This window comes from Oncorhynchus nerka, linkage group LG24 (genome assembly GCF_034236695.1).
Source record: "Oncorhynchus nerka isolate Pitt River linkage group LG24, Oner_Uvic_2.0, whole genome shotgun sequence".
Taxonomy (NCBI): domain Eukaryota; kingdom Metazoa; phylum Chordata; class Actinopteri; order Salmoniformes; family Salmonidae; genus Oncorhynchus; species Oncorhynchus nerka.
Window position 1 is genome coordinate 42,804,700 of NC_088419.1, and position 117,512 is coordinate 42,922,211.

The 117,512-nt window shown below is 42.9% G+C and overlaps 1 protein-coding gene and 1 pseudogene across 3 annotated transcripts; both read right to left on the minus strand.

The window, feature by feature from the left end:
• Positions 1-12,008: 12,008 nt before the first annotated feature.
• On the minus strand, positions 12,009-52,567 carry LOC115108022 (protein lin-9 homolog). 3 transcript variants are annotated; one of them, XM_029631889.2, is made up of 15 exons: positions 52,485-52,530; positions 33,228-33,260; positions 29,469-29,554; positions 25,982-26,086; positions 22,476-22,606; positions 22,268-22,393; positions 15,418-15,575; positions 15,076-15,209; positions 14,643-14,768; positions 14,369-14,470; positions 14,196-14,276; positions 13,931-14,056; positions 13,447-13,629; positions 13,266-13,363; positions 12,009-13,092 (listed from the first exon to the last, which is right to left on the minus strand). In XM_029631889.2, the coding sequence occupies exons 1-15, from the start codon at positions 52,513-52,515 to the stop codon at positions 12,987-12,989; spliced, it is 1,626 nt and encodes a 541-aa protein (XP_029487749.2). In that variant the 5' UTR covers positions 52,516-52,530; the 3' UTR covers positions 12,009-12,986. The 3 variants fall into 3 exon arrangements, with proteins under 3 accessions (XP_029487749.2, XP_064864988.1, XP_029487750.1); XM_065008916.1 differs by lacking the exons at positions 33,228-33,260; positions 52,485-52,530 and adding an exon at positions 32,924-33,195; XM_029631890.2 differs by lacking the exons at positions 29,469-29,554; positions 33,228-33,260 and having other exon boundaries at positions 52,485-52,567.
• Positions 52,568-52,988: 421 nt separating this feature from the next.
• On the minus strand, positions 52,989-64,345 carry LOC135564237 (poly [ADP-ribose] polymerase 1-like; annotated as a pseudogene).
• Positions 64,346-117,512: the final 53,167 nt, after the last annotated feature.

Consider the following 117,512-nt stretch of genomic DNA (forward strand, 5'->3'; position numbering starts at 1 on the left):
TTATTTTTACTATTTTCTACATTGTAGAATAATAGTGAAGACATCAAAACTATGCAATAACACATACGGAATTATCAATAACCAAAAAAGTGTTAAACAAATCCAAATAGATGTTTTACTATTATTTGAGATTCTTCAAAAAAGCCACCCTTTGCCTTGATGACAGCTTTGTACACTCTTTGTATTTTCTCAACCAGCTTTATGTCATAGTCACCTGGAATGCATTTCAATTAACAGGTGTACCTTGTTAAAAGTGAATTTGTGGAATTTCTTTCCTTCTTAATGCATTTGAACCATTCAGTTGTGTTATGACAAGGTAGGGTGGAATACAGAAGATAGCCCAATTTGGTAAAAGACCAAGTTCATTATTATGGCAAGAAAAGCTCAAATAAGCAAAGAGAAATGACAGTCCATCTTTACTTTAAGACATGAAGGTCAGTCAATCCGTAAAATGTCAAGAACTAAAAAAAAAAAAAAAAATCAAGTGCAGTCGCAAAAACCATCAAGCGCTATGATGAAACTGGCTCTCATGAGGACCACCACAGGCCTGGAAGACGCAGAGTTACCTCTGCTGCAGAGTTCATTAGAATTACCAGACTCAGATTGCACCTCACAGAGTTCAAGTAACATCACAACATCAACTGTCCAGAGGAGACCGGGAATCAGAACTTCATGGTCGAATTGCTGCAAAGAAACTACCACTAAAGGACACCAATAATAAGAGACTTGCTTTGGCCAAGAAACACGAGCAATGAACATTAGACCAGTGAAAATTTGTCCTTTGGTCTTATGAGTCTAACCACCGTGTTTTTGTGAGACTCAGAGTAGGTGAGCAAATTATCTCTGCATGTATAGTTCCCACTGTGAAGCATGGAGGAGGTGTGATGGTGTGGGGGTACTTTGCTGGTGATAATGTCTGATTTATTTAGAATTCAAGGCACACTTAACCAGCATGGCTACCACAGCATTCTGCAGCGATACACCATCCCATCTGGTTTGCACTTAGTGGGACTATCATTTGTTTTTCAACAGGACAATGACCCAAAACACACATCCAGGCTGTGTACGGGCTATTTGACCAAGAAGGAGCGCAATGGAGTGCTGTATCAGATGACCTGGCCTCCACAATCACCCGACCTCAACCCAAATTGAGATGGTTTGGGATGAGTTGGATCGCAGAGTGAAGGAAAAGCAGCCAACAAGTGCTCAGCATATGTGGGAACTCCTTCAAGACTGTTGGAAAATAATTCCAGGTGACTAACTCATGAAGCTGGTTGAGAGAATGCAAAGCTGTCATCAAGACAAAGGGTGGCTACTTATATATTTTGATTTGTTTAACACTTTTTGCTTACTACATGATTCCATATGTGTTATTTCATACTTGTGATGTCTTCACTATTATTCTACAATGTAGAAAAAAGTACAAATAAAGAAGAATCCTTGAATGAGTAGGTGTGTCTAAACTTTTGACTGAGGGCCCTGGTGGAGTGGTGCCAGGGAAAATCACATTTGAGGAAAATGCTACTGAAGTTCTATCAAAACATTGCCTGTAGTACTCATGCTACAAAAATGCCGGATTTTTCTGGAATATCTACATAGGCGTACAAAGGCCCAATATCAGCAGCCATTACTCATTGTTTTAGCTAATCCAAGTTAATCATTTGAAAAGGCTAATTGATCATTAGAAAACACTACTGCAATTATGTTAGCACAGCTGAAAACTGATGTCCTGATTAATGAAGCAATAAGATTGGCCTTCTTTAGACTATTTGGAGCATCAGCATTTGTGGGTTCGATTACAGGCTGAAAATGTCCAGAAAGGAATACCTTTCTTCTAAAACTCATCAGTCTATTCTTGTTCTGAGAAATGAAGGCTATTCCATGCAAGAAATTGCCAAGAAACTGAAGATCTGGTACAACGCTGTGTACATCTCCCTTCAAAGAAAAGCGCAAACTGGCTCTAACCAGAATAGAAAGAGGAGTGGGAGGCCCCAGTGCACAACTGAGAAAGAGGACAAGTACATGTCTAGTTTGAGAAACAGACGCCTCACAAGTCCTCAACTGGCAGCTTCATTAAATTGTACCCGCAAAACACCAGTCTCAACATCAACAGTGAAGAGGCGACTCCGGGATGCTGGCCTTCTAGGCAGAGAAATTACCAAGAAACATAAGTAGTTAATTATGAAATATACACCACAGCCTTTCTTCTGCCAGAAGAGTTCTTTATTGCTGTCTGTGCAATGTACTGAGAACCCAGCTGGCTGTATGGAGAAGGACAGTGTATCCGGGGAGAGCCATGGTTCCGTGAAACAGAGTATGTTACAGTCCCTAATGTCTCTCTGGAAGGAGATCCTCGCCCTGAGCTCGTCTACTTTTTTGTCTAAGGACTGAACATTTGCGAGTAAAATACTTAGAAGTGGTGGATGGTGTGCACGCCTCCTGAGTCAGACCAGAAGTCCACTCCAAATACCTCTTCTCCACCGGCTGCGTCTTGGTGTGCCCATGAAAACAGCTTTCCCCCGTAACATAAGGAGACACAAAATGTTACCTAGATACTCTGCATGTCTGAGATTTCTATACAAAGAACTGTCCGACAGTTAGATCCAGGATTCTTAAAGGGTTCAATGTCTAATTTAACTGAGGCCTATAATTTAATTGGCCTATATGATAACAACTTCACTGCCATAAATGCAAGGACAGAAAAGGACTTGTGAATTTGATTGAATAGAGCTATTTTCCCCCTTATAGCTTAATGTAATGACATTAAAGAAATTGGTAGATTATTGTCAAGTAAGAAGTTGTCCAGCGTAGGAAATCCTCACTGGTAGCCTAGTTTATAGAAAGATCTTCATGCATAATTTTTATGGGGCTATGAGTTCTATTTTCCCTCAACCATACCAATGAACCAGACCCTCCAATGCAATATGCATCAAATACGAACCCCGTTCAATTTTTATTTTATTCAATTACTTGGCTAATAGGGTTTTACAGTTTTAGATTATGTGGAAGGACCTCCAGAGGGCAGGCTGGGCTCACAGATAGTAGCCCAACAAGGCATGGGAGACAAGGTAACCAGAGGCAATTAAGCATAGCTGACGGTACTAATGACATACTCTCCTTCCCCTATAAGAGAGAGACTGGAACCAGCAGAGAGAGGGAGGGGAAAACTATCTCTGGAAGATGGCCACCGAGAGAGGAGCTATCCAGGAAGAACCACTAAGACGGTGACAATCCCGTGACTTTTGTTGTAGTTTAAAGATAATCCTATTGTGTTCCTGTTTCATCTGGAGAAGAAGATGTATGTTTTTCCTTGGAAGATTTTCATTGATTATGTTGGAGTGTTTGTGTTGACCAAATGCCCTCAATAGAGAACTGTGTTCAATCAAGAAAACCTACTCCTGACTCGTTTATTCCACCTTCCCGCTTTAGAGTGACTCCCAATTACTTGGTCCGCTCACAATTAATAACAAAAAGAAAAGATGGTGCTGCAGTGGATATATATATTTTTTTACGCTGATAACTTTTTTGTACATACTGTCTCCGCCATCATTTCCTAAAATGGAAAACAGCTTCTGGACATCAGAACAGCAATCACTAACCTCGATTTGGACAAAATGCTCTGGATGTTCTGCTTACTCCAACCAGGCCTTAATCCCCAGGACTCGAAAGAGGAAGCGGCAGCTAAAGAGAGGCAGGCGAGCAGGTAGCCTGACAAAACTATGTTGGCGAGCAAATAGGCCGTCATTCTATTGGCGAACGTGCAATCACTGCAGAACAAACTGGATGAGCTCCATTCGAGACTATCCTATCAATGGGACCTGAAAACTGTAATATCCTATGTTTCTCAGAGTCGTGGCTGAACGATGATATGGATATATATCTTGCTGTTTGTCTATGCATTGCCAAGACCGGACTGCAGACTTGGGTAAGATGGAAGGAGGAAGGGTGTGTCTCTTTCGCTCCAACACTTCCGGGTTGGAGCGAGCGGTCGCATCCGAGCGCTTCGGTCTGCAGGTAGTATAACTTTTCATTACATTTCATTTCATTATAGTACAACGGTTTGATTTGTCTAATCTTAGCAATTTCTTCTTAGCTAGCTACATAGCTGTCTTTGTATCAAAGATAATTGCGTAATTATCGTATTTCGTCGTCCTAACGTAGTCTACACTGCTATCTGCCCAGCAGCTAGCCAGCTAGCCAGCTAGCAAACGTCCACCGTCTTCCGAATAGCAGCACTGTAAAAACTATTACACTCAACTGAACGACTTGATTAGTGTAGTGTTAGCTAGCTACATAGTTGTCTTTGCTGTCTTCGTATCCAAGATAATTGTGTAGTTTAGAGTGTGTAGTCTTAGAGTGATTATCTTAATTTACCGAGGTTAGCTAGCCAGCTATTTGTCGTCCTTAACGTAGGAGACACTGCTAGCTAGCCAACAGCTAGCCAACGTCTACCGAATAGAACTTCCTCACTCAACAACCCGGTCGCATTCGCTCCACAGGTAGTATCACATTTTCATTTCATTTCATTACAGTACAACGGTTTGATTTGTTTGATCGTAGCTAGCTACATAGCTAGCTACATAGCCGTCTTTGTATCAAAGATAATTGTGTAGTCTAGAGCGATTTTCTAGGTTAGCTAGCCAGCTATTGTCGTTCTTTTAACGCAACGTAACGTAATCAACACTGCTAGCTAGCCCCCGAATAGCAGCACTGTAGAAACTATCACACTCAACGGAACGACTTGATTAGTGTAGTGCCAACAACGCAGCCACCGCCAGCTAGCCTACTTCAGCAGTACTGTATCATTTTAATAAACTGCCGATCTGCGGCCAACAAGGCAGAGTTCATCTCAGCCTATGCCTCCCTCCAGTCCCTCGACTTCTTGGCACTGACGGAAACATGGATCACCACAGATAACACTGCTACTCCTACTGCTCTCTCTTCGTCCGCCCACGTGTTCTCGCACACCCCGAGAGCTTCTGGTCAGCGGGGTGGTGGCACCGGGATCCTCATCTCTCCCAAGTGGTCATTCTCTCTTTCTCTCCTTACCCATCTGTCTATCGCCTCCTTTGAATTCCATGCTGTCACAGTTACCAGCCCTTTCAAGCTTAACATCCTTATCATTTATCGCCCTCCAGGTTCCCTCGGAGAGTTCATCAATGAGCTTGATGCCTTGATAAGCTCCTTTCCTGAGGACGGCTCACCTCTCACAGTTCTGGGCGACTTTAACCTCCCCACGTCTACCTTTGACTCATTCCTCTCTGCCTCCTTCTTTCCACTCCTCTCCTCTTTGACCTCACCCTCTCACCTTCCCCCCTACTCACAAGGCAGGCAATACGCTCGACCTCATCTTTACTAGATGCTGTTCTTCCACTAACCTCACTGCAACTCCCCTCCAAGTCTCCGACCACTACCTTGTATCCTTTTCCCTCTCGCTCTCATCCAACACTTCCCACACTGCCCCTACTCGGATGGTATCGCGCCGTCCCAACCTTCGCTCTCTCTCCCCGCTACTCTCTCCTCTTCCATCCTATCATCTCTTCCCTCTGCTCAAACCTTCTCCAACCTATCTCCTGATTCTGCCTCCTCAACCCTCCTCTCCTCCCTTTCTGCATCCTTTGACTCTCTATGTCCCCTATCCTCCAGGCCGGCTCGGTCCTCCCCTCCCGCTCCGTGGCTCGACGACTCATTGCGAGCTCACAGAACAGGGCTCCGGGCAGCCGAGCGGAAATGGAGGAAAACTCGCCTCCCTGCGGACCTGGCATCCTTTCACTCCCTCCTCTCTACATTTTCCTCTTCTGTCTCTGCTGCTAAAGCCACTTTCTACCACTCTAAATTCCAAGCATCTGCCTCTAACCCTAGGAAGCTCTTTGCCACCTTCTCCTCCCTCCTGAATCCTCCTCCCCCCTCCTCCCTCTCTGCAGATGACTTCGTCAACCATTTTGAAAAGAAGGTCGACGACATCCGATCCTCGTTTGCTAAGTCAAACGACACAGCTGGTTCTGCTCACACTGCCCTACCCTGTGCTCTGACCTCTTTCTCCCCTCTCTCTCCAGATGAAATCTCGCGTCTTGTGACGGCCGGCCGCCCAACAACCTGCCCGCTTGACCCTATCCCCTCTCTTCTCCAGACCATTTCCGGAGACCTTCTCCCTTACCTCACCTCGCTCATCAACTCATCCCTGACCGCTGGCTACGTCCCTTCCGTCTTCAAGAGAGCGAGAGTTGCACCCCTTCTGAAAAAACCTACACTCGATCCCTCCGATGTCAACAACTACAGACCAGTATCCCTTCTTTCTTTTCTCTCCAAAACTCTTGAACGTGCCGTCCTTGGCCAGCTCTCCCGCTATCTCTCTCAGAATGACCTTCTTGATCCAAATCAGTCAGGTTTCAAGACTAGTCATTCAACTGAGACTGCTCTTCTCTGTATCACGGAGGCGCTCCGCACTGCTAAAGCTAACTCTCTCTCCTCTGCTCTCATCCTTCTAGACCTATCGGCTGCCTTCGATACTGTGAACCATCAGATCCTCCTCTCCACCCTCTCCGAGTTGGGCATCTCCGGCGCGGCCCACGCTTGGATTGCGTCCTACCTGACAGGTCGCTCCTACCAGGTGGCGTGGCGAGAATCTGTCTCCTCACCACGTGCTCTCACCACTGGCGTCCCCCAGGGCTCTGTTCTAGGCCCTCTCCTATTCTCGCTATACACCAAGTCACTTGGCTCTGTCATAACCTCACATGGTCTCTCCTATCATTGCTATGCAGACGACACACAATTAATCTTCTCCTTTCCCCCTTCTGATGACCAGGTGGCGAATCGCATCTCTGCATGTCTGGCAGACATATCAGTGTGGATGACGGATCACCACCTCAAGCTGAACCTCGGCAAGACGGAGCTGCTCTTCCTCCCGGGGAAGGACTGCCCGTTCCATGATCTCGCCATCACGGTTTGGCGTGATCCTGGACAACACCCTGTCGTTCTCAACTAACATCAAGGCGGTGGCCCGTTCCTGTAGGTTCATGCTCTACAACATCCGCAGAGTACGACCCTGTCTCACACAGGAAGCGGCGCAGGTCCTAATCCAGGCACTTGTCATCTCCCGTCTGGATTACTGCAACTCGCTGTTGGCTGGGCTCCCTGCCTGTGCCATTAAACCCCTACAACTCATCCAGAACGCCGCAGCCCGTCTGGTGTTCAACCTTCCCAAGTTCTCTCACGTCACCCCGCTCCTCCGCTCTCTCCACTGGCTTCCAGTTGAAGCTCGCATCCGCTACAAGACCATGGTGCTTGCCTACGGAGCTGTGAGGGGAACGGCACCTCAGTACCTCCAGGCTCTGATCAGGCCCTACACCCAAACAAGGGCACTGCGTTCATCCACCTCTGGCCTGCTCGCCTCCCTACCACTGAGGAAGTACAGTTCCCGCGCAGCCCAGTCAAAACTGTTCGCTGCTCTGGCCCCCAATGGTGGAACAAACTCCCTCACGACGCCAGGACAGCGGAGTCAATCACCACCTTCCGGAGACACCTGGAACCCCACCTCTTTCAGGAATACCTAGGATAGGATAAAGTAATCCTTCTCACCCCCCCCCCCCCTTAATAGATTTAGATGCACTATTGTAAAGTGGCTGTTCCACTGGATGTCTTAAGGTGAACGCACCAATTTGTAAGTCGCTCTGGATAAGAGCGTCTGCTAAATGACTTAAATGTAAATGTAACAAGTAACAACGGCTTGTACGCAATCTCTAATGTTAAGGAAGTCTTGGGTGCAGACCATACTATTTATCATTTATATTTTGTAGCTGTTTATTTACCACCACAAACCAATGCGGGCACTAAGATGGCCCTCAACAAGTTGTATAGGGCCATAAGAAAACAAGAAAATATACATTCAGAGGGTTCTCGTGGCCGATGATTTTAATGCAGGGAAACTGAAATCCATTATACCTAATTTTCATCAGCATGTCACCTGTGCAACTATTGATGACAAAACTCTAGATCACCTTTACTCCACACACAGAAACACATACAATGTCATTCCTCCCCCCCCCCCTTGGCAAGTCAGACCATAACTCTATCTTCCTGCTTACAAGCAAATACTCAAACAGGAAGTACCAGTGACGCACTCAATGCGGAAGTTGTCTGATGAAGCGGTTGCTAAACTACAGGACTATTTCGGTAGCACAGATTGGAATGTGTTAGGGGATTCATCCCATTACCATATCAGTCACCGGCTTCATTAATAAGTGCATCGACGACGTCGTCCCCACAGTGATTGTACGTACCAGTGGAGGCTGTTTAGGGGAGGACGGCTCATAATAATGGCTGGAATGGAGTCAATGGAATGGTATCAACTACATGGAAACCATGTGCTTGACACTCCATTCCAGGCATTATTATGAGCGTCCTCCCCTCAGCAGCCTCCACTGGTACGTACATACCCCAACCAGAAGCCATGGATTACAGTCGACATCCGCACAGAGCTAAAGCCCACTTTCAAGGAGCGTGACTAATTCGGACACCTATAAGAAATCACAATACGACCTCCGACAAGCCATCAAACAAGCAAAGCATCAATACAGGACTAAGATCGAATCCTCTTACACTGGCTCTGGCGCTCGTCAGATGTGGTATGGCTTACAAAAATCACGGATTACAAAGGGAAACCCAGCTGCGAGCTACCCAGCGTCACGAGCCAACCAGATGAGCTAAATGCCTTCTATGCTCGCATCGAGGCAAGCAACACTGAACCATGCTTGAGAGCATCAGCATTTCCCGACGACAGTGTGATCTCGCTCTCTGTAGCCGATGTGAGGAAGACCTTTAAACAGGTCACCATTCACAAGGCCAGACAGAATACCAGGATGCATACTTAGAGCATGCGCTGACATCTTCACTGACATTTTCAACCTATCCCTGATCCGGTCTGTAATACTAACTTGTTTCAAGCATACCACCATAGTACCTGTGCCCAAGAACACCAAGGTAACCTGCTTAAACGCCTATCGCCCCATAGTACTCACATCCATAGCCATGAAATGCTTTGAAAGGCTGGTCATTGTTGCGTTAAATGCTGAAGGCACATTTCAGTTCAATGCATTCACTTGTGCAACTGACTAGGTATCCCCTTGCCTGGACAAAATGAATACCTACGTAAGAATGCTGTTTATTGACTATGGCTCAGCATTCAACACCATAGTCCCCTCCATGCTCATCACCAAGTTCAGGACCCTGGGACTGAACACCTCCCTCTGCAACTGGACTTCCTGATGGGCTGCCCCCAGGTGGTGAAGGTAGGCAACAACACATCCGCCATGCTGACCATCAACATGGAGGCCCCTCAGGGTTGTGTGCTTAGTCCCCTTCTGTTCTCCCTGTACACCCACGACTGCATGGCCGTGCACGACTCCAACACCATCATCAAGTTGGCTGATGACACAACGGTGTTAGGACTGATCAACGAGGACGATGAGGCGGGTTGAGAGCTTCAAGTTCCTCGGTGTCCACATCACTAAGGAATTAACACGGTCCACACAGTTTTGAAGAGGGCACGACATCGTCTCTTTCCCTCAGGGAGGCTGAAAAAATAACTTATCTCTGCTAATGTATGGCAAGCAGTACCAGTGCACCAAGTTTGGAACCAGCAGGACCCTGAACAGCGTCTACCGCCAAACAATAAGACTGCTAAACAATGCTGCTAAATAGCTAATGAAATGGCACCCCGGACTTCCTGCATTGACCTTTTTTTTACTACATTTCTTGCACTGACCATGCACACACACACTGGACTCTAACCACACGCTCACACCCCTAAACCCAAACTGCATACACCCACACACACATAACATGTGCACACATACTTTCACACTCACCACATACGCTGCTGCTTACAGCTCAGTCTATTATCTATCCTGTTGCCTAGTCACTTTACCCCTACGTATATGTACATAGCTACCTCAATTACCTGGTACCCCTGCGCATCGACTTGGTATTGGTACTCCCTGTATATAGCCATGTTATTTTTTACTCGTTCTTATTCACGGTGTATTTATTCCTCGTGTCACTATTTCTATTTTAACTTTAACTCTGCATTGTTGGAAACGCACCTAAGGAAATATTTCAGTTAGCCTTCACCTGTTGATTACGAAGCATGTGACAAATAAAATTGTATTGTGATCCTTTGTATCATCACCCACAGGTTACAGGCCTAAATAGAATAGACAACAGAACATCATATGATGGTTGAAATGATTTGTCTCTCCAATAGCTGCCAGTGCCTGCTATAAACAGCTCAGCTGATCACTGGCGTGTGCATGATGCCCTGCCCAGCCAGCAGCTCACTGCTGTTTGATGTTTGAAAGTAAAAAGAACTAATCAACTTTCTCCAGCCTTTAATTAAAATACCAAACCAGATCTTATGAATAGTAGGGCTAGTGAGTCTTTGACAATGCCAAACATACAGTCAAAAAGAAGTAACATCATTCCCATGGTCATTTATTATGAAACACTTTCACAATGTAATAGATGTTTGGGTAGGCTAATTTATCAATGTAATCCGTTACTAGTCACCTTCGTTCAGTGAGTCTTTGACAATGCCAAACATACAGTCAAAAAGAAGTAATCATTCCCATGGTCATTTATTATGAAACACTTTCACAATGTAATAGATGTGTGAGTTTGGGTAGGCTAATTTATCAATGTAATCCGTTACTAGTCACCTTCGTTCACAAGGAGATGAGGGCGGATATAAGACCAGGGATCTGGCCATTGTGGTGTCACATTTTAGGAATAAAAGACGAGTAATATGTCTGCCGTCCACGGAAAACTGAGGGACCTAAATTAATTCCAGTTGTACCGAGGACACATGGAGGGGAATAGCATGCTGCATTCAGGTTGGTTACTGTGTAAGTTTTAACATGGTCTACATTGGTTACGTTGTTATGCCCATGCCATAATTCTTGGTTTGAACCATTTATGGTTCTGCCGATAGGATAAGCAATTTCAACTCTGCAAACCCCACGGGGCCAAGAGCGGATAGCATGGCTTTGCTGACCCATCAACCAGCAGTAAATAGGGGTGCCGGAGAAAGTGTACTCTGACACCAAATACCCTGACATCTACCGCCGCGAGAGACTTGAGGCTCTCACTGGCCTACCAGAACCCAGAATTCAGGGAAGGCAACACATTTCAAGTCGGTTAAGACACAAAACAGTTTCCATGACAACAAATTGGTATTGGACTACTAGCCACTAAACCACAACTTTAAAATGCAATAAGGTGTGGTTACAGAACCGATGAGCCAAATCCCATCACCAGGAAGGGTTGCCTTTGTCCATGAATCTCAACGGTGTTGCTGCCAACACCCCTGTGGCCCCGTTCACATAACCTAATGCCCCAAGAGATTCAGTCAGGAACTAATTCAGACCACCACTTCACACCCGGGTGGAAGAAACGTGTGAAGGCAACACTACCCAGGAACACGGGCAACCACATACACTCGACTATCATTTGTGTTTATGATGGTAGGGAGGTGAATAGGAGCAAAGTTGAGCAAATGAGACTCGACGAGTTGAGCATTGCGGTTCCGTGCAACAACACTCATCTGTATCACAAAGAAAATGGACATTACATCAAGTCTTTAAACAACATAAGCATTAGCACAGGGCCAAAACATGTCCTGGTTGAATATGACAACTTTCCCTCAAATGAAACCATTGGTCCAGAGATGAGTGGTAATCCCTCCAATTCAATCACAGAACAACTTCGGCAGGTCCTCTCCAAAGCATGTTAAGTCCAGCATCCTCAAGTGAAGACCAGACACCTTTGGCCACTCCTTTCCTATTTGTGCCAGTGAGGAGCAAGAGTATTCTGATGAGATTCAGAGTGGGAAAATAGTGCCATGTCTGGCTTTTGAAATTTGATGTACATTTTCTGTCACAGCAACAACAAAAAGTGGTGGGTTCTTAATTAACTTCAAAATGAAATGATGTAAGTTTGTTATAAAGAAACACTAGTATATTTAAATAAATATTTTAATTATCTTCGTTTGCAAACATGCAAAATAAAATATATACAACATTTAATGTACCAGCACTGTGTACAAATGCATGTAATCAGTTTGCTTTGCAATATGTTTAATACAAAATAACAGCAAGGAATATTTACAATTGCCCTGGGGCATTTCCATATACAGATTTACAAAACCAATTATGAAATGGAGAAATTCTGGTAACAAACTTTACCAACTCAGTTTTGTGTTTGAAATTAGGTTACATCAGTGATGTAGGCCTGATGTGAGCTTTCAGCAACAGCTATGCCCTGTTCGAGACTGTCAAACCTCCTATTACAAAAATCTCTTCAGTGCACACAAAATTACAAAAGCCATCTTTGAGTATGTTACAGAAATGTTGATGATAAATCCTAGTAATCATAAAGGCATTCTATATATATCCACAATAAAGAAAATGTACAAAACATTCTTTAGCCTCCCCTGTGCTTACTACCAGTTGAGTAAAGGAACACAAAACATCGACTCAAAGGGAAGCTCCAAATGGTAAATTGTTATATCACTCAAAAATAAATAAATAAATGTGGATTATTATAGAAACTGTTTAACGTACTGTTTGGCCCATGAGACTATAGAATCATCTACAACAGGAAATGTACGTGAATTCCCGCAATGACCAAAATCTAGTTTAGAGACCAGGGCAATTTTTTGACATTAAAATGTCAGTTTTCATTATAGTAAACAAATCATTTTCAAAAGACATCCACAATAAAAGTGGACGACAGACTGATAAAAATCAGGATATTTCCCCACAACCTAAAAAATACATGTTGAACTAGATCATTTCAGTGGGGCCTTTCTTGGAGGGAGGGGATCCACAAAGGACATCTTTTCTTTCAGTCATTCGAGATGGTGTGTGTGTGTGTATGTTCCACTTAGTTGGTGCTGACCAGGCTGCTCTCTGTGTGTGGTAATGATGCCGGCTTCAGACCGTGTTGGTGTTGTTGGCTGCAAAGGCATGCAGGTTTCCCAGCTGACTCAGGCCACTCTGGATGTGTGCTACGTGGATCTCTACGTTGTTCTGGAAGCAACTGCACAGACAAGACACACACATTTTGACCATGTGAACATGCACCCGTCATCTTGGCCATATTTATAGACCTTTCTCTGAAGACTTCTATCACCGCCATCCATCTCCCTGCATAACTCTAAATAGGACAAAACATTGGGGCAGAGAATGAGTGTGATATGTAGAGGCACTCACCTGAGGTTGGAGGGGTCTATTGAGCTCTTTATGTCATTCAGAGAGTCCGTCAGTGATTTAAATTCAAAGGAGTTCAGGTCTCCTCCCTCAGCCAGACACTGGAGCACAAACAAATACATGATCAGGCAAACAAATAACTTGAGTAGGGTTGTGAGGCTCTGTGTGTGTACCTTACACTAACCTTGATCTGAAGCAACAAGGCGGTGAGGCCTGAGATGAGGTGTGTGAGGCTGGAGTTAGAAACACACTGCTGGTTGTCGCGGAGGGAGTTGGTCTGCTGCACTATCTCCTTGGCCTCTTCCTCACAGTGCTGACGCACCTCTGTGGGCCGGTCTGCAGGTGCCATGCCCTGATCTGGGGCCAGCTAGAGAGGGCGCAGGGACATAGATACTTAGATTCATGTTGTTGCAAAACTGTTCTGGGAGCAGCTGAAGAGAAAGAAGTTCATATAAGCTTTGGAAACAAAAACACATTTTATTTACATTATTATTAAGACGCCCTTTCGCTGATGACAATCTAAAACAACTATTGCTGATGTTTTGCTAGTCTTCGGTATGTCTTCTCACTAAGTACCCTCACAAGAGGCTTGGCTACATGCTACAAATTTTGCTGCAAAACTATCAAATATAGCCCATTTATTTGATGAGCCCGAAATAAGTCCTCACCTCGCAGCAGAACTGCTGGACCTCGTGCAGCACCTTGTTCAGGTCCTTATTGAGCTGCTCCAGTTCCAGGACTGTGGTGGCATAACGCTTCTGGAACTCCAGGCCTATAGGCATTGAGTATGACTTCTACAAAGACAAACACACATATCAATTTTAAGTGGTATACATTTACTCTTTGTCACGTATTTCCAAATTTCTTTGACTGAATATACTGTCTTGAAAATATTCTGTTATAATATTGTTATAGAACTATCTATGACCATACCAGTTTTTCAGCCTCTGAGTTCATATCTTTCAAGTGCTTGATGTGTTCCTTCTTGATCATAAGGATCTTGGAAAGCCTCGTCTAGGAGATAGAGGAGAGGGAGAGATTTTAGTGGGACATATTTACACTATGATATATGATCCTAGAGGCAAAGCCAAGACAGGAACACTCACCACTTGAACGAGGAACTTGACAGGGAATCCGCCGAGTGTATCCCCTTCAGCTCCGGAGAGTGTGTTTTTCCATGGAGACTGGCTGATGAGGGGGTCATTGTCCTGTCACAGAATTGACGTGTCAATTCCAAATAAACAAAACAATATTAAGGGTCCGTCATATTCATCTTATAGCAATAGAAATACATGAAGCATTCCCCGTAATCTCACATGATCACAAATAAAACTGGAAAGGCAACTATAATGTGCACTGAAGCCCTTGTTTCATGCTTACCATGAGGACGGGTGTGGTGGCAGAGGGGTAAGTTTCCCTAGGTGGGGTCATGAAGTTCTGGAAGCGGGAGGGTCTCTGTTTCTGGGCAAAGGCTGAGATGGGCATGGTCTCGTTAGGCTCGTTACTCTGGAGAGGGAAGAAACACAACAGATATTTTAAATCAACTCTAGCTGGTAATGCAATAAATCACCATGGTATTGGCAATATCTTGTACATGTTCCCTCCCTTGCTGCTGATTTTCCGAAAGCATATGAGTGTGATCGAGGAACAAAAATGTATCGTCTTCTAGGTTGGTAATGCTTTCTTGGGGCTTGGACAAAACTGCTAGTGATGGCCAAAGACTTATGTGTTTGTGTCTGTGATGTCTGATGAGATTAGAATCGCGGATCTAACATAATGCTGAATGAGTGTTATGAATGCTAGGCAGGCATACCAACACTTCGTAGTCAGGCACAGTGTGTGTGCCCAGCCCATTCCGGTCAAAGGTCACACGGTAAGTGGCAGCGCCTGTATCCACAGCATCAATCTGCCCAGTGAACAGGCCATCATGGACTCCCCTGAGACGAGCTGGAATACACACAGACATCATCAATACTCAAAGCTGGCGGCACATACAAAAACAAGGAAATCTAATCTGGAGATATTTGCAGGTGACTTTGGTTGCTATGGCTACAGGTTTGTGGATATTTTACAGGTGACTATGATAGCTACTTTTAGGGTAAGGGCTGCTGATATTTAACAAGTCACTTTGGTTGCCATGACAACAGTGTTGTACCAGTGACTTTGGTTCCTATGACAAGCGGCAGGGGAATCTCATCGGGGAGGTCTTTGCAGTGTGACACGTCGGCAAGCTTCCTCTGCTGCAGCAGACGCATCTTCTGCCTCTTCTGCCTCAGTGCAGTCCGCTCCTCCGAAAAGAATGCAGATGAACACCTAGAGGGGAACATTTAAGTTAATTACAGACACAAATAACTGGTACACTTGGTGTGCATGAAAAAGAAAACCCCCCAAAATGTTTCATTCGATTCCATTGCATTGATATTTCCCAGAGATTCCATGGTGTCCATAAAGAGAAGCCAGTTCAGAAATTGAACCGGAGTGCCCACCTCAACTGAGATTATTACTAATATCTAATTGGTGCAACCACGCCTACCTTACTTGGTGGCCCACTTAAACTGACCGGTTCTGCTCACACATCCTGCTGCCGCTTGCTGCTACTGCTTAGTATGCTGCAGCTAGCGGTTCATCGCCATGCTGCCGCTTTATGATACATTTTCTTAGTGAATGCTCGCTAGCTGTGTTTTAACCTCACACGCATGGTTCAATATGCTCATGATGAAATGTATGGCTGCTGCGGGGATGTCATTGATTGTGAGGATCAACTATGTTGCTGCATGAACGTTGTCCATCAATAGCCAGCTACAAACTAGCTAGCTTAGTATAATTAGTCGTCTCGGGAGTAGCCTATCGTATAGCCTACTTTGTTCCCAATGCCAGATTTCAGGAAGTCTGTGCGCTCGGTGAACTCACACCCCATCATGGAGAATCATCCCTCATCCATACAATTAGAAAGTAGCCAATGCTAGGATAGCTATAGAGGCCTAGGCGTTGATATTCCACGAGTGAGGAGCAATGCTTTCTGATCAGGAGCAGGTACTTATGGCGATTCGATAGTATTTCCGTCTCTATGCAGTCAGTAATTTGTTTAGTGTAGTATCAATATCGAAAGTAGCCTAACTATCACTGCATGTCGTGCACCTCACGAGACAGCTGATACGGTGCCTTCCAGCAATATTCTCCATTTTAGGGATCATCCCAATCACATTAGTTATTGTGACTTGCGCCGGCAGTCACATTGTAAATGTTGTACAAATGATTTCTAACTATGGTTATTATTCTTTGGAACCTTTTTCCCTGATACATTTTAAAGCTAGAAATGCATTCAAATGAACTTGCAGACTGGTCTGGATTAGTGTACTTGTATAGCTACACTTCTGCTGCTTTTCTGCTCTATGCATAGTCACTTCACCCCTACCTACATGGACACATTACCTTGACTAACCTGTACTCCCTGTGTATAGCCTCGTTATTATTTTATTGCGTTACTTTTAATTAGGTAAATCTTTTCTTAACTCTTTCTTGAACTGCACTGTTGGGCTTGTAAGTAAGCATTTCACAGTAAGGTCTACACTTGTTGTATTTGGAGCATGTGACAAAGTTTGATTTGATCAAATCAGGAGTGTCTGCTAGCACATTTGTGCATACTGTTTCACGAGTCACACTATTGGCATACATTTTACAGCATAGTTTCAGACAAAGTAGTTACATTTACTTCATCCTTATCTGCAGCAGTAGGTTTAGGCTGATTTATTAGCCAGGTTTAATCATGCATTTTACATATGTAGTCCTTCCTGTCGGTCCATCTTTGCATTCTATTAGTATTATTTGAGTGACAGTTTTGTGACTCTATTCTAATTCTATCATATGCTTTGTATGCTAATTTTAGTGATTGTTTCATTCTAGTAATCATGCATTAGCTACTGTTATTAATTCATTTAGTTCTATCAAGCGTTATAGGCTTCAACTCTTATGCTGTGGGAATGATAACACATTCAGGTTGTAGCTGATATTATTTGCTTCATTATCTACACACAGTACTGCATAAATGGAATGGCTACCGATATTGCATTCATGGGAGCATGTGCATGGTTTGGCTCCGCATCCATGAACTTGTACTAATTCATGCATTGCTTGTTACGTCTTGTATGATCTGCACATAGTCGTTATGGCATGGTTGCTATTATTGCTATTGCCAATAGCACACGATGTTGTGGTGACAGATGCCAACACTATCTACCCCTTCAATAGCATATGCTTGGAGCATCGCAGTACGATGGCACACATAATTTTAGGATAGTGGTAAACAAGTTTACGTGCATTATCATGCATGCTTGTACATGGTGCGTATGCAAGGCATCTAATACCCTGATGCCGCTCACACTGCTACAGTCATTGTAGTGGAGCATGACTCATATCTACCACCGTTGTGCTGGCCCAAATGCTGCGGGCCGCTACACACACTGTTCAGCAGTCGAGCAGCGTGATATCTTGTGCTACTCGGATGGAGTAAGGCTGTCGTCAGCTAAACTTTTCTGGGTCTTTCCATCATTAAGAATATTTTCAGAGGTAAAGCTTCATTTGAAATAGTTACTACTGCCTAACCCAAACCATAAGCTTTCTTCCTCAGATTTCAAGTTATCACCGTATACCTTAGTGGGGAAGCTGACGCTTTATAGCTTGTGAGATGACCAATTAAGGCTTGCTATAGTTTCAGCTGTGTTGGATGAGCAGTTGATACTAGCATTACCTAGCATGCGGTTGGCTTGCTAAACACCCATATGGCGATTAGCTGTTAGCAATCAAGCAATATGCTGTGACAGTATGGAATTTGAAATCATGGTAATTGGCCAGGCCAATGTACACAGTAACCGACATAACCGTTCAAAAGCAACACATGGCTTTTCATTGCAACTTCACTATAACCATGACACTTCGTTATTATCAGTAGCATTTTATTAATATTAAAGTTATAACCTCTAAATATTATTTTAATATACAAATTAATAAAATGTCAGATTGGAGAGGAATTCGAATTTTGACACACTAAACCATTCATACTAAGTCCGATGCGTTTTTCCCTCCGCTTTTCAGAGCATTTCGCATAACGTCACTAATGCTGCTGTGGTTATTCCATATGGCAATATGTTGTTAAAAGTGGTAAGAGGGGACACAGTAATGAGATCAAATTATATACTTCCGGAAAAATATGCTACTGAAAATATTAGGATATAGGCTAAGTATCCGATAGGATGAATCATGAATTTTATTGAAACGCAGCTTGGCTACGTTTCATTCAATTGCATCCCATTTAATAAGAGAGCCAATGCAAAACTGGCACCTGTCGTCATTCCTTGCATATATGCTGACCCTGCAAAAAGAGATGAAGTCCAGACAGTCTAAGCTATTTTAGAAAACTTTATGAATGGACATAGAGAATTAGTGAACTTATACATGCACACCGACCCACCTAAAAGGACTCATCATTCAAAGACACCTGCAGTGCATCACACTCAAGAACGGTGCCTTACCTTCAAATCCTTTCTGTAGGAGAATATTTTTTTGTCTACATTATAGGATAACGCTAAATCAATGTAGCCTATCATATAAATTGACAAGGAAATGTTAAGGGAGATATATAAACTCAGCAAAAAAAACATTCCCTTTTCAGGACCCTGTCTTTCAAAGATAATTCGCAAAAATCCAAATAACTTCACTGTAAAGGGTTCAAACACTGTTTCCCATGCTTGTTCAAGGAACCATAAACAATTAATAAACATGCACCTGTGGAACGGTCGTTAAGACACTAACAGCTTACAGACAGTAGGCAAGTAAGGTCACAGTTATGAAAACTTGGGACACTGAAGAGGCCTTTCTACTGACTCTGAAAAACACCAAAAGAAAGATGCCTAGTGTCCCTGCTCATCTGCTTGAACGTGCCTTAGGCATGCTGCAAGGAGGCATGAGAACTACTGATGTGGCCAGGGCAATACATTGTAATGTCCGTACTGTGAGACGCCTAAGACGGCGCTAAAGGGAGACAGGACGGACAGCTGATCGTCCTCGCAGTGGCAGACCACACGTAACACCCGCACAGGATCGGTACATCTGAACATCACAACTGCGGGACAGGTACAGGATGGCAACAACAACTGCCTGAGTTACACCAGGGATGCACAATCCCTCAATCATTGCTCAGACAGGCCTACAAGCCCTAATTGCGGACAGTTGTAAGGCAGGTCCTCACCAGACATCACCGGCAACAACGTCGCTCATGGGCACAAACCCACCGTCGCTGGACCAGACAGGACTGGCAAAAAGTGCTCTTCACTGACGAGTCACGGTTTTGTCTCATCAGGGGTGATGGTCGGATATGCATTTATCGTCAAAGGAATGAGCGTTACACCGAGGCCTGTACTCTGGATCAGGATCGATTTGGAGGTGGAGGGCCTGTCATGGTCTGGGGCGGTGTGTCACAGCATCATCAGACTGAGCTTCTTGTCATTGCAGGCAATCTCAACTCTGTGCGTTACAGGGAAGACATCCTCCCCCTTCATGTGGTACCCTTTCTGCAGGCTCATCCAGACATGACCCTCCAGCATGACAATGCCACCAGTCATACTGCTCGATCTGTGCATGATTTCCTGCAAGACAGGAATGTCAGTGATCTGCCATGGCCAGCGAAGAGCCCGGATCTCAATCCCATTGAGCACATCTGGGACCTGTTGGATCGGAGGGTGAGGGCTAGGGCCATTCCCCCAGGAAATGTCCAGGAACTTGCAGCTGCCTTGGTGGAAGAGGGGGTAACATCTCACAGAAATAATAGCGCAAATCTGGTGCAGTCCATGAGGAGGAGATGCACTGCAGTAATTAATGCAGCTGGTGGCTACACCAGATACTGACTTTTGATTTTGACCCTCCCTTTTGTTCAGGGACACATTATTCAATTTCTGTTATTCACATGTATATGGAACTTGTTCAGTGTATGTCTCAGTTGTTAAATCTTATGTTCATACAAATATTTACACATGTTAAGTTTGCTGAAAATAAACGCAGTTGACAGTGAGAAGACGTTTCTTTTTTTGCTGAGTTTTGAAACAGTTCTGATAGGCATGAAGATTTAATTGACAACTATTAGAAAATAGACAAATGCACACAACCTGTCCATAGTCTAATGTTCAATTTAGTGAAGCAGTGGGTGGCTATGATGACACTACATTTTAATTTAAGTGAGCACTTTATCTAAATCTGTGCAAACACTTACTGATATTTTTTGCATTAATATATTAACTTCTAATTTACACATCTTGGTTTTCTTCACTGTTCGCTTCATGCGCAATTCACGTACTGAATCTCCACCGGCCTCTCTCTAGCTTTTAAACAAGTAGTGTATATATAGACAATGAACAGCAATATAGTTTGAAACCTTTTCTAAAAACAAATAGGCCTAGTTGCACTTTTTCTAAAAACCCAGAATCTCTAGTTGCACAGCTAGCCTTAGACCACTGCGCCACTCGGGAGAGCCATGTCCTTTCTCTTAGTTGTCTGTTTCCTTGCACTCGTTCTGTGAGTGAGCTTCTGAGGAGGCGAGGCTAATCAGCCGTGTCCACGCTCCCAACGTGGGTAGGAGGGCCGTGTAGACAACCGGTGACTTGAAAAGAATAACTGGGTGGTCCTGCTTGAATTCACCTTCCTAGATACAGTAATCAACCATAGCATTGATTGTTAAAAGGTTCCTTTGTCTTCCTCAAACTCGTGTTGCGTTTCGCAGCTGCAGCGCATGGTCAACTTAGTCTGATATGTAAATTCTTAGCGCACATGTTTTATACCCTCGGGTCAAAAGGGCCGTTTCCGTCTTTATGTCATGCTCTCTGGGTTCCCTGGTTTGTAGCTAGTTACAAGGCAAGGTATTAGAACTTACTATGATCTCGTTTAGACAACTAAAATCACAGTTCTCTTTGATCTGGATATTTTCTACACAACAAAAAGGATGTAAACATCATATACAAATAATAACTCTTCAAGTAACGTTTTTGTTATAACGTCTTCATTTAAGTTTTAATGACAGCACAAAAATCGACATTCATTTTCATATTCCATCTATCATTGTTTTACCACCATTTTGGCTGAAATATAATGTCCAAAGGTCAATTTATTTGATGTTCTGGCATTTTGGACCGTAAACTCTTCCTAAGGCACACAGACATTCCAGCCTCTCACATTACAGACCAGAAGGGTTGGGCTGCTGTCTTACAATTTACGATGGGTGTGAGATCATAAACCCCTCAACCAATCCCTCTATACCTCTCCACCTGTGCGGGAGGAAGAGATCTCTCTGTAGAACCATGATCCACTGTAACAGGATCCTCATAGGCCAGTCAGGACACAACCTTGATATGGTAGAATGACTTAGCTGGATCATTTGATAATATCTAAATAGTGCTTTCTGCCATAGCTACACAGTATTCTGGCTCTGCTGTTTTGGGGGATTGGTATAGCTTACCACATTCATTGCTTGTAGTTAATTGTATATATTGATGCTGAAGGAGCAGAGCCTATATCGCCAAAACCTGCATTATTCAATAAATGGTTAAACATGTTTCTGCGTGGTGTATCATTGGTGGCTAGGGATCAGTGTTTTCCACAAGTACATAACCAGCCAGGCCACCCCCGGGTTAAACATTTTTAGCAGAAGGAGCTCTATTTTGGTGGCCTCTGGTACATTCTAATGCCTTGATTCCATCCGAAATACACAGCAAAATGATTGAATACTTTATCAAGTTTACCTCCCAGATTGGATATATTAGTAGTGGTATTGTGTAGAAAGACATGACTTCACAATTTAAATGACAGAAAATGTATGGACTTAGTGTATTTTTGTTGTTGTTTTGGACATGGGCTAGGCCTATATGATCAGGACAATGTTCTATGTAAGAGAGCTTTGAAATAAAAATCTGATTTGGAGGGCCACGTTTGAAAAGAGAATATGCTATAATAATGAACAATACCGTCTGGGTTTTCCCATCAGTCTCCTGATTGTCCCCCACTCCACACGGATCAACTTCCTGGTCTTCAGGTTAGGAAAGGACTCTTTCAAACACAGGCAGAAGTCATTGTCCCCTTCAAATAAAGGTCTGGAAGGAGAAAAAGTTGGCAGCGCTCAATGGAATAAAGAACTTATAATAACTCACTGTGAAAGTATGTAATACAGCTTACCTGTCTATGTTAGAATAAAACCACTCGTAGATGCACCATTTGTGTGCTTTTGGCAGTTTGAGGAGGTTTCTCAATCGCAGACCAATTCTCTGAGACACTTTCTTATCTGGGGCTGTCACATTAGTAAACTTCTACAGGAAAACATACCAAAACAAATGAACAAGAATTAAGTTAGTCCTTAAGCCATTTTGCCACAACTTTGGAAGTATGCTTGGGTTCATTGTCCATTTGGAAGACCCATTTGCGACCAAGCTTTAACTGATTACTTGAGATGTTGCTTCAATATATCCACATAATTGTCCTTCCTCATGAGCTATCTATTTTGTTTCATGCCTCATGATGCTGCCACCCCCGTGCTTCACGGTTGGGATGGTGTTCTTTGGTTTGCAAGCATCCCCCTTTTTCCTCCAAACATAACGATGGTCATTATGCCAAACAGTTCTATTTTTGTTTCATCAGACCAGAGAACATTTCTCCAAAAAGTACAATCTTTGTCCCCATGTGCAGTTGCAAATTGTAGTCTGGCTTTTTTTACGGCGGTTTTGGAGCAGTGGCTTCTTCCATGCTAAGCAGCTTTTCAGGTTATGTCCATATAGGACTCGTTTTACTGTGGATATAGATACTTCTGTACCCGTTTCCTCTAGCATCTTCACAAGGTCCTTTGCTGTTCTGGGATTGATTTGCACATTTCGCACCAAGGTATGTTCATCTCTAGGAGACCGAATGTGTCTCCTTCCTGAGCGGTATGACGGCTGCAAGGTCCCATGGTGTTTCTCATGACCGCGCGTCACGAGCCCGTGGGCTCTCTGCCAGACCTCTGAGTCATTCCCCTTTCATTCAGCCCCCTTCATAGTAGAAGCATCAAACAACATTCTGAAGACTGTTGACATCTAGTGGAATCCTTAGGAAGTGCAAGATGACCAATATCCCACTATACCTTCAATAGGGGATGAGTTGAAAAACTACAAACCTCAGATTTTTTCTCAGGTTTTTGCCTGCCATATGAGTTCTGTTATACTCACAGACATCATTCAAACAGTTTTAGAAACGTCAGAGTGTTTTCTATCCAAATATATAATATTACGCATATCTTAGCTTCTGGGCCTGAGTAGCAGGCAGTTAACTCTGGGCACCGTATTCATCCAAGCTACTCAATACTGCCCCCCAGCAATAAGAAGTTAAAGGCACAGTCAACTAAGTGTATGTAAACTTCTGACCCACTGGAATTGTGATACAGTGAATAAGTGAAATAATCTGTCTGGAAACAATTGTTGCAAAAATGTCTTGTGTCATAAACAAAGTAGATGTCCTAACCAGTGAAGCAGGTTGAGAGATTTAAGTTCCTTGGTGTCTACATCACCAACAAACTAACATGGTCCAAGCACACCAACAGTCGTGAAGAGGGCACGACAAAACCTATTCCACCTCAGGAAACTAAAAATATTTGGCATGAGTCCTGAGATCCTCAAAAGGTTCTACAGCTGCATCATCAAGAGTATGGCAATTGATCAGCCTCCGACTGCAAGGCACTACAGAGGGTAGTGCGTACGGCCCAGTACATCACTGGGGCTAAGCTGCCTGCCATCCAGGACCTCTATACCAGGCGGTGTCAGAGGAAGGCCCTAAAGATTGCCCAAGACTCCAGCCACTCTAGTCAGACTGTTATCTCTGCTACCACACGGCAAGCAGTACCGGAGTGCCAAGTTTAGGTCCAAGAGGCTTCTAAACAGCTTCTACCCCCAAGCCGTAGGACTCCTGAACACCTAATCAATTGGACACCCAGACTATTTGCATTGACCCCCCTACACCGCTGCTACTCTCTGTTGTTATAATCTATGCATAGTCACTAATAACTCTACCTACATGTACATATTACCTCAACTAACCGGTACCCCCTGTATATAGTCTTGCTATTGTTATTTTACTGTTACTTTAACCTCTTCAACCTATGGGGGCGCTATGTCATTATTGGATAAAAAAACGTGCCCGTTTTAAGCGCAATATTTTGTCACGAAAAGATGCTCGACTATGCATATAATTGGCAGCTTTGGAAAGAAAACACTGACGTTTCCAGAACTGCAAAGATAATATCTGTGAGTGCCACACAACTCATGCTACAGGCGAAACAAAGATGAAACCTCAAACAGGAAATTAGCAGAATTTTTGAGGCTCTGTTTTCCTTCGTCTCCTTATATGGCTGTGAATGTGCCATGAACGAGCATAAGCTCTCTGCCGTTCGTCCAAGGTGTCTGCAGCATTGTGACGTATTTGTAGGCATATCATTGGAAGATTGGCCATAAGAGACTACATTTGCCAGGGGTCCGCCCAGTTCCCTTTGTCTAAATTGGTGTGTAAACTTCAGCTGCAGGCATTTTGCCATGGGATTCAGAGGGGAAAGCACACTCCCACGAACGATATATCATCGAAGAGATATGTGAAAAACACGTTGAGGATTGATTCTAAACAACGTTTACCATGTTTCAGTCGATATTATGGAGTTAATTTGGAAAAAAGTTTGTCGTTTTGACGAATGAATTAGTTTTTTTTTGGTAGCCAAACATGACGCAGAAAACGGACCGATTTCTCCTGCACAAATACTCTTTCAGGAAAAACTGAACATTTGCTATCTAACTGAGAGTCTCCTCATTGAAAACATCCAAAGTTCTTCAAAGATAAATGATTTTATTTGAATGGTTTTCTGGTTTTTGTGAAAATGTTGCCTGCAGAATGCTAATGCTAAATGCTAATGCTAGCTATCAATACTGTTACACAAATGCTAGTTTTGCTATGGTTGAGAAGCATATTTTTGAAAATCTGAGATGACAGTGTTGTTAACAAAAGGCTAAGCTTGAGAGCTAGCATATTGATTTCATTTCATTTGCGATTTTCATGAATAGTTAATGTTGCGTTATGGTAATGAGCTTGAGGCTGTATTCATGATCCCGGATCCGGGATGGCTCACCGCAAGAAGTTAATTAATTGTTACTTATATTTCTTATTATTATCATCATCTTTTTTCTTCTTTAAAAAAATAAAACTGCATGGTTGATTAGGGGCTCGTAAGTAAGCCTGCATATTTAGTTAATATTGCCTGCTAACATGCATTTCTTAGAATTAGGGAAATTGTGTCACTACTCTTGCGTTCCGTGCAAGCAGTCAAGGTATATGGAGCAGTTTGGTCCGCCTGGCTCGTTGCGAACTGTGTGAAGTCTATTCATTCCTAACAAAGACTGTAATTAATTTGCCAGAATTGTACATAATTATGAAATAACATTGTCGGTTGTACAATGTAACAACAATATTTAAATAAAGGTGTAAAAAAAATATATTATATATATATTATATATATAATTTTTAATGAAATAAAAATCGGTGTCCAAAAATACCGATTTCCGATTGTTATGAAAACTTGAAATCGGCCATAATTAAAATCGGCCATTCCGATTAATCGGTCGACCTCAAAAAGAGAGACTGCATTGCCCATCTGTGTGAGCTGGAGCCCTTACCTGGGGCACAGAGGTGACCCTTTGGCTCCTTCTAGGGGATCTGGATGGGAGGCGCTGTTCCTCCTCTTCCCCGAACAGTCTGCTACTCTTGGAGCTCCGCGTCAGCTGGACACAGGGAGGGCAGGGTCAGCATATGGGTGATAATGTTAATGTTTTAACATGTTTTTAAAATGTGCAGATAGTTTTGCTTATTAAACATTCCTACTCCATCTAAGATGAAACTGGGGCACTGATTTGTTGATAATACAAATGAAGTGTCAACATGGTAGAATTGATTGTGCAAATCAGACCAATGATGGTTATTTGAACAGAAAGACAAACTGCTCATGGGTAGTAAAAAAACAAAAGTTAGTTACATAGTGATATTATTTGACGATTATATAGACAATATCACATTCATGCCCTTGTTGGCTATTTTTCCTTCATAGCTTGTTCCCCATCTAAAAAAAAAAAAAAGGTAGCCAATTTGTTTTCAGTACTTTTATTTCCATGACTGATAAAATTTTAAAAAAAGTGTTGTTTTCTCATGGCTATCTTGTCCCTCTGCAGCAGAGATATGGTGAGCAATATGTTTGGAACACTGAATCGCAATAAAATCACAGCATCAAATTGCAATACATACAATACCAGTCAAAAGTTCAGACACACCTACTCATTCAAGGGTTTACATTTTTATTTTTAAAAACTATTTCCTACATTGTAGAATAATAGTGAAGACATCAAAACTATGAAATAACATATGGAATCATCAGGTAACCAAAAAAAAATATCTGCGTTCCACACTTTTGGCATTCTCTCAACCAGCTTCACCTGGAATGCTTTTCCAACAGTCTTTGAAAGAAGTTCCCATATATGCTGGGCACTTGTTGGCTGCTTTTACTTCACTTTGCAGTCCAACTCATCCAAAACCATCTCAATTGGGTTGAGGTCGGGTGATTGGGGAGGCCAGCTCATCTGATACAGCACTCCATCGCTCTGCTTCTTGGTCAAATAGCCATTACACAGCCTAGATGTGTGTTGGGCCATTGTCCTGTTGAAAAACAAATGATAGTGGGACTAAGTGCAAAGCAGATGGGATGGCGTATCGTATCAGAAAAGTGTGGTTGCCATGCTGGTTAAGTGTGCTTTGAATTCTAAATAAAATCAGACAGTGTCACCAGCAAAGCACCCCCACACTATCATACTTCCTCCATGCTTCACGGTGGGAACTACGCATGCGGAGATCATCCGTTCACATACTCTGTGTCGCAATTTGTACTCAGACTAAAAGGACACATTTCCACTGGTCTAACGTCCATTGCAGGTAGCCTAGTGGTTAGAGCATTGGGCCAGTAATTGAAAGGTTGCTGGATAGAATCACTAAGCTGACAAGGTAAAAATCTGTCGTTCTGCCCCTGAACAAGGCAGTTAGCCCACTGTAAATAAGAATTTGTTCTTAACTGACATGCCTAGCTAAATGAAGGTTAAATGTAAAAAAAAAAATATATATATATATTTTTTAATTGCTTGTGTTTCTTGCCCCGAGCAAGTCTCTTTCTTATTGGTGTCTTTTAGTAGTGGTTTCTTTGCAGCAATTCAAACATGAAGGCCTGATTCACGCAGTCTCCTCTGGACAGTTGATGTTGAGATGCGTCTATACTTGAACTCTATAACTAATGGACTTATCCTGTGGAGGTTCTCATTAGAGCCCGTTTCATCATAGCGCTTGATGGTTTTTGCAACAGCACTTGAAACTTTCCAAGTTGTTGAAATTTTCCGCATTGACTGACCATGTCTTTAACTTCTTGGTGACAGGGGGCAGTATTTTCATGTCCGGATGAAATGCATGCCCAAATTCAACTGCCTGCTACTCATCCCCAGAAGATAAGATATGCATATTATTAGTAAATATGGATATAAAACACTCGGAAGTTTCTAAAACTGTTTGAATCATGTCTGAGTATAAACAGAACCTATTTAGCAGGCGAAACCCCGAGGACAAACCATTGAGATTTTTTTTTTAGGTCACTTTTCAATGTGTTTTCATTGGGAATCCAGATTTTTAAGGGACCTTCTTGCAGTTCCGATCGCTTCCACTGGATGTCAACAGTCTTTAGAAATTGTTTGAGGTTTTTCCTTTGTGTAATGAAGAAGTATGGCCATCTTGAACAAGGATAACTTGAAGTGTACTGTTAGATAGAGGCGAGACCAGAATGCTAGCTACAGTTTGTTTTCCTCTTGTATTGAACACAGAGCATCCAGTCTTAAATTTGATTGATTATTTACTTTTAAAAAAAAAACTAAAGTTGCATTACAAAAGTAGTTTGAAATGTTTTGGCAAAGTTTACACGTAACTTTTGAGATATTTTGTAGTCACTAGTCACGTTGCGCAAGTTGGAACCAGTGTTTTTCTGGATCAAACGCGCCAAATACATTTTGGATATATATCAATGGATTTAATCAAACAACGGACCATTTGTGGTGTTTATGGGAAATATTGGAGTGCCAACAAAAGACGCTCGTCAAAGATAAGGCATTAATTATATTTTTATATCAGAGTTGTGTCGCGCCTGCAGGGTTGAAATATGCTTTTCTCTCTTTGTTTACTATGGTGCTATCCTCAGATAATAGCATTGTTTGCTTTCGCCGAAAAGCCTTCTTGAAATCTGACATGTTGGCTGAATTCACAACAAGTGTAGCTTTAATTTGCGATCTTGCATGTGTAATTTCATGAAAGTTTGACTTTTATAGTAATTTATATGAATTTGGCGCTCTGCATTTTCTCTGGCTTTTGGCCAGGTGGGACGCTACCATCCCACATATCCCAGAGAGGTTAAGCAAAGAGAAACGACAGTCCAATACGTTTGAGATGTTCTTGCCATAATATGGATTTGGTCTTTTACCAAATAGGGCTATCTTCTGTAAACCACCCCTACCTTGTCACAACACAACTGATTGGCTCAAATGCATTGAGGAAATAAAATCTACAAATTAACAAGGCACACCTGTTCATTGAAATGCATTCCAGGTGCATACCTCATGAAATTGGTTGAGAGAATGCCAAAACTGTGCAAAGCTGTCATCAAGGCAAAGCGTGGCTATTTGAAGAAACTCAAATGTAAAATATATTTTGATTTGTTTAACACTTTTTTGGTTACTACATGATTCCATGTGTGTTATTTCAAAGTGTTGATGTCTTCACTATTATTCTACAATGTAGAAAATAGCACAAATAAAGAAAAACCCTTGAATGAACAGGTGTCCAAACATTTTACTAGAACTGTATATAAATCGTGAGAATCGCAATACATATCATACCAACAAAGTATTGTGATAATATCGCATCGTGAGGGCCGTGGCAATCCCCAGCTCAACTCATGGGAAGTGCTGATAAGAGTGTCAGTGCCGACTTAATCAATAATGGTTGAATTACCAGAGATAAAATCCATATGAGCCCTAAAGAGTTCCAAGGCATAGACGGGAGGAAGGGCTACATTGGTCATCTCACCGTTTCCATGGACACCAGGGTGTGTTGTCCTCTCGTGTTCTGAGCTTTTGTTTGCTTCTCATTCAAAGTATTTGACAGACTGCCCTCTGGAAATTTACAACATATGTATGGCATTATCAAAAATAGATTAAACTCACAATACCCTGACAAGTCACAACTGCTCCCTCATTGTTTAGACAGTCTATTTTCCCAAACATTGAAGTGTCCTCCTTTCCCAGTCTTCTTCCTTCATGACCATTGATACAGTGGCTTGCGAAAGTATTCACCCCCTTGGCATTTTAACTATTGTGTTGCCTTACAACCTGGAATTACAATATATATATTTTTTTTTTTTTGGGGGGGGGTTGTAAAATCACTTGATTTACATAACATGTCTAACACTTTGAAGATGCAAAATATTTTTGTGAAACAAACAAGAAATAAGACAAAAAATAAGAACTTGAGCGTGCATAACTATTCACCCACCAAAGTCAATACTTTGCAGAGCCACCTTTTGCACCAATTACAGCTGCAAGCCTCTTGGGGTATGACTCTATAAGCTTGACACATCAAGCCACTGGGATTTTTGACCATTCAAGGCAAAACTTCTCCAGCTTCTTCAAGTTGGATGGGTTCCGCTGGTGTACAGCAATCTTTAAGTCATATAACAGAATCTCAATTGGATTGAGGTCTGGGCTTTGACTAGGCCATTCAAATAGATTTAAATGTTTCCCCTTAAACCACTCAAGTGTTGCTTTAGCAGTATGCTTAGGGTCATTGTCCTGCTGAAAGGTGAACCTCGGTCCCCGTCTCAAATCTGGAAGACTAAAACAGGTTTCCCTCAAGAATTTCCCAGTCCCACCGATGAAAAACATCCCCACATCATGATGCTGCCACAACAATTCACTGTGGGGATCATGTTCTCGGGTGATGAGAGGTGTTGGGTTTGTGCCAGACAGCGTTTTCCTCGATGGCCAAAAAGCTCAATTTCAGTCTTATCTGACCGGAGTACCTTCTTCCATATGTTTGGGGAGTCTCCCAACTGCCCAACGCGTTTGCTTATTTTTTCTTTAACAATGGCTTTTTTTTCTGGCCACTCTTCCGTAAAGCCCAGCTCTGTGGAGTGTACGGCTTAAAGTGGTCCTATGGACAGATACTACAATCTCCACTGTGGAGCTTTGCAGCTCCTTCAGGGTCATCTTTGTTGCCCCTCGGATTAATCCCCCCCTTGCCTGGACTGTGAGTTTTGGTGGGCAGCCCTCTCTTGGCAGGTTTGTTGTGGTGCCATATTCTTTCCATTTTTTTTTAATAATGGATTTAAAATGGTGCTCCGTGGGATGTTCAAAGTTTCGGATACTTTTTTACAACTCAACCCTGATCTGTACTTCTACACAACTTTGGAGAGCTCCTTGTTTGGAGAGCTCCTTGGACTTCATGGTGCCGCTTGCTTGTTGGTGCCCCTTGCTTAGTGGTGTTGCAGACTCTGGGGCCTTTCAGAACAGGTGTATATATACACCGAGATCATGTGACACTTAAATAAAGTCCACCTGTGTGCAATCTAACTAATTATGTGACTTCTGGAGGTAATTGGTTGCACCAGATCTTATTTAGGGGCTTTGTTAAACAAAGTTCTTTTTTCCCCATTTCAATTTACCAATTTGGAATATTGTGTATGTCCATTACATGAAATCTAAATAAAAATCCATTTAAATTACAGGTTGTAATGCAACAGAATAGGAAAAACACCAAGGGGGATGAATACTTTTGCAAGGCACCGTCGGTGACAGGACTAGTTTCCACACTATTGCTTTATCAAGTCTCCTGCGATCATTGGTCATACAGGAAAGGAGACAATAAGAGTAAACTACTTAACAGATTTTTACCACATCATACATTGAGGATGACATGAGTTAATAAAGTCCATCGACTCAGACTATTTGATGACTACAGTATAACAATTGACAAGTTAAGACTTCAGATTGGCTTAGTTACGGGTCTACGACACATCCCTTGCGTGTTGCATTTTTAAGCCAGTCATTCGTGAATCTACTAAAGACGCCTAATCCAATGAGGTACTGACATCTCCAACCTCTCAATCTCCGCGGGGTCGCAGAAAGTGGATGTTTCCGGTTCTCAGGGATACAATATTTTCAACCTAACTTCCATTTCCCCTGAAAAACGGATGTGGGAACTCCACAACAAACGTAGCAGGTGTTTGTTTTTTTACACCTGCTACGTTTGTTTCCCTCTTGAAGAGGTTGGTAACCTCAGTTCAAACACATATGCAATACATACAGAGCTTTCAGAAAGTATTCACATCCCTTGACTTATTTCACATTTTGTTAAAGCCGAATTTAAAATGTATTAAATTTAAATTGTGTCTCACTGGTCAACACCAAATATCCCATAATGTCAAAGTGGAATTATGTTTAGAATATTTTTGCAATTAATGAGAAATGAAAAGCTTAAATGTCTTGAGTCAATAAGCATTCAACCCCTTTTATGGCAAAAAAGTTCCATAAGTTGCATGGACTCCCTCTTTGCAATAATAGAGTTTAACATGACTTTATGACTAACTCATCTCTGTACCGCACACATACAGATAATTGTAAGGTCCCTCAGTCGAGCAGAGAATTTCAAACACAGATACAACCACAAAGACCAGGGAGGTTATGCAATGCCTCTCAAAGGGTACCTATTGGTAGATGGGTAAAAAACAAAAAAAAAGCTGAAATGTTATATTCCTTTGAGCATGGTGAAGTTATTAATTACACTTTGGATGGTGCATTAATACACCCAGTCATTAAAAAGACAGGCGTCCTTCCTAACTCAGGAAGGAAACCGCTCATGGATTTCACTAGGTCAATCAATTGTGACTTTAAAAGCAGTTCTCCTGAGGATGGATCAACAACATTGTAGTTACTCCACAATACTAACCTAAAAGTGAGTTAAAAGAAGAAGCCTGAACAGAATAAAAATATTCAAAAAAATATTGCAATAGGCACTAAAGTAAAACGGACAAAAATGTGACAGAAAAATGTCTGGGGAAAATCCAACAACACATCACTAATTACCACATATTTTAAAGCATGGTAGTTTCTGCATCATGTTATGGGTATACTTGTCATCGGCAAGGACTAGGGAGTTATTTTAGGATAAAAAGAATAGAGCTAAGCACAGGTAAAATCCTTGAGGGAAACTAGTTCAGTCTGCTTTACAACAGCCACTGGGAGCCAAATTCACCTTTCAGCAAGAAACTAACCTAAAACACAAGGCCAAATCTACACCGGAGTTGGTTACCAAGAAGACACTTGCTGAATGAAAGAGTTACAGTTGACTTAAATGTGCTTGAAAATCAATAGCAAGCAAAATGTCTGTCTAGCAATGCTCAACAATGAACTTGACAGAGCTTGAAGAATTAAAAAAATAATGAGCAAATATTGTACAATCGAGGTAAGCAAAGATCTTAGACTTACCCAGAAAGACTCTCAGCTGTAATCACTGCCAAATGTGATTCTGTATTGACTTAGGGGTGTGAAAACATATGTAAATTAGATTTGTATTTAATCATCAATAAAATGGCACTTTTTAAAATAAAAGCATGTTTTCGCTTTGTCATTATGGGGCTTTACGTGTAGATAGGTGAGGATTTTTGTGTATCCATTTTGAATTCAGGCTGCAACAACAAAATGCGGAATAGTCAAGTGGTATGAATTCTTTCTGAATGCACTGTATACTTACACACAAGGATAATCAACGCAATGTGTTAAGATACAGTACCTTTCAGACTGACAAGTGCCTCGGCTGAAGAGCCTACAATCAAGAGAAGAGGGAATTAGGCTAGACTTTACCATGGAACTTTAAAAAATGTATTTTAAAAAATGCAGTAGGGATGTGTATCTTTCCCTTTCAAGACGATGCATTACGCATATGGGCTCCGATAAGCACAGGAAAAATCTATTTCAGTTTGAAACTATTCAATGCGATCAGAGAACGAGTCCTGCTTGGCTACGCAGTCATTGGTGAACAGAGTACAGAAGGGGACTAAGGATGCACCCCAGTGAGGCCCCATGTTGAGGATCAGCGTGACAGGTGTGCTGTTGCCTACCTTTACCAACTGGGGGTGGCCAGTCAGGAAGTCCAGGATCCAGTTGCAGAGGGAGGTGTTAAGTCCCAGGGTCCTAAGCTTAGTGATGAGCTTTACGGGCACTACGTTGTTGAATGCTGAGCTGTAGTTAATGAGCAGCATTCTTAACCTCTCTGGGATATGTGGGATGCTATAGCGTCCCACCTGGCCAAAAGCCAGGGAAAATGCAGAGCGCCAAATTCAAATAAATTACTATAAAAATCAAACTTTCATGGAATCACACATGCAAAGATAGCAAATTAAAGCTACACTTGTGAATCCAGCCAACATGTCAGATTTCAAAAAGGCTTTTCGACGAAAGCAAACAACGCTATTATCTGAGGATAACACCTCCGTAAACAAAGAGAGAAAAGCATATTTCAACCCTGCAGGCGCGACACAAAACTCTGATATAAAAATATAATTAATGCCTTACCTTTGTCGAGCTTCTTTTGTTGGCACTCCAATATGTCCCATAAACATCACAAATGGTTCTTTTGTTCGATTAATTCCGTCGATATATATCCAAAATGTCAATTTATTTTGCGCGTTTGATCCAGAAAAACACCGGTTCCAACTTGCGCAATGTGACTACAAAATATCTCAAAAGTTACCTGTAAACTTTGCCAAAACATTTCAAACTACTTTTGTAATACAACTTTAGGTATTTTTTAACGTAAATAATCGATAAAATTGAAGACGGGATGATTTGTGTTCGCATATTTTTTAAAACATTTTGCTAAACCTCAACATCTAAATACTCTCCTGCAACCCACCTCACCCAATGTAGCGTGGATCTGCTTTTTTTATTCTAAAGTACTTATATTTACTTCGGATCCGGAACCCCTCAACTGAAGCTAGCCAACTACCAGCTATCAGTCAGCAAACCATTGCTAGCGGTCATCAGCTAACCTTTAGCTCGGAAAGCTCTCGCCAGTTCGAACAACGCGGCTCTAACCAGAGCATAACGGACCTATTCTTTTTATCCCCGGATTCCCACCGCAAACGGAACATTTTCATCTGGATCTTCACAACTAGCTAACTAGCTAACCGCAACCCCGGATGACTACTCCTGGCTAGCGTTTCCATCCACTTAGCTTGAAGCTAGCATGGCCAGAGCTCCTGTGCTACCACCGAAGCATACTCCTGGGCTACAATATCCGGACCCACAACCGGTCTATCGATGTCACCGCATGAAGAGGCATAAACAGACTCAACCCCATCTCGACGTCCCCCAAAGGCTAACTTTCTAGCCCTTGCTATCTGCTTGCTTGTTAATTCGGCCTGCTAACTGCTAGCCTGCCCCGGTCTACTAACTGCTAGCTTGTTTAGCCCCGGTCTGCTAACTGCTAGCTTGTTTAGCCCCGGCCTACTAACTGTTAGCTTGTTAGCACAGGCCTGCTAACTGTTGGAATCGCCGCGTCCCCAGCCAGCCCAACCACTCACTGGACCCATATTTATTTTCAATCTCTTTTCAATTTTTAATTCGATTATACCTTCCGGTAACCTGCCTCACCCAATGTGATACAGAATCGCTATAATTTTTTATTTTTAGAAAGCATTCAAGAACCTCCAGAAGCTAACCAGCTAACTAGCTACAAGCTATTTAGTCATTGTTAGCCACTGCTAGCGGATTTTACCTTCTGCACAGCCAGCCAGTTTTTTTAGCCTGGATAATACTCGGCAGTCTAGCTTCCCTGTCCCATCTACCGCTGCCCCCTGGACACTGTGATCACTTGGCTACATATCTGATGCCTGCTGGACACTGTGATCACTTGGCTACATAGCTGATGCCTGCTGGACTGTCCATTAATCACGGTACTCCATTCTGTTTGTTTATGTTTTTATCTGTCGGCCCCAACCGCACTCAGGCTCTGTGTGTAGTTAATCCGACCCTCTCTGCCTAGTCAACGCCATTTTACCTGCTGTTGTTGTGCTAGCTGATTAGCTGTTGTTGTCTAACCTACTGTTTTAGCTAGCTCTCCCAATCAACACCTGCGATTACTGTATGCCTTGCTGTATGTCTCTCTCAAATGTCAATATGCCTTGTATACTGTTGTTCAGGTTAGTTATCATTGTTTTAGTTTACAATGGAGCCCCTAGTTCCACTCTTCATACCTCTGATACCTCCTTTGTCCCACCTCCCACACATGCGGTGACCTCACCCATTACAACCAGCATGTCCAGAGATACAACCTCTCTTATCATCACCCAGTGCCTGGGCTTACCTCCGCTGTACCCGCACCCACCATACCCGTCTGCGCATTATGCCCTGAATATATTCTACCATGCCCAGAAATCTGCTCCTTTTATTCTTTGTCCCCAACGCTCTAGGCGACCAGTTTTGATAGCCTTTAGCCGCACCCTCATACTACTCCTCCTCTGTTCCGCGGGTGATGTGGAGGTAAACCCAGGCCCTGCATGTCCCCAGGCACCCTCATTTGTTGACTTCTGTGATCAAAAAAGCCTTGGTTTCATGCATGTCAACATCAGAAGCCTCCTCCCTAAGTTTGTTTTTCTCACTGCTTTAGCACACTCTGCTAACCCTGATGTCCTTGCCGTGTCTGAATCCTGGCTCTGGAAGGCCACCAAAAATTCTGAGATTTCCATACCAAACTATAACATTTTCCGTCAAGATAGAACTGCCAAAGGGGGAGGAGTTGCAGTCTACTGCAGAGATAGCCTGTAAAGTAATGTCATACTTTTCAGGTCCATACCAAAACAGTACTAATTTTAAAATGGACTCTCTCCAGAGTCTCTCACTGTTGCCGCCTGCTACCGATCCCCCTCAGCTCCCAGCTGTGCCCTGGACACCATTTGTGAATTGATCGCCCCCCATCTATCTTCAGAGTTTGTTCTGTTAGATGACCTAAACTGGGATATGCTTAACACCCCGGCAGTCTTACAATCAAAGCTAGATGCCCTCAATCTCACACAAATCATCAAGGAACCCACCAGGGAGAACCCTAAATCTGTAAACAAGGGCACCCTCATAGACGTCATCCTGACCAACTGGCCCTCCAAATACACCTCCGCTGTCTTCAACCAGGATCTCAGCGATCACTGCCTCATTGCCTGTATCCGCAGTCAAACGACCACACCTCATCACTGTCAAACGCTCCCTAAAACACTTCTGTGAGCAGGCCTTTCTAATCGACCTGGCCCGGGTATCCTGGAAGGATATTTTTATTTTTTTAACCTTTATTTAACTAGGCAAGTCAGTTAAGAACAAATTCTTATTTTCAATGGCGGCCTAGGAACAGTGGGTTAACTGCTTGTTCAGGGGCAGAACGACAGATTTGTACCTTGTCAGCTCGGGGATTTGACCTTGCAACCTTTCGGTTACTAGTCCAATGCTCTAACCTCTAGGCTACCCTGACCTCATCCCGTCAGTTGAGGATGCCTGGTCATTCTTTAAAAAGGAACTTCCTCACCATTTTAGATAAGCATGCTCTGTTCAAAAAGTGCAGAACTAAGAACAGATATAGCCCTTGGTTCACTCCAGACCCTCGACCAGCACAAAAACATCCTGTGGCGGACTGCAATAGCATCGAATAGTCCCCGCGATATGCAACTGTTCAGGGAAGTCAGGAACCGATACACGCAATCAGTCAGGAAAGCAAAGGCCAGCTTCTTCAGGCAGAAATTTGCATCCTGTAGCTCTAACTCCAAAAAGTTCTGGGACACTGTAAAGTCCATGGAGAACAAGAGCACCTCCTCCCAGCTGCCCACTGCACTGAGGCTAGGTAACATGGTCACCAACGATAAATCCATGATTATCGAAAACTTCAACAAGCATTTCTCAACGACTGGCCATGCCTTCCTCCTGGCTACTCCAACCTCGGCCAACAGCTGCAAAACCTGGACCCGTACAAATCAGCTGTGCTTGACAATCTGGACCCTCTATTTCTGAAACTATCCGCCGCCATTGTCGCAACCCCTATTACCAGCCTGTTCAACCTCTCATATCGTCTGAGATCCCCAAGGATTGGAAAGCTGCCGCAGTCATCCCCCTCTTCAAAGGGGGAGACACCCTGGACCCAAACTGTATCTAAGGTCTTCGAAAGCCAAGTCAACAAACAGGTCACTGACCATCTCGAATCCCTCCGTACCTTCTCCGCTGTGCAATCTGGTTTCCGAGCCGGTCACGGGTGCACCTCAGCCACGCTCAAGGTACTAAACGATATCATAACCGCCATCGATAAAAGACAGTACTGTGCAGCCGTCTTCATCGACCTTGCCAAGGCTTTCGACTCTGTCAATCACCATATTCTTATCGGCAGACTCAGTAGCCTCGGTTTTTCTGATGAATGCCTTGCCTGGTTCATCAACTACTTTGAAGACAGAGTTCAGTGTGTCAAATCGGAGGGCATGCTGTCCGGTCCTCTGGCAGTCTCTATGGGGGTGCCACAGGGTTCAATTCTCGGGCTGACTCTTTTCTCTGTATATATCAATGATGTTGCTCTTGCTGCGGGCGATTCCCTGATCCACCTCTACGCAGACGACACCATTCTGTATACTTCCGGCTCGTCCTTGGACACTGCTATCTGACCACCAAACAAGCTTCAATGCCATACAACACTCCTTCCGTGGCCTCCAACTGCTCTTAAATGCTAGTAAAACCAAATGCATGCTTTTCAACCATTCGCTGCCTGCACACGCACGCCCGACTAGCATCACCACCCTGGATGGTTCAGACCTAGAATATGTGGACATCTATAAGTACCTAGGTGTCTGGCTAGACTGTAAACTCTCCTTCCAGACTCATATCAAACATCTCCAATCTAAAATCAAACCTAGAGTCGGCTTTCTATTCCGCAACAAAGCCTCCTTCACTCAGGCCGCCAAACTTACCCTAGTAAAACTGACTATCCTACCGATCCTCGACTTCGGCGATGTCATCTACAAAATGGCTTCCAACACTCTACTCAGCAAACTGGATGCAGTTTATCACAGTGCCATCCGTTTTGTTACTAAAGCACCTCATACCACCCACCACTGTGACCTGTATGCTCTAGTCGGCTGGCCCTCGCTACATATTCATCGCCAGACCCACTGGCTCCAGGTCGTCTACAAGTCCATGGTAGGTAAAGCTCCGCCTTATCTCAGATCACTGGTCACGATGGCAACACCCACCCGTAGCACGCGCTCCAGCAGGTGTATCTCACTGATCATCCCTAAAGCCAACACCTCATTTGGCCGCCTTTCCTTCCAGTTCTCTGCTGCCTGTGACTGGAACGAATTGCAAAAATCGCTGAAGTTGGAGACTTATCTCCCTCACAAACTTCAAACATCTGCTATCTGAGCAGCTAACCGATTGCTGCAGCTGTACACAGTCTATCGGTAAATAGCCCACCCAATTTTACCTACCTCATCCCCATACTGTTTATATTTATTTAATTTTCTGCTCTTTTGCACACCAATATCTCTACCTGTACATGACCATCTGACCATTTATCACTCCAGTGTTAATCTGCAAAATTTTAATTATTCGCCTACCTCCTCATGCCTTTTGCACACAATGTATATAGTCTCTCTTTTTTTCTACTGTGTTATTGACTTGTTAATTGTTAACTCCATGTGTAACTCTGTGTTGTCTGTTCACACTGCTATGCTTTATCTTGGCCAGGTCGCAGTTGAAAATGAGAACTTGTTCTCAACTAGCCTACCTGGTTAAATAAAGGTAAAATATATATATATATAATTTAAAAAAAATACATGAGTAAAACAAACTGTTGCATGCTTTCTGGTCACGTGCCTCTAACAGTACACTTCAAGTGACCCTTGTTCAAGATGGCCGTTCTTCTTCATTACACAAAGGAATAACCTCAACCAATTTCTAAAGACTGTTGACATCCAGTGTAAGCGATAGGAACTGCAAGAAGGTCCCTTAGAAATCTGGATCCCCATTGTAAAGAGAGTGACCTAAAAAAAAAATCTCAATTGTTTGTCCTTGGGGTTTTGCCTGCTAAATAAGTTTTGTTATACTCACAAACATGATTCAAACAGTTCTAGAAACATCGGAGTGTTTTATATCCAAATCTACTAATAATATGCATATATTATCTTCTGGGGATGAGTAGCAGGCAGTTTAATTTGGGCATGCATTTCATACGGACATGAAAATAATGCCCCGTCACCAAGAAGTTAAGTAGGTGTTCCTTTTGTCCAGGTGGGAAGGGGCTGTGTGGTGTGCAATAGAGATTGCACCATCTGTGGATCTGTTAGGGCGGTATGCAAATTGGAGTGGGTCTAGGGTTTCTAAGATGACTGTGTTGATGTGAGCCATGACCAGCCTTTCAAAGCAGTTAATGGCTATAGACGTGAGTGCTACGGATCGGTAGTCATTGAAGTAGGTTAGCTTGGTGTTCCTGGGTACAGGGACTATGGCGGTCTGCTTGAAACATGTAGGTATTACAGACTCAAATCAGGGACAGGTTGAAAATGTCGGTGAAGACACATACCAGTTGGTCAGCGCATTCTCAGAGTACACGCCCTGGTAATCCGTCTGGCCCTGGGGCCTTATGAATGTTGACCTGTTCAAAAAGGTCTTACTAACATCGGCTACGGAGAGCGTGATCACACAGTAGTCCGGGACAGCTGGTGCTCTCATGCATGCTTCCGTGTTGCTTGCCTCGATGCGCGCACAGAAGTCATTTAGCTCGTCCGGTAGGCATGTGTCAGTGGGCAGCTCCCGGCTGGACTTATTGTAGTCCGTAATAGATTGCAAGCCCTGCCACATCCGACGAGCGTTGGAGACGGTGTAGTAGGATTCAATCTTAGTCCTGTATTGACACGTTGCCTGTTTGATGGTTCGTCAGAAGGCATACCTGGATTTCTTATTCGCATCTGGGTTAGAGTCCCGCTCCTTTTAAGTGTCAGCTCTACCCTTTAGCGCAGTGTGGATGTTGACTGTAATCCATGGCTTCTGGTTGGGTTATGTACGTACAGTCATTGTGGGTACGAAGTCATCGATGCACTTATTGATGAAGCTGGTGACTGATACACCTCAATGCCATCGGATGAAACCCGGAACAATTTCCAGTTTGTCCTAGCAAAACCGTCCCGTAGCTAGCTGATCTGAGCACTTCGTATTAAGAGTCACTGGCCCTTCCTGCTTTAATTTTTGCTTGTAATTATGGTTAGATTTGCCAAATAGAGGGCAAGGGAGAGCTTTGTACGCATCTCTGTGTGCGGGGTAAAGTTTTTTCCCCTCTACATACCGGTAGAAATGAGGTAAAAACGGATTTAAGTTTCCCTGCATTGAAGTTCCCAGCCACTAGGTACACCACCTCTAGATGAAAATGTTCTTTATTCTGATGGCCTTATTCAGCTCGTTGAGTGCGGTCTTAGTGCCAGCATCAGTTTGTAGTGGTAAATAGACAGCTGTGAAAAATATAGATGAGAACTCTCTCTGTAAATAGTGTGGTCTATAGCTTATCATGTGATACTCTACCTCAGACGAGAAAAATCTTGAGACTTCCCTCATATTAGATTTTGCGCACCAGTTGTTTTGACAAATAGACACAGACCACCACCCCATGTCTTACTGGAGGCAGCTGCTCTGTCGTGCCGATGCACGGAAAACCCAGCCAACTGTATATTATCAATGTCATCATTCAGCCACGATTCAGTGACACATAAGATATTAGTTATTAATGTCCCATTGGTAGGATAGTCTTGAACAGAGCTCATCCAGTTGATTCTCCAATGATTGAACGTTGGACGGATGGTAGAGGCGTCCCCTTTATTGCTGTCTTTTTTCATACAAATTAAGGGGATCTTGGCCTGTGCTGGTATCAGCAGTAAATCCTTCGCGTCCGACTCATTAAAGAAAAACAATCTTTGTCCAGTAATCGCTGTCCTGTATCCAGAAGCACTTTTCGGTGATAAGAGACAGTGGCAGAAACATTATGTACAAAATAAGTACAACCCCCCCCCTCCCCCAAAAAACACAAAATAGCACAATTGGCTAGGAGCCCCTAAAACGGGAGCCAACTCCTCCGGTGCCAATATCCTACTACTAACTCAGCAGCATTAGTTCTTGACACAAACCGGTGTGCCTGCCACCTACTACCATTCCCCGTTCAAAGGCACTTAAATATTTTGTCTTTCCCATTTACCCTCTGAATGGTACACATACACAATCCATGTCTCAAGGCTTAAAAATCTTCCCCATACTGAATGATGTCATTTGTTTAATCCACTTCAATGAGGGATCATAGCTTCCACCTGGTCAGTCTGTATGTCAAGGAAAGAGCAGGTGTCCTTAATGTATATAAACATACACAGTGTACAAAACCTTAAGAACATATGTGGGGCCCCGTGTTGAGGATCAGTGTGGCGGAGGGATTGTTGGCTACCTTCACTATTCTCAAAATCCAAAGATTTTCACCGCTTGGAAGTTTTTACAGTGATCTCTTGCGCTTTTGCCATGTAGTGCGCCTAGGAAATGATCAACTTCACCCGGTATACCAAAAAATTACCATATACACTGATTGTTTGAAGTACAAAACTGCTCCATACCCAATCAGCAGGTAGGCTATAGCCAGATGAGTTGTTTCCAGTAGCATAATTTTATATACCATTTGACTTGGTAGTGTGACAAGTTTTTTTATTGGTCGCAAGAGTGCCAGCGGAATTTGTGTGTTGATGGTCAAGTTAGTTTTTTGTTTACAATTAGATTTAAAAAATAATTTATCCACATCAAAATGTGCAATTCGGCAAACATTTTCTGAAGAGGCAACAACACCACAGAAATGCCCCAGCCTGTGTGTGTCAGGGATTGACATACTGGGGAGGTTGTGGAAACCTTCAGGGCCAGTCGATCATTCCTGTCAGTGGCCCGCTTGGGCCAGTGAGAAAAAAATATTGTAATCATGCCATTTTGAATCTAGGCTAGAATTTTTTTTTAAATAACAGACGGATACCCGAAGCTGTCGATTATTTATCACACGTTGGGTGCACACATACAGCCTATAGATAATCTGTTAGGCAGAGAGATCGTGCAGCTCTCAAACAGCTGGTTGTAGCATGAGGCAAAGACAGACAGTAGTAGGGGTAGGAAAGATGTTCCGTGTTATGATTAGCGGTGTAGTATTCTTTTTTTAGGTGAGGGAAGGCACACTTTTAAATTATTTATCATGAGAGGCCCATAAACAATGCCTAGTAATGTGCATGCTCCAAGAAAAGTTCAAATCTCACCTTTCTGGTAAGAATAGTTATAGAATTGCTGAGGTGTTCTCACTTGAGGACAAGCTCAAGTACACAGTACAAATATGATAAAAGATTTCATATGATCCATTTCCTATTCAACAAAACTGTATGAATAAGGCTTGAAATGACTTAAGCTTTCTAAATCAAATACAAATATATGTAAATATATTTAAAAATAAACATATTTATTTTTTAAATGTAACTAGGCAAGTCAGTTAAGAACAAATTCTTATTTACAATGGCGGCCTACCACGGCAAAACCCAGTCGATGTTGGGCCAATTGTGCACCGCCCTGTCAAGCCCTGCTGTGTGTGGTGCGCGTAGGGCCTATACCAATGTCTAGCCGTTAGCGATCCTTACAATAACCTAACCCAGTGGTCGCCAACTGGTCGATCGCATTCTTAGTCGATCGACAAACATTTCTGTAGAAAAGCCAACGAACGATAAAGGCTTACGCTCCTTTTTTAAAATCGTGTTGCCGGTAGGTGCACTTGATTCAAAAGTCCTGCGCACCGGGTAAGCAGTGTTCCCATGAGCTTCCATGACCCTGGCCACAGCCAAATTTAATAAGTTACTAGCCTAGGTAAGATGTAATAACTTTTAAAACCATGACCACAGAGAGACTGTCAACGAATACAGCAAAGAGCTGCTGTTTTTATGAGTTCATGTTAAAGTTTATATTCAGCACTATCACTGTTTCAATTCAACACTATTACAAAACACTTCTCCGTACTTCTGCTCGGGCTGCAGCTGCAATGAATGAGTAGCCAAGTATCGAAAGCCCAGCGTTTATTATTATTAACAGCTTGTTGTGTTGATTTTAATATTAAGGAATATTTAACATTCTCTGGTCATAGGAACAACATGAAGTTGTGGATGAGACATGGCGGTTCAACTCGAGTTTCACCATCAGGTGGAAGACGGTGTCCCCGCTCTCTGGTCTGTCTCACTGGAGGAAAGGAAGGAGAGAGCAGGGACCGTGAGAGGCGGTTGGGAAAATTTGTTTTGAACAGTCATCCAAATCAGAATACCAAGCCGGAAACTCGGGCATCTTTCTGAAGATCACTGACTTTGTGATTTGACCTCGTTGACCATCAGATGCAGGTACCATCGGTACAGTAAAATAAAAAAGCAAATGATTTCAATTCATGCTCTACAAGTGCTCAACCAACTGATCCATTTCATCAAAGCTCGAGTTTTGAAAAATAATATGGTCTGATTTACAATATTGGCAGGCCAATCATAAACCCAATATGATGTGATAATGTATTAGGCCTACTGCCCAAACCTCATTCCTACAAAACTGTTTGTGTGAGGTTAAGGTAAAACTGCAAAAGTGATCTTGACCCAGAAAAGGTTGGTGACCACTGGCTTAACCAAGGTATCAACAACGTAACCTATGCCTACCTGGCAGAATCACATACTTGCATTAATCCAGTGGCCATTTGTGTAGAAAACTCCATCACAAGTATGCTACAACACCACTAGCCACACAAGTCTGGATGGTGCGCACCTGAACTAAAAAGGTAACACAAAAAAGACCTCAATGTGGTTTAAGCACTGTTGTTCACTTAGAAAAACAACTAAATTGGATGTTCTATTAAATAGTGATTGGGTTTTGTTGTCGTCACAACTGGTGTAGACTTCACAGTAAACGCTTGCTTACGAGCCCTTCCCAACATTGCAGAGTTTAAAGATAAAAATAGTAAGAACAGGAAAAAAATAAAATACACAAGAATGGAGCTATTCAGAAAGTTCACACACACATTGACTTTTTCCACATTATTGTGTTGCAGCCCGAATTAAAAATAGTATAAATTAAGATGTTTGTATCACTGGTCTACACACAATACCCCATAATGTCAAAGTGGAATTATATATAAAAAAAATATATTTATATATATATTTTTTAAATTAATAAAAAGTATTAAAACCCTTTCTTACGGCAAGCTACAATACATTCTGGAGTAAAAATGTGCTTAACAAGTTAGGGGAGTGTTTGGCCGGGGTAGGCTGTCATTGCAAATAATTTGATCGTAACTGACTTGCCTAGTTAAATAAACATTTAAAAAACTCACATAAGGAATCTAAATCGTGTTTAACATTAAAAACAATGTTTACCTCATTTCTGTACCCCACATATACAATCATCTGTGAGGTCCCCCGATAGAGAAGTGCATTTCAAACACTGATTCCACCACAAAGATCAGGAAGGTTTTCCAATGCCTCATAAATTGGTAGATGTGTAAAAAAAGAAAGAAAAAAAAGCCGACAATGAATATCACTGAGCATGGTGAAGTTATTAATTACAGTTTGTATCAATACACCCAGTCACCACAAAGACACAGGTGTCCTTCCTAACTCAGTTACCGGAAAAGAAGGAAACCGCTCAGGGATTTAAACATGAGGCCAATGGTGACTTTAAAACAGTTGCAGAGTTTAATATAGTTTAATGGCTGTGATAGGAGAAAACTGAGGGCAGATCAACAACATTGTAGTTACTCCAAAATACTAACCTAAAAGACAGTGAAAAGATGGAAGCCGGTACAGAACAAACAAATATTCCAAAACATGCATCCTGTTTGCAACAAGGCATTAAAGTAATACTGCAACAAACAAAAAAAGTGGCAAAGCAATACTTTTTGTCCTGGATATGTTTGGGGCAAATACAATACATTACTGAGTACCACTCTTCATAATTTCAAGCATAGCCATATCATGTTATGGGTATGCTTGTAATCATTAAGGTCTGGGGAGATTTTCAGGGTAAGAAAATAAACCGAAGGGAGCTAAGCAAAATCTTGGTTGTATGCTTCCACCTGACACTGGGAGATGAATTCACCTTTGAGCACGACAATAACCTTAAACACATGGCCAAATCTACACTGGGGTTGCTTAACAAAAAGACAGTGAATGTTTGAGTGGCCAAGTTACAGTTTTGACTTAAATCTACATGAAAATGTATGGCAAGACCTGAAAATGAATCAACAACCAATTTGACAGACCCTGAAGAATTTTGAAAGTAAAAAAAAATGGGCAAATATTGCATAATCCAGGTGTAAAGCGCTTAGAGTCTTACCCAGAATGACTCTACTGTAATGGCTGCCAAAAAGGTTATTCTACAAAGTACTGACTCAGGGGTGTGAATACTAATGTAAATGAGATACCTGTATTTTCAATACATTTGCTAACTAATTGTAAAAACCTGTTTTCACCTTGTCATTATGGGGTATTTTGTGTAAATATATTTAATCCATTTTGAATTGAGGCTGAAATAACATCTTGAATAAGAGGTATGAATACTTATAAAGGGTATGAACAGTATAAAGAGTACCAGTACCACATCAGTGAGCATAAGTATGAGACATTTGAGGTAGATACAATGCATTTGGAAAGTATTGGCTCGAGTGACTCAGCGTTCTAAGGCACTACAGACCCTGGTTTGATCCCAGGCTGTATCACAACCGGCCGTGATCCGTAGTCCCATAGTGCGGCACACAATTGGCCCAGCATCGTCCTGGTTAGGGTTCGGCCGGTGTAGGTCGTCATTATAAATTTAACTGACTTGCCTAGTTAAATAAATAAAAATTCAGACCTTGACTTTTCCCACATTGTTACATTTAGAGCCTTATAATCTACACACAATTGAGCTCAGGTGCATCCTGTTTACATTGACCATCCTTGAGAAGTTTCTACAACTTGATCGGCGTCCACCTTTGGTAAATTCAGCTGATTGGACATGATTTGGAAAGGCACACACCAGTCTATATACGGTCCCACAGATGCCAGTGCATGTCAGAGCAAAAACTAAGCCATCAGTTTGAAGGAATTGTTGTTAGCGCTCCTAGAAATGATTGAGTTGAGGGGAAAGGTAGGTCTGGGGAAGGGTACCAAAAAAATCTCTGCTGCATTGAAAGTCCGTAAGAACACAGTGCCCTCCATCATTCTTAAATGGAAGAAGTTTGGAACCACCAAGACTCTTCCTAGAGCTGGCTGCCTGGCCAAACAGAGCAATATGGGGAGAAGGGCCTTTGGAAAAAAAAATTGAAAAAAAATAAAAGCCAAACCTTGACACAGAAAATATAAAAAACTATCGGCCTATATCGAATCTTCCATTCCTCTCAACATTTTTAGAAAAGGCTGTTGCGCAGCAACTCACTGCCTTCCTGAAGACAAACAATGTATACGAAATGCTTCAGTCTGGTTTTAGACCCCATCATAGCACTGAGACTGCACTTGTAAAGGTGGTAAATTACCTTTTAATGGCATCAGACCGAGGCTCTGCATCTGTCCTCGTGCTCCTAGACCTGCTTTTGATACCATCGATCACCACATTCTTTTGGAGAGATTGGAAACCCAAATTGGTTTACACGGACAAGTTCTGGCCTGGATTAGATCTTATCTGTCGGAAAGATATCAGTTTGTCTCTATGAATGGTTTGTCCTCTGACAAATCAACTGTAAATTTCGGTGTTCCTCAAGGTTCCGTTTTAGGACCACTACTGTTTTCACTATATATTTTACCTCTTGGGGATGTCATTCGAAAACATAATGTTAACTTTCACTGCTATGCGGATGACACACAGCTGTACATTTCAATGAAACATGGTGAAGCACCAAAATTGCCCTCGCTAGAAGCATGTGTTTCAGACATAAGGAAGTGGATGGCTGCAAACTTTCTACTTTTAAACTCGGACAAAACAGAGATGCTTGTTCTAGGTCTCAAGAAACAAAGAGATCTTCTGTTGAATCTGACAATTAATATTAATGGTTGTACAGTCGTCTCAAATAAAACTGTGAAGGACCTCAGCGTTACTCTGGACCCTGATCTCTTTTGAAGAACATATCAAGACTGTTTCAAGGACAGCTTTTTTTCATCTACTTAACATTTCAAAAATCAGAAACTTTCTGTCCAAAAATGATGCAGAAAAATAAATCCATGCTTTTGTCACTTCTAGATTAGACTACTGCAATGCTCTACTTTCCGGCTACCCGGATAAAGCACTAAATAAACTTCAGTTAGTGCTAAATACAGCTGATTAGAACCAAATTTTTGTATCATATTACTCCAGTGCTAGCCTTCCTACACTGGCTTCCTGTCAAGGCAAGGGGTGATTTCAAGGTTTTACCGCTAACCTACAAAGCATTACATGGGCTTGCTCCTACCTATCTCTCTGATTTGGTCCTGCCGTACATACCTACACGTACGCTACGGTCACAAGACGCAAGCCTCCTAATTGTCCCTAGAATTTCTAAGCAAACAGCTGGGAGACAGAGCTTTCTCCTATAGAGCTCCATTTTTATGGAATGGTCTGCCTACCCATGTGAGAGACGCAGACTCGGTCTCAACCTTTAAGTCTTTACTGAAGACTCATCTCTTCAGTGGGTCATATGATTGAGCGTAGTCTGGCCCAGGAGTGTGAAGGTGAACGGAAAGGCTCTGGAGCAACGAACCGCCCTTGCCGTCTCTGCCTGGCCAGTTCTCCTCTTTCCACTGGGATTCTCTGCCTCTAACCCTATTACAGGGGCTGAGTCACTGGCTTACTAGGGCTCTTTCATACCGTCCCTAGGAGGGGTGCGTCACTTGAGTGGGTTGAGTCACTGATGTGATCTTCCTGTCTGGGTTGGCGCCCCCCTTGGGTTGTGCCGTGGCAGAGAACTTTGTGGGCTATACTCGGCCTTGTCTCAGGATGGTAAGTTGGTGGTTGAAGATATCCCTCTAGTGGTATGGGGGCTGTGGCAAAGTGGGTGGGGTTATATCCTTCCTGTTTGGCCCTGTCCGGGGTTGTCCTCGGATGGAGCCACAGTGTCTCCTGACCCCTCCAGTCTCAGCCTCCAGTATTTATGCTGCAGTAGTTTGTGTCTGGGGGCTAGGGTCAGTTTGTTATATCTGGAGTACTTCTCCTGTCCTATCCGGTGTCCTGTGTGAATTTAAGTATGCTCTCTCTAATTCTCTCTTTCTTTCTCTCTCTCTCTCTCTCTCTCTCTCTCTCGGGGGACCTGAGCCCTAGGACCATGCCTCAGGACTACCTGACATGATGACTCCTTGCTGTCCCCAGTCCACCTGGCTGTGCTGCTGCTCCAGTTTCAACTGTTCTGCCTGTGATTATTATTATTTGACCATGCTGGTCATTTATGAACATTTGAACATCTTGGCCATGTTCTGTTATGATCTCCACCCGGCACAGGCAGAAGAGGACTGGCCACCCCTCATAGCCTGGTTCCTCTTTAGGTTTCTTCCTGGGTTTTGGCCTTTCTAGGTAGTTTTTCCTAGCCATCGTGCTTCTACACCTGCATTGCTTGCTGTTTGGGGTTTTAGGCTGGGTTTCTGTACAGCACTTTGAGATATCAGCTGATGTACGAAGGGCTATATAAATACATTTGATTTGACAGGGAAGTGACCAAGAACTCGTTGGTCACTCTGACAGCGCTCCAGAGTTCTTCTGTGGAGATGGGAGAACCTTCCAGAAGGACAACCATCTCTGCAGCACTCCACCAATCAGGCCTTTCTGGTAGTGGCCAGAGAAGACACTCAGTAAAAAATGCACATGACAGCCCGCTTGGAGTTTGCCAAAAGGCATCAAAGAGAAACTTTAAGAGAAACAAAATTCCCAGATGAAACCAAGACTGAACTCTTTGGCCTGAATGCCAAGCGTCACGTCTGGTGGAAACATGGCACCATCCCTATAGTGAAGCATGGTGGTGGCAGCATCATGCTGTGGGGAGGTTTTTCAGAGGCAGGGTCTGGGAGACTAGTTGGGATCAAGGGAAAAATGAACAGAGTAAAGTACAGAGACATCATTGATGAAAACCTGCTCCAAAGGGCTCAGGACATTAGGGGTGAAGGTTCACCTTCCAACAGGACAATGACCCTAAGCACACAGCCAAGATAACACAGTAATGACTCCAAGACAAGTCTCCTTTGACTATTGGATGTTCTTAAAGACACTATAGTATTGCCAGCCCAATATCGTGGGTTGATAGGCTTGAAGTCATAAACAGCACTGTGCTTCAAGCATTGTGAAGAGCTGCTGATTTGTAAACTCAGTAAAGTGCTGTTTGAATGAATGCTTACGAGCCTGCTGCTGCCTACCACCGCTCAGTCGGACTGCTCTATCAAATCATAGACGTAATTATAATATAAAACACAAAGAAATACGAGCCTTAGGTCATTAATATGGTCAAATCCAGAAACGATCATTTTGAAAACAAAACGATTATTCTTTCTGTGAAATACGGAACCAATCCATATTTTATTGAACGGGTGGCAACCCTAAGTCTAAATATTCCTGTTACATTGCACAACCTTCAATGTTGTCATAATTATGTACAATTCTGGCAAATTAATTACAGTCTTTGTTAGGAAGAAATGGTCTTCACAGAGTTCGCAATGAGCCAGGCAGCCCAAACTGCTGCATAAACCCTGACGCGAATGCGCTTTTGTTAAATCATCACCCGTTCGGCGAAGTAGGCTGTGATTCGATGATAAATTAAAAAGGCACTACATTGATTATATGCAACGCAGGACAAGCTAGTTAAACTAGTCATATCATCAACCATGTAAAGTTAACTAGTGACTATATTAAGATTGATTGTTAAGTTTAATTCTAGCTAGCAACTTACCTTGGCTCCTTGCTGCACTCGCATAACAGGTGGTCAGTCTGCCACGCAGTCTCCCCTTAGATTGCAATGTAATCGGCCATAATCGGCATCCAAAAATGCAGATTACCGATTATGAAAACTTGAAAAAAGTTGATACTTTCCGAATGCACCGTACACAAAGGAAGGGTAAAGTGACTAGGCATCAGAACAGATCAGAGTAAAATGAACAGAGTAGTAGCAGCAAATTATGTGTAAGTGTATGTGTGGTGTCGGTATGCGTGTGTGAATGAAGCTTATGTGAATGTGTGTGGGTTTTGTGTGTGAGAGTGAATACAGTTGAAGTCGGAAGTTTACATACTTAGGTTGGAGTCATTAAAACTTGTTTGTTTTTCAACTACTCCACAAATTTCTTGTTACAAACTATAGTTTTGGCAAATCGGTTAGGACATCTACTTTGTGGAGTCATTTTTCCAACAATTGTTTACAGACAGATTATTTTAACTTATAATTCACTATCACAATTCCAGTAGGTCAGAAGTGTACACACACTAAGTTGACTGTGCCTTTAAACAGATTGGAAATTTCCAGAAAATTATGTCATGTCATGAAACCACACAGCCGTCATACCACTCAGGAAGGACAGGAAGGAGACGTGTTCTGTCTCTTAGAGATGAACATACTTTGTTGCGAAGAGAACAGCAGCAAATGACCTTGTGAAGATGCTGGAGGAAACAGGTAAAAAAGTATCTATATCTACAGTAAAACGAGTCCTATATCAACATAACCTGAAAGGCCGATAAGCAAGGAAGAAGCCACTGCTCCAAAACCACCATAAAAAAGCCAGACTACGGTTTGCAACTGCACATGGGGACAAAGATCGTACCTTTTGGAGAAATGTCCTCTGGTCTGATGACACAAAAATAGAACTGTTGGGCCATAATGACCATCGTTATGTTTGGAGGAAAAAGGGGGATGCTTGCAAGCCGAAAAACACCATCCCAACTGTGAAGCACGGGGGTGGCAGCATCATGTTGTGGGGGTGCTTTGCGGTAGGAGGGACTGGCGCACTTCACAAAATAGATGACATTGCAATGTATGTGCATATATTGAAGCAACATCAGTCAGGAAGTTAAAGCTTCCAAATGGACTATGACCCCAAGCATACTTCGAAAGTTATGGACAACAACGTGAAGGTATTGGAGTGGAGAATTAATTGAAATAGCTAGCTCTATGAATGAGATATTTATTTTACCTTTATTTAACGAGGAATGTCAGTTAAGAACAAATTATTATTTATAATGACGGCCTACCCCGGGCAAAATTGTGCCCCGCCCTAGGGACTCCCAATCACAACCTGATGTGATGGTCTGGATTCGAACCAGGGACTGCAGTGATGCACTGAGATGCAGTGCCTTAGACCACTGAGCCAATCGGGAGCCCACAAAATACAGTTGATACAGTCCACCCCATACAGAAAAATATGTCAGACAGCAAGCCAACACAGTATAACGCCTCACATCACCCACTAGACATCTGTTCTGTCAGTGTCTTCAGCTCCTGAATAGGTTTGTTTTTAGATAGCAGAAAGAAACCAAACTACATATTTTAGGGAACAGTGGATAATGTAAGCAACTAGCTAACTAAATGTGTTATTACAACAACAGTTAGACCTCTCATCGTGATTGGGTAATTATTATCCCATAAATTAGCGTTAGTTACCCCCTTGGCTCAAAAATGTGAGTGGATAAAAAGATTCAGAAACAAACAAAACTCAGCTAGCTAGCATGAGCTAGTTTAGTCTTAAGCTAACGGACTACAAGGTTGCTATAATTTCGCTAGCCATTATGATCATCGCCTAATTATGTTTAGTGTAGCTGGCTAACGTTAGAAAATAACTAGCTAGCTAACCTTAGTAACTAACAAGCATTATTAGCTCACTAGCTTTTGAGTCTAGAAATCGTGAGCTTATAAACACTTCATTGGGGGAGGGTGCGACAAGTATTCAGTGAATAACAACATATCAGGTTTTAAACAAATTACCTCAGAATGGCATAGGTAGCTTAAACGTGTTGTAAAATTCGTGTTATTACTTACTCTCATCAAACAGCTGGTCCATCTCCGCCATCTTGAATTAGCCGCGCCGTTTTTTCAAAGATGTATTGTCAAGATGCATTCTGGGACAGAGAGTGTCTGGAGCATACAACTAACTCAGCGGTCATCTTTATAATTAACCAGTACATTATTATTTTCAGATATATAGTTTATGGAAAGGGCTGTTCAAATTGGGTTACAATTAAATTAATGTATTTAGCTATAGTTGTATAAACCACTCCAATGATCCCTGTTGTATAATTCATCCACACAAATAAGACAAAAATACATGAATGAGAACGCTGTTTAAATTGCCTGACCACGCAGAGAATCTCCCCTTGTTTCACACAGGATTCAAAGGATACCCCCAAATGACAGACATGCAGTAAGTGGGCCACCTGGGAATGTTTGACATATTAGGTGTAGACATTAATTCTCCAGACATACTGTACATGCAACCCCAGAAGTTATCATTAAGTCATTACAAGATTGATATAACACCAACAATTACTCCAAGTAAATCATTTATTTCAAAAAATGTGGTCTAAATGCATTTAGCCCAAACTAATACCTTATTAACTGTGCCAAATTGCAGTTAAGAGTAAACAGCATTGCTTTTACCTCAAATACTACCTAGGACTATGGGTACACATGTACAAATTTACAGACAAGTAATTTTATATTGTTTTCTAATGAGAATCTCTTTCCACAGGTACCTCAATTCAGCCGTTCTGAAAGGCATACTCTGAACTCATGATCCACAGTCTTATTAGTAACTTAGTAAAGACTGAAACAGGTAAGTACTGAGTTGCATAAAACTAAGGCCAATACATCAATCCAATTTATAGCTATCTGCTATTGCAATAAGCCAGGTATATAGTGGCAAGGATTTTAAAACATAACATGGTGGGAAGATGGTAAAGGGGGGCAAAGATGTCCTTTGTTGTGGGGCGTGGGCTGGAAGCGGTGGGTTGCTACGTGGTCAGCTGGATCTTTTTGGAGTGGTGGTGGGCTACTACGGCCCCCTTTACCACAGGGACGCCTGGTAGTTGAACTTGATCTTAAGCAGGTACTTCAGGTTCACTTGTGCCACGTCATGCATAATGTATCTGGAGGAGAGGTTAAGGGAAATAGGGACTAGGGAGTACAGTACGGGGGAATAGCATAAAATTAAACGCAAGTTACATTCCTGGAGCAAAAAACACATTTAAGTCTTGACAATACGACATGTCAACTCAGCAACAAAAAAAAAAAATCCCTTTTCAGGACCCTGTCTTTCAAAGATAATTCATAAAAATCCAAATAACTTCACTGTAAAGGGTTCAAACACTGTTTCCCATGCTTGTTCAAGGAACCATAAGCAATTAATGAACATGCACCTGTGGAAAGGTCATTAAGACACTAACAGCTTACAGACGGTAGGCAATTAAGGTCACAGTTATGAAAACTTAGGACACTAAAGAGGCCTTTCTACTGACTCTGAAAAACACCAAAAGAAAGATGCCCAGGTTCCCTGCTCATCTGCGTGAACGTGCCTTAGGCATGCTGCAAGGAGGCATGAGGACTGCAGATGTGAGATGTCTAAGACAGAGCTACAGGGAGAAAGGACGGACAGCTGATAGTCTTCGCAGTGGCAGACCACGTGTAACACCTGCACAGGATCAGTACATCACACCTGAGGGACAGGTACAGGATGGCAACAACTGCCCGAGTTAGACCAGGAACGCACAATCCATCCATGAGTGCTCAGACTGTCCGCAATAGACAGAGGCTGAACTGAGGGCTTGTAAGCCTGTTGTAAGGCAGATCCTCACCAGACATCACTGGCAACAACGTCGCCTATGGGCACAAACCCACCGTCGCTGGACCAGACAGGACTGGCAAAAAGTGCTCTTCTCTGACGAGTCGAGGTTGTCTCACCAGGGGTGATGGTCGGATTCACGTTTACCGTCGAAGGAATGAGCGTTACACCGAGGCCTGTACTCTGGAGTGGGATTGAGTTGGAGGTGGAGGGTCCGTCATGGTCTGGGGCGGTGTGTCACAGCATCATCGGACTGAGCTTGTCATTGTAGGCAATCTCAATGCTGTGCGTTACAGGTTAGACATCCTCCTCCCTCATGTGGTACCCTTCCTGCAGGCTCATCCTGACATGACCCTCCAGCATGACAATGCCACTAGCCGTACTGCTCGTTCTGTGCGTGATTTCAGTGTTCTACCATGGCCAGCGAAGAGCCCAGATCTCAATCCTATTGAGCACATCTGGGACCTGTTGGATCGGAGGGTGAGGGCTCGGGCCATTCCCCCGAGAAATGTCCGGGAACTTGCAGGTGCCTTGGTGGAAGAGTGGGGTAACATCTCACAGCAAGAACTGGCAAATCTGGTGCGGTCCATGAGGAGATACACCAGATATTGACTGTTACTCTATACAGACACCTGTTAGTCAGGCTTATTGAGGTAGTATGTACATGTAGGTATCGTTAAAGTGACTGTGCATATATGATGAACAGAGTAGCAGAAGTGTAAAAAGAGGGGTTGGCGGGTGGCACACAATGCAAATAGTCCGGGTAGCCATTTGATTACCTGTTCAGAAGTCTTATGGCTTGGGGGTAAAAACTGTTGAAAATACTTTTTGTCCTAGACTTGGCACTCCGGTAGTAGAGAGGCAATAGAGGAGTGATTGAAACCTTGTAGTGCATGCCCCCAACGAATTGAGGCTGTTCTGTTGCAACTCATTAGAAAGGTGTTCTCAATGTTTTGTACATTCAGTGTTTATGGATGATTTATAAAGCCAGGCACATTTAACAGTTAGGCTATTGATTATAGACCTATTTAAGTTGGGGTTTCACTCGCATCAATTTTCTTAGACAGTTAAGGCAAGGGATGTTTCCTCATCTCCTCACTCCACTGCTGCCTCAACCACATTGTTCCCAACACCAATATGCCGGTTAACTTTGCTATAATGCACATGCGAGAGAAAGCACATTTGTTCCAAAATAATATATTTATTAGTGTTGCACAATCATTTTTTTCATAATATATCCATGTACATTTTCAGTATCATGTCCTAGAGTGGACTGTGCCATCCCTGTGGCCCCCGCAATGGATTAGTCCACTGAGGACGGTGCGAATCAGACGTGTCTTGTACACCATAAAAAAAATCTATTTGCGACTACTCAACTAAAGAAATCTCGGTCGACCAACAGCCATTCGCCAAAAACAATTGACCAAATGGGGTCAGGGAATACACAAAAAAAATCCAACCTATCCTTCTGACAATGTGTATGTATGTGTTCTTTGTTACTGTAAAGGTGAGCAAAAGTTGAATCCAACAACCCCTCCTGGTTGATTGGCTACTCACTCTTGGTACTGAGGCAAAGAGCAGCTCCTCCACAGCAGCCTTCAGCTCATCCTTGTTCTGTCTCAGCTTGCCAAAGATCAGCAGCTTCATCCCTGTCAGAGGTGTCTACAGGGGAGGAGAGCGAAGAAGGCATATAGACAGAATTAGAATGAGTATTTACATTTACATTTAAGTCATTTAGCAGACGCTCTTATCCAGAGCGACTTACAAATTGGTGCGTTCACCTTAAGACATCCAGTGGAACAGCCACTTTACAATAGTGCATCTAAATCTTTTAAGGGGGGGTGAGAAGGATTACTTTATCCTATCCTAGGTATTCCTGAAAGAGGTGGGGTTTCAGGTGTCTCCGGAAGGTGGTGATTGACTCCGCTGTCCTGGCGTCGTGAGGGAGTTTGTTCCACCATCGGCGTTCTGGATGAGTTGTAGGGGTTTAATGGCACAGGCAGGGAGCCCAGCCAACAGCGAGTTGCAGTAATCCAGACGGGAGATGACAAGTGCCTGGATTAGGACCTGCGCTGCTTCCTGTGTGAGGCAGGGTCGTACTCTGCGGATGTTGTAGAGCATGAACCTACAAGAACGGGCCACCGCCTTGATGTTAGTTGAGAACGACAGGGTGTTGTCCAGGATCACGCCAAGGTTCTTAGCGCTCTGGGAGGAGGACACAATGGAGTTGTCAACCGTGATGGCGAGATCATGGAACGGGCAGTCCTTCCCCGGGAGGAAGAGCAGCTCCGTCTTGCCGAGGTTCAGCTTGAGGTGGTGATCCGTCATCCACACTGATATGTCTGCCAGACATGCAGAGATGCGATTCGCCACCTGGTCATCAGAAGGGGGAAAGGAGAAGATTAATTGTGTGTCGTCTGCATAGCAATGATAGGAGAGACCATGTGAGGTTATGACAGAGCCAAGTGACTTGGTGTATAGCGAGAATAGGAGAGGGCCTAGAACAGAGCCCTGGGGGACGCCAGTGGTGAGAGCGCGTGGTGAGGAGACAGATTCTCGCCACGCCACCTGGTAGGAGCGACCTGTCAGGTAGGACGCAATCCAAGCGTGGGCCGCGCCTGAGATGCCCAACTCGGAGAGGGTGGAGAGGAGGATCTGATGGTTCACAGTATCGAAGGCAGCCGATAGGTCTAGAAGGATGAGAGCAGAGGAGAGAGAGTTAGCTTTAGCAGTGCGGAGGGCCTCCGTGATACAGAGAAGAGCAGTCTCAGTTGAATGACTAGTCTTGAAACCTGACTGATTTGGATCAAGAAGGTCATTCTGAGAGAGATAGCGGGAGAGCTGGCCAAGGACGGCACGTTCAAGAGTTTTGGAGAGAAAAGAAAGGGATACTGGTCTGTAGTTGTTGACATCGGAGGGATCGAGTGTAGGTTTTTTCAGAAGGGGTGCAACTCTCGCTCTCTTGAAGACAGAAGGGACGTAGCCAGCGGTCAGGGATGAGTTGATGAGCGAGGTGAGGTAAGGGAGAAGGTCTCCGGAAATGGTCTGGAGAAGAGAGGGGGATAGGGTCAAGCGGGCAGGTTGTTGGGCGGCCGGCCGTCACAAGACGCGAGATTTCATCTGGAGAGAGAGGGGAGAAAGAGGTCAGAGCACAGGGTAGGGCAGTGTGAGCAGAACCAGCGGTGTCGTTTGACTTAGCAAACGAGGATCGGATGTCGTCGACCTTCTTTTCAAAATGGTTGACGAAGTCATCTGCAGAGAGGGAGGAGGGGGGGGAGGATTCAGGAGGGAGGAGAAGGTGGCAAAGAGCTTCCTAGGGTTAGAGGCAGATGCTTGGAATTTAGAGTGGTAGAAAGTGGCTTTAGCAGCAGAGACAGAAGAGGAAAATGTAGAGAGGAGGGAGTGAAAGGATGCCAGGTCCGCAGGGAGGCGAGTTTTCCTCCATTTCCGCTCGGCTGCCCGGAGCCCTGTTCTGTGAGCTCGCAATGAGTCGTCGAGCCACGGAGCAGGGAGGGGAGGACCGAGCCGGCCTGGAGGATAGGGGACATAGAGAGTCAAGGGATGCAGAAAGGGAGAGAGAGGGTTGAGGAGGCAGAATCAGGAGATAGGTTGGAGAAGGTTTGAGCAGAGGGAAGAGATGATAGGATGGAAGAGGAGAGAGTAGCGGGGGAGAGAGAGCGAAGGTTGGGACGGCGCGATACCATCCGAGTAGGGGCAGTGTGGGAAGTGTTGGATGAGAGCGAGAGGGAAAAGGATACAAGGTAGTGGTCGGAGACTTGGAGGGGAGTTGCAGTGAGGTTAGTGGAAGAACAGCATCTAGTAAAGATGAGGTCGAGCGTATTGCCTGCCTTGTGAGTAGGGGGAAGGTGAGAGGGTGAGGTCAAAAGAGGAGAGGAGTGGAAAGAAGGAGGCAGAGAGGAATGAGTCAAAGGTAGACGTGGGGAGGTTAAAGTCGCCCAGAACTGTGAGAGGTGAGCCGTCCTCAGGAAAGGAGCTTATCAAGGCATCAAGCTCATTGATGAACTCTCCGAGGGAACCTGGAGGGCGATAAATGATAAGGATGTTAAGCTTGAAAGGGCTGGTAACTGTGACAGCATGGAATTCAAAGGAGGCGATAGACAGATGGGTAAGGGGAGAAAGAGAGAATGACCACTTGGGAGAGATGAGGATCCCGGTGCCACCACCCCGCTGACCAGAAGCTCTCGGGTGTGCGAGAACACGTGGGCGGACGAAGAGAGAGCAGTAGGAGTAGCAGTGTTATCTGTGGTGATCCATGTTTCCGTCAGTGCCAAGAAGTCGAGGGACTGGAGGGAGGCATAGGCTGAGATGAACTCTGCCTTGTTGGCTGCAGATCGGCAGTTCCAGAGGCTACCGGAGACCTGGAACTCCACGTGGGTCGTGCGCGCTGGGACCACGAGATTAGAGTGGCCGCGGCCACGCGGTGTGGAGCGTTTGTATGGTCTGTGCAGAGAGGAGAGAACAGGGATAGACAGACACATAGTTGACAGGCTACAGAAGAGGCTACGCTAATGCAAAGGAGATTGGAATGACAAGTGGACTACACGTCTCGAATGTTCAGAAAGTTAAGCTTACGTAGCAGGAATCTTATTGACTAAAATAATTGAAATGATACATTACTGCTGAAGTAGGCTAGCTGGCAGTGGCTGCGTTGTTGTTGTTCTCTCTCTCTATAGTGCTGTTTCTTGTATTATGGTCTCTTGTTTCTTTAGAGGTTTCACTTTGTTGTCCTTTTTCTTCTGTCCTTATTTTGTCTTCCTTTCTTCTGTTAACTAGATATTTTTTGTTGTTATTATTTGTAAGCTAGCTAGCTTCTTCCAGGAGAGTCCCTAGCAACTGCTTAGCAACAAGTAAACAATTCAGCTAGCAATTCAGCTAGCTAAGATAACTGTACAATTTTATGAAAAATAGTTACTTCTTCAAAAGCCTGTCTTTTTGGTTTGTTCCTTGTTTTGTCTTCTATTGAGTCTTGCAGTTTTCTCTTGATTTTTTCGATGTACTTCACTCTAAAAAAACATTTAAATCTCAATATATACAGGAGCTCATTTTTCAGCAGCTGCTCAATTTAGAACTCCGGAACACAAAAGTAGAATGGACATTAGAAAACTATGAATGGGGCTGGTCATGTTATAGCATCAAACTGAGCAACAAGAATCACTAAACTAGAGAAGCAAAATAGAGTAAAATAAACTTCCTTTTACTCAAAATGGTATTCTCCATTTCAGCAAGGTTCATCAGAGCAATGAGGAGACAACTCCAGTCATTCGCCAGTTCTCTCACTGTCTGCACCCCATTCACCTACTGGTTCCTCCTCACCTGCAGAGACTCCCTCAGAGGGGGTTACTGAGAGCACTGGGATTGGGGGCGGCTGCAGAGGAAAAGGGGGGAGGGGCAGGTGCCACCTTGGGGAACACCCGGTCCTGTCTCTTGAACTTCTTGAGGAAAGGAAGCTCATGGAACTCCTGGGGGTGGATAGATTAGAGGAGATGTTAGCGTGTGGAATTCAAATGAGCATTCAGTGAGTTATATCTGAGATCTGTGTCGTATTCATTTGGCATGACACAGAAAGAAAAAAAACAGTCTGAAACAGAGAGGGACTATCTGATCTTGTCCAATTAGAAACACCAGTTTTGGTTCTGTTGCAAATAATTGCTTCGTTTTGCCCTAATGAACACAACCCAGATGAACATCAAGCTCTATAAGCAGCTCTACAGATAGACACTGACCCTAGAGAAGGAGACATACCTTTGGGGTGACCCAGTCCTTGCGGTTGGGCAGCTGGGTCTTGAACACACAATTGGTCCAGGCAGAGATGTCCCCAGTGCAGTCTTGAACATGAGACACAGAAACAGACATGAAGATATAAAGAAAAAGACAGCTAATGAGACACACAATGAGCCTCCTTACATTGGATTCTCCACAGGGCACTTCCTGTCCGATGGCTATGAACAGCTCCTTCATGTCATTAGTGGAACAGAACTGCCTAAGCTTGTACCTGATGACCCAGATCAGCTGGCACTGCTCCTGTACACACACACACTCAGACAGAGGTATTAAGAAAACAATTAGCTAAACATATGGGCATATTGAGCAAGTGACATTTGTATACACACATACAAAATCACAACAATGTTAATCATTTACATTACATTTACATTTAAGTCATTTAGCAGACGCTCTTATCCAGAGCGACTTACAAATTGGTGCGTTCACCTTAAGACATCCAGTGGAACAGCCACTTTACAATAGTGCATCTAAATCTTTTAAGGGGGGGGGTGAGAAGGATTACTTTATCCTATCCTAGGTATTCCTGAAAGAGGTGGGGTTTCAGGTGTCTCCGGAAGGTGGTGATTGACTCCGCTGTCCTGGCGTCGTGAGGGAGTTTGTTTCACCATTGGGGGGCCAGAGCAGCGAACAGTTTTGACTGGGCTGCGCGGGAACTGTACTTCCTCAGTGGTAGGGAGGCGAGCAGGCCAGAGGTGGATGAACGCAGTGCCCTTGTTTGGGTGTAGGGCCTGATCAGAGCCTGGAGGTACTGAGGTGCCGTTCCCCTCACAGCTCCGTAGGCAAGCACCATGGTCTTGTAGCGGATGCGAGCTTCAACTGGAAGCCAGTGGAGAGAGCGGAGGAGCGGGGTGACGTGAGAGAACTTGGGAAGGTTGAACACCAGACGGGCTGCGGCGTTCTGGATGAGTTGTAGGGGTTTAATGGCACAGGCAGGGAGCCCAGCCAACAGCGAGTTGCAGTAATCCAGACGGGAGATGACAAGTGCCTGGATTAGGACCTGCGCTGCTTCCTGTGTGAGGCAGGGTCGTACTCTGCGGATGTTGTAGAGCATGAACCTACAAGAACGGGCCACCGCCTTGATGTTAGTTGAGAACGACAGGGTGTTGTCCAGGATCACGCCAAGGTTCTTAGCGCTCTGGGAGGAGGACACAATGGAGTTGTCAACCGTGATGGCGAGATCATGGAATGGGCAGTCCTTCCCCGGGAGGAAGAGCAGCTCCGTCTTGCCGAGGTTCAGCTTGAGGTGGTGATCCGTCATCCACAATGATATGTCTGCCAGACATGCAGAGATGCGATTCGCCACCTGGTCATCAATCATTAATCATTTCATAAAGTAATAAAATATGAATGTATAGGCATTTCTGCAAAAAATATATGTTTAGATCTGAGTGAACCTTCATCTGCAGCTCCACTTTCTTCTTCTTCTGCTGCTGCTGCTTATTCTTGGATGCCCCCTCTATTTACTTTGTCAGCCTTCCTCTCCCTGAGGGAAAAATAGGGGAGAGAAGTTAACCGTTTACATTCTCTATGACCAATTGAGCCACCAAAGTAAAACATTTACAAACATAATTCTGTAATTCACCCTTCAAGAGAAAGTTTTGCTGTGAAGGAAGTTGACAGGCACAAATTCCCCATTAACTTTGTACATGAGGCCAGTTGGGAGCAGAGCTATATCCAAGGTAAGTCAAACATCAGGGAGATTAATTAGTGTACCGACACCTGGTGGGGAAAAAAAGGTTCAATCAAATGAACTGCTAGAGTATCAGGGACACCGCTCCTGACTTATGTACAATCCAGTAAAGTTAAAGTTCGTAGACAATAGACTCCGTCTTTAATTACATCACCAAACAAAGCCTCACCCTTCAGATTTAATGGCAGGCAGCCTCATCTTGAGCTCCTTCCCCTGAGTGTGTTGAAGCCTTTGAGCTGGGCAGCGCTGTACTCCGCTTTGAAGCCCCACGAAGCAGGCCGTATGGTACCAGCGGTCTATCAACCCAAGCTGGGGCTTCTCTGGGTCCCCGATCTTGTTAAACACACAGATTTAGTCCTGGAGCACAGAGGTGTTAGGGCTGTTATGATAGTGTCAATTTGGGTTTATGTAGGGTAGCTATTCATGCATTTATGGAAATTGACAATCTATTCTTAAACCTTTTTTCACATTGAACAGATGTTAAAGAATAGATGTAGGGGAACTTCATTTTGCAGCCAGGTGTATATCAGATAATGAACAGATGTAAATAATGGCTTCTAAACTTTTCATTTTTTTTCCACACTCTTTGCACGTGCTGCTGTTGAACTTGGCATACTCCACTGCAAAGTCTTCTCTCCTTCTGCCCCACTCTTTGCGTCAACTTTTCCCGTGTTATTTGACCTTCGACTTCCAGTCAATGCGCATTAACTTTTTTTGAGTGTGCCTTTTCAATTGCATCACAGGGATACAGATGACTACATGCTGGGGGAAAGGTTAACGGTTAGAAGTTAAAGCCTGACCTCCTGTGGCTCCCCCAGTCTCGATGGCCTTCTTGACCTTCTCCTAAGCGCAGGTCAGAGAACCCAGCGATGTCCGCATGAGACTGGGCGGCCGCTCGCAAACAGAAGCAGGATAAGTGTTGACAGGGGCCACCTTACCGTCAAACATGGGTGACTTGGGAAAAAAAAAAAGAGGGTCAGGGTGGGTTGAGTAGAATCACACCTGAGGGAACCACCACTATACTGTACATATAGTCAAGGTTTTAGGCAAATATGACAACAAAAAACTGTCACCAGCAAGCACATATCAAATCAAAGTGTATTTGTCCCATGCACCAAATACAACAGGTAGATGTTACAGTAAAATGTTTACTTACAGGCCCTAACCAATCAATTTTCAATAGATAAGTGAACAGATAAGTAAAGAAATAAAAGGAACAGTAAAAAATACCAGTAGCGAGGCTATATACAGGCACCGGTTAGTCAGGCTGATTGAGGTAGTATGTACATGTAGATATGGTTAAAGTAACTATGCATATATGATGAACAGAGAGTAGCAGTATCATAAAAGAGTGGTTGGCGGGTGGCGGGACACAATGCAGATAGTCCGGTTAGCCAATGTGCCGGTTAGTCAAGCTAATTGAGGTAGTATGTACATGAATGTATAGTTAAAGTGACTATGCATATGATAAACAGAGTAGCAGCAGCATTTTAGAGGGGTTGGGGGGGGCAATGCAAATAGTCCAGGTAGCCTTATGGCTTGGGGGTAAAAAAAAAAAAAAAAACTGTTGCCATGCGGTAGTAGAGAGAACAGTCTATGGGCCTTCCTCTGACACCGCCTGGTGTAGAGGTCCTGGATGGCAGGCAGCTTAGCCCCAGTGATGTACTGGACTGTTCGCATTACCCTCTGTAGTGCCTTGCGGTCGTAGGTCGAGCAATTGCCATACCAGGCAGTAATGCAACCAGTTGCAGCTGTAGAACCTTTTGAGGATCTGAGGACCCATGCCAAATCTTTAGTTTCCTGAGGGTGAATAGGCTTTGTTGTGCCCTCTTCACGACTGTCTTGGTGTGTTTGGACCATTTGAATTTGTTGGTGATGTGGACACCAAGGAACTTGAAGCTCTGCAACAAACACTTGCAATTTTAGCTTCTCGTTACACTTGTGAAGTGTAAACATTGGCCCATGTAAAATTCTTGCCACAATTCACACAAGTCTCAGGAATTGTATAGGTTAACTAAAATGTCATTATGACAAATAGTAATGTATTAGACTACATTTTCCCTTAGCTAATTTGTAAATGGGTCAAGGTGACAATGGTACCTGACGTCAAATTCCTTGGAAGGGCCTATAGGAAAGCAAATTAATGCATCAAGATCACTTCACAATTGATGGCAATCTGAAGAAATACTAATTGAGTGATTTTCGGTAAAGAAAATAACGTTAGCTAGGAATATGCCGCTACATGCGTTAAGGAATCAACATGCTGTCACATGAAATCCTTCAGAAGCCATTTAAACGCTACTGAGGGCTTATCGACAAAAACATTCTGTATTCGTAAAGGAAATCCACAACATATCAATAATGGGCTGTTTAGCGCAGAATCAACATCATAACCATATATAAGGGTTTTATACGGTTACATTTCTGCAGTTTTCGCCGAATGAAAAAGATGCTCCACGTTACCTGCACCATGACAGCCATTCGCAGCGAATCCTTTGCAATGGTTTCTTGGCATTTCTTGTAAAGATGCATGTCCACTTTTGCTACGTAACACTTGTCGTCTTGAGCATATGCCATTTCTGTATTGTTTTGATTTAGAATGAGGTTGATTGACTGACGTCACTTCAAAACTGTCCTAGCAGTAGCCACAATCACAAGGTAGTTCTTCTTTGAAATAAAGTCATTCGCACCAATTATATGTGCATATCCTGCCACTTACTGTACAGGTGGATAAGGATCCAAAAAGTAGAAAAAAATCCATCTATAAAACAAATAACAAATTCCATACAAACTGTCAGCAACAAAATGTTAATCAACCAGCTGATCTGTTTTGATCAGGTCCTTACCCAGGCTCAGAAGGATCCTGTGATGGCGAGACATTTCCAGGCGACAGTAGTCCTCAAAGTTCAACCTTTAAGTCTAGGAAGCCCAAAAACGTCTCGGCTGCAGATATGATCGCTATGTGCAGTTTTATTTGACTGTCTCCACAGAGTCATGTGGTTATAAAGCAGAGCAATGCTTCTTAAACCTGTCCTCTCTTACTCTTATTATTTGGCATCACTCACCAGCCGACAGGAGCTGAGTGAACACAACACATCCCATGCACAATCACTCACTTGTCACTATTATCCCTGTACACCACTGCCTTTTATCTCGGTTGCCCGTTTGGTAAACCTCAGTACAAAAAAAGGCAGACAACTGGGTTGCTTGCCACTAAACAACATCCTTTTAATATATACATTTACAATATGGTACCATTTATCTCAATAAAAATAGTGGAAAATAGCATTCCCATTGAAAAAGTTATTTTCTCATACCCACTCCCTAATGAAATAACAAACACTGAACAAACTATCAAAAACTCATGACGCTAATATGGCTAGTGCAGACAGGCAACTAAACATAGAATAAGAACCCACAAACTACCCAAGGAATATGGCTACCTAAATATGGTCCCCAATCAGAGACAACGATAAACAGCTGCTTCTGATTGAGAACCAATCTAGGCAACCATAGACATATAAACACCTAGACTTCCATTAACCCCTAGACATACAAAAAACCCTAGACAATACAAAAACTATACAAACCACCCTCGTCACACCCTGACCTAACCAAAATAATAAAGAAAACAAAGATAACTAAGGTCAGGGCGTGACACTATCTTAATGACTACCCTCCACTCCTCTTTCTATTCTGGTTTGAGATCGTTTGCGCTGTTCTGTGAAGGGAGTAGTACACAGCGTTGTACGAGATCTTCAGTTTCTTGGCAGTTTCTCGCATGGAATAGCCTTCATTTCTCAGAACAAGAATAGACTGACGAGTTTCAGAAGAAAGTTATTCGTTTCTGGCCATTTTGAGCCTGTAATCGAACCCACAAATGCTGATGCTCCAGATAATCAACTAGTCTAAAAAGGACAGTTGTATTGCTTCTTTAAGCGTTTTCTAATGATCAACTAGCCTTTTAAAATTATAAACTTGGATTAGCTAACACAACGTACCATTGGAACACAGGAGTGATGGTTACCGATAATGGGCCTCTCTCTGTATACCGATGTAGATATTACATTACAAATAGGCCGTTTCCAGCTACAATAGTAATTTACAACATTAACAAAGTCTACACTGTATTTCTGATCGATTTGATGTTATGCTTTTCTTTCAAAAACAAGGACATTTCTAAGTGACCCCAAACTTTTGAACGGTAGTGTAAATATGTGGATGAGCAATGTCAGAGCGGCATAGACTAAGATACAGTAGATAGTATAGAATACAATATATACATATGAGATGAGTAATGCAAGATATGTAAATATCATTAAAGTGACTAGCGTTCCATTTATTAAAGTAGCCAGTGATTTCAAGTCTATGTATATAGGCAGCTGCCTCTAATGTGCTAGTGGTGGCTAATTAACAGTCTGATGGCCTTGAGATAGAAACATTTTTTTCGGTCTCTCTGTCCCAGCTTTGATGCAGCTGTTCAGACCAAGCCTTCTGGGTAATAGTGGAGTGAAGAGGCAGTGGCTCGGTTGGTTGTTGTCCTCAATGATGTTTTTGGCCTTCCTGTGACATTGGGTGCTGTAGGTGTCCTGGAGGGCAAGTAGTTTGCCCCCGGTGATGCGGACCGCACCACCCTCTGGAGAGCCTTGTGGTTGCGGGATGTGCAGTTGCCTTACCAGGCAGTGATACAGTCCGACAGGATGCCCTCAAATGTGCATCTGTAAAATATTGTAAGGGTTTTTGGTGCCTAGCCAAATTTATTCAGCCTCCTGAAGTAACTGGAATAAGTAACTGGAATAAGCAATTTCAAAAATGTGTCAAGTGCAGCATTTGGTTGCTCCTTATTACACACCACTGACCAGCAAATATTATTTTCATCTTGAAAACAGGAATCACTACAACACTTGTTGTATGACCGCTTATACACTATATTTGGCCCAGCCTTTGAAACTCTGTTTTTCCTAGGTATGGCAACTATATTGTGATCACTACATCCGATGGATATGGATACTGCTTTAGAGCAGATTTCTGCAGCATTAGTAAGGATGTGGTCAATACAAGTGAATGATTTAATTCCTGTACTGTTTGTAAATACCCTTGTAGGTTGGCTGATAAGCTGAACCAGGTTGCAGCCTCTGTTTACAGTGATGTTGAAGTTTTTTCTTGAGTGGCCAGCTTGATGAAAGCCAGTCAATGTGTGGTCACCCAGAAAATATACCTCCCTGTTGATATCACATACATTACCAAGTATTTCACACATATTATCCAGATACTGACTGTTAGCACTTGTTGGTCTATAGCAGCTTCCTACCAGAATCGGGTTCAGGTGAGGCAGGTGAACCTGTAGCCATATTACTTCAACACCATTTGACAGTGGTCAAAACCTGCTACTTTCACACTAAATAATGAAAGCAACTTCCATTACAAATTTCTCTGTAATGGGATAAAATCCATCACCAGATTCACAGGGAATACATTACAAGGAGTGGAGAAGCAATACTCCAAGCTGCAGGTTCATGCTACTTGTCAAACATAGAGAACTGATACTGTTTACTGGTTATTGGGGTGGAATTTGCAATGGGTGTGGGTGTCCGTTGTTGGGGTGGGATTGGCATTGGGTGTGGGGGTCCATTGTTGGGGTGGGATTGGCATTGGGTGTGGGGGTCCGTTGTTGGGGTGGGATTGGCATTGGGTGTGGGGGTCCGTGGGTGGGGTGGGGTTGGCATTGGGTTTGGGGGTCTGTGGGTGGGGTGGGATTGGCACTGGGTGTGGGGGTCTGTTGTTGGGGTGGGATTGGCATTGGGTGTTGGGGTCCGTGGGTGGCTTTTGATTATTATAATTTGTATTCCTCATGTCTTACTCATTGGTAGGAGGAAGTCTGGTCCACATCAGATGTTGGGTATTATATTTGTAGAATGTGGCCTGAATCCTATAAATTAAAATGGCAAATTTGGGTGCAAACAATTAGCTTAATATCTCCAAGATACAATTACATTTCAACAAAATACTGTTTCAGGAAAGCCAATCGTACCTGTTTCTAACTACAGAAATAATTTCAGAAGAATCTGAGAAGGTTCTTAGCGACTTTCTCCCTCTCCAAGCGAGCCCAGCTCTACAACGTGGGAGGCGGTGAAGAGAAGGATGGCTGAGTATCTGATGCGTGCTGAACAGATATCCAATCAACATCTGAGAAGAAACATGGGTCAAAGGTCAACACAGGCAGTGGTAAGTGGCTATAGACAATCTCTTTGGCTACTGATGCACCCTGATAGTCATTATTGTAAAATAAAATAAAATTTCTTCTCAATGACTTGCCTGGCTACATAAAGGTTATATCAAATCAATATTTTGTAAACGTCCATCTATCTCAGGCCCTGGGGGTACAGTGCTCCAACCCCATCAGCAGAGGGGGCCAGCAGAGTCCAGCCGGGGAGCTCAGGGCCTACAGGGTCATTGATAAGGTCAGTCTGGGGAGGAAGGAGTTTCTTTTAGCTCGGTGCAGATGAAGTCAAGAAGTCAATGAAAGGAAGCCACTTTAGACTATTGAGATAGTAAACCCTGTGGTTTCCTGTAGTCATCTCATCTCCTAGAAAGACTTTTGTGTTACCTGTTTTCACCTACTGTATCCAGGTCTTTAAATTCAGCTAGATTCAAGGCAACGAGAAGGGGAATGTAAGCCAGTGTGTAATACTAACCGTTGAAATGCAGTGTGTCTGTGTGTCAGTGAAGGAAGTGTGTGTGTTGTTAGGGGTGCCACAAGGTCAGTTTAGATTACTGGTCCTCTCAAACAGCTGTTGGCAAAGTGACTCCAGCACTGGAGCATGAAATGACTTGGCTGGCAGAGCAGACATTACACAACACAGAATCAATGGAGCTCAACACAGGCCAGTGCCACAGCTCTATGAACACAACCAACACACAAATAATATTGACACATTACAACACACAACATGTGCTACAGTGTTGTAGTTCTACACAAAACTAAATCCATACTATGTTTACGCACAACTCAGCAACACTACTAAGTACCAGTAGGACATTTTCTCCATTCCTCTGTGCAAATCAAAATGTGTCTAATGAGGCCTCCCGGGTGGCGCAGTGGTCTAGGGCACTGCATCGCAGCTCTAGCTTTGCCACCAGAGACTGGGTTTGCGCCCAGGCTCTGTCGCAGCTGGCCGTGACCGGGAGGTCCGTGGGGCAACGCACAATTGGCCTAGCGTTGTTTGGGTTAGCGAGGGTTTGGCCGGTAGGGATATCCTTGTCTCATCGCGCACTAGCGACTCCTGTGGCAGCCCTGCGCAGTGTGCGCTAACCAAGGGCGCCAGGTGCACGGTGTTTCCTCCGACACATTGGCGTGGCTGGCTTCCGGGTTGGATGCTCGCTGTGTTAAGAAGCAGTGTGGCTTGGTTGGGTTGTGTTTCGGAGGACGCATGATATTGGGGAAAAAATAAAATAAAAATATATAAAATGTGTCTAACATAACATAAACTAACGAATACAACGGCATACAGAAGACAAGATTTAGCTCTTTCTCCCTACACCATTTCTCTCATTCTCCTTCGCTCACTTTTAATTGGATAGATAGAAAGAGCTGGTCACCCCTGCGTTTCCTCCCCCCTCCCCTCTTTTCTCCGCTCATCCCTGATGTGTGTTAATTATATTAGCACCCTGGCTAGCACTTTCACTCTGTTTACTCACAACTCCATTCATATCTATTTAGCGTGCACCTGTTTGGGCCCAGCCAGTGTCACAGCGAGAATAACACACAAACCGCCACATATGCTCCAGCTCGCCCCTACCAGGATGAGCAGGAGAGAAATGGAGATGTAAGAGAGAGGAGGAGAAGTGAAAAAGAAAATAAATGAAGATGTCAGGAAAGGAGAGAGGAAGGGAGGGGGTCCAGGCAGGTTCAACGGAAAATATTTAATAGTGAGGGAGGAAAGGCAGGGAAGGAGGAAGGGAAGAGAGGAGATTGAGGGAGACTGAAATGTTTATGCTTTGTCTTTTTAAATGGGTATTCTATTGTTTGTTTCCCCCCTCAGGTTCTTCTGATTATGGACATGAGAACTCAGGAGGCCTTCATTTTGAAAGTAACTATATGGTGAACTACTAGTCTTACTCTTGTGTGCGTCAGTCCTATGTATCTAAACTGTAGTGGTGTGTGTGTGTGTGTGTGTGTGTGTGTGTGTGTGTGTGAAAGCCACCATGTGCTTTGAGTGTAATGGTGTGCGTGTCCCTGTCAGCTCTCCTGTTCTGTGGCAAGACGTGTGCCAGATGCCAACGAACATCACGGCACAGACACAGACGACACACACACAAACATGGTTTCTCTCTCACATACACACGCACACACCCACACACCTCCGCTGAAGTCGAGAATAGCTCATAAACATGTACTGTATGTGTCTCGCTGAATACAGACAGGGAGTCAGGATGGCAGGAAAATGCAATGCAATGTTTCTACTTCATCGATGTCCTTTCAACTTTTGTCCCTCATCCCTACAACATCACTCATCTCCTCTCTAACTTTTCCCCTCAACCCTGGCCTTTTCCCTCCCTGCCTCCTAACCAGAGTCTGAGGAAGAGCAGTGAGTGTGGGAGGACCAAGCGTACCATCATTCCTCACTCCGTGCCCCCAAATGGGCATTGAGGAAGTTCATCTTCTCAGAGGACACGGTTTCTGCTGCTGCAGTATGCTGAGGGTGCACTACACACTCCTTCCTTTTGTCTCTGTCACTCACTTCATATTTCCTATGTATTCTCTCTCTCCTTGTCTCCTCTCCTTTTCTATGTATACCCACTCACACCTACCCTACAATCTCTCCCTCCCTCCATGTCGCTCCCTCCCATTTCCTCCCTGCCCTTGTTGTAAACAGATGTTTGATAGAGATTGGTTTATGTCACAGGTCATTATTCTGAATACCCGGTGGCGCAGCGCTTCATTAGCTGTGCTAACACCTGGGCCTCCTTATTTTCCACTCAAAGGGTATGTGTGTGTGTGTGTGTGTGTATGTGTGTGTGTGTGCGTGCATGTGTGCGTGCGTGAAAGAGAGAGAAAGGACTAATAGCAGTTACTCACATGAGAAGATTCTCCCCATAATTGTATTACTTGCGAAAGATGCAATGACAAGGGTGCAGGAGGCTGGGGTGGACAGGGGTGAAATGCCCACCTCCCCCCAGAGGTGTAATACAAGCGCAAGACTTCTAGATTCGTTGAGGGACTTTTATTTAGAAAAGGCCTCCTCTGCTGGAACGGGAGTCACTTCCCCTGCCCCCACTGACTGTTTCTTCTCATTCTAGGTTGTTTCAAGCAGTGAGTGAGAGAAATTGCACTGTGCAGCACCACCATCATTACCCACCGCACAGAGGAATGTGCTATAATTGTTATTCTTGTTGAGAGTGCTGATAAGAAGACAGAACAGTGCTTTATTATGGACAGACTTCTCCCCATCTTAATTACTGTTGTATCAATATGTTTTGACCATGACAGATTACAACCCAGGGTTACTCCAAGCAGTTTAGTCACCTCAACTTGCTAAATTGAGGGTTTATTGAATGATTTGTCCCAAATGCAATGCTTTTAGTTTCTGAAATATTTAGGACTAACTTATTCCTTTACCACCCACTCTGAAACTAACTGTAGCTTTTTGTTAAGTGTTGCAGTCATTTCAGTCATCCGTATACATAGACACACTGGCTTTACTTAATGGCAGTGGCATGTCATTAGTAAAGATTGAAAAAAGTAAGGGGCTGGACAGCTGCCCCAAGGAATTCCTGATTCTACCAGGATTATGTTAGACAGGCTTCCATTAAAGAACACCCTCTGTGTTCTGTTGGGGGGGTCCCGGCGTACTCCGTTCGATCCATCCTGGATTCGAGACGTCGGGCGAGGGGCCTTCAGTACCTCGTGGACTGGGAGCAGTACGGCCCGGAGGAGAGATGCTGGGTTCCAGAGGAGGACATGTTGGACCCTTCTATACTGCGGGATTTCCACCGTCTCCGCCCTGCACCTCGCCATCCGGGTCGTCCCCGAGGCCGGTGTTGGCGCGCTGCTGGAGCCGCGCATCAAAGGGGATGTACTGTCACGACATCTACCGAAGTCGATGCCTCTCCTTGATCGGGTGGTGCTCGGCGGTCGACGTCACCAGTCTTCTAGCCATCATTGATCCATTTCCATTGGTTTTGTCTTGTCTTCCTGCACACCTGGCTTCAATCCCATTCATTACCTGTTGTGTATTTAACCCTCTGTTTCCCATCATGTCTTTGTCAGAGATTGTTTCTTGTTTCAGTTTCATGTTGTTTGTATTTGGTGGGCGACCGGTCCTCGTAACCAATTTGTTTCATTTGTATTTATGGTTTTGGAGTTATGTTTTGTTTTATTAAATTACTCCATTTACCAAGTTTATTCTCCTGCGCCTGACTTCCCTGCCACCTATACACACGTTTGTGACAGGCGCGCACACTCAGAAGCAAAGCCATTTACATAGCGTTTGCATTTGAATGAAACCAGTTCATTTAGTAAATCTGGCCTGCTGTAATTTTTTTCTCAATTCCATTCTCCGGCCGTTGTATTGGGCAGTTCAACAGTGAGGAATGTCAAAAACTTTGTGCTAGCCAGGAGCAAGAGTACAGGACATCAATAAGCTGCTCCCAAACATTTTAAACCAGCATCAGGAAATTGAATATGTCATAGTTCATGTGGTATTCAATAACATTATGAAGGGCAGCTCAGAACAGCTGAAAATCGATTTTAAAGAACTGATTGGGTCACTACTTGACACCAAATCAAATGTATTTATATAGCCCTTCTTATATCAGCTGATATCTCAAAGTGCTGTACAGAAACCCAGCCTAAAACCCCAAACAGAAAGCAATGCAGGTGTAGAAGCACGGGGGCTAGGAAAAACTCCCTAGAAAGACCAAAACCTAGGAAGAAACCTAGAGAGGAACCAGGCTATGAGGGGTGGCCAGTCCTCTTCTGCTGTGCCGGGTGGAGATTATAACAGAACATGGCCAAGATGTTCAAATGTTCTTAAATGACCAGCATGGTCAAATAATAATAATCACAGTAGTTGTCGAGGGTGCAGCAAGTCAGCACCTCAGGAGTAAATGTCAGTTGGCTTTTCATAGCCGATCATTAAGAGTATCTACTGCTCCTGCTGTCTCTAAAGAGTTGAAAACAGCAGGTCTGGGACAGGTAGCACGTCCGGTGAACAGGTCAGGGTTCCGTAGCAGCAGGCAGAACAGTTGAAACTGGAGCAGCAGCACGGCCAGGTGGACTGAGGACAGCAAGGAGTCATTATGCCAGGTAGTCCTGAGGCATGGTCCTAGGGCTCAGGTCCTCCAAGAGAGAGAAAGAAAGAGAGAAAGAGAGATTTAGAGAGAGCATACTTAAATTCACACAGGACACCGGATAAGACAGGAGAAGTAGTCCAGATATAACAAACTGACCCTAGCCCCCCGACACATAAACTACTGCAGCATAAATACTGGAGTCTGAGACAGGAGGGGCCAGGAGACACTGTGGCCCCATCCGATGATACAGGGCCAAACAGGAAGGATATAACCCCACCCACTTTGCCAAAGCACAGCCCCCACACCACTAGAGGGATATCTTCAACCAGCAACTTACCATCGTTCAAAGCTTAGACTCCATGGTAGTTCTACTAGATGTGTTCAAAGAGATAGGACATACCACTCATTTACATTTACATTTAAGTCATTTAGCAGACGCATACTTCCGTCTCTCAGTTCGAACCGATACCAATAGTTTGGGAATTCCCTCTTTGTTTTACACCAACCCAGGCTAGAAAATATTTCCCACCTTTTCCGTTTCCAGTCCCATTATCTCTCTGCACCTCATTACAGCCACTTGTCTAATTAGCTGAGTGGCTGTTTGTCTCCCTGTGTCTCTGTGTGTAATTATTGTTCTAAATGGCCATCACCAGCCCAGGCTAGTGTAGTGCATCAGTCTGGCTAGCCCAGGCTCAGGCTAATAGCCCCTGCTAGCTAATGACACCATTAGTCCTAACGATAGCACTAGCCGTTAGCAGCTAAACAGGAGTAATCACTGGGGCCGTGCACTGCTGGAAAACCTCTGTTAAAAGGGAAGAGAGGGAGAAGTAAGGAAAATAGGGGTGTTCTAGAGGTGAGCTGAGTGGAGAGAGAGAGAGAGAGAGAGAGAGAGAGAGAGAGAGAGAGAGAGGGTCAGCGCATTAGCAACCCTTTGACTTGGCAGTGTGACACCAATATTGAATTGGTCGCTAAGGTGCCAGTGAAATGTTTTTTTTTTGCTGGTCATGTTTGTTTTTGGTTCATAATTTGTTTATCAAGATTTATTGAAACAGCAAAGGGTATGCAACAATGGGTATGTATGTAACGGATGTGAAATAGCTAGCTAGTTAGCGGTGGTGCGCGCTAAATAGCGTTTCAATCGGTGACGTCACTTGCTCTGAGACCTTGAAGTAGTGGTTCCCCGCGGCTTTTGTGGAGCGACGACTAACGATGCTTCTGTGGGTGACTGTTGTTGATGTGTGCAGAGGGTCCCTGGTTCGCGCCCGGGTATGGACGAGGGGACGGTCTAAAGTTATACTGTTACATGTAGACCAGGTATTGAAAAAGTTTGGTCCGAAGTCTTGGTTGAATCTTTGCGAGGTGCAATTCAATCATTAATTCAAATCAATCATCAATTTCTATGAACATTTCTTAAGGCTTTCCCAAAAGCCTTCCCAATTATATGTTGACTGCAAAGTAGGCCTACCTGACAAAATTATATGATGATGATTTGTATCAATTGCGGGACATTTGTTTTCCAAACTCTGCCATCACATATAGCTTGGTCTCTTGCTAGGTGAAATTAAATTAAAGGATAACTGCACCCTCCAAATGTTTTTTATTTTATTGTTCCCAGGCCTCAAATGTGGTCTCCTGGCATGGTTTCATTAAGCATGGTTGTTTTTCTACAAAAAGTGTGATTTTTTTGAGAGTGAAAACCTGAAATACGAGGAAAACGAGGAAATTGGAAAGAATGTATTTGTGAAAACTGAATTTACCCAAAGATATACAGATTTTACAGGGCCTTACAACTGTAGCTTGACTGTTCGAAACAAAAACACCCTTTTTGAGATGGATTGTTTTGTTTTATTTTATCCCTCCAATGTAAATATGATATTGTCAAGTTAAAATGTAGTTATTTGTGTGTAGAGGGTAGGTCATTATTGGATATAGGTTTTCCTAGACCAGTATTCTTTTCCTTCGGGCCAGTAGCTTTCAGTTGGCACTGGCCTGATGTGCCACTGGCAAATTAATCTGAATGTCAAGGTTTGCAAGGGCATGCTAATTTAAAATATATTTAGTTATTATTAGCCTGTTAAAAGGCAATCTACACACACTAAGAGATGTAGTTTTGCTATGAGTGCCTTGAGAGTTGTATTTCATTGATGTCTTTTAACATGAACAAGATTTGAATCCACGCTTATCGCAGAATTAAACTTAGTAACAGATGAACAGAAGACCAACATTTCTTTGTGACTATTGATGAAAGATGACTACTGTCATCCATTGTTTTTACATATTTTGAAAGGCTTAAAATGACAGAAGAAAATGTACATTTGTGGACAAGCTGGATGTAGTTCCCATAGTGTCCTTTGGAGGGCGTTGTTGCGCTAGCATGCATTACGCTGGTGTGACTGACCTCTCCTGTGGCCTGGCATATTGCTTAAAGGCTGACTAAACACACTGCTGTTATGCGCAAGACTCCACCGGACCACCTTGCAACTTAATGCCTTTAGGTGGTTGTGGGTGTCTGTGTGCATGTTTATTTGCGACACTGCACACAATACTGTACTCGAACACCAGACGACAGGGGGCACATAGTTAACATATGCGTCGCCCGAGAAACAAAAATGACAGATGTATATACTTTTAAGTGTGTGTGTGTGTTACTTGTCTCCCTCTATCCCACCCCAATCCCCCCCCCCCAATCCTTGTGTCCAAACACAATGTATGACAGTGCAATAAGTCTAAAAGCAAAGCACCATCTCTCTCCACACATAATATTCAAAATGCACAGTAGCCTAAGCCCCAGGAAGGCCATAGCAGCAGAAGCACCATCCATGTATTAAAGCCCTCTAATGGAGATGGGAACACAGAGGTCAGAGGTCAGCAGAGGTCAGAGGTCAACAGTTGAGTTGTTGCACTAAAGACAGGTGAGGGAGGGATAAGCAGGCAGAGGTTGGGGACTTTGTAGGTCAGATCGAACCATTCTTCATTCCAGATGGAATTGAGTGTTGGCTGTACTTCTTTTAATTTGGGAAATATGAAGATATGGTATTGTTTTGATGGGGTGAATAGATGTAACTCCAGATATAGGACTAATTGTCAAAGCATGTCTAATCTACGTGTCTTTCTGGTTAGTTTGGTACTGTTTGTGCACTGTTCATTGGGCAGCATGTGATAGGTGTAGTAGCCATGAGGTTCCAGCAGGGGGATTCATGCTCTGTCTGTGAGTCTGTCGGTGTGTCTGTGAGTCTCTTGCCTGTGAGTCTCTTGCCTGTGAGTCTCTTTCAGTCTCTGTGTGTCTGTGAGTCTCTGCCTGTGAGTCTCTGCCTGTGAGTCTCTTTCAGTCTCTGTCTGTCAGTCTGTCTGTGAGTCCGTTTGTGGGATATGCCTGTGGGAGTCTGAACTCCCTATAACTGGTCTCTCTCTCTGACTCTCTTCAACTTCTCTCTCTCTTTAGTACCTTCTTTCTCTTCATCTCACTTTCACTCACTCCGTCTTACTCTTTTTTCATTCTCTGTTTCAATCTCACTCACTCCCTTTCATTCTATCTACCTCACTGTCATTCTGTCTGATTATAATATGTGCATTGTCACAATTTGTATCGCCTGATTCACTTAAAGATATGCCTTAGATTCCTGTTTTTTGGCTGTCTTAAGCTTCTCCATTTATATTCAGAGCTAAAGTTCTCAAAACCCAACGTCAACTGTGCCAATCAGAATAGGTAGAAGTTTCTACCTGAAGCGTGAGAATCTCCAGACTCTCCAGACCTCATCTCCTCACTTCCCACTTCCTCCTGAATCATTTCCCCCTTGAAAAATGGCTCTCGGTTGCTTTTGGGGAAGTGGAGAAGAGACAGGAGAACAGAGAAGGTTCCTCCTGGCACTAAGAGAGGAGAAGAGAGAATACTTTTCTTAAACAACTGACCAAGGGAGAGGGAACTCCTATAGCTCTTTTAGTTAGCTATAGAGAAAAGGGAAGCTATGCTGTGTTCTGAGTCTGACGTTAGACATCACACCTGGGCTGAGAATACTGTGTGGCTCCTCTGTTCCCTACCTGGCTTTGCATTCCCTTGCTCTCGCTGATTTTTGTAAAGATCAGCCAAGGTTCTCGTTCCTAGATGGAATGAGAAATAAATGGAGGAAAGGAGAGAAACAGTTTAGTATGTAGAAACATTTAGAATTGACTCACATGTGTATTATCGTCATGTAAAACGGAGGCTTACTGTATGAGTGGGTTTAGTTAGTCACCCATGTCCTGTGCTGTGCATTCCCCCCTCTTTCTCGCTCTCTTTTCCCTTTTCTCTCTCTCTTCCGGACTTGCTCTGACAGAGCGGTAAGTGTAGCCAGCTCCGCTGTCTTTTCCCTGCAGCTCCTCAGACATTAATCCATTGTGATGACAATCGACCTTGCTGTGAGACATGTGTGTGTGTGTCCAGTATCCCCCCCCCCAAAGCTCATAACCACACAGGTATCACTAGTCTATTCAATGACAATCTCTTCTCCTTGGCTGTCAAAACAGTGGTCATCTGGAGCCCTAAAGACTTGTTTCTCAGTTGGGTGTGTGTGTGTGTGTGTGTGTGTGTGTGTGTGTGTGTGTGTGTGTGTGTGTGTGTGTGTGTGTGTGTGTGTGTGTGTGTGTGTGTGTGTGTGTGTGTGTGTGTGTGTGAGCTCACAGGCTGGATGCTCCTAAGGGGCGGCCAGAGGGGAGGAGTATCATACTCCTGCCTGGGGCTCTCTAACCTTGGCTGGAAGAGAGCTGCACAGCTCCCTGGAGCCTACTGAAGGAGCCAGGGCTTTGTCTCTCCTCCCGCATCCGAGGAGTCTGGTCACTGGGTAAATGCTCTCTGACCCCTAGGCCCCGGCCCAAGGGCTACCAGGCACCCTTTGGAGGGAGGAGCAGAGAGAGACACAAGGGGCCATCTGGTGCCCAGTGGAACACATATCACACACGCACCAGTGGCCCCCAGCTGACCTGCCTGTCACTCTGGCTGTGTGTCTCTGCTTCCCTAACCTCCTCTGTGGGAGAGAATGCCAGGGGCCTGGAGGGGCCAGGGAGGGAGGGATGGAAAGAAAGAAGAATGGATGGAGGGAGAAAGGGAGGTGGAGTTATGGGAAGGATGCACGACCCACACCACGTTCACCTTGACTGGGTCTTCCAGTATAGGGACCTGGGTGCTCGTCTAAAGGGGTAGAAAAGAAAGACAACGGAAAGAGAGAGCAGGTGAGAGTGTGGTGTGTGTGTGTGTGTGTGTGTGTGTGTGTGTGTGTGTGTGTGTGTGTGTGTGTGTGTGTGTGTGTGTGTGTGTGTGTGTGTGTGTGTGTGTGTGTGTGTGTGTGTGTGTGTGTGTGTGTGTGTGTGTGTGTGTGTGTGGACAAACAGACAGGCAGTATAAAAAATAAACACTTATGAAGCCATTAGCTAAAAGTACATTCATTGGTAGCCACAGTTCTTAAAATGTGGCAGGGCTAAACTATTTAAAGGATAGTCCCTAGGCCTTCCTTAATTGTCCTGTTACCCAGTTGGATGGCCTCAAGCACAAACGAGGATACTCAGGGAAGGACGGCTCATAATAATGGCTGGAACGGAGATCAATGGAATGGCGTCAAACACATGGAAACCATGTGGTTGGTATATTTTATACCATTCCACTTATTCCACTCCAGCCAATACCACGAGCCCGTTCAACCAAGTTAAGGTGTCACCAACCTCCTGTGCACTGTGCCTATTGGTGGGGCACTTAAGACAGTGCAGGCATCATCCAAGGGGAAGCAGTTGGAACTGCAGGTTAAGGACATGGGTGCTGCAACCCAGGATGTCATAGACCTTCCTCCTGGCCTGCTGCTCAAAGAATGAGGCCAGACTTCCGAGAGGTACCCTGGTGATCTTAGCACAGGTGTTCACAATGGCTTGGAGGCAGTTCCTGTTCTTAGCAGAGGGATGTGAACCAGCATACTAAGGAGAAACAGAGAACGCTCTCGATGAAAGAACTATAAAAAATTTGCCATATTGATTTGTGTACACTGAATGAGTTCAGTTTCCTGAGGAAGTAATGTCTGGTATGTTTTTTTTGATGATGGCGTCTGTGTTTTGCTCATACTTCAGGGTGTTATTAAAGATGGTACTAGTAAAAAAGAGCTACCCCCCTACTTTTTTCCATTTCCACCTGAAGACATACCCAAATCTAACTGCCTGTAGCTCTGGCCCAGAAGCAAGAATATGCATATTCTTGGTTCCATTTGAAAGAAAACACTCTGAAGTTTGGGTAAATGTGAATTGAATGTAGGAGAATATAACACAATAGATCTGGTTTAGATAATACAATGGAAAAAAACATACGTTTTTTATTTTTATTGGTGTATCATCATCTTTAAAAAAAACATTCAGATAGGATGATGGGGACAATTTCAGTGAAAAATATAAGAGGGCAACAGTACTTGTGCAAAGTTTCAGAATGATAACTTCCAAAATGAGTGTGCTACATGACATTTATCATGAAGTCACCCAGGTGTCCCACACAAATAGCCCAAATGTACCCAAGTGGCCAAATTGGTGAAGGTATACATTTTGAAACAAATAACTATATACAAAATGCCAAAATTGTATTCTAACACCCCCCCCCAAAAAAAGGAGAAAAAAATATTGACAAAAAATATGAAGGAAAAAATATATACATTTACAAAATAACATGGGTAACTATTTACACACTCTCAATATTTGAAAGACCCTCAGTCCTCTATCAAATCAAATGTATTTATATAGCCCTTCTGTAACGGTTTCCTTGAGTTGAAGGAGAGGCGGACCAAAATGCAGCGTGGTTATTATTTATGGTTCTTTAATAAATAAACTATACATGAATAGACTAACAAAACTAAGAAATGTGAAAACCCAAAACAGCCCTATCTGGTGCAAACACAGAGACAGGAACAATCACCCACAAAACTCAACACCAAACAGGCTACCTAAATATGGTTCCCAATCAGAGACAATGACTAACACCTGCCTCTGATTGAGAACCATATCAGGCCAAACATAGAAATAGACAAACTAGACAAGTAACATAGAATGCCCACTCAGATCACACCCTGACCAAACAAAACATAGAAACATACAAAGCAAACTATGGTCAGGGTGTGACACCTTCGTACATCAGCTAATATCTCAAAGTGCTGTACAGAAACCCAGCCTAAAACCCCAAACATCAAGCAATGCAGGTGTAGAAGCACGGTGGCTAGGAAAAACTCCCTAGAAAGGCCAAAACCTAGAAAGAAACCTAGAGAGGAACCAGGCTATGAGGGGTGGCCAGTCCTCTTCTGGCTGTGCCGGGTGGAGATTATAACAGAACATGGCCGAGATTTTCAAACGTTCATAGATGTGTCAAATAATAATAATAATCACAGTAGTTGTAGAGGATGCAACAGGACAGCACCTCAAGAGTAAATATGAACAGTTTAGGGTTCCATAGCCGCAGGCAGAACAGTTAAAACTGGAACAGCAGCAAGGCCAGGTGGACTGGGGACAGCAAGGAGTCATCATGCCAGGTAGTCCTGACGCATGGTCCTAGGGCTCAGGTCCTCCGAGAGAGAAAGAGAGAATTAGAGAGAGCATACTTAAATCCACACAGGACACCGGATAAGACAGAAGAAGTACTCCAGATATAACAAACTGACCCTAGCCCCCCAACACATAAACTACTGCAGCATAAATACTGGAGGCTGAGACAGGAGGGGTCAGGAGACACTGTGGCCCCATCCAATGAGAACCCCGGACAGGGCCAAACAGGAAGGATATAACCTCACCCACTTTGCCAAAGCTCTACACAATATTGTGCTGCTGATGCCAGGTGCCATAGCAGTCTCTTTCTGCTGTTAAGCAGAGGGTCACCAAGCATGTGGCGCAGGTGATGGGGGACTTAATTTTGCAAAGGACACAGCGACGCCTCCATGCTGTGCCCTTTTGGCCCTGAGGCACATCCATGCCTGCAGAAATTAATTTGGGCAGATGAACACCACTTGTGGCAGGAGCTGGATGACCAGCTTCAGTGGGGGATGGACACCTTGGCACTGGGGGCTCCCATTCGGAGTCAGTGTCACTGTGAAAGAAAATGTTCAGTTAGAATAGTTTCACATATGAGCCCTGTATCAACAGGTATAATAAACAGATATATACTGTATATAGAGTACAGGGAACATAAGGTTGAATATATTATTATAGACCTGCTAGATCTACTGTCTCTTTTATTTTATGACATTTCAGCTAGATCTACTGTCTTTATCAGATATTATTACATATTACATATTATTGTCTTTATTTTATTTATTTATCTTTATTAGCTCTGGCCCCCCAATGGTGGAACAAACTCCCTCACGACGCCAGGACAGCGGAGTCAATCACCACCTTCCGGAGACACCTGAAACCCCACCTCTTTCAGGAATACCTAGGATAGGATAAAGTAATCCTTCTCACCCCCCCCCTTGAAAGATTTAGATGCACTATTGTAAAGTGGCTGTTCCACTGGATGTCTTAAGGTGAACGCACCAATTTGTAAGTCGCTCTGGATAAGAGCGTCTGCTAAATGACTTAAATGTAAATGTAAATGTTTATTATATTACAACAGACCAGCTGTATCTACTGTCTCCATTTCACTTTGGCCATTGTTGTGGGCCTGCCCTCCCCTCAACAGCCTCAAATAGGCTATTTCATGTGGGTTGGGTTGGGATGGCAGACACATGCATCTCACATTTCATTACATTACATTTTTATATATTGCTTCTAAAATAAAAAAAAATCACAAATAATATATTATATTATTAATTTCAAACAAGGGCATTAGCATGAGAAGAACTTACCAGTCCAAAACAATGTCCTCTCCGTTCAAAAAATATTCCTCCACTTGGGAATCGCTAACTGAATCGTCCTACAACAATCTCTGTCTCACTTTCCCGATCAATTTATTCTAAAATTGTGTGTACATCTGTATATATAGACTTATAATATTGCTTTCCCTGACTTAGTCGCAATACTGATTGATATACAAACAGCTGAATCTGCGCGTTTACCAAAACAACGCTATGCGTAAAATGCTTTGCTCCTTCCGGTATGAAACTTCAAAAGCGAATGACTCTCTTTACACCGGAGTGTACTACATGGGTTGGTCTTCCAACACATAACCATTGCATATTGCCGTTTAGCTCAGCTCATTGGCTATCTACCCAGCTAGATTCCAAGACGATCAGTGGTCATTGGGTTAAAATACAGTCAATCAACGAAACAGTGGTCATATCATTGGTGCACAGTGATGTCATTACTTGTTGTCTTCAAATCGGTTTCTTTCAGTCAATACGTCCCGCGAAATGGCCCATCATGTTTGGTTGTGTTACAAACAAACCAGTTGATTGCAATGAAACCAAACATGACTGGAAAAGTCACGTTTTGTGTGGGTATTTACCTCGAATGTGTCGTCAAAAATGGAATGAGACGGAATTCACGACACAAGCGGTTCACAAAATGTTTCGTGTTAGGCTATAAAAATGGATTTTATCAAACAAAAGATAATTCATTGTGTAAAAATGAGTATTGAGATTGCAAACAGACAAAGGTCGTCAAAGGTAAACAATTTATTTTAATGCAGTTTGTGATTTTGTTACGCCTGTGCTGGTTGAAATAGTTGTTTTTTATGGGGCTCTATCCTCAGATAATCGCATCGTATTCTTTCGCAGTAAATCTGACAACACAGTTGGATTAGCAAGATTCTAGGCTTTCGATACATGTGAGACACTTGTATTTTCATGAATGTTTATTATGACTATATATGTAGCGATCACCGTATGTTGTGGAATTTCAGCCCACTACCGGGTTCCATGTGCAGAGAGGTTAACTGAACAACCTAAAACACATATCTATGTTTAGCTTTCTTCATGAACCAGAAAATAAATAGTTATTTCTGGTTATTTATCAAAACTTTATCAAAACTCATTGGCTAACTCATTGATGCTACTTTGTAGTATACCCCTCAGCGATTTGCCTGCTGGACTGGACACCTGCAAGACTGAGCAACATTTGTCTTTTCAAAATGGTACTGTATGTGTCTTTTGAAAGTAGTTTCAACCTCTCTAGGCTAGGGGGCGGTATTTTCACATCCGGATGAAAAGCGTGCTCAAAGTAAACTGCCTGCTACTCAAGCCCAAAAGCTAGGATATGCATATTATTAGTAGATATGGATAGACAACACTCTGAGGTTTCTAAAACTGTTTGAATAATGTCTGTGAGTATAACATAACTTATTTTGCAGGTGAAACCCAGAGGACAAACCATCCAGGATTTCTTTCTTTGAGGTGACAGTGTTTTCAATAGTTTTCTATGTGGATCTAGATTTCTAAGGCACTATGTTGCAGTTCCTATTGCTTCCACTAGATGTCAACAGTCTTTAGAAATTGGTTGATGTTTTTCCTTTGAGTAATGATGAAGTAGCCATTTCCTATCTGGGTGGATAGCCAACTGTACTGTTGTGGTTGGGGCGCGCGACCTGAAAGCTCGCTTCACTTAGTTTTTTCCCCTATTAAACGCAGTTTATCCCGTCTTAAATTTGATCAATTATTTACTTTAAAAAATACCTAAAGTTTGATTAGGAAAGTTGTTTGAAATGTTTGGACAAAGTTTACAGGTAACTTATTAGATAATGTGTAGTCATGTCGGGCGAGTTGGAACCTGTTTTTCAGAATCAAACGTGCCAAATAAATGGACATTTTGGAGATATAACGACAGAATTTATTGAACAAAAGGACCATTTGTGATGTTTATGGGACATATTGGGGTGCCAACAGAAGAAGCTCTGATAGGTGAGAATTGTCTGTTAATTGAATGATTAGAATATTCCGCCCTGAAACATATATTGTATGGAATTGATTAGAACGTATACAATCATAATCAATAAATGTGTAGTCCTAGTCAGAATCAGGGTAATATGTCTTTATGGTATTTTAAACACAGACTGTCTGAGCTTGGTGCTGACCTGACTAGAGATTTGGGAGAGAACGGGGAGTACGTCTCAAGGACAAGGCCACTAATCTCTGTCGGCGGGGTAGTGAGACAGACAGTGTGTGCGTAGCAGGACATGTGTGTGCGTATGGTTGTGTGTATGTGTGTGCGTATGGTTGTGTGTATGTGTGGGCGTGAGAAGTCAGTATAAAATTAATTGCTTTGTACTATGCACGCCAGAACGTTCTCTGAATAAACTTTTAATTCGTCTTTGACTAATTATTATTATACCCATGGTCTTACAAACCTCGAAAATTGGCCAGAGCTATTGTTTGTCAGTTATTATCATTGGGATAGAACATTCCCTTGACAACTTGGTCCTTCGAGCCAGATTTTCAATACCTGTTTTCTGTCGTCCCATGGGAGCGCCGAAAACCGTGCACGGACGGATCAGAGATCCGTAAGTTAAAGACCTGGCCTCTGGAAATTGAGGTTCCATTTCAGGCTTGTGGCAAACTGGTACACGACAGAAAGCGGTGACGAAATCCAACCAACATTGAAGAGATAAGATCGGTGATCTTTATTCATTAGTTTGGGGTTCAATTCTAAACTTACAAAAAATAAAGCATTGGTCAAGATAAATGTGAGGGCGGATTTTAACTGTAAAACTAACAGTAAGTAAGATTTGTATCGGGTATACCGTCCATATAATCTAATGTAGAGAAAGTTTAAGACAAAAGTATCTATGTTAGTGTTGACGGCACTGGGTCACAGATCTAATTAAGACATTTCGAAGTACAGTATCTAACAGTACGACCTAAAAGTAAAACTGGTTGAAGTACAGTAGCCTGAAAACGTGATATAGAAGGCGAAATAAAGTAAAATAAATTACGTTAGTCTAGGACTAACGGGAGGGGGTAAGTGAGATTTAAGTATAATAACCGATTATAGAAATACACCCATAGAAAGTGAGAATACATATTAGAAAATAAGCAAAACAGTAATTGAGTAAACATTTTTTATTTATTTCACCTTTATTTAACCAGGTAGGCTAGTTGAGAAAAAGTTCTCATTTACAACTGCAACCTGGCCAAGATAAAGCATAGCAGTGTGAACAGACAACAACAAAGTTACACATGGAGTAAACAATAAAAAAGTCAATAACACAGTAGAAAAAATAAAAAGAGTCTGTATACATTGTGTGCAAAAGGCATGAGGATGGAGGGGAATAATTACAATTTAGCAGATTAACACTGGAGTGATAAATGATCAGATGGTCATGTGCAGGTAGAGATACTGATGTGCAAAAGAGCAGAAAAGTAAATAAATAAAAAACGGAATGGGGATGAGGTAGGTAAATTGGGTGGGCTATTTACCGATGGACTATGTACAGCTGCAGTGATCGGTTAGCTGCTCAGATAGCAGATGTTTAAAGTTGGCGAGGGAGATAAAGGTCTCCAACTTCAGCGATTTTTGAAATTCGTTCCAGTCACAGGCAGCAGAGAACTGGAAGGAAAGGCGGCCAAATGAGGTGTTGGCTTTAGGGATGGTCAGTGAGATACACCTGCTGGAGCTCGTGCTACGGGTGGGTGTTGCCATCGTGACCAGTGAACTGAGATAAGGCGGAGCTTTACCTAGCATGGACTTGTAGATGACCTGGAGCCAGTGGGTGTGGCGATGAATATGTAGCGAGGACCAGCCGACTAGAGCATACAGGTCGCAGTGGTGGGTGGTATAAGGTGCTTTAGTAACAAAACGGATGGCACTGTGATAAACTGCATCCAATTTGCTGAGTAGACTGTTGGAAGCTATTTTGTAGATGACATCGCCGAAGTCGAGGATTGGTAGGATAGTCAGTTTTACTTGGCTAAGTTTGGCGGCGTGAGTGAAGGAGGCTTTGTTGCGGAATAGAAAGCAGACTCTAGATTTGATTTTAGATTGGAGATGTTTGATATGAGTCTGGAAGGAGAGTTTACAGTCTAGCCAGACACCTAGGTACTTATAGATGTCCACATATTCTAGGTCGGAACCATCCAGGGTGGTGATGCTAGTCGGGCGTGCGGGTGCAGGCAGAGAACGGTTGAAAAGCATGCATTTGGTTTTACTAGCGTTTAAGAGCAGTTGGAGGCCACGGAAGGAGTGTTGTATGACATTGAAGCTCGTTTGGAGGTTAGATAGCACAGTGTCCAAGGAAGGGCCAGAAGTATACAGAATGGTGTCGTCTGCGTAGAGGTGGATCAGGGAATCGCCCGCAGCAAGAGCAACATCATTGATATATATACAGAGAAAAGAGTCGGCCCGAGAATTAAACCCTGTGGCACCCCCATAGAGACTGCCAGAGGACCGGACAACATGCTCTCCGATTCGACACACTGAACTCTGTCTGCAAAGTAGTTGGTGAACCAGGCAAGGCAGTAATTAGAAAAACCGAGGCTACTGAGTCTGCCGATAAGAATATGGTTATTGACAGAGTCGAAAGCCTTGGCCAGGTCGATGAAGACGGCTGCACAGTACTGTCTTTTATCGATGGCGGTTATGATATCGTTTAGTACCTTGAGCGTGGCTGAGGTGCACCCGTGACCGGCTCGGAAACCAGATTGCACAGCGGAGAAGGTACAGTGGGATTCGAGATGGTCAATGACCTGTTTGTTGACTTGGCTTTCGAAGACCTTAGATAGGCAGGGCAGGATGGATATAGGTCTGTAGCAGTTTGGGTCAATGGTGACCTCCCCTTTGAAGAGGGGGATGACTGCGGCAGCTTTCCAATCCTTGGGGATCTCAGAATATATGAAAGAGAGATTGAACAGACTGGTATTAGGGGTTGCGACAATGGCGGCGGATAGTTTCCGAAATAGAGGGTCCAGATTGTCAAGACCAGCTGATTTGTACGGGTCTAGGTTTTGCAGCTCTTTCAGAACATCTGCTATCTGGATTTGGGTAAAGGAGAAGCTGGGGAGGCTTGGGCGAGTAGCTGCAGGGGGGGCGGAGCTGTTGGCCGAGGTAGGAGTAGCCAGGAGGAAGGCATGACCAGCCGTTGAGAAATGCTTGTTGAAGTTATCGATTATCATGGATTTATCAGTGGTGACCGTGTTACCTAGCCTCAGTGCAGTGGGCAGCTGGGAGGAGGTGCTCTTGTTCTCCATGGACTTTACAGTGTCCCAGAACTTTTTGGAGTTAGAGCTACAGGATGCAAATTTCTGCTTGAAAAAGCTGGCCTTTGCTTTCCTGACTGACTGCGTGTCAGTCATGGGTGGTAAATCCTCAAAGGAGGTCCCGGAATTAACCAAGGACAAGAGGTATATGCAGTCTGATGAGAAGAGGAATGGGTATTATGAACATGAACAGAGAGAGCAAGCCATAGCCAGGGAGCGGAAAGAAGAGCCAGAACCAAGACAGTCTAACCTTAAAAAGTGATTAGCACCGTATAATAAGCCAGAGCTGAGGGAGGTTCAATCAGATTGGGAAGAGGATCAGTGTCCTCTCATAGAGCTTCCTAATCCTAGAGCAGGCGAAGCTGACCAATCGGATACCTTTACAAGTGTATCGACCCTGGACTCAGAGAGATGTAGCAAGAGCAGTTGAGGGAATAGTACATCCAAAAACAGGAATAAAAGGGTTTAGGAGAGATATGGAGGGACTGACCGAGAGTTTTAAACTAAATACAGGAGAATTGTAAAGGGCTGTCCGACAGATAGTGGGGATAGACCGGGCAGCAGTGAGGAGGAGAACCGGTTTTACTGTGGGCAGGAGATGGGGATCATACAGACAAATTGACACAGCTCTGTAATAATCTTAGGGACTATTACCATAGACATGCAGACTTTTCAAAGATACATGAAGGTAAACAAGGGGATGGGGAAACTGTTAGCCAGTATTTAGAGAGACTGAGAGACGTGTTCAATGCTAATAGTGGACTGGTAGATCCTAGACAGGGAGAGGACGGACCTTACCACCAACAATTAAAAATAGCCTTCTTGAGTGGTATGAAGCCTGATATTTGCCTAATGATAAAAGAGACTCTGATAGGGTGGGGAACAGCCACATTAGCCGAAGTAAAGAGGTATGCTATACACCATGAGCATAATGGCAAGGGTAAGAAAACTAAGAAAGAACAGATAGGAGCAGAACATTTGATCGCCACTCTTGGGGAAATTGCAGGAAAGAGCAGGAAAGATTTTAAAAAGAAAGGGGAAAATAGGGAGAGTAGAAAGTGGAAAGAACCGAGGACAGAAAGTGTTACAACTGAAATAAAACAGGCCACATGGCAGAGGATTGTAAGGCCCCACCAAGGAACAGTAGACAGAGAGTTTTTAAGGAAAGACAGAAGAGGGAACGTAGGGGAATGAGAGAGCGAGAAGAGTCCGAGGATGAGGAAGAACAGGCAGGACTAGATGAGCGGAATTCAGAGAAAGGAGAAAGGAGGACAGGATTTGGCAACCTTATTATACAAGAAGGATATCAGCAGGGGGAAAAAGTCTGTGCGTGTGAGACCTAATAACTTATCAAAAGTCATAATAGTAATTATTCCTAAATTCTGAGTAGGAGATAGAGAGAGTGACAAGGGTCAAGAGAGAGAACCAATTGAGAGAGAGTAAGGAGAAGCCTCGCTGGGGAAACGCTTGGATCTTTAAAGTATGACTATTTTCTCCCAACGCGGGAGACTTTGGTTCGTATCTCAGCCTTGGCACCAATAGACTAAAATTCATTCTGATTGTAATTCAAATACTGATATGTTTTTCCGGGAGAGGTACGGTTAGTTAGTGTTTGTTTAGGATATAAACTGAACGTTTTAATAGCTTGTTTAGGTTAAATTGAAAGACTAATTCATTCTAAATAATAGCGAGTCAATTTTGATGGAATGCATTGTCTTGCCTAATTGGTCCGCTGGAATAACATATTGGGAATGGAGTCGTATTTAAATGACTGAATCATAGAAGAGACAGTTACGCAAGTCTAATGAATTCTACATAATAGGGGAGAGATAATTGCGATAGAGTTGTGCCTATCGAATTGTGTTTTCATTCCTATGGATTGACTGACATACGCTAAAAATTTAGCGAAGTACATGGTACTTTTAAATTTTGGACATTTCATAAAGGGGAAGCCGAAAGAGAAGAGAAAGTTGGAAAGTTTGGTTTCACTCTTACGATAGAATTCAAGCAGAACTCAGTCTGAATAGGGGTTAGATTTTTGCCTAGAGGCAGGAATAGGAGAGTTGGTTGCAGTGTTGCCAACTAATTTTCAGGATAAAGTTGATTTGTTGCTAAATTATGTTGTTATATCATTGCGTGATAACGTAAAACTGCATCATTATGTAGAATACACAATAACGTTACTTAAATTGATTGACAATTGACAGTTGTTCAGGTACAGACTCCCACTCTTTTCTGTACTTCTGGCAGTACAATATTGATCGAGAGATGTTGATTGATGTTGTAAGTTCTGGTCAAGATCAAACCTTCGTGACCAACTATATTCATTGGGTTTGGCTTGTCGAACCCATACTACTGCTGCTGCAGTCAGCCAATAATGATTTGCAATTCGTGCCTGCTGCTGACGTCTCTCACAATGCACTTTTGCAGCCAGGCAATGATGTTGTGACTGAGGGTGTGACAGAGAAAATTGTTTGTGTTATTTAGAGGGAAAATGCGTGCATTATAGCTTTGAGTTACTTTTCAAAAGTTGCTAAAAGTTCTAAATACATTTTTAAAAGTAGCTAAATTTGTCAGGGTAGTCTGAAAAGATGCTAAATCTAGCAACAAAATTGCTAGGTGGGCATCACTGGTTGGTGGTGCACGCTGGGCTATATTTGGCTGTAAGGGACTCAGGTCTGAATAGTTGAATCGTAAAAGTTTTGTGATGGTTTCCGGTTATTGAGTTTTGGTTTGAAACTAATGATTGGAGGGAGCACAATGGAATTATCATTATTATTGGGCTTTGTTTGTAGTCAACGTTTGGATTTCTGAATCGGGGTAGTCTGACAAAGTGTTTTTTCTGGGAAAAGGAGGGTTTCATTGTCATTCTTTGGAAATGTTCTCCGGGGCTGTAATCTTGAAGGGAGCTAGTGAGAGAGGCATGTTGTTACCAAAATTGAAAAGGCTTGGATATGTTTTGTTTGTTTCTAGCCTTTGGGGTTAAGGAGATTTCCATTTTCCCAGAGACACGATATCTTAAAGGGGTACACTCACATATGGAATATTAGAAGTTTTGTTTTCTGAGTTTTATTTAAACACGTGAATTCTTTAGATAAAGGGTTCTGTAAGTTGTATAATATAGTATGGAACATGACTGTAAAAGGGTGGTATGACCTTTGACCTCTATCGTGGCTTTCCGTTGTGGTCTGATCAGCCTCATGGGAGGGCCATTTGGATAATGAATTTAAGGTAATTTGTGATACTGATTTTAAGGTACATTGAGTAATTGATAATTATGAATGAGTTTATAGTTCTTTGACATAGTTGTAATTTGAACCAATGAGAAGAAAGAAATGGCATAGCCCTGGATTAATGGTAGATTTATGTTAAGTATTTAGAACCTAATCCAGGTCATAAGGATAGGGATATATGAAATCTGTGGTGATTTAGGATTATTGATAGGATCGAGATAACCTTAATTAACCTATGTAAGGACTTTAGAGATTGCCACCATGTTTTTTTTTTTAAATCCATGAGTTCAGATAAAGCCAAACAGTGAGACACTTAGTTAATATTTGGAAACAACACATATTTGTTACTGACTGTTATGAGAAAGAGCTACAGACAGATAGGAGAAAGGGCAGACGGAGGAGCCCTCCCCGCACTGCTGAGACCTTGAAGGTTTGGGAGCAGAGAGGAGAAGGTGGGGAAGGGGGTCCAGGAAATTAGCAAGAAAGGAGTGACACAGAATGGGTAGATAACAGTTACTGAGTGGAGACAAAAGGGGAATGAAAGCTTAGTTGGTCTCAGGAACTAAGGTGTTAACTACGGAAACATTGCCCGGAAATTATTCGGCACAACAGGCCGAAATAGTAGCACTGACTAGGGGATGTGAAATAAAAAAGGAGAGAAAGATTACTGTTTACATAGACAAGCACATATACATCTAAGACCATACAAAGCAGCACAGATAACTCTTAAAACCAGTTAGAGATAGGGGGCAGTATTTCCACTTTGGATGAATTGCGTGCCCATAGTGAACTGCATCAAAATCTGTCCTAAATTGCTAATATATGCATATTATTATTAATATTGGATGGAAAACACTCTGAAGTTTCTAAAACCGTTTGAATTATGTCTGTGAGTATAACAGAACTCACAGGGCAGGCAATCTTCCAAACAAGTTTTGAAATGGGGCAACTTTGACGTCATCGCCCCCTCCCTTCCCAACAAGTTATGGATCTGGAAACACTTCCTATGTCTTCCACTAGATGTCCTCATTCAGTAGAAAGTGTAATGGAGCATTTGCTGTGAACTTTGACCTAATGGGAAGGAAAGTAGTTGGTGTCGCAAAAAGGATGCCATTTTGTTGTGGCAAACAAGGAAGTGCTGTTTTTCCTGAAAGCTCTCTGATCCATTGGATGCCTTGCCTCCATTTAAAGGGATATCAACCAGATTCCTTTTCCTATGGCTTCCTCAAGGTGTCAACAGTCTTTATACATAGTTTCAGGCTTTTATTTTGAAAAATGAGCGAGAAAGATAACATCGCGTCAGTGGATAGCCTTTTTGAAATCTGACATGGTGGCTGGATTAACAAGAAGAAAAGCTTTAATTTGGTGTATTGTATTTGCAATTGTATGAAAGTTAAATATTTCTAATAATTTAATGTGAATTTGGCGCTCTGCCATTTCACCGGATGTTGTCAAATCGGTCCCGTTAACGGGATTTGATCCCTAAGGTTAACTACCCCTCTTTTTGTATTTTTCCAGCTGTCTCCCTCCTAGCTCTCTCTCTCGCGCTCTCTCTCTCTCTCTCTCTCTCTCTCGCTCTCTCCTTTGTTGTAGAGGTTGGAGGTGTCAGCGAGGAATAGGCGTGATTGGTGGCATTGAGAATCATCTTGTTCTTAGCTGTTCACAGACAAGGTACACTGAGTATACCAAACACTGGGTTTCACTCCCACCCTTTTCACTCAGATCAGCCTCAATTCATTGGGGCATGGAGGTCTCAAAGTCAAACAGTGAAGAGGCGACTCCGGGATGTGGCCTTCTAGGCAGAGTTCCTATGTCCAGTGGCGGGGTTCTTTTTCCCATCTTAACCTTTTCTTTTTATTGGCAAGTCTGAGATATGACTTTTTCTTTGCAAATCTGCCAAGAAGGTCAGCATCCTGGAGTCATCTCTTCACTGTTAATGTTGAGACTGGTGTTTTGCGGGTACTACTTAATGAAGCTGCCAGTTGAGGACTTGTGAGGTGACTGTTTCTCAAACTAGACACTCTAGTGTACTTGTCCTCTTTCTCAGTTGTGCACCGGGGCCTCCCACTCCTCTTTCTAATCTGGTTAGAGCCAGTTTGCGCTGTTCTGTGAAGGGAGTAGTACACAGCGTTATAGGAGATCTTAAGTTTCTTGGCAATTTCTCACATTGAATAGCCTTAATTTTTCAGAACAAGAATAGACTGACTAAAATAGAGTTGTTTCTGGCCATTTTGAGCCTGTAATCAACAGTTGTAATGCTTCTTTAAGCACAACAGTTTTCAGCTAACATAATTGCAAAAGGTTTTTCTAATGCTCAATTAGCCTTTTAAAATGATCAACTTGGATTAGCTAACACAATCCCTGAGCTGACAAGGTACAAATCTGTCGTTCTGCCCTTGAACAGGCAGTAAACCCACTGTTCCTAGGCCGTCATTGAAAATAAGAATTAGTTCTTAACTGACTTGCCTATTTAAAAAAAAAAAAAAAAAAAAACATGCCATTGGAACAGAGGAGTGATGGTTGCTGATAATGGGCCTCTGTTCTCCTCTGTAGATATTCCATTAAAAAATCTGTTGTTTCAAGCTACAATAGTCATGTTTATGACAGAATTTGTAATCAAGGTATGATTCATTCTGTGTATATGTAATTCTGTATGATTAGTTAGGTATTTAGTAAATAAATAATTAAACCCAATTTTGTATTGCTTATTCAACTTCTTAGCCAGGGTTCGTGAAGATAACCAAGAATTTACAACTTTCAGATGAGACTGAAATAAGGTGACGATTAATATTGACTGCTATTGATGTAAAATATTCCTAGGTCTTTAAGAGCTTATTCGGAAGATAACAGCTCTATAAATATTTCTCGTGGTGCCCCGACTTTCTAGTTAATTACATTTACACGATTAGCTCAATCAGGTAATATTAATTACAGCGAAATGATTTTATAGAATAGCATGTCATATCACTTAATCCGGCATAGCCAAAGACACGACAACTGTATGTTCACTGACAATAGTGTACATTTAAACATTTTACTGTACACCCTGGCATCTTCTCACCTTTTCTGCATGTACCTCCCTTCTGGTGTCCCCCACACACACACACAGTGCCCCTGCTTCAGATCCCCGGGCATCTTCTCCAGCTTCTGTCAGAGCCATGATGTCATAATGAAGAGACACAAAGCCTCTTTAGTACATCCACCCCATCCACCCTCACACATACCTGCACTTCCTGAGCTATATGTTATATGTTATGTTACACTAATATAAGAGTGATATGAGGGAGAATGGAGGGAGCTCAATAGGACTATAGTAGAATAGAAAGGGTTGAGGTTAGGGACCATATATATAGTAGCAGGTTTTCGACTGTCACATTCCCCTATAACAATGACAAGACAGAGGGGGGGTCAAGACTGTAGCGTTTGGCTGTAATCAAAGATCTGGAATCAGATAACATCTTACATTGGTTCCAGGGACCTATAGGGCACAATGTGACCCTGTGACAGTGTGTTAGCCTCGTGGCCTTAGATCACTGGATGCTCCCGGAGATGATTTCACAAGGTCAACCAGAGGTCTGTGTAAATATTACAGGTTGTCAGGGTGCACCCTACAGGGCTAGAATTTATTTTTCAGTGTTTGTGCATATGAGAGAGATAGAGAAAAAGCGAGAGACTAACCCTAGGAGATATCTGAACTCAGTTCAAGCAGAATTACACCAGGGTACTTTCTGTGAAACTACTTCATGTAGACAGGGTGGTTATTTTCTCTTAGAGTGTTTGTTGTTCATGCAGACTGAGTACTTTATACAAAACTAATCTCCAGCGATGAGTCATATGGAACGGGTCAGATGTTAAGGAAGTCTCAACTTGCTCCCAAACGAGTGTGGAGCAGCCTTCATTGTGTTTAGGCATGCCGTTACCGTCCCAGTAAAATAGCATTTGCTTCCCAGTCATCTCAATAGCTCGGCTCTGTCTCAACAGCTTCCTCACGCTCTGATGCACACAACGTCTGTGGCTCTGCAGCACCGCTCGTTAGTCCTCCTCTCCTCCTTTATCTCCTCTCTCTCTCTCTCCCTTGCTCTCTCTCTCTCTGTCTCTCTCCTTTCTGCCTCCGCTACGGGCCCCATTTAGCGCTTCTTACCCCCTCTCTGTGTCATTGTCGATGGGCATGGCTCGGAGACATGGATTCTTGACTTCCAGAGAGAGACAGTGTTACGAATCCCTTTTGGCCCGACAGTCTAGGGGGGATGGTAATGAGACCCGTAACATAACTCATGCAAATTATTATTGTGACAAAGTAAAAGTGTGCACGAAATAACCACGACAACAGAAATCTACCGTCAAACTCTAGGTTTATTTATAAACACACGGTAATGGGGGGAGCAGGAAAAGGGGCTGAGCTGGACCCAAGGAAAGAAACAATAAGCATCCAAAACACCCCTAAGCTAGACTAGCCTACTTTAACAACAGCTAACTAACTAACCAAAAATACAGTGGGTGGTCCGCCCAGTTCTAACTAGTGTATTTAACAAAGTTCACCTACGGGTAGTGTATGCCCATGGGCGACTTGTCTTGGTTTCCACCTTTTCCCACCAGCAAACAAACACAAACACCATAACCAAAAACAATACTAACAGGTGATGACAAAGTGCTATGGAGGTGCTTAAACAAAAGAGAGGTTAAGACAAAAAGCGAGAGTGAAACACAGAGACCTACAGACATGGCATTTACAGAGAGATTGAGCTAGAGATTGCTCTAGAGCAAACAAATGATGGGGTTTTTAAACCATGGGGAAGGAACTGTGATAGGGTAGGAAATAGGAGGAGGTGTGTCTTCTGATTGATGATTGATTGTTGACTGATTGGGGAGTGATGGTTTTCACCTGTGAGGGGAGAAGGAGAGAAAAGAAACACACAGGATACACACACACACAGGTTAACTGTATCCGTAACACTCCCACCCTTAAAAGAGCAACCCTAAGGGTTGCGACTACAGTATTTCAATGAATACTCACAACCAAGCAACAACCTTGCAAAACATACAGAAATAATTTTCACACACGAGACAAAGCATCTGCCAACACATTATCAGAACCCTTTTTGTGGCGGATCTCCAAATTATAATTTTGTACAATCAGCGCCCAACGCATAAGGCGCTGGTTCTGGTTGTACATTCGGTGGAGAAAAACTAAGGGGTTATGATCAGTATATACAATCACGGGTAGGGCACTGGAACCAATATATACTTCAAAGTATTGCAGAGCCAACAACAAAGCAAGAGCTTCTTGTTCTATTGTCGCATAGTTTGTTTGACATTTATTAAATTTACGTGAAAAATAACAAACGGGATGATCCACTCCACTCTTGTCCTGCTGCAGTAGAACAGCACCAGCACCTCTGGCACTAGCATCTACCTCAAGTTTGAACGGTTGTTCAAAATCTGGAGCAGCAAGTACAGGTGTACTACATAAGAGTGCTTTCGCTGATTCAAAAGCTCTCTTACAATCAGGGGACCACACAAATGATCTAGCCGGACTAAGCAAATCGGTCAATGGAGCAACTACCGCAGAGAAATTTTTACAGAAGCTACGGTAGTAGCCAACCATCCCTAAAAAGCGGCGTAGCTCTCGTCTGGTGGTAGGTGCAGGGAATGCAGTTATAGCCAAGACCTTGGCATCAACAGGGCGCACCTGTCCATGGCCAACCTCTTTGCCGAGATAGGTAACAGTAGCCTTCCGAAACTCGCACTTTGCCAAGTTCAGGGTTAGAGAAGCAGCTGCCAACCGTTCACATACTACCCTTAGCGAGTCAACATGATCTGACCACTCAGACGAATAAATCACTAGGTCATCAAGGTATGCACTACAATTAGGAACACCAGCTAATACGGAGTTAACCAGTCGTTGGAAAGTGGCTGGTGCATTTCGCATCCCAAAAGCCATGACTGAGTACTGTAGGAAGTTGTCTGGGGTCACAAAGGCAGAAATCTCAGAAGCATGTGAAGTTAACGGAACCTGCCAGTAACCTTTTAAGAGGTCTAACTTAGTTACATACTTAGCAGCACCAATAGTGTCGATACAGTCGTCCAGTCGGGGTAACGGGAACGAATCTGGCATTGTGACAGAATTTACCTTTCGATAATCCGTACATAACCTGGACGTACCATCAGGTTTAGGAACCAAAATGCAAGGAGAACTCCAAGGGCTTGAACTTGGCTTAGCCAGGTCATTCTCCAACAAATATCTCACCTCATCCCTCATTATCTTCCTCTTGGAAGCGTTGATACGATATGGGTGTTGCTTGATAGGTGTAGCATTTCCAACATTAATGTCATGTTCCAACACATTTGTGCGAGTAGGAACGTCATTAAAGAGACATGGAAAACTGTGTAGTAGCCTCACAATATCATTGGCCTGTCCATCCGTTAAATGAACCAGACCAGATTGGATAGACAGCAGCATTTCTGAGTTGGGCAATCTAACACACTGCTGCTGAGTATTGCGCAACTCCAAGCCATCAACATCATCAATATGACAGTCCACTATCATAGCAGTAGTAGCAGAGGAGACAGCAGTACCTTCCTCTGTTTTTGAACTCTCTACCTGTGTGATGGGTCGGGTGTGGTAAGCTTTCAACATGTTAATGTGACACACACGAGATCGGCGTTGTCTATCAGGAGTTTGAAGCACATAGTCAGTTTCACTTATGTTCTTTTCAATTAAATAAGGACCCGAGAAACGAGCTGACAGTGAAGATCCTGGAACAGGTAATAACACCAGTACTTGGTCACCTGGCTGTAGTGGACGAGAAACAGCCTCTTTATCATAGTGTCTTTTCATGCTCCTCTGTGAGGAAGACAGAGCTTCCTTTGCGAGAGCACAAGCTTGGTGTAGGCGCTCACGAAAGCGACTAACGTAGTCCAACACATTCTCATCTCTGGTACACAACTCTTGGGACAAGAACTGTTCTTTAAGGACTTTCATTGGTCCTCTCACTGTGTGACCAAACACCAGTTCAGCCGGGCTGAAACCTAGGGACTCCTGCACAGTTTCACGAGCAGCAAACAAAACTAGAGGAACTCCCTCATCCCAATCTTTCTCAGATTCCAAACAATATTTACGTAGCATAGACTTCAGTGTCTGATGCCATCTTTCAAGTGCACCCTGAGACTCTGGGTGATAGGCGCTTGACACACGGTGCGTAATTGACAAGGATTTTAACACCTGCCTGAAGATCTTGGATAGGAAATTGGTTCCTTGATCGCTTTGTACCACCCTAGGTAACCCGAATGTCGTGAAGAATTTTATTAAGGCTTTACTCACTACCGGGGCTGTAATCCTTCTCAGAGGAATGGCCTCGGGGTATCTTGTAGCCATACACATTATCGTTAACAAAAACTGGTTACCCGATTTTGTCTTCGGTAACGGTCTGACACAATCAACCACCACATGCTCGAATGGTTCACCTATGACAGGTATGGGACAAAGAGGAGCGGGAGGAATAACCTGATTTGGTTTTCCTGTTATCTGACATGTGTGGCATGTCCGACAGAACTGAGCCACATCTTGTTTTAAACCCGGCCAAAAGAAATGTCGAAGGATCCGATCATAAGTTTTTGTGATTCCTAAATGACCAGACCACTGGTGATCATGAGCAAGGGATAACACATTTTGTCGAAAGGCTGTAGGAATCACTATTTGGTAAACAGCATTCCAATCTCCATCCGCGTCAACATGGGATTTCCATTTACGCATGAGGAGATTACCATCAATGAAGTAAGCCACGTTCTTCTTCTTCACATCTTCCAATGAGACAACACTAGAAAAACATTTAGCAAGCTTGTTGTCAACCTTTTGGTTAGCAATCAGCTGCTCACGAGTGACTGGTAACTGTATTGCATCAGCAATAAGTTCAACGTTCTTTGATTCTTTCCTGGGCTGTTTGTCAGAGGTGATCAGCTTCTCGGAGGTATCACACAATCCATCTTCTTGATCAACCTCTTTGAACAGTACAGTGTTCGACAAATCTATCTCGTCACCCTCTTGTAGTGCCTGAGCACGAGTGACAGCACAAGCGGGGAACACATGTGGATAACTCTGTGCCAGCTCATTAGAGAGAGAGTGGTCACTTTTATCCAATACTTCCAATACGGGTACTACCTTTCCTCCGGCAATATCGTTACCCATTATAAAGGTCACACCTTTCACTGGCAACATAGGACGTACCCCCACTCTGAATATTCCACTGATTAACTCAGAGTGTACTTTCACAAAGTGCAATGGCACTGGGACAAAACCCATTTCGATACCCTGCACTAACACACTGGAACCACAGTATGTATCGTCAGATAAGGGCAACACATCAGACAATATAAACGACTGCGCCGCACCAGTATCTCTAAGGATTTTAACCGGTCGCTGAGACGCTTCGTCATTCGTTAGGGACACAAACCCCTCGAAAATGAATGGTTCATAACTGCGGTCGGGGATTGAGACTTTCAAACTACAGTTACCCTGAGGCACCTGTTTTGTTGCAGACCTCACAACCGTATTTAGAATTAGAGCAACACCTGTTGGTGGCTTGGCACGAAGAGGCATCCCTTGTTTGCGTTTAAGCAGGAAGCAATCATTAATCATATGTCCTACTTTATGACAATAGAAACAGGGACGCTCATTCTTTTGGCGTGCTTGATATACTACTGCTGGCCGACTAGGGCTAAAGGTAGGAAACTCAGTGGCTCTACTCTCAGTTTGAGCCGAAAACACACTCTTGTGCGTCAACACAAACTCGTCTGCCAACACAGACGCTTCTGCCAGGGAGGATACTTTCTGTTCGTTTAGGTAAACTACAATGCGTTCGGGTAAGCAATTTTTAAACTCTTCCAACAAGATTAACTCCCGGAGAGAGTTGAAATCAGTTACCTTACTAGCAGCATGCCATTTATCAAACAGATTTCCCTTGTCTCTAGCAAATTCCACATAAGTCTTACTAGAAGACTTTCTATGAGACCTAAATCTCTGTCGGTATGCCTCAGGCACAAGCTCATAGGCACGAAGAACAGTAGCTTTGACCACTTCATAATTCAAACTGTCCTCCAGAGGTAGCGCTGACAAAACCTCTTGGGCTTTACCAGTTAATTTACACTGAAGTAATAGGCACCATACCTCTTCAGGCCATTTCAATACGCTCAAATACACAAAAATAGGAGTCAACCTCTGACTCTCTGAACAAAGGTACTAAGGCAATCTGCCTACTAATGTCAAACGTGTTTGAGGACACAGCAGGTGAGGACGGCTCACAAACAGGCACAGTAGGACCGGAGGCTAGCCTTGCTGTCTCTGCCTCCAGTTCCATCTGGCGCATTTTGAACTCCAACTGCCTTTGTTCTCTGTCTGCCTCAATTTTACACATCTCCAAATGCCGTTGTTCTCGTTCTTTTTCTGCCTCTATTTTACATATCTCCAACTGGAGAGTCTCTCGCCTAATTTGGGCTCGCTCTTCCACCTCCAGTTGGAACTGTGCTAAATGGACATCCCTCCTGGCATCACCATTTGACAGTGGGGAGAGTGGATCAAAACGGGACAATGTGGGTGGAGCTGTATCCTCGACCTCATTATCAGACACCAATGGGCTTACAGGAGCAGCAACATCCCCTACAGGGGTAGTAGACTCAGGCAGCGGTAACACAAGCACCTGCTCTTCCAACAATACATTTAATACTAGCCGTTTAACCTCCGCCTTAACTAAACTCTGCGGAATCGATACTGAATAATGGTCAGCCAAGGTCATTAAATCAACTCTACGACATTTGTCAAAAACCTCCCACGAAGGGTTATCCAAAAAGGATCTCAAATCAAAAGTAGTCATTTTACACTACTTCACAAGTGCCAAAGAAAATAGCAAACACTAATGCTACTTCAGCTATGACGCTCAACACTGAACTATACCACTACAACAATCTACATGAGCGGCATGGGTGTCAGTTATGACAGATCCCGGATGAGCCCCCACTTATGTTACGAATCCCTTTTGGCCCGACAGTCTAGGGGGGATGGTAATGAGACCCGTAACATAACTCATGCAAATTATTATTGTGACAAAGTAAAAGTGTGCACGAAATAACCACGACAACAGAAATCTACCGTCAAACTCTAGGTTTATTTATAAACACACGGTAATGGGGGGAGCAGGAAAAGGGGCTGAGCTGGACCCAAGGAAAGAAACAATACGCGTCCAAAACACCCCTAAGCTAGACTAGCCTACTTTAACAACAGCTAACTAACTAACCAAAAATACAGTGGGTGGTCCGCCCAGTTCTAACTAGTGTATTTAACAAAGTTCACCTACAGGTAGTGTATGCCCATGGGCGACTTGTCTTGGTTTCCACCTTTTCCCACCAGCAAACAAACACAAACACCATAACCAAAAACAATACTAACAGGTGATGACAAAGTGCTATGGAGGTGCTTAAACAAAAGAGAGGTTAAGACAAAAAGCGAGAGTGAAACACAGAGACCTACAGACATGGCATTTACAGAGAGATTGAGCTAGAGATTGCTCTAGAGCAAACAAATGATGGGGTTTTTAAACCATGGGGAAGGAACTGTGATAGGGTAGGAAATAGGAGGAGGTGTGTCTTCTGATTGATGATTGATTGTTGACTGATTGGGGAGTGATGGTTTTCACCTGTGAGGGGAGAAGGAGAGAAAAGAAACACACAGGATACACACACACACAGGATAACTGTATCCGTAACAGACAGAATAAGAGAGAAAGAAAAGAGGAGGGTGATAAGTAGGGGAGGGTTTAAGGTGGGGGTGAGTTGCGTCTGAGGCCAGGAGGTTGGGGTTAGCGGGGTCGCAAGGGGGTTCTAGCGGGAAAACACAGGTTCCTTGGAGCCCTGGCATGGCCTGGAGTGATATAGATGCTGTCAGCCTTGAGTAGGGCACAAATAAGACCTTTTAGAAAGATAGGACATACCTTGTCTTACCAAGGAGGGAGAAATAGTGTGTGTGATTATCATGCCCTTCAAAAGAAACATGACTAAAACAAACCACAGTATTAGTGTTAAGGAAATACTCACTTCTAGTGGTTAAATGACTAAACGTAAAAAAAAAAATGTAATCTATATTAGCACTTTTTAGAGCATAGTGTTACAAAGGACTGAAGCTGTGAGCTTGAGAGAATGAGTCACACTAAGTGATCAAATAAAATAAAATAAAATGTAATATGTCACATGCGCCGAATACAACAGGTATTGAACAGTATTCTGCTTACTTACAAGCCCTTAATTAATCAACAATGCAGTTGAAGAAATAGAGTTTAGAAAATATTTACGAAATATATATATATTTTTTAAAGTAACACAAAATAACAATAACAAGGATATACACAGGGGGAACTGGTACCGAGTTAATGTGCGGGGGTACGGGTTAGTCGAGGGAATTTGTACATGTAGGTATGGGTAAAGTGACTATGCATAGATAATAAACAGTGAGTAGCAGCAGTGTAAAAACAAAAGGGGGAGTGGGGTGTCAATGTAATTAGTCCACGTGGCCATTTGATTAATCGTTGAGCAGTCTTATGGCTTGGGGGTAGAAGCTGTTTAAGGAGCCTTTTGGACCTAGACTTGGTGCTCTGGTACCACTTTCTGCGTGACACGTGACAAATAAACTTTGATTTGATTTCACCCACCCTTAAACCACTAATGGATCAGCCAAAAAGCAAGGATACACTTTTTCAAAAAACTTCACTCCTACTGTCACAGACTCATCTTTATCCTGACCCTCGGTGCAAGCCTGGGCTCCCGAGAACTTCACCACACCTACCACCTCCGATACTTTGCGCTCATTCACTTCCATTTCTCCTCCTGTCTACAACTCACTCTGCTTACACGTTATACTATTCTTCTTTTAACAAACCATCTCCCCTTTTTAACCGACTCAAGCACACCCTCTTCCTCTCTCTCGCTGCCTCTCTTTTTCCCTACATTCCTCCTCCGTATGCCAAGTATAAGTCTCCTTATGATAACACTGCGCTTCTCCTGACATTCATCTTGTTCTTGACTTGTCAAGGGATACCATTTAACCGGCTGTCACAATCGACATACAATCAGCACAAACCCCTGGGGATGTAGCACTCAACAGTGCATCCCACTTTTAAAGCAGCTGCTTCGTCTTGATGTTCTTCTTTATCAATAGCTACCATAAAGCTCCTCCATTTCAAACAAGCCTGCTCTCATAAACATTAGCGTGAGAGGGTAGAGATCATCAATTCAAATACACTGTGTAATGTATTCCAACGTAATTGTCATGAAAATCCATAAAGAGTTTAATGTGTTATGTTCACCATGTAGCCCTTGTGAATTATTGCTGTGTGTTCCTCTTGACTCACCTTATGTCCTATGGGGACAACCATACCTGCTTCCTGTTATGTTGGCTTATGAACATGAGGAGAGTTGTAGCTAATACACCCTAGCAGTGTAGAAAGAATGTTGCTAGTCACATTCTTTCTACATAACAGTATTCTCTGTTGAACAAGTTCCTCAAGTATCCCATCCATAGCCTGTGCAAGAAATCAACAAAGGTAGGCATATGGTTGTTTTCAAATATGTAATTTAGGCATATCATTGTTTTGAAATATGTAATATTGGCACCGGCAGCCAAACGTATCAACACTTTTTAAATATACATGTCACAATTCCAGATGTGACAATGCAGTCTATTTTATCTGGCAATTGATCCGCTCACTTTACCAGCATTGCTTAGCGTCGACATGAGAAAAATAGACTTGCTTTCTAATTTGAAGCGCATGAAGCTGTTGACGCTCGCAGCCCATCTGTTTTCTCTCATTCACTACCATCATTCTAATTCCATGCATTCTCGTTCACAAGCAAAAAAAAGCTTTTCATTTCATTTGGGCTTTTATTGTCAAAAGCAACCCACTTGTAACACAGCCACCTGGTGCAACCAGGCAATCAATGGTTCAGCGTTCTAAAACTGTTCATCTATTTCTATGGCAGAGCAAGGATAATGTTCCATTTGTTATTTTTGTGTGTTTTTATTGTACTCTGCAGCACAGCAGCATATAATCTATTTTATCTCCAATTTCCACAAAGAAAGGTGACATATATTGACACATAGCTATATGCGCCAGTGGAGGCTGCTGAGGGGAGGACGGATCATAATAATGTCTGGGACAGAGTAAATGGAATGGCATGTGTTTAATGTATTTGATACCATTCCACCTCTTCCGCTCCAACCATTACCATGAGCCCGTCCTCCCCGATTAAGGTGCCACCAACCTCCTGTGACATACGCTACATATTATTGTTTGGTGGGTGGAACATGGCCTTTGTTGAACACCGTTCTGTCATGTGGAATGCAGCCCAGGCAAATGCAATCGAGCAATGCGCCGTGGCATTGATCAAACAATGGTGTTCGATTTCACTCACATACGTTTGCTTGACCGCCCCTCATTTTCGTATTGGAGGAAGAAATACAGAAATAAATAAATGAAATAATATAAATGAAAAACATCAAAGAAGTTGGGGATTCGTTATTTAAATGATTTATTTGTGTGCATTCACTAATCCATTTATTTAGGTACTGCAGCATAGAAGCATTGTGCAGTGAGGCCTCCTGGCTGGCTGTGGCTCGGCTCACCATGCCTCACCACAGAAAACAAAATGTTGGAGAGGTTGTCTCTAAATAGGTCCAAGACAGGGGAGGGAGGGCACGGAGGGAAGAGGAGAGGACGGGAGATTTGGGGATAACGACCACTCTTCCTGGCCCTATACTCACACATACCAGGGCTTTGGAGCTGAAACCCTATCGCATGGTTTTTCCCCAAAATAAAACTGCAAAGCCCCCTTGCCAATGTCCAGATCAGAGGAGCAGTTAAGCAGAGTCACGGACGGGTGGCTCAGTTTGAGTTTTTGGGGGATGGAGGGGTGGGGTACTTTTAAATGTGTGATGCAGACGAGGGCTTGCGTAACATAGGAGATGTTCCCCCTTCTTATTAGGAACTAATTCCTGTTTTTACATGGGTGTAAGTAATCTACAGTAATTGGCAAAACACACACACATACATATATATAGACACACTCAAAACACATACACACAGACTAGCAGTAGTAACGTAATGTTCACCCATGGGCTAAATCCTATTCAAGTGTTGGGGCTGAGGACACAAGGTTGCTAGAGAGTGAAGAGGTTGTGATTTTAGATATTTGAAATTTGAACTTTTAGCCCCCAGTCGTTTAACCCTTTTTAATTGTGTTGGGCTGTTGAAAAAAAAATACATTTGTGCAGCTGTTTTGGTACACATCTGTCCCTAACGTCTGACATCATCATGAACAGCTGGAGACAACTATGACTAAACTGATGCTTGGAATTGAAAAAGAGCTAGTACACTAGGGTTGGTGTCAACAATCTAATCCATTTAGGCTTTAGGGAAATTCCAAATGTTTTTACAAATCCTAATTCAATATAAATTGCATAAATGTTTTCATTATTATTATTCATCTGGATTTTTATTATTTCCCTAAATTGACCCCAACCCTATTGATGATAACTGTGAGCAGGCATGTGCTCTCCTATATTCCGCTCCTCATGGCCCAGTCTTGATTACACATTTAGGGATGAGATCTTGGAGAGGCATTTCCTTGGACTGGGAAAGCACTCACCATTGATTTATGAATAGAGCTTTTGGTCGTTGGATCTGCTAGGGAACACACCCCTAAAGACGGGGAACACAATGAAAAATCACAGTGCTTTCACTCGGTGTCCATCTGCCCGCTACTGAGCCCGCTCAGTGTGTGCCACTTGGCTTAAATCTATCCCATCAGCCATCACAAAAGCCCTGATCCAATTTAAAGGCTGATCGAAGCATGGCCAAGGCCAGGGAGCAGGAGCCAAGTCCCAGTCCAGAATCAACAACCTATTCTCCAAAGATCACAGACGCAGAGGAGGGGGAGAATCAGAAAGTGGCAAATATATTCAAAGAAAGAAACAACAATACAGAAGATAGACAGAGAAGGGAAAGTATGGTTTGAGAGAGGGAAAGAGCCTTGTGAAGCCTTGTCATTTGCTGTAAATATCTACAATCGTCAGTCAGCACTAACCTCATTGTCATGTGAAGAGTGATGTGTATTCACAAATGCATCAGCTGGCATACAGAATCAAACCAAAATTCCCCAAAATACACTCAAATTTATAGGCTCAGTCTCTTAATCACAAATGAAAATGGTTTCATAAATGTTTAATTCAATTCAGTCCCAAACTCCAGAATAAAATCAGAAAATGAGCAAACTTACAAATAATCTAGCTTCATGTTATCCAGAGGTAAACAAATCCTCGGCCAGAGCATCAAGTGAGCAAAACGAGATGGGTGGGGCTAAAGCTTAAGAGTGATGCTGAATGGGTGTCGACAAAGGAGAGCTCTTCACTAGATACCAAAACATTCAATGACCAATTTATCAAAAGTGAGTTTACAAGTTGATCAATTTTCAAAGCAGAATTACTTTTCCATTTTTCCTCATGTGGTGTACGATATACCATTTTGTAGCTCTGAGTCTCTACTTTCATCCAATGTAAAAAACACAATTTCACATTTTGCTACATAAGACCAAAGCCAGGTGGTGAGTCACATATTTTGTTGTGTTATGGATTAAACAGAGACGTTTTATTACTGGCCTACACACAATATCCAATAGTATCTAAGTGGTATTATGTTTTAAAATGGTCGTTTTTTGTGCAAATGAATAAAAAAGGAAAAGCTGAAATGTCTTGAGTCAATAAGTATTCAACCCCGTTGTTATGGCAAGCATAAATAAGTTCAGGAGTAAAAATGTGCTGAACAAGTCACATAAAAAGTTACATGGACTCACTCTGTGTGCAATAAGAAGGGTAACATTACTTTTTTTTTTTTTACCATTTTATGGCTACCTCATCTCTGTAACTGACACATACAATTATTTGTAAGGTCCTTCAGTCGAACAGTGCATTTCAAATACAGATTAAATCGCGAAGACCAGGGAGGATTTCCAATGCCTCGCAAAGAAGGGCACCTATTGGTAGATGGGTAAAAAAAAGCTAACATTGAATATCCCTTTGAGCGTGGTGATGTTATTAAAACAATTGCAGAGTTTAATGGCTGTTATAGGAGAAAACTGAAGATGGATCAACAACATTATAGTTACTCCACAATACTAACCTAATTGACAGAGTGAAAAGAAGGAAGCCTGTACAGAATGAAATATTCCAAAACATGCATCCTGTTAGCAACAAGGCACTAAAGTAATCCTGCAAAAAATGTGGCAAAGCAATTCATTTTTTTGTCCTAAATACAAAGTTTTATGTTTGGGGCAAATCCAATACAACACATTACTGAGTACCACTCTCCATATTCTCAAGCACCCTGGTGGCTGCATCACCAGCATGCTTGTCATCATTAAGGATTGGGGAGTTCTTCAAGATAAAAAATAATGGAATTGAGCTAAGTAAGCTCAGGCAAAATCTTAGAAGAAAACCTGGTTCAGTCTGCTTAACACCAGACAATGAGAAATTAATTCAGCTTTCAGCAGGACAAGAACCTAAAACAGGCCAAATCTACAGTGGAGTTGCTTACCAAGAAGACAGTGAATATTCCTGCTTGGAAATCTATGGCAAGACCTGAAAATGGTTGTCTAGCAAACAATTTTATAGCGTTTTAAGAATTTTGAAAATAATAAATGGGCAAATGTTGCACAAACCAGCTTTGAAAAGCTCTTAGAGACTTACCCAGAAAGACGGACAGCAGTAATCGCTGCCAAAGGTGCTTATACAAAGTATTGACTCAGAGATGTAGATAGTTATGTAAATTAGATATTTCTGTATAATTTTTCAATAAATTTCCCAAAAAATATTTAATCCATTTTGAATTCAGTCTGTAACACAACAAAATGTGGAATGAGTCAATGTGTATGAAAACTTTCTGAAGGCACTGTATCTCTAGCAGCTGATCTCTCATCAGCAGTAGCAATTTTAACATTATTGTGAACATGTGAATGGGGAAAGCTGATCTGAGAGTAGCGCGGCCTTTCTATCGATCTTGTCGATACACATGCTCCAATGTTGCACTTGTGAAAGTTCTCCCTACTTGGTGTTTTGGTAAAAAGCATGAGTTCTTCGGTCGTTATGGCAACAATGCATTGCTAAAACAACATAAACTTAATTTCCATCGCTATCGGAAAACCGGGCCCAGTTTGTATGGTTCAGTATAATAATCCAAAAGGAAAGAAGTCCCACAGAACAAAACCACAACAGGACTTGTAAATAACCTTCCAAGCTTTGGTCTTTAGTAGCATAAGGCCCTAAATGATTGATACAGTGGCTTGCAAAAGTATTCACCCACCTTGAATTTTTCATATTTTAATGCCTTACAACCTGGAATTAACTTCTAATGACTGGGGGCAGTATTGAGTAGCTTGGATGAATAAGGTGCCCAGAGGTGCCCAGATGAAACTGCCTGCTACTCAGTCCCAGTTGCTAATATATGCATATTATTAGTATATTTGGATTGAAAACACTCTGAAGTTTCTAAAACTGTTTGAATGATGTATGTGAGTATAACAGAATCATGTGGCAGGCCTGAGAAACCTGAGAAAAAATCCAACCAGGAAGTGGGAAATCTGAGGTTGGTCGTATTCCCTATTGAAGATACAGTGGGATATTGATCATGTTGCACTTCCACTAGATATCAACAGTCTTTAGAACCTTGTTTGATGCTTCTACTGTGAATTGTGGGCGAATGAGAGGGGAATGAGTCAGAGGTCTGCCAGAATGCCTTGAGCTCGTGACGCTCGTTCATGTGAGAGTGAGCTCTGTTCCATTGCTTTTCTACAGACAAAGGAATTCTCCGTCTGGAACATTATTGAGGATTTATGTTAAAAACATCCTAAAGATTGATTCTATACATCGTTTGACATGTTTCTACGGACTGTAATGGAACTTTTTGACATTTGGTCTGCTCCTAGTTTGGATTTGTTTACCAAACGTGCTAACAAAAGAAGCTATTTGGGTATAAATGATGGACATTATCGAACAAAACAAACATTTATTGTGGAACTGAGGTTCATGGGAGTGCATTCTGATGAAGATCATCAAAGGTAAGTGAATATTTATAATGTTATTTCTGACTTCTGTTGACTGCACAGTATGGGGGATATCTTTTTGGCCTGTTTGGGCTCTGAGCGTCATACTCAGATTATTGCATGGTTTGCTTTTTCAGTAAAGCTTTTTTGAAATCTGACACAGCAGTTGCATTAAGGAGAAGTGTATCTAAAGTTCCATGTATAACAATTGTATTTTCATCAACATTTATGATGAGTATTTCTGTAAATTGATGTGGCTCTCTGCAAAATCAGCGGGTGTTTTTGGAACTACTGAACATATCTCGCCAATGTATACTGAGATTTTTTGATATAAATATGAACTTTATCGAACAAAACATACATGTATTGTGTAACATGAAGTCCTATGAGTGTCATCTGATGAAGATCATCAAAGGTTTGTGATTAATTCTATCTCTATTTCTGATTTTTGTGACTCCTCTTTTTGGTTGGAAAAATGGCTGTGTTTTTCTGTGACTTGGCTCTGACCTAACAATCGTTTGTGGTGCTTTCGCCGTAAAGCATTTTTGAAATCGGACACTGTGGTGGAATTAACAACAAGTGTATCTGTAAAATGGTGTGAAATACTTGTATGTCTGGGAAATTTTAATCATGGGATTTCTGTTATTTTGAATTTGGCGCCCTGCACTTTCACTGGTTGTTGTCATATCGATCCCGTTAGTGGGATCTCAGCCCTAAGAAGTTTTAAAATAGATTTTTGGGGGGTTTGTATTATTTGATGTACACAACATAACTACCATTTTGAAGATGCAAAATATCTTTATTGTGAAACAAACAAGAAAAATACAAAAAATATTTAAACTTGAGCGTGAATCACTATTCTCCCACCTAAAGTCAATTCTTTGTCGAGCCACCTTTTGCAGCAGTTACAGCTGAAAGTCTCTTGAGGTATGTCTCTATATGCTTGGCACATCTAGCCACTGGCATTTTTGCCCATTCTTCAAGGCAAAACTGCTCCAGCTTCTTCAAGTTGGTGTGCAAAAATCTTTAAGTCATAGCACAGATTCTCAATTGGATTGAGGTCTGGGCTTTGACTAGGCAATTCCAAGACATTTAAATGTTTCCCCTTCAACCACTCGAGTGTTGCTTTAGCAGTATGCTTAGGGTCATTGTCCTGCTGGAAGGTGAACCTCCGTCCCAGTCTCAAATCTCCAGAAGACTGAAACAGGTTTCCCTCAAGACTTTCCCTGTATTTAGCGCCATCCAACATTCCATCAATTCTGACCAGTTTCCCAATCCCTGCCGATGAAAAACATCCTCACAGCATGATGCTGCCAACACCCTAATTAATTGTGGGGATGCTGTACTCGGGGTGAAGGGTCCCAGTTACACAATAAATGTTTGTTTTGTTTGATAAAGTCCCTCTTTATATCCCAAGTACTCAGTTTTGTTGGCGCGTTTTGTTCAGTAATCCACTGGCTCAAAGGCATTCAAAACATGCAGATGAATACATCCTAATAGTACCGGTAAAGTTAGTCGAAACATGTCAAACGATGTTTATAATTAATCTTCAGGTTGTGAATTGTCTAAATAATCGATAATATTTAAACCGGACAATAGCGTTTAAAATAGAAAGGAAAAACAACAAAGGGGAGGCACTCGGTCATGCACGCAAATGAGCACTGCATGATTCTACAGTCCACTGACAGAAAGGTCTCATTCGTCTTCATTTTTCAGAAAACAAGCCTGAAACAATGTCTAAAGACTGTTGACATCTAGTGGAAGCCATAGAAACTTCAATATGGATCCCAACCTATTAGATACTCTATAGGCATTCAATTGAAAATACCCACAGCAAAATCATTCCACTTCCTGGATGGATTTTCCTCAGGTTTTTGCCTGCCATATCAGCTCTGTTAGATTCACATACATTATTTTAACAGGTTTGGAAGTGTTTTCTATCCATATCTACCAATTATATGCATATCCTAGTTTCTGAGCCTGAGTAACAGGCAGTTTACTTTGGGCACCCTTCTCATCCAGACGTCGAAATACTGCCCCCAATCCATACAAAGTTTTAAACAATTTAACCTGTTGCTTCTACTCGGGACGCTTGCGTCCCAACTAGAGCTCTGGAAATGCAAATGCGATATGCTAAATGCTAATAGTATTAGTTAAAACTCAAAAGTTCATTAAAATACACATGCAGGGTATCGAATTAAAGCTACACTCGTTGTGAATCCAGGCAACAAGTCAGATTTTTAAAATGCTTTTCGGCGAAAGCATGAGAAGCTATTATCTGATAGCATGCAACACCCCAAAAGACCCACAGGGGACGTAAACAAAATAATTAGCATTTCGGCGTTACACAAACCGCACAATAAAATAGAAAACATTCATTACCTTTCACCATCTTCTTTGTTGGCACTCCTAGATGTCCCATAAACACTATTTGGGTCTTTATTTCGATTAAATCGGTCCATATAAAGCCTAGATATCGTTATATGTAGACTGTGTGATAAACGAAAAAAGCATCGTTTCAAAACGTAACGTCATTTTTTAAAATTCAAAAAGTCGACGATAAACTTTCACAAAACACTTCGAAATACGTTTGTAATGCAACTTTAGGTATTAGTAAACGTCAATAAGCGATAAAATTCATCAGGAGGCGATGTAAAGATCATTAGCTGTCCGTCTGGAAAAATGTCCGGCTAGAAACTCAACGAAAATATCCGGTCCTAGACCGGATTAGATACGGTGTCCTGTATGTGTTTGACCAAGAAAAAACTCGAAGGGAAATGACAAGACTCTAGACACCCTGTGGAAGCTGTAGGTACTGCAACCTCAGTCAATTAATTGTGGTTCACGTTTATCAATGGGTTCAAGTAGCGCATGGATATATTTTCCCCATTTTCAGTGATCAGTTTTTCCTGTGCTTTTCGATGTAAATGCCGTTCTGGTAAAGCCACAGCAGTGATTTAACCAGTTTTTTAAACGTCTGAGTGTTTTCTATCCACACAGACTAAGCAAATGCATATACTATATTCCTGGCATGAGTAGCAGGGCGCTGAAATGTTGCGCGATTTTTAACAGAATGTTCAAAAAAGTAGAGGGTCGACTGAAGAGATTAAAGGCAATGCTACCGAATACTAATTGAGTGTATGCAAACTTCTGACCTACTGGGAATGTGATGAAAGAAATAAAAGCTGAAATAAATAATTCTTTCTACTATTTTTCTGGCATTTAACATTCTTAAAATAAAGTGGTGATCCTAACTGACCTAAGACATGGAATTCTTACTTGGATTAAATGTCAGTATTCTGCCCTTGAGTTGCGTTCCCATGCAAAACTAGACAGATAGCTAACAACTAAGTCTTCAATAAAACTCCCAAGGCGTGACTTTTCTTGAATGAATATATTGTAAACGTTTATGTTGTGAAACTGCAAAATACAGAAAAGAATATACTTTAGTGTTCAATTCACACCGACATACTGTAGCTGTACATTAAACATTTGAAGTTGCATAAATACAAAGCACGCGCTAAGGTACCATGCATCTGGCATGATGCCAAACCATATAGCTAATTGTTAACCATATGGTAATTGGCTCCTTTCATTACTCTAATAATGTATAACCATCTATGTAGAATAACAAAGCATATTACACTAGAAACAGTAACAAAACTACAGTATTGTATATTTTACAATTCGTTTGCATGACGCATGAGCAAAGTAATACAGCTAACGACATACATTAAAGGCATTGCAATTTGTGAGTAAATGCAACCAACATTGATATGTAAGCAACTCTATCAATAACAAGATTATCATCATTAGCTAAATGCTTGAATCGAACTTACAAACAAATATTTTTCCGAGGCTGAAGCGTGACAAGAAATAACTACATTGAAAGACCTGCACCGTAGCGTTGTTTGTAGCTGCTTCTATGCGTGCAAAACAAATTCTGTACTTCCTGTTTGCGTCGTCTTTCTAAGTACCAGAAAGTGCCACTAGGGGGCAAATAACACCATTGAACACAATGAAAATCCAATTTAGCCATTGTAATAAAATAATCTGTTACCTTCTAACAGGATGGCAGCACACTCCCCGCCTGGTATAATGAAATTGTGCCACTATGAAATAAAACATATCAAGAAACAAATAATGTCCTTTCTATTTTTATCTTTTGTCTCTAGGATGCTTCAGAAAGAAGAAGAACAATCTCTGAGATTGGTCTCAGAAACACCTTAGCAGCTCCTTGCTTGACAATTTTTAGTTCTACTTTCCTAACCTTTTTGTCAGTACTGGGAAAGGTTTTTACCACAAGCCCGACTGGCCAGTCATTTCTGTGTGCCTGACTGTCTTTCAATAAGACAACATCTCCCACTTTTACATTTGGCTTTTCTGCTGTCCATTTTCTGCATCTCTGCAGCGTTGTCAGGTACTCCTGTCTCCACCTTTTCCAAAAGGTGTCAGCGAGACACTGGACTTGCTTCCACTGTTTCCATTTCTCATCTTTTTCTGTTGGAAGAGGGACATCCCACTCACTCTGATCAGAAGAGAGTTCTCTGATTAAGGCTTTACCTTGCATTGTTATTGGAGCCACGAACCCAAGGGGGTCATAAAGACTATTCACTGTGGACAGGATGCCTCTCCGAGTAAAAGGCTTCTCATTGTGGGACACCTGGAATGAGAAGCTGTCTGTTTCCAGGTTCCAGGAAAGTCCCAGACTCCGTTGAAAGGGGAGAGGATCCACTCCTAGGTCCAGATATTTTAAGTCTTTTGCAAGGTCCTCCATAGGGAAGGCTTCCATAACTGTTTTGCTATTGGATGCAATCTTGTGTAGTTTCATGTTGGACTCCGCCAACATTGCTTGTGTTTTTCTTAGAATATTGATAGCTTCTTCTGTAGTAGCTACTGATGTCAGACCATCATCGACGTAGAAGTTCCTCACTACATATTGCTTGGGTTCTGACCCGTGTTCCTTCTCACCCTGTAGCGCTGCTCGTCTCATGCAGTAGATGGCTACGGCTGGTGAAGGGCTGTTCCCAAATACATGGACTTTCATCCTGTACTCAGTTATGTTTCTATCTGGGTTGTTGTCTTCATACCAGAGAAACCTTAAGTAATCTCTGTGATCCTCACGTACACCAAAACAGTAAAACATTTGTTGCACATCTGCTGTTAGTGCAATGCAATCCTTGCGGAAACGCATTAGGACACCCAAGAGTGTGTTGTTTAAGTCTGGACCACTGAGCAGAACATCTTTAAGTGACACGCCTTGACACTTAGCACTGGAGTCAAATACTACTCGTATTTGTTCAGGCTTTTGTGGATGGTAAACATCAAATATGGGCAGATACCAACGTTCTTCGTCTCCCTCTAGTGGCTGTGAAGGTTCGGCTTGGTCGTTATCCAGCATCTTTTGCATGAAGTCAATAAAATGACGCTTCATGTCAGGCTTTTTGTCTAAAGTCCTGCAAAGTGATGTGAGACGGTTCATGGCCTGCTCCCTGTTATTAGGAAGGCGACGTCTAGTGGGGCGAAAGGGTAGTGGAGCCACCCAGTTGTTTCCATCATCCTGGAAAACCTGTTTGTCCATAATGTCCAAGAAGGCTTTGTCCTCCACTGATGGTGCTGGTTTATCATCGTCTTGTGTTTTGTCGAACACGGAACATCCCAGGCTGTCTGTGTTCACAGTTGTGTTTGGATCTCTCGAGTGCACTGTAGAGGGAGAGATGTGTTTCTGAGCTACGCTGTTGTAGTTCTCTTTTACCTGGATGATGTCAGGGCAAGGGCTCAGATAGGATGTGCGACCATTTTGAAGTATGTTTGTCCTGAACACATTAACATTGGCTGGTCGGTGAGCCGTTCCCAGACAGACCTCACCCACAATGACCCACCCGAGGTCGAGTCGCTGTGCATAAGGAGTGTCGTGGGGCCCATTGATTTGCTCTCATACCTTGTGTACCCTTAAGATGTCTCGTCCTAAGAGCAGGAGGATGGGAGCGTCTGGGTCCACAGCTGGAATTCTGTCCATAACTGGTTGCAGATGGGGATGATGATACGCAATGTCGGGGGAGGGAATCTCCATCCTATCGTCTGGCATCATATCACACTCTATCAGAGTACGGAGAGTGAGCTGCATGTGTCCATCTATAGACTCCACCATAAAGTTGACGGCTCTCCTGCCTGAAGTCTCTGTTACCCCAGAACACGTCTTCATGGTGTATGGAGCAGAGTTGTCATTGATGTTGAAGAGACTGAAAAACTCTGTCTTGGCCAGAGATTTGTTACTCTGTTCATCAAGCACTACATACATTTTGACAGCTTTCTCTCTTTTCCCAGCCGGATAAGCTTTGACTAGGCATATTTTTGAACATGATCTTGGATTGACTGCCTCACTACAGATCTCTGTACACTTTGAGGTGACAGATAGAAGAGCATCGTCACCTTGCTCCCCGCCATGCTCTGTCTCTGCTGTAGCGGTGTCTGTATTTGTAGGGGCTGGGCCTGGATGCAGAGCAGCAAGATGCCTGTCGCTGTCGCACTCAGAGCACTTGATTGAAACCTTACAGTCTTTAGCTCTGTGCTGAGTTGACCCACAACATCGGAAACAAATGCCATTGTCTTTGAGATATGATTTGCGCTCATCTAGAGTTTTGTATCTAAACCCACGACACTTTTTAAGAGGATGAGGCTTGTTATGTATTGGGCAGTGACGGTCAGGGTTTTCAACCTTTGTCTTACTGGGTTTGGTTTGGTGGTCTGAGGCCTCAGATGACACATCTGTCTTGTATACAGTCACAGGTGTCTTGCTGATGTACCTGGCAGGTTTCTCACTTTGCATGGACACCTGGTTAGTTGAGGTGTAGAGGGTGAAGCTGGGGTCATTTCTAATTTTCGCCTGGTTCCTGATGAATCTCAAGAAGAACGAGAATGGTGGGAATGCTACCCGATAGTCCTCCTTATATTTGGATCCCTGTGCTATCCATTTTTCTTGTAAACTGAATGGAAGTTTCTCTACAATAGGGTTTCCCCCCCGAGATGTGTCCAGATAAGCGAGGCCTGGAAGGTACCCTTCTACTTTAGCACACTCCAGTTCGAGAAGAATGTCACCTAGTTCTCTTAGTTTGTGATTGTCTTTGTTAGCCAGTTTTGGAAAATCATAAATTTTCTTCAACAGTGCATTCTCGATCACTTCGGGTGTACCATAGCACTCTTCTAGTCGTTGCCAGACCATGTTAAGTCCTGCTGTTGCGTTGAAAATATGGACAGATCTAATTCTGTTTGCTTGCTCAGATGACTCTGCCCCTAGCCACTTGGTAATTAGATCTAACTCGTCCCTGGCTGATAAATTCAAGTCTCTGGTCGCATTGAGAAAGGATGCTTTCCATGCCCAATAATTTTCAGGGCGATCATCAAACTTCAGGAGTCCGGAACTCACGATCTCACGTCGTAGGAGGTACTTGATGAGGTCTGGTGCCACTTGTGACTCAGGGAAGTTGTGTGTGTGTGACTGGAAGTGGGCTTGCTTTCCATTTCCACCATGCTGCTGTTCATTTCTTTTGAACGGAGAGTCTCTGCTCATGTTCTGTTGTTTGCTACTTACTGGATTATGGCATGTAGCTGGGTCAACACTAACCTCTTGTTTCTCCACTTCAAATGGAAGTTCAGCAAAGTAGGGCCTAGCATGTTGTTGCACATACTCACATGTACGTTGGACTGGACTTAAAGGGCTGTGTCCCTGTGTCTAGTTCTTTGCGAAGCTCTCTGCGTTCTGATCCTACAGCTTCTTCAAAGGCTGCAGCTTCAGCCAACGCAGCAGCAGCTGCTCTCTCAACTTGGAGAACATATAAAGTTGCCTCGAGGTCAGCTTTTTGCTTCATCACAGAAGCTTCCTTCTCAGCATAGGGGACTTGTGCACGTGCTGCGTCTGCCTTGGCGCGTGCTTTGACGGCTGCAGAACTCGCCGTTGAGGATCTGCTTGACTGTTTTGATGACCTTGATCTTGTAGATTGAGACTTGGTCCCAATGTGCTGAAGAGGCTCTTCCATCTCTCTGTTGAACACCTGGCTCTGGTTGTTGCATCGTAGACTGCTGGTTTTCCCTAGGATAAGAGGCTTTGTTGGCTGATGAACGTAGAAACATAACCACCGTGTGCAGTTATTCTTGTGCTTGAGCCCGCTGTGATGATGTTTTTTCACTATTCTGCCCTTGAGTTGCGTTCCCATGCAAAACTAGACAGATAGCTAACAACTAAGTCTTCAATAAAACTCCCAAGGCGTGACTTTTCTTGAATGAATATATTGTAAACGTTTATGTTGTGAAACTGCAAAATACAGAAAAGAATATACTTTAGTGTTCAATTCACACCGACATACTGTAGCTGTACATTAAACATTTGAAGTTGCATAAATACAAAGCACGCGCTAAGGTACCATGCATCTTGCATGATGCCAAACCATATAGCTAATTGTTAACCATATGGTAATTGGCTCCTTTCATTACTCTAATAATGTATAACCATCTATGTAGGATAACAAAGCATATTACACTAGAAACAGTAACAAAACTACAGTATTGTATATTTTACAATTCGTTTGCATGACGCATGAGCAAAGTAATACAGCTAACGACATACATTAAAGGCATTGCAATTTGTGAGTAAATGCAACCAACATTGATATGTAAGCAACTCTATCAATAACAAGATTATCATCATTAGCTAAATGCTTGAATCAAACTTACAAACAAATATTTTTCCAAGGCTGAAGCGTGACAAGAAATAACTACATTGAAAGACCTGCACCTTAGCGTTGTTTGTAGCTGCTTCTATGCCTGCAAAACAAATTCTGTACTTCCTGTTTGCGTCGTCTTTCTAAGTACCAGAAAGCGCCACTAGGGGGCAAATAACACCATTGAACACAATGAAAATCCAATTTAACCATTGTAATAAAATAATCTGTTACCTTCTAACAGGAT

Bases quoted from the DNA above. Each gene is read 5' to 3' on its own strand.
- LOC115108022 (XM_029631889.2), bottom strand. From the start codon at position 52,515: ATGGCGGAGATGGACCAGCTGTTTGATGAGA. The intron at 26,087-29,468 runs GTGAGATGACCA...CCCTGTGTCCAG, and splicing joins CCCTGGTGTCCATGGAAACG to CTGACGCGGAGCTCCAAGAG. The intron at 14,769-15,075 runs GTATGCCTGCCT...TTCCCTCTCCAG, and splicing joins TGCCTGACTACGAAGTGTTG to AGTAACGAGCCTAACGAGAC.